This window comes from Artemia sp. Qi Xiang Cuo, chromosome 16 (genome assembly GCF_049724085.1).
Source record: "Artemia sp. Qi Xiang Cuo chromosome 16, ASM4972408v1, whole genome shotgun sequence".
In the NCBI taxonomy this organism is placed as follows: domain Eukaryota; kingdom Metazoa; phylum Arthropoda; class Branchiopoda; order Anostraca; family Artemiidae; genus Artemia; species Artemia sp. Qi Xiang Cuo.
In genome coordinates this window covers 14,672,077-14,797,171 of record NC_142809.1, presented here as the reverse complement: position 1 = coordinate 14,797,171, position 125,095 = coordinate 14,672,077, and the positions used below count along the sequence as shown (strand labels likewise).

Here is a 125,095-nt window from a genome sequence, read left to right as displayed (position 1 = left end):
ATGAAAATGAAAACTTCATTTGATGCTTTGTTACGCTCTTTCATAATTCATATAAAATACCTTCGGGGTCTTCAGTGATAGTTCAGTGATATTTTCGAATTCCTCAATCATCATCCAAATTGGAAGAAAAAGAAGGTACTCGCCATATCTGTAGAAAGTAGACCGGATACTGCGGCGATCAGACAGAGTAAGTATTTTCCACAACCGAGATAGGGCTAGCACATTTGGCAAAACAAAAGCGTTATACACCCTTGCGAGTAGAAAACGGTTAAAGTGGCACTTCATTGAAACGAGAATTCCATAAGCTCTGCGTGTCTTTACAGCGAACAATGAAACAAGGCAATCGCGAGTTTTTTAAGATCGCTACATATTGGAAGGTCGAGGTACGTAATCTTAGACCAAGACTTAATCGTATAAGTTCCAAAAATTATATACGAGAAATTCACTTTTCTGGGGATTGAAAGAAATACCTAACCTATGTTACCGTACTCCTTACTCAAAATACGGAAAGTCTCTTCGATGCCTACAACTGTTCTACTCGCGTTCAAAATGTCGTCGGCATAATCGATCAGTGAAACATTGGGACCTCTAAAGATACATGTAGACTGAACCGGTTCTTGCGATGAAATAATACTATTATTGAATAGGGGTGGCGATGTTAGTGCCCCTTGGCGTATTCCCTTCTCTACGGGTACAAGACTAGAAGATGGGGCTAAAGCATTAACACACGGTACATTTACACGCGCTTTTAATTTACTATACATATTCCTCAGTACGCGTACAATAGACTTATCCACGCTACGCTTCCGAGCAGACAACAATATCTAAGGGTGCACACCGGAGTCGAACGCGCGGTTGACATCGCGACCGGCAAAATACAGTGTCTCATTTGAATCATCGGCGTCAATCAACAAATTAGCAATCATATAATGCGTTCTCTACTCATGTTCTTTTTGAAACCAAATTGGTTATCCGGTGTGTTACAACTAGCACTAAGTCTATTTACAACATGTAATCCAAATAATTTGCAAAGTAGAGGTGCAACAGCAATAGGGAGGCAAGAAGAACACTGCCCCCCGTTTTTTCCCTTTTTTGGTACAGGAGTAATATCACCCGTGCAGAATAGGTCTCGAACAATCCCAGCACTAAAAATCCTTTGATCCAGAAGACAAAGTTGCTCGACAAGATTCTGACATCCCGCTTGCACATGCAATCCGCACAGGTTATCCACATCCCCTCGACAACTTCTTCTTCAGTTTCGAGAGTGCCTCACTGACTGACGAATTAGACACAACAAAATCAACTTCCCGTTCACATTCCGCAAGACTCGCATTGAGCTCAATAGCAAATTTATTTTCCAGTTCAGCATTAGGCGATTTTAGTTTTCTGTCGTTTTTTCGGACTTCTTATCCAGGTTCTATAAGTTAGAAGACCGCCCAATCAGTTCTAAATATTTTGGCCACTCAAACTAAAAGAGTTCACTATTAAAGAGATAGGATAACCCTGCCTTGGCATGGCCTCAAAACCCCAAAGAAGGTTTGTCTGGAAACTGCTTGTTTACCCTACATTGATTAAAAAAAACTTTCCGAAAAATAAGTTTTCCAAAGAAAAGTAAAGGCCATTTTAAACTTAAGCTCAACAGATACAAATACCTTTTAAAATTCAAACTAAAAACGACCAGAAATTACTATTAAGGAATAAATGAAACCCAAAACGAACAGAAATTAAATAAACAATTATAGCAAAAACATACAACAAGTAGTAATATAAATGAATAAATTGATCTTAAAGCGAGTAATGCTTAGATTGAATATGAATATGAAGCTTAAAATGAAACAAAATATTTTCCTATTGAACTATAAATGAAACTTAAAACGAACAGAAATTAAATAAACAATCAATGCCAACAAACGTACAATAGATATCAATGTATATAAATATATGGATCTTAAAACAAATGAAAAATTAAACTGATATGCAAAACAAGCTTGAAATGATCAAAAATCACCACACACTAGAGTTTGGGTATGAACTCCTTCTCTCACTGTAAAAGTCTGAAGCCTAGTGTGTCATTGGCGCTTTGCTGAAAACCAATTTTATGGCAAATATTTTCTTTTGTACTTAATAATGAAAACAAACATTAAAATTATAGTAACATTTTGAACTGACGAACTTTCAGCAATTAATATCATTATACATCAAATATTCAGTTTAGTTTATTAGCTCTTTTTAAAGTTGTTACAGACGAATGTAGTTTCACTACAAACAAGTGTTTGGATACTGTCTCCTTTCCTAACTGTAAATAAAAACCAAAAACCGACTGCGTCATTGGCGCTTAACTGAAAACGAATTATTTCACAAATATTTTCTTTTCCGGTTCTTACAGTATTGAAAACAAAAATACAATTACAGTGAGATAAATTCTTAAACTGATGGATCTTTCAACAATTAATATCATTATACATCAAATATTCAATTTGATGTCGTTTATACTTTCCAAGACTGTTAAAGACCCATATCGTTTTCAGTAAAGCGCCAATGACGCAGTAGGTTTTAGACTTCAGGAAAATATTTTTTTTGTTTTAAGCTTCATTTTTATATTCAATCTAAGCATTACTTGCTTTAAGATCTATTTATTCATTTATGTTATTACTTGTATTACGTTTTTGCTATGATTATTAGTTTAATTTATGTTCGGTTCGGGTTTCATTTATTATCTAGTAGCAATATTTGCCTGTTTTGAGTTTGAATTTTAAATGATATTTGTATCTGTTGAGCTTAAGTTTAAAATGGCCTTTACTTTTCTTTGGAAAACTTATTTTTCGGAATTTTTTTTTTTTAATAAATTTTTGTTCATTTTTTATTGCAAAAAATTTCAAGTTTTTAAAAATTCCTTAATTCAAAATCGAACTTTAAAAAAAAACTAAATATTCATCAAAGTGAAAAATGGGTTTGTGTCAACCTCGGAGTTTTTATTATGAGTATTATGTTTTTTATTATGATGTTTGAACTATTTTTAATAAAATTGCTATCTCAAAATTTTTATCGGATGGGTTTGGGGAAAAAGGGCGTGTGGTGACTAATTAAGCTTCGGTCTTTTTTGACTCTTTAAAAGTGAACTAGAACTTATAATTTTCAATTAAATGAGCCCTCTCTGAAGTTTATACGAGTATTCCTTCTATAAAAACCATATATATCCCCAGAGTATAACTTACAACACCTGTCCCTGGGCCCTGGGGGGTTGTTTCGACCCCGGAGTTTTAATATCTGATTGCTGAACTATTTTCAAGAAAACGGTCACCTCAAATTTTTATTGGATGGGTTTATCCATCCGTCTGAAACGAAATAAGGTTTGACGTGAATTGTTTTCATTGATTACTGTTTCAATATTTTCTGAACAGGTTGTCATAGGTCATTGCTTTACATTTGTATTGATTCATTGATTTTAAATAACTTTTTTTTTCAAATGATTAATTAGTTATATATATATATATATATATATATATATATATATATATATATATATATATATATATATATATATATATATATATATATATATATATATATATATATATTTATTTATGCCCGATTACAATGGAAAAATGGAGAAAAAAAAGCGGAGTACAAACTGAAACAAAAAAAAAGAAGAAAAACATGTTCAACACTAAAAATTAAATACAGGTATTTCATTCACAGAAACAGTTGAGTCAGCGGTGAGTCGTAGAGTTTACTGAGGGATCGTCTTGAGGCTCTCCGTTCTAGATCGATCACCTTGGTTGATGGATCAAGGATTCCATATATGGATGAGATCTCCGTGTTAGAAAATCTTAGTGGAAGTCCCAGCAAAATTTTGCAAATCTGTAGTATGTGGTTCGTATTTTTCGACGCTCGGTGAGGGACAACATTTCCCACAAGGGTGATATATACCAGATGGCAAGAGAGACGACGGCGTTGAATAGTTTTGACTTAATAAATCGATTAAATGACCACTTGCATTTGACAGCTTTTCCATATGCTGAGCGGATAGATTTGCAGACTGATTCAGCCAACAAGCCTCTAGTTGACCTAGGCGTCTGGCCATACGTGATACCAAGGTAATTTAGGGACTGGGACTGCTGGATTCTGATACCGTCAAGGACAAGATTGGAATTGGTCGAGTTGGTGCCGCTAAAAACGAAAAATTCGGTTTTCTCTATGTTGACTCGTAGTCCTATTCTTCTGTATAGGGTCACTAAAAGACGAAGATTCTCTTGTAGACCCCTCAGCGTGCTGCTTAGGAGCAACAAGTCATCTGCATAAGAAATGAAACTTAGATCCAAGCCCTCCAAAAAGAAGGTCCCACAAACAAATCTAGTTACAGAGTAAATCGCAGAATTAAAGATGATAGGGCTTAGAGCAGATCCTTGCCGAACTCCTTTGAAGAGCCGAATGGGTTCAGAAAGCTTTTGCTTGCGGTGACCGGCGATTATTTCCCATCCCAAAGCTAGACGAATATGCGTGTGGGAGTACCAGTCATGGAGAACAAGGACAATGCGGGGGTCGACTCCTGGATCTAAGAGGCACCACATTGCCTGCGATTGGACGACAGATTCGAACGCAGCGGAAATGTCGACACTGCAGGCAAAGAGTGGCTTTTTAACTAAAGATGTAGACCTCATTATTCTTCTTAGTAGCCGATGGGCGTGTCCACAGCCCAACCCATTTCTGAATCCAAGTTGGTTGTCTCTCATTAGAGCGTGCGACGTAATATAGGGCAACAGTACCTTCTCAAATACTTTACTGATAACCGATGAAACTGTGATTGGTCTGTAGCTTTTACAAAGCAAGGGATCTCGATTCTTTTTCAGAATATTGGATGTGCGGCAACCGTGAAAGTTGGTAGGTGTGAGTCCCTGCTCAATGCACATTTGGAACAGTAGGGCTAAATACTCATGTAGAAGTTCTGTGCCATGTTGTAAGTGTCTCGGAGTGATCCCATCGAGCCGCGTAGACTTGTTCTTTTTCAATTTTCTAACAATTATCTCAATATGCCATTTGTAAACAATGACAGCAGTCCGGCGGAGTTTTGCGCTGATTAATTGCCTATCTAACTCAGATTTATATACAGAGTCCAGCTCGTTGGGTGGCGGCGCAAACACGCCCTTGTAATGGTTTACCCAACTTTCGTCGGGAGTTGGACTTTACACAACAGCGTCAGCCTTATTAGATTGGAGTCGCTTCCATAGGATGTTTGGGTGACTCCTTCAATCAAAGACAGCGTCTCTACTTGGTGGACTTGTATATTATCGACAGTACGTTCGAATTCTCTTTGGCATATCGAAAGCACTGAAAAACTACTCCAGAGCGGGGTTTGTCGCAGTCCTTCCACAATTCGTACCAGAACTTGGATCTCTTCTTGGCAAACTTGACATTTGGGTTATCCCATCCCTTTTTACGAGTGTTGGGGTACACTTTTTCCACTGGAACAGCGGCAGATTCCGCAAGCTTCATCGAATGAACAATTTCGGAGCAAAAGATGTTCAGGGTTAGTCTGTCTTCATTTTGGCCATGAGTAAGCATGTGGAACGGTACTTTGATTTTAGCATGAGTTGAGTCAAGAATATCTTTGTACAAGGACTGATCTATCCTTTGCCATTCTCTCTTGATAAACCATGATCGCCCGGGGCACCACTTGTAGGTGGAGAATGGTTCCATTAAGCTAATCCCAAGGTGATCGCTACAATTGTGTTCCGAGTCAACAATGGCTTTAATCCCGGTCGGAAGTAGGAAATTTATGAAAAAGTGATCGATATCTGATGTAGCCAGGGATGCGCTGTGAACAAACGTGAAGGACTGGGATTTTGGAACCGGGGCCATAGTGTCTGGCAGACACCCCCTTAATATGGTGAAAAAACGATCATCATCTAGAAGCTGACAGTTGAAGTCCCCACAGATAATAATCTTTTCTGACTTGTATTGTTCGGCCAACCTCCCGAGTCTCGCACAAGCCTTCGTGTAATGCCTTTCTGAGAGGACATCACGATAATTTGTAGGGAGGTACACTGATATGACTATAAAGCCATTTGGACCAGGAACTCTGATCGCAGAAAAAGAATCGCATGAATCAATTAGCGTGCATTGCAAATTGGAGTCTGCAATGATCAAGATTCCATCATTCGGTCTTCCAACTGAGCTGTTGCGTGAAACGAATTATATTACACATTATGTTTGTACAACATGTGTCGACCCCGGAGTTTTTGTTATCTGACCCTTGATTTTTTTTTAAACAAAATGGCTTCCTCAAAATTTTTATCTGATGTATTTTGTGGAAAAAGGGCGTGGGGGGGGAAGGGTTAGTTGCCCTTTGATTACTTTTGACTCTTAAAAGCTGGACTAGACCTTCCAATATCCGATTAACTAAACCGTCGCAGAAGTTTATACAAGAATCCCGTCCTGTTCCCAGTCCCTGGGGGTTTTTTTCATTACCACAGTTTTGTTATACAACGTTCCCATTATTTTCTAAATAATTGCATTTTTGACCCTTCTATACAAGGTACCTCTGGGGGGGGGGAAATAATAAAAAAAAATATTGAAGCTATATAAGATTTATTCATTCATTTATATTTGCACAGGTTATCTCTATGTTTGTAAGAAATTTAATTTTAATTTCTGTTCGTTCGGGGTTTTTTTTATTCTTTAACAGTAATTTCTGGTCTTTTTGAGTTTTAACTATAATAGGAATTAATTTCTGTTGATCCTGAGTTCAATATGGCTCTTTACTGTTATCAGAAAGCTTATTTTTATGCAAGGTTTTTTTTTATTAATAATAATAAAACAATAAAGCTATACGAGCTTTCTCATAGACAACTTAATTAGATAACCCTGATGAATCAAACGTGATTTTTTCATGCAGAAATGAATGGATCGAAAAAATAGCTGCAAAAGACAGTAGTTAGGCTGTTTCAGTTGTTGATGCAGAAAGAACAGGATCATTTTGATTAGATCATTTTTCAGATTTTTTATGCCACGATAATTTAGCATTTACCGCAAAGTATGTATTCTGACCTTATTTTAAGTATGACTGTAATTTTAAATATTTTAGCATTTTCAGTCTGTGAGAATTTCTGGGAGTAATTGGATAGAAAATTCTTTATCTAGTTCTTATTAGTGTATTTTGATGTGCCTTAACGTCCCTTTGAGATTTCTTGAAATTTTTAAGTTTCTTCCCATACAAAACTTTACCTCATTAAAGTCTTTGGGGTGGGGGCAGCGTAGTTGGCATAAAGAAGAAAACTTTATCGTAGACAGTAGGAGCGGGGGGAGGGTGAGGTCTTTGAACTATTAAAAAAAAAATCCATCTCAAAGTTCTTATCGGATGGGTTTGAGTAAAAAAGGGCGTGGAGGAGAGGGGGGGGCTAGGTGCCCTTCAATCTCTTTTGACTATTAAAGAGTAAACTAGAACTTTAAAATTCCAATCAAAGGATCCCTCTTTGAAATTAATACGAGCATCCCTTCCATTAGACGTATATATGCCCCAGGGCATACTTTACAACGCCTACCCCGGGCCCTGGTGGGTTATGTCAACACCGGAATTTTTGTTACATGATCTTTGAACTATTTTTAAAAAAATAGCTATCTTAAAATTTTTATTGGATGCATTTGGGAAAAAAGGGTTTGGGGGGGGGGGGGAAGCTGATGAACCTCCAGTATCTTTTTAGCCTTAAAAAGTGAAATATAAATTTCAATTTCCAATCAAATGAGCCCTCTCTGAAGTTTATACGAGCATTTCTTCAATAACAACCATATATGCCCCAGGGCATAACTTATAACCCTTGCCCCTGAAGACTGTGGTTGGAGTGTCCTGCTCAAACATATAATTTCCAGAAGTTTCAACTACGTCGAACAAATTGGTTTTATCAAATTTGGATTGGATGCGTTTGGGGGAATGGTGGGAGTGGAAGGGGTATCAATGACCTCAGAATCACTTTCGACTATTGAAAAGGGAACTAGTCATTTAAATTTCTAATCGAATGAGCCCTTTCTGAAGTTTCTACGAAAACGTTGTCTATACAAAACCTTATATGCCCCCAGGGCATAACTTACAACCCTTACCCTGAGGGCTGTGGGGGAATTGTCATCCTCTAAGACCTAATTTCCAGAACTTAAAACTACGTTTAATAAAATGAGTGTTTCAAAATTTTGATTGGATGTGTTTGGGGAAAAGGTGGGCGTGAGACGGGGGTTAGTTGCCTTCAAATCACTTTCGACTATTAAAAAGGGCACTAGCCCTTTGGATTTCCAATCGAATGTGCCTTTTTTGAAGTTTTTATGACAACGTCTTCTATAAAAACCTTATATGCCCCTAGGGTATACCTTAAAGCCCTTGCCTTAAGCGTTGTGAGGGAATGTCCTCCTCGAAAACATATTTTCTATCTGGAAATCAACTACGCTGAACAAAATGACTATCTCAAAATTTTGATTGGATGTGTTCGGGGGAATGATGAGCGTGGGAGGGCTAGATGCCCTCCAATCACTTTCGACTACTAAAAAGGACACAAGCCCTTTGAATTTCCAATCGAATGAGCCTTTTTTGAAGTTTCTACGACAAGGCCTTCTATAAAAGCCTTATCTTAGGGCATAACTTAAAACCCTTGCCCTGAGGGTTGTGGGGGAGTGTCCTCTTCAAAAAAATATTTTTTATGTGAAAATCAACTATGACGAACGAAATGGCTATCTCCATGTTTTGTGTGGCGTGGTTTGGGGAATTGATGGGCGTAGGGGAGGGGGCGATTTACCCTCGAATAACATCCGACGACAAAAAAGGGCACTGTAACTCTCGATTTCCAATCGAATGAGCTCCCTTTGAAGTTTCTAGGACGACCCCTTCCATATGAAGTGCCTCTGGCAAAAAAATAATAATAATAATGATAAATAATAAAACATTGGAGCCGTATGGCCTCTATTATAGGCAACGCTACAGCGTTGCCTCTGATATTGTGCAGGATAACCATCATCTACCGGCGGAGATGCACGAAGGAAACCTGACCCTCCTTCGAAGAATGGAGTAAACATAATGTCCTAATGGAAGTTGTAATGAAATGAATTTTGAAAGTCTGAAATTTCATTGCTAAACTGAATCGTGTTGGGAAAAATAAATTTGGAAAAGTTGAATTTCTTGCTTTGTGTTGTAATCAAATTAAAAAAAAAACAAGTCTTTTCAACTAAAAGTAAGGGGCAACTTTAAAACTAGGAACAGTAACGGTAAAAGCTTAAAGTTTGTTCAAAATACATTTCATTTCATTCAACTGCGGTTGTGTTTGAGCAGCCTTTTTTAAAGAATTCTGACAATAAGTCAAACTTTAACGTGAAGATCAAGGGTTGAAGAAGGGGCCGCCCGCTTCATATACGGAATAACTTTTGGTTGCTTTAAGTTTTGATGTAGCTCCTTACTTTCAGTTGTGAAAACTTCATTTAAAAAAAAATTAAAGTTCTGGTCCTTTTTCTAATCATGCAAGGAAATCTCCTTACCCCTCCCCCTGCGTAAAATTTCTCCTGGAAAATTCCCCCCCCCCGGAAACTTCCTACGGAAAATTCCACCTGTGGAAAATCCACCCGCAGAAAATACTCCCCAAAAAATTCCCGCATGTTTTTCAATAACAATGCTATATTGTGAGCAATCTGCAACGTGCGTAACTTACAGCCCTTTCCCCAAGGGACAATAGGGGTCATGTCATCCCCAAAAACATAGTCACATCGACTTTTCAACCATGCTGAATCAGATGGCTATCTCAAAATTTCGGTCAAATGTCTTTGGAAGAAAAAGGCGTAGGATGGGTGCTAGTTGCCCTCCAATTGTTTTGGTCACTTCAAAAAAGCAGCAGCAACTTGGCGGGCGATCTGGGTTTCCCAGCATTATTTAAAAAAAATATCAGAAATTAAATAAGAAAACAAGTTTTTTCAACTAAAAGTAAGGAGCAACAATGAAACTTGAAACGAACAGTTGTTATTACGTTTATGAGGGGAGTTGCCCCCTCTTAAACACCTCGCTCTTTACGTGAAGTTTTTTTTAGAACTTTTAAATAAGCTTATTATGCTAAGTAAACGATCCTTGTGTTTCGGAAATCATTCTTAAATAATGAGAACAAAAAGTCAAATTTTAGCGTAAAGAGTGGGGTATTGAGGAGGGGAAACCCCCTCTTAAATACCTCGCTCTTTACGTGAAGTTTTTTTTAGAACTTTAAAAAAAGCTTATTATGCTAAGTAAACGATCCTTGTGTTTCGGAAATCATTCTTAAATAATGAGAACAAAAAGTCAAACTTTAGTGTAAAGAGTGGGGTATTGAGAAGGGGAAATCCCCCTCATATACTTCATAATTTCTGTTCGTTTCAAGTTTCATTGTTGCTCCTTACTTTTACTTGAAAAACAACTTTTATTTCATTTATGGGGAAACACCGCGGTCAGTAACTCAAGAAGGTGAAGATTCTCTGCAATGTTTCATATATAATTTTTGAAGAATAATTTTATAAATAAAGCTCGGCGACAGTGGCAGTTCTAATCTCTTTTGCGCCCGGAGCAAAATATTGATTATTCCCCCCCCCCCTGTCACCCAAAAATTTTTCAGGACAGATTTTAACCAAGTTTTCAATTATTCACAAAATTTTCATTTATTAACAAAATTTGAATGTAAATTTAATAATAAAAAAAACGTTAGAATTAATCAAATATTGTCTACTTACTTTTATTTTCTAGGAATGGTGATGAAGATATGAGAAAAATGAAAATTTCAGATGGAATTTACTCATACTTACTGCCAACTGTGCCTTCTATTTTATTTTAATAAAAACAAAAGTTTCAAAACTTACAAATTGATTGTGACCTTTAAATTTTGCCCTCCAAAAGGTTTTGTGCCCGGGGCAAGTGCCCCTCTGTTCCCCCTAAAACCGCCTCTGCTCAGTGATGAGGAACCGAGCATAACTTGTGAACAATATAGTTCAACTCCGTTTGTTGCTTTTATTATGGAAGATCAGCATCAGTGGCTTGGACACCTACAAAACTTGAGCAGGAACCAAATGTTTATAGTAATTCCATTCAATAGTTCATAAGATCATGAGAGAAAAGTTGGGGCCTCTTAATAAGGCTGGGATAAGACAATAAAATGCAACCGCACTACAGATATAATTTTGATGGTAAAATGTTTTCAGAATTTTATCCAGAGACCCATTCTTGAGTTGTCATAGCTAGTTGGCATTGGCTGTATAGATAATGAGTTTGGTGGTTGTCCACTTTGTCGAGTTCAATTATGAAGTAACCCAAAGTGAATATAATTAAATGAATTGCTTCAAATTTTTGTAATAGTTTTTTGTTGGTACTGGTGCATTTTGCGGGCATTGCTATATACTGTAAGTGGAATGTCAAACGAGAAATGCTACAGTCACCCGACCAAACCCGTCAAACGGCTATGTGCAAGACCTAAATTGATAGCAAAGCGTTGTTTCTCATGGATTTTACAATATTTAAACGATTATTTTATGGGGCTTGGGGGGGGGGGTAAAGGCACCTAGGTTGGGTTACGTATTTAATATATGCTATGCTTTTCATGCAAAATTTTCCATATTGCACAATATTAATGCTGTGGTATGAATTTATTCATATTAATCAGACCTTCTGAACGTTGAGTAGCAAACAGCTGTGTTAAGAATCTCTGAATTTTGTGAATTTAGATAACGAAAAGGGCTCACGATTTCAGACTGATCTTAGGACTTATGTTCGGATTTTTGGTTGCTTTGAGAAGAATTGCCACACTTATTAGGTATATTATCGAGATTGTATTAGACTTTGGAAGCCCAGTATGGTTCTATATGTCGCCATTGAATTATCTGAATTACTTTCTTACAGCTTATAATCTAAGAACTTCATTTTATATTGATTTTAGTCTAGTTATGAATCATTATTTTGTGGAGAATTATGTATAGAATCAGCTATGTAATAATAATGCAACTAACAGCGTTACAACATGAACATTTACACTATTGCCAAGTAACTTATATTTCGTCTTATCACTTATGTCCTTCGGCCATGTATAATTGTCAGGAAAACACATGAGTCTTTCCACCTCTTTAGGAGTAAAATACCGAATTTTCAGTTTTCTTAAGGAGTTCAAGGCAGCTTCGGAGTCCGTGTCTTTGAACTCGTTATATACTTTGTACGCTTCTTCAATGGTAACTGATCTGTTGCAGACTAGGACTGATCCTGATCCCTCTACTAGGTGAGTATAACCTGCAAATTACATGGTAAATTCATTGTATAACCAACAGAGGGCTTACTTCACAAGCAAAACAATCAAACAAATAAGTTACAAATATGATCTACATCGGAGCCAAGGCCTGCTGGTGAATAATCAAGTAATTGATGATGAGAATCGTCTTGATAAAAAAATTCTAATTATAAGATAGCTAATCCGTTTTTTATGGTCTAAAACCTAAACCAAAGGTTTTGCGCCCCCCCTCCCCCCCCCCATTTCGAAAAAAAGAAGAAATGTTTTTTTTTCACAGTAGCCTGTTACCGTCCATTTTTTTTTTTTTTTTTTTTTTTAAATTTTAGGTTCTGTTTTTTTTTTTTAGTCAAAGCCCATTTTTGTGTTACTTCAAACTTGTCATAAAGTGTAAATTTGGCGTCAGATAAATTTGTATTTGTATAACGAGAAAATTGTATGGTAACTTCATTGTATCGAACATTTCGTGGCAACGAACTGTGAGTAAGGAGTGACCCTGCTCAATAGTAACCGAAACTCTAAAAAACGGAATTTTGATACCAATAGATACATAAAAAGAATCATATTTTTATGCTGATTTCAAATATACAAGTTTCATCAAGTTTAGTTACGCGCCTGAAAAAATTTGCCTTATTTTCGAAAAAAGGGGGAAACACCCGCTAAAAGTCATAGAAATTTAATGAAAATCACACCATCAGATTCAGCGTATCAGAGAACACTATTATAGAAGTTTCAAGCTCCTATCTGCAAGAATGTGATTTTGTATTTTTTTTGCCAGAATAAACATCATGGATGCGTGTTTATTTTTTTGTTCTTTTTTTGTTTGTCTTTTTTTCCCCAGGAATGATCGCATCGATCCAGTAGTCCTAGAATATCGCAGGAGGGCTCATTCGAACGGAAATTAAAAGTTCTAGTGCCCTTTTTAAGTGACCCAAAAAATGGAGGACAACTAGACCCCCTCCCACGCTCATTTTTACACAAAGTCTCCCGATAAAAATTTTGAGATAGCCATTTTGTTCAGCATGGTCGAAAGATACAATAACTATGTCTTTGAGGATGACTTAATCTCCCACAGTCCCCAGGGGAAGGTCTGCAAGCTATGAACTTTGCCCAATGTTTACATATACTAATACTACTACTACTACTAACAACTCACCGCAGCACCAAGCTGCCTCAGGCCAACACAGCTACGCACGCTTCTCCTCCACCCCAATCTATTCAAAGCCTCCCTTTTTACACCTGCCCACGAAGTTCCCATTTCCTTTGAATCTTTCTTTATGACGTCCTCCCACCCCAGACGGGGACGACCTGCTTTCCGTTTAGCCCTAGACGGTTGGCCGAAAAGAACAATCTTCGGCAATCTGTCATTCTTTATCCGCACAACGTGCCCTAGCCACCTCAACCTTTCTTTTATTATAGCCCTAGAGAGTGGTATTGAACCACAATTTTTGCATAGCCTATTGTTTGAAATACGGTCAGTCAGCCGGGTACCCAGAACAATCCTTAAGCAATTTCTCTGGAAAATATCTAGCAAATCTTCATCCGCTTTTCGGAGCGTCCATGCTTCAGAGCCATATTTGACCACTAATATTCTAATCTTGGTTTGCATACTTATCTTCTTATTCTTCCAAACTTTTTTTAACTGTGAAAAAACACCCTGAGCCTTGGCTATTCTACTTTCAAATTCTTCACTGCTCCCACCATCTTTACTAATAATACTACCAAGGTAAGCGAAGCTGCCCACCTGATCAATCTTTTCATTACCCAACGTCACCTTTTCATCTTCACTTATTCCTAGCCTTAGTGACTTAGTCTTCCTAACATTAATTTTCAAACCAATTCTAGCACCCTGAACTCGCAAAACCTCTAAAACTTCATTCATTTTGCTCTAGGACTTTCATCTAGGATGCTTGAATCATCAGCATAATCCAAGCCCAGGAGACTTTTTCCTCCCCATTGGATTCCGTGGTCTCCCATTGCCTTTCCTGTGCTCCTTAAGACAAAGTCCATAAGAATGATCCATAATAATGAGGGTAGAACACGGTCCTGATTAACACCTTATTTAATACAAAACTAGCCGCGCCCTTTAAGTCTTTCCCAAACTGTAACGGTGTTATCCTTGTACAGAACACAAACCACTTTAGTACGTTTTTCTGGTATGTCACACAATAATGAGACCTTTAGTAAAGCTCTTCTATCAACAAAGTCGAAAGCTTGCTCATAATCTATAAAACTGAGGACCAAAGGTGTTTTAAAACTCAGGCACTTCTCAATTATTAACTTAAGAGTGAAAATGTGGTCGAGACATCCTCTACCATTTCTAAAACCGCACTGTTCTTCTCTTAAAACTTATTCTATGGCATCTCTCAGTCTAAAAGGTATCATATTACTAAGTAATTTACTACCTACAGGTACCAGACTATTGCCTCGATAATTACCACACTCACTTTTATCACCCTTCTTATAAAGTGGCTTAATTAAGGTTTTCCTAAAATCGTTAGGTACTTAGTATTGGTTATTGGGAAGTATACAGAAGTTATCAGGGAGGATTTTTTTCTGGTAGTTGGAGGGGGGTCGAGGGATTACTTAGGAGGATCTTTCTATGGAGGAAAATTTTTAGGGAGGGACATTGCTATGAAGGGGGTGCCGGATATCCCAGCATTATTTAAAAAACGATCAGAAATTAAATAATAAAAAAAAACAATTTTTTCAACTGAAAGTAAGGAGCAACATCAAAATTTAGAACGAGCAGAAATTACTACGTAGATGATTAGGGTCTTCCCCCTAGTCATTACATGACTCTTTACGCTAAAGTTTTTTTTTGTGCTTTCATCAAAGCTATTTATTGTAAGTAGCGACCTTTGTGATAAAGAGGCCATTCTTAAAGGATTGGAAAAAAATTTTAACCTAATAATAAAAAGCATAGTCTCTACAAGGGGGGAGCCCCCCAATAAACTTAATAAGATTATACGAATTTATAAGTTCATTAGGTAAGTTAATTCGTAAGTTACGTCAGAACAAAATTTCGTGAAAGCCATTTAGCCAAAAAAAGTAAAATTAATATGCCAATTTCGTTTAAATTATTCATGTACGATGAGCCAAAATTAGAGCTGCATTAATTCAAAAACGTTCAGAAATTAAATAAAAAAAAGTTTTTTTTTAACTGAAAGTAAGTAGTTACATTACTTAAACGAACAGAAACTATTTCGTATATGAAAGGGGCTGTCTCCTCCTCAACACCTCGCTCTTTACGCTAAAGTTTGACTCTGTCTCACAACTTTATTTTTTAAAACAATAAAAAAAATTAGCGTAAAGAGCAAGGCGTTAAGGAGGGGACAGCCCCTTTCATAGACGCAATAATTACTGTTCTTTTTAAGTTTTAATGTAGCTCATGGGTGCCCATAAGGGGGGGGGGGGCCAGCCCCCCCCTGGATGAATGACGGTGTCATATATTTGTATTAATTTAAAAAACTTTTTCCACAGAACAAGTTTTCAAAGAAAAGTAAAGAGCTCTTTTAAGCCAAAAATGGGCAGAAATAAAGTCAAATAATATTCCAAGCGTAAAACTACCACAAATCACTATCAACAATTAAATGAAACTCAATATGAACCGATATTATAGTAAATTGCCGAGTCAAACTCAAAACGAGTAAAAATTAACATTACGAGGGCTGACAACCCCAATGCCTTTTCAAGAGTTTTTTACTTATTTAAGTAAAAAAAATTGAAAACATTTAAACATGTTTTCTTTTCAGTAAAGCGCAAATTATGTTCTGGTCTTGAAAAGGCATGGGGGTTATCTGCCCTACTATTGCTAATTTTTGCTCATTTCGAGTTTGACTTTCTGTCCATTTTGAGCATCATTTATTTATTGATAGTGATTTTTGGTATTTTTACGCTTAGAGGATTACTTGACTTCATTTTTGCCCATTTTTTGCTTGATTTAGTTTTCTTTGAAAAACTTGTTTAGTGGAAAAAGTTTTTTTAGATGAATTTCTGTTAGTTTTTTATTGACAGTCACTTTCATGAACAAAAAAAGGATATTTTATGTTTTTTTTTCTTTAAGAATCCATAGTTTGGCATACTTGTGGGGGTTCGACATGCCCAATGTCTCTAAAGACATAGTTGCTGGACCGTTCTACTATGCTGAACAAAATAGCTGTCTCAAAATTTTGACTAGATGTTTTTGGGAAATAAATCGGCTTGAGAGACAGGCTGAAAGCCATCCAGTTTATTTTCAGTCTTAGAAATAATATTAAGGTTCCAATTTTGAATTAAACTGGCTTCTTTAAATGTTTCAAGTTTATTTCTAGTCACTTCAGAACGATGTTACCTGCAATATTGCTTACGTATCCTTTTGAGAACCTATGCATATATTGTTTTTTTGCTTAAGTCGAACTCTCTCTAAGCACTTCCTAGAGGTTTCACCTTAATTCTATTAGCGTGATTAGTCACAGTAATTGTATTCGTAGTACTAAAAGTATACACAGTGCCTTCTGGCTAGTTCAAAATCCTCCACAACTTACCCTTAAAGATCTAACTTAATAATATAAGTTGTTTTTAAGATATTGCTTTGTCACCTTTTCGAAAGCCCACATGCTCATAGTTTGTTTTGATTTAGTTCAACATCCACCCAAATATTCCTTATATTTGATTACTGAAGACATTTTTATATTCTCTTTGAACTATTGGCTACACAATTGCTATCTCACAATTTCGATTAAATATGCTTGGGGAAAAGAGGATATCAGTGGGGGGGGGGAGGCTATTTTCTCTCCATCACGCTTGACTCTTAAAATAGAAATAGAACTATGCATTTCCAATCACATGAGCCTCCTCTAAATTTCACAAGCCCACTATTCATAAAAACCTTACATCCCCCCAGGGCATAACTTAAAGCCCTTACCCCATACTCTGGGGGGTTGTGTCAACCCCACAGGCCATGTTGTAAGATCTTTGGACTATTTTTGAACAAATGGCTATTTTAAAATTTCTATCGGATGCATTTGGGGAAAATATGACATGGGATTGGGGTATAGCTGCCCTCCAATAAATTTGACTCTGAAGAATGGCTCTTCAAATTCCGATTTCCAATCCAATGAGCCCCCTCAGAAGCTTATACAACCATCCTTCCATAAAAGCCTTGAATGTCCTGGGGCATACCATACAACCCTTGCCCTGAGGACTATGAGGGAGTTCTCATCCTCAAAGACATAATTTCTGGACTTTTAAACTACGACAAACAAAATAACTATCGTGAAACTTTGACTGGAAGTGTTTGGGGTAATTATAGGCGTGGGGGGATGGTTGCCCTCTAATCACTTTTGACCATTAAAGAGGGCACTAGCCCTTTCAATTACCAGCCGACTGAGCCCTTTTCGAAGTTTCTACGACAACAAATGGCTATCTTAAAATTTCTATCAGATGCGTTTCGGGAAAATACAGCTTGTGTGTGTGTGTGTGGGGGGGGGGGCGTCCTTCTGATCACTTCGACTCTTCAAAATAGCACTATAACTTCTGATTACCAATCAAATGAGCCCTCTTTGAAGTTTATACGACCGCCATTTCTATAAAAACCTTGATCCCCCCAGGGCGTAACTTACAACCCTTGCCCTGAGGGCTATATAGGGGGGGGGGTATCCTCAAATACATAATTTACGAACTTTTAAAATACACTGAATAAGATGGCTATCTAAAAAATTATGATTGAATGTGTTTGGGGAAATGATTGGTGTACGGGGGGGGGACTGGTTGACCTCCAAACACTTCTGACTGTTAAAAAGGCCAGTAGAACTTCTGATTACCAATCAAATGAGCCCCCTTTGAGGTTTATATGACTCCCCTTTCTATGCAAAACCTTATATCTCCCCTGGTCATAACTTACAACCCTTGCTCTGAGGGTTGTGGGGGGGGTGTCATTCTCAAAGTCATAATTTCCGGACCTTTAAATTACGTTGAACAAAATGGTTATCTGAAAATTTTGATTGGATGTGTTTGAGGAAGTGATTGACGGGGAGGGTAGAGGGGGAGCTGGTTGCCTTCTACGAGCTCTTTTGAAGTTTCCATGACATTTATTTCTATAAGGAGTGCCTTGGTCTAAAAAACAAAACAATACATTGTGCCCACATCGCTCTTTACTTAAGCAGCGCTATCGCGCTGCCTATGACATTTTGTCTTGAGATTTAAATTATACAACGCTGGAAGTGCCAATCAGACCAGGTAAGCCTCCCCCCCCCTAAAATTCAGCCTATGGGTGCCCATGATGTAGTTTCTTACTTTCAGGTAAAAAAACTCGTTTTTTTATTCAATAACCAACAGAACAGAGGGCTTACTTCTGAAGACAAAATAAGACAAATAGAAAAAAATATTCGCTTAAATCATTGTTAGTCACAATGGAAAATATTGTTTAAGCGACAACATATTTATTAATCTAATTTTAGCTCTGATCACCTTAACAGGGATTCAACTGAACAATCATTTTCTTTAAGAAATCAACCTTGACTGTCCAAGATCGAAATGATTTAAATCCAAAAAATATTTACTATAGCTAATTAGCATTTAAGGTTCCTCGTCAGAATAATGCTGATTCAGAAAATATAAGTTATTGCTTGGTAAAATTATTGTTCAACATTGAGAACATAGAATTCAAACTTACCCCTAGCCCTAGACTCACTTTCAGAAAAAAAACTAAGATCAGCAAAAAGTAGAAAATTAAGTCAAGAGAGGTTAACAGTGACTTATAATTTTATAAAGCCATACTTAGACGGGAGTGGTAGAAAAGGTATAAAAAAGGATAAAATAAGAATGGCTGTTACTCTGTATTATCGCATAGTTCCTTCAATAAGCAATTCAGATTCACAGCCCTATAATATATCTGAACTAATAAGCATAGCTGTATAATTCCATAATAAGCGAGATGAATGTTTTGCAAGTATTACAAATTTAGTACGATTTCTCGGGTTGGCAATGGATCACAGAGGTAGATTTTTGTGATTTGTGTTTCTCTTGGTTTGTGCTATGCAATGTTTATGTAATGAAAATTATTTGAATGTGAGTTTTCCCTATTATTTTCTATTGCCATGACCCTAGGGCTTTTAACGCAATAAAAGTTACTTACATGCATTCAATTTTTATGAATGTAATGGATTACGAATTTTATTATTACTCTGTTATTATATTATTATTACGGTATAGTGAAATTTATTAATACGGTGTTTAGTTCAGAAGAGGACATGTAGACATTCACCTGTTCGAGCTCGAAAGTATAGCTTTAAAATTATATTATAAGTATCATAAACAACAAGTAGAACAATAGGGATTTTTTTTAAAGAAAACGGAATGCAACTTCAAATGAATCTTCGTCGCTATCATAAATATTTATTTAATTGTGCTTTGAGTTTTTGGCCTGGGCTTTCGAATTCCACGTTATTCTTTCTATGTATGTCTGTGTATTTACCCATACACCTTGCATATACAAATATTCAGCAAAGATTCGGGATTTGGCAGCAATGCGGAGAGTGTGGTTAGCACCATCCTTTTTGTCTAGACGCTCTCCACCAGAAGCGTAATTTGCTATGGTGCAGGGCGGGAGGGCAGCAATTGCCCCTCCCAGACCTCAGTTTGTCCTCCCTCTCCCCAGATTCTAGTTTGCTGCCCCCCAGCTGAAATTTAGTTTATCCGAAAATCTTGTCAAGACTAATATAAGCCAGCATAATTCAAGTATCCACAGAAACGGGTCAGTTTTCTTTAGTATATATTTACCTTTTTTGTTACTATGTGGTTAATTTTTCAGTTTTCACTGTCATTTTCACTTGATTTGGGAAATCGGCTCCAACTCCCCCCCCCCCCGAATTTTGACGAAATTACACCACTTTCTCCACTCATTTTTTTTGTATTAGGACGTTTGTGTTGTTTTTCGTTTTATACAAGCAGAAAACAAGAATGGGGATGCACAAGTTACATCAAGAAACAAAGAAAATATTTGTGAATGTCAGAAACAGAAGTGTGGTACGTTTTTTTCAAGGACAGCAAGAGGGTGCATTTGGCTGCTGAATGCGAGTGGAAGAGCCATCAGAGAAACAAAACACCACTAACCCTACTCTTTGGCAGCGAAATTTTGCCGAAAAAGTGCTGCAAAATTGTTTGACACTTTCGATATTAGAATTTTTTTTTAATTACTAGAGCAAAATAATGTGTCATGTAGGCCACGAGCAATGTACCCCTGAATTTTTTTCGGGGACATTTTCCCCAATCCTTCGCAGGTTTTGTTTTGCTAAAACACAACACTGCCACAAAATTTGGCCGTAGGTAAATTTTCAATTTAGTCGTTTGACTTGAAATGATAGCTGAATGAGAGCTTGTGATTTGAATGTGGAAAAAATTTTCTTGACGTTAATTTCTGTTCGTTTTTAATTGGCATAGTGTTTTTCATTTGTTAAGTAAAGAATATCTTAAATATTTTCGGCAAAAAAATCACCGAAAAGTGGTTCGGGTCTCAGGCAGTAAAATTTTATGAATAGGGTATCAAAAAGCTAGTGCATGGTTGTAACAAGCGTCGTGTAAGAACAGGGAATATGTTATTTTGCAAACTTTGAACAACCCTTACCTATGGATATTTGTATGAGGACTAAAACATCATTTTTTAAAAGTTGAACTAAAAAAAAAAAAAAAAAAAAAAAAAAAAAAAAAAAATGTTGCAGTTTTCTATTGGGGAGATGTTGTGTTATATTCATACCCCAAATATTCATACTACGACAAATGCACCTACGAATTAAAAGTATGCAAAACTCGATGTCTCACTCCAATACTCCTATAAAATTACATCCGAATCGAAATAGTAAACCCAATCGGATATTACGCTTCACTATTATTTGCTAAATAAATTCTAATTATAGTCGTAATCAGAATTAAACGGCAGATCTCACGTATTCGAGATCTAATACTTATAAATAAAGATTTAAAGCTTTTTTGGAGACCATTGATTCTGGGAAAATTACCGAGAAAAGCCAGCCAAATTAGCTTGTTGCAAAATATTGTGGATTTGCCTTTTGTTATATGGAAATAGCAGTTTTTCTATGATGGCAGTAAAGGACAACATCAAGAAAAAATTAAAAATTAAAAAAAATACCGAAAGTCACCGCTCTTCACGCTAATTTTAAGAAAGGCATAATAAAGCTTTAAATTTCCGTCCGAATAAGCCCTTTTCCAGATTTCTAAGAAAACCGGTTCCATACGATCACCGCCGAGGGAAGAAAAACAAACAAAAGAAAAAACTTACATCCGCTAGATAATTTCTTGGAGAAATGAAAAATTTTGTATTTAAATATAGACGTGGGCTCTTGGAAATACTGAATTTTTCGACGGAATTTTCATCAATATATCCCTTCTTCTTAGAGGTACTACCCCCTTTTTTCCTAAGATTATCCAAATATTCTTATGCTAATAGATATGGTATGTTATATAAAATTCACTGAAATTTAGATATTTGGGGTAATAAAAAAAAAAACATTTTTGTAAGTGTATAGTTATCAAAGTTATCTTGTTTTAGAATTTTGGTTACTTTTGACAAGAGTTTGCAATTCATTAGCTCGAATTGTTAGATTGAGTGCATTAAGTTATAAAGAAAATCTTTGAGCTAAATTCTATCACCAAAAGGAAAATCTCTTTTTTGCTTAGATTTAAGAATATTCGTACAATAAGATTGCATAATGCATAATATTCATTAAAAAGTGCGTTCACTTTCAGTTAGCGTTCAAACTAAAAATTTCTTGGAAGAAACCCCACCCCATAGAAAATTTATTACCTGGAATTCAGTTTTTTTTCTCATATTTCGACCCCTTCCTGTGTATACAGGTTTATTCCTTAGGGGATCAAAATTAGAAAAATAGCAATTTTTCACTATTTTCCTGGGGCGGGGGCCGATTTAGGCCAAGTCAGTCACCTGCACTTCTATTAATAAAGTTAAGTTTCTACAGATGATTCCAGTCAATAATAAACCCATGGGAGGAATGTTAGAGCCACAAATGCGCATGAGTGTTGGCCATACGGCCATATATTTACGTTTTGGGCACAATGATAAAACGAGCTCCCTCTAAAATATGAATTTGGCTTCATCCTTATCCTTGGTAAAAAAATTTTAAACTAGGATTCAGTTACTAGGGGGTCAGGGGATCATTCCTTAGGGGATCAAAATTGGAAAAATAGCAATTTTTCACTATTTTCTTAGGAGGGGGAATTTAGGCCAAGTCAGTCACCCGCACCTCTATTAATGGAGTTAAGGTTCTACAGATATTTCCAGTCGATTAAAAACTTGCTAGCAGACTATTAGAGCCACAAATGTATATTAAGATTTTTGGTCTTATGGCCTTATCTTTATGTTTTGGGCACGATGATAAAACGAACCCCTTCTAAAACATGAAATTGGCTTCATCCCTACCCTTGGTAAAACAACAACTTGAGCTATCCTGGAATGTTCTTAGATCTAAAATGTTTCCATAGCGCAGGAGAATTTTATCAGGCAATGCATATTGTTCAATGTCAGTTTCTTTGTCTAAATAGCTGTGCAGTTTGCCAGGATTTACAAGCGAGTTTTGCGCGGCGTTGCTAGTATTTTGCTGCACCAAAGATGAGATATTCGTGTTTACTTCTCTTTGGCAATTGGAACAAATAGTGGTTTGATCATGAAGGGATTTGCCACGACAGGTGCAGTACGGAAATTCATTGAGCTGGAAAAGAATTAGATAAAAAGATAATTTCTACTAAGTATAAGTTTTAGAAAATACACAATAGATGAAAAAAGTATGGGGCAATAGATATACAAAAAGTATGAGAAATTATGAGGAACACTGTGACGGGAAGAGAAAAGACAATTTCCTACCCACAAACAAAAGGTATATAACACAAATATCCAACGGGCTTATCCTGCAGTGTAAAACAAAAGTTGTGGTATCAGGTGCACCTTGAAGCTATTCATGATTATGGTGATGTATTTTGAAGACAGTATTGCCCTCTTTACTGAACGTTAATTTATTCACGTTATTACACAATACTTATTAAACAATCCCAGGTTTAAACTGATAAGTAAGCAGAAGAAAATTTATGATTATTTCATAAGTTATTAATTCTGTTGAATCTCTTTTTAAATATTGAATATTTTTATTAAGCTGGCTTGGGACAAACAGTATTTATAAGAGCATTCTTCGAAAAACTGAAGACAGACGAGCGCACCACCAAAATATAGGTTACCAAAAAACTACTCAGCTGACATCTGTATTATATACCTAATCCCGGTACTTCCACCCTTCAAATGAGTATATGCGGGTATGTTATGAACGTTTCTATATTTTTTTAATAGTTCTTAAAAGATATTTTGAGGTTTAAGTGGGTTTTTTTCCTACGCCAAGCCCTGTGAAAGCGCTAAATTTTTCAATAGCAAATTTTGACATTTTTGTTTTTGCAAAATCTTACGATGGTATTTTTCTCATGAATGCTAAAGACTATTGTTTCGTCATCTAATTTCATGTCACATTTTCAAAAATTTCTAATTCTAAAGAAAATGAAATAAAATAGGAGGAAAACTAAAAAGTTTAAAATCGATTTATGCACATTTAACAAAAGATAATTTATTATTAATCCCCTTTGGTAATAAACACAGAATCAGTAGGGTACGCACAAAAGAGCATCGAAACTGATAGCACCTTGTGCCGATTCCTACGGGTTCAGTAGGGATAAAAAGTTATTTTTCGCCATTAAGAGAGCAATTTTGCCCACTAGAGCTAGAAAATACAAGCCTAACTTCGATTAAAAAAACTTTTTCAGTTATGGATTGAAATTTGTTTCTAAATCTCAAAGTAGAGATATTATTCTGTATTGGCGTTTCATTGAGTTAATGTAAAACTTAAGATTAATAGGATTTTAAAAAGTGAATTTTATAATATTTTTCTTTATTTTTAAACGTGAAGAAAATTTTGGGACATTGTAATCTATCTTGCATCACTGAGTTCTGTTTATTCGTTCCATGTTTTGTAAAAAAAATCGCAATAATTCAAAATTGTTTTACTCTTTAAATAAAAAAAACAGTTTTTTTTACGCTGTTAAAAAAACAGCGTACCCTTCGGGTTATATGAGAGTAAATTATCTTTTACTAAATGTGCATAAATCGATTTTAAACTTTTTAGCTTTCCTCCTATTTTATTTCATTTTCTTTAGAATTAGAAATTTTTGAAAATGTGACATGAAATTAGATGACGAAACAATAGTCTTTAGCATTCATGAGAAAAATACCATCGTAAGATTTTGCAAAAAAAACTAGTTGATTCCAAAAGAATTTTTGTTCTCCATGGAATTTATATGGCGATAATTATAGCTCCTTAAAATATGTATCCTCACAGAGGAAGCACACTTCAAAACAGGCAGGTCCTTTTACATATCAGAGCAGGTGATTATTTTTTGTTCTTTTCTGTTTTTAACGTGTAAAGTTTTGAAAATAAGATCAGAATATCTTATAGAATATCTTAAGATCAGAATATCTTTGATGTAAGTCCTTCGAAGGATTGAGAAAGATGTGCTAGATGTTTTCCAGAGGAAAACATTTTATGGATTTAGTATTCAACTGTTCCTTGAAAGTTTCTCTAAAATTGTCATCCTGGAACCAACGATATAGCTTCCCGGAAGGTAGTTAGGCTATCCTTACGAAACTTAATCTTTAAATTAACCCTAGACACTACTATTTAGATACTGGCTAGAGTCATTGCATATTAAATAATGAGCTCTACGAAAAACGTGGTCCGATCCCACATTCTAGAATAATAGTAAAAAAAAAAGGTTAAGATGGCTAGGCCACATTTACGGATGAAGAAGATAGATTTCGGAAGATCATGCTTTTTGACCATCTATCCGTGTCCAAGCAAAAAAATTCCTCCCCCAACAGAGTGGGGAGAGGTTACGATTAGTCAACGCAAACCCTTGGGAGCCCATGGAATGAAAACCCATGGGAGGATACGCAGAGTAAAGTTTTGAGCAGGGTGGAGCAGAGGAGAAGCACTCCCCATAGCAATGGTCCAGGGGAGGATTGGTGCTGCAATGAGCTTCTAGGAGCAGTAACATGTAGTATAGAGGGATAATTTATTAATATAATATCGAACAGAGACAAATAAAACTCAGAGAGGAAAGAAATAACAAAATGAAAAATAAAATCAAAAAAAGTGAAAAGAGGATTTTGTCAGCCATTGGCGAACCATGAAGAAGACGAAATAATCAAATATTTCGACTTACTGCCGTTGTAATATGTCGTTGTTTTTTACTACAACGACAGAAAAAAACTTTTCTCCTTCTTCATGGTTCGCCACTGGCTGACAAAATCCTCGTTTTTTCACCTTTTTTTATTTTATTTTTCATTTTGTTATTTTCTTTCCTCTCTAAGTTTCATTTTTCATGTATAGCCAGTGTGGTCTTAGAATGTATTTATCTGACCAGAGAATTATTGAAAGTCAAAACGAAGTTTCTATTGATGTTACTGTAACTTGAAAATCTGAAATAAAGTAAAATTAGTGTCAACAGGCAGAGTGGATATGCAATAAAAACGAAAAAAAGAAGAAAGAATTACGCTTTACAGTCCCTACCGGCTGCGCATATCTCCGTTTCATGATCCTTCAGCCAGGAATTGCGAATGGGGGTTAGGAGCCGGCCATCCTGTGTTATCGCACACCCTTCCTGTTTACCATCCTTAGATTTCTCCAGATACCCGTTTAGAGCAGGGTCTACTCTAGCTGAGCTTACAGAGGAATGCCATTGGCCCCCGTTCCAAATTAAATAACGAGTGACATCCGAACTCGAACCCCTGTCCTCACGGACAATGGAAAAGCGAAAAAATAAATATGCTTACTTTGCCTTTAATTTGGTTGGGTAGCGATAGACCGAATTGTAATTTTTTCCCAGGAGACGAACTTGAGTTTCACCTTTCATTAGTCTCCGATACTCTTTAAAGTTATTTGTTATTCTTTTTTGCAAGAAGACAATACCTCAATTTGAGTTAGGAACTCTAAAATCAATATAAAATAGAAGAAATTCCATTTTATATAATATATCGGCATAAAACTGTTATATACCGATATTACAGCTGTACTGTACTAATTTTATGAAGATAAATATTATTTTTCTGTATATTTTTTGTTGTTTTTTCTTCTTCTTGGTTTTTATTAATTTATCTTTTTTATTTGGCTTTCATAAGTTTCTCGTCAGTTTTTTCTCCTTTTTTCACCAATTGTCTTGTAACAATTTCTTAATTCACAAAACGGAATAGGACATTTTTAAGGTGCTTACTGCGTAACTTTAATTTAATCATATGGCGAGAAGGACCCATACATCCTAGGCCAAGACTCAGGTCTTGGTGGCATATTGCCTCACACGCATGCACCAAAACGTTTGTGAACACATAAGATTTTCAGTAATTGCCCTAAGATTTTTGGACAATATTATTTTTCGCAAATAATTACTATTTGGCAATCAATATGAATTGGTATAGAAATAAATGCTTTGCATTTAATGATATTGTTTATTTTACTGTTTTTTTTATCAATTTACCTCAGCAAAATACCCTAAAATAAACTATATTGGTCTTGAGCCAATATTCTAAAAGAATCAGCGAAAAGTCAACTTGCTGGATCATCCCTCTGACTGTGTGCATAATATCTCACATTTGGTAGCATTAGGAGTTAATATTGACGTCAGGGTAGGAGCTATTATAGCTTTCCCCTGATGATTTTCCAGCCCTGTTTGTGTGTGGATCCTACTGAAAAAGAAGAAGAAAATATCTGCAAAAGAAAAAATATTTTCTAGAATAAGAAAAATTATTTTTCGTACTCTTTGGTACTTACTATTGAAGTAGGATCATGTTTACAAAAACTAAATTTCTTATTCTTTCTTGCAAGAAGATAGTATCTCAATCTTGAGTTGGGCACTCTAAAATCGGTAGGGCTCAATAGAAATTCAATAGTATAGAAGCCGCAACTCTGAAGGATTTCCAGCATAGTCTCTCTCATTTTTGAGGATTCAAAACCGTAAACGTTTTCTATTAACAGGTACTGAATGTTTGGAGACCGTGGCAAAAGTTTGAGAACATGGTGAAAAGCATTACATCTGTCATCATTGACGTCTAGCTTTTTCCCAAGGCTAAAAAAGAAAATGTCAGAATTAGCATTGAAAAATTTAAGCCAGACATTGTATTTATTAGTTTAAAAAGCAATATCTGATCAGATATTAAAACAGGAATTTGTTTTAGAGTGCATCGTTTGGAGGGAAGTAGGTTCGTGTACACTCCAAAACTGAGGGTTATGTTGTTATTTTTTACACAAAAAGAAAAAGATGAAAAAGAAAATAAAAGAGTGTGAATATCTGGTAGGGAAGGGGGGAGGCAGTGCTCTTCCTCCTGTTCTGTCTATGACTGGGAAAAATGATTGATTATTCATATTTAATTTTAATTAGGATTTTCTTCAGATGCTTTATTCAAGGCTTTCATGATTATCCCAGTATTGTTGCATTGTTTTTCAGTTTTGGGATAAATTACTGGATATTTGCAAACAAAAAGTTAATTTTTCGATAGTAACCTTTTTAAGATTTTATTTTCCTATAAATCCCTCTCTAGGTGAAAATCTGCGACTTGTCGTTGTGATAAAATTGTCGATAAAATTAAGTAACTTCGGCACGTTTTTCAAATGTCATTAGAACTAACCACAAAGTTTATGCGACAATAGACAAAATATAATGCATATCGCTGCCTCTCAAGTAACATCTCGACTGTGTGAACCCCAGGCTTAGTACTACCCTTTTTTCATTCCACAGTCTCTGAGTGAAATAAATTAAAATCTTGTTCATTTTATTTGAAATATTTTTTTGAAAACATCAATTCTATTACTTAAGGATACTATAATATCTAATTTATTTGCATATTTTTTCCTGATAAATCAAAAAATTAAAGTTTCTTGCACGACTTGTGAGGTACCGTCTAGTATCCTTATATGATTTAAGGACGGGAAACTTCAGCTTGTCACTTTCCAGCTAACCCATAATTTTTTTATGTTGGATCCCTCCTAGAAGCCTAAAACGTGGACGGTAAGGAGTGACGCTTGAATGTTTTCTCCAGAATGATGATACACTGTGAAGGTCGTCCCTGGAAAATCTTTGGTTAAAAGCACAAGAGGTATTGTTGCTAAGAGGCACCGTTGTTGTCTTTGGCTGTCATGGGAAGACCTGAATATAATCAAGCAATACACATTTCTACCTAAATTGAGTACTATTCAAATGCAACAACTATATATTAAGAAATTCCAATGTCCTTAGATTTGAGGCAAAACGAAAGTTAAAGTATCTTTAAACAAAGAAAATTAATCACATTTTCATAAGCACTTGATAATTTACACTTGGTTACATATCCAAGAACAAGCAGCAAGGCCTACTAGATAGGTTACTTTTAAACTGCATAACTATACAAAAAAAAACAATCAAGAAACGTACCCAACCCAATTCTTCCCAAAATTCTGGATCCGTAAAACATGTAAGTAATCGGAAAATTGCAACATGGAATATTACACATCGACGTTAGAGACAGTTGCTATGACGCCAAAGGGACAGGAAATACGATTAGACAAAGACAACGATTCCAAAGGACATACATTTGAAAAAATAGATCACTGCTGACAACCAGAAAGCTTATAATAAAAGATTGGCCTTCGTTAGGATAAGGACCCACAGCTTCCTGCAGAACAGGAAGGCATTCAATCTAATTAAGACTTGGGTTGACAGCAAAAATTAATGCCTAAATTAATCGTTAACTATTTATGAGTTTTAGTACTTCAAAAAATAATAACAAAAATTAGTGGAACTAAAAGAATACAACCAATACGGTTAGAAACCAACCCCAAAAACATGGAAAAACTATTTTCTACAAGACAGGGCAATATAATGCTGTCTAGTAATAACGATAGATCTCATCAACGTCATCTTGCTTGATTAGAAAAGAAAAAAAAAATCCAGTGGCTAAGGAACTAATTTGCAAATTTACGATCATATGGGGAACAAAGGAACAATAATGCACACAAAAATCTTCAGATCTTACCGAGTAAATGGCTGACAGGGTGGGCTCATGAATATAGCATTAACATTTTGTCGAAATAGCTCTTCAGTAGAAAGAGAGAGAATATTTCTATTTGCAACAACATCATGTCCAAAATTTTCTTGATACGTCTTCACTGCATTTACATTTATTTCAAATGATTTAACAACTTGAATATTGACGTCTTTTTGATCTAAAAAGGGGACAAATTTCAAACAGTGATTAAGAAGTATCGCTATAGTGTAGAGCGCAACACAGCTGCTGCACCCTAATTGAAACTTGCATATACAATGAAAGAAAGGTTGACCATCTAGGCCAACCATCTAGGGCTAAACGGAAAGTAGGTCGTCCTCGTCTGGGGTGGGAGGACGCCATAAAGAAAGATTTAAAGGAAATGGGAACTTCCTGGGAGGGTGTAAAAAGGGAGACTTTGAACAGATTGGGATGGAGGAGGAGCGTGTGTAGCTGTCGCTCAGCCTCAGGCAGTTGCTAAATCCATTAGTCAATGGACCAAGGAGACCCATATACGGAAACAATTTTTTAGGCTGGGGTATGTACCACCTGAAATAAGCCACAAACAATGTTTCTTGATTACCCTAAAACTTTCAGGGATTTTTTCTGGGCCAAGGGACTCCGAATTTTGTTGGGATGGACAAGGTCGTACCCAGGGGGAGGGGTTTAGGGGGATTTGACTCCCCCCCCCCGAAACGTCTGTCTGACTCGTAAAAACGTGACAAAAATGGATATAAAAAAATTTTTTATACTTTTTTTGAGTTTTTTTTTGTAGACCCCCCCCCCTGAAAAAAAAATATTTAAGACCCCCCCCTCCCCTGGAAAAAAATCTTGGGTACGGCCTTGGGGATGGAGGATGGTTTGAGGGCCCAGCAAACGGCCAAGAACATTTTGAACCTTATTGGTTTGACACTCACTCCTGGAAGCGCCTGGGTCAAGGAGACATATGGTGCAAAATAAAATTGAAAAAAAATTGTTTTGCCAAAGATGGTGCCCAAAAACAGGCCACAAAACTTTTTTTAAACAGGTGGAAATCTACACCCACAAGTACCAGGGCCAAGGGAGCCCTAACATAGAATTTCTCATTAGAAAGCACAAATCATCACCAAAAAAGCAGGCCGAAAAGAGATTGAAATGATGTTAATTTTGGTAAATATTTTCTAAGGCCACAGTGCATTCCATTTATGCTCAAAATGTAACAAAAATTTGACAACAGCTAAAAATTTTTCATTAAGACAGTGATCTTTGATAAAAACAAGAACGTTTTAAAATAAATACTAATAAACGTCCAAATACTTTGGATTCACCTATCCGCGTTGGATTTGTTTTATCCAACAACTATGCACTATCATGTGTCAGTTTCTTTCCTTTTTTGTGTAACGTTTTTCTCGTATTTTGTATTATTTTCTCTTATATGTTAGTTTGTTTAATCTAGAATTTTTCCTTTTTTTTCTGATCAAAAACAGGTTAAGGAATAATAAAAACTTACTAAAGTGGCAAGCTTTGAATTTTTTCATGCCCTGGATCCATTCAAACCCCGGAAAATAATAAAAATATGAAAAAAAATTAAAATAGGGAAAAAAATCCTTAAGATCCGTAAATCTCGGGTCAGAAGCCATAGAAGGAGTGTTCGGCTTTTTAATACTCCTTCTCCATCCGAAATATTTAATTTGACATGATCTCCAAAACTTCGCTTTTCATTGACAAAATTTAGGTAATAGTCCAAAAAAATCAATGAATGCGAATACGTTAGTACTAAGAAAAATTTTAATTTTTCTGTTTAAACTTAAGTTTTTTGGATTGGGAAAGAATCCTTCCTTAAAAAAAAATCCCATTCCTCTTTAGTTGAGTAACGTTTACATCATTTCTTACTAAAACGTAGAAAGCGAGGAATGAATTAAAATGACGCTTTCTTAATAAAACAGGCCTATTGTTGTATTTTAGCTTTACAAAGAGAGATTGATCCACCTTATTCTACAGCTTGTGGTTTTCTATAGGGTCATTCAAGTAAGTACCTTAATTTATTGTTAGGCAATTCCTCTGAAAAAAAATCAACAAATCTTAAGGCTTTCGAAGCGCCGAAGCTTCAGAACTGTTGTTGGCCGCTGTTATTGCCATTTATTCCAATATTCTACCATTAACTCAAAGATTTATATTTCTGTCCTTCCAAACTTAAAAGAAAACATATGCTTTGGCTTTTCTATTATTTATGTATTCCTAAAATATTCATTTTTTAAGGCCACTCCAAGATCACACTGATGCAAAAAGACCACAAATTGATGATAAAGTTATCATTTTAAAAGAAAATAATAAATCATTGTCAAACTCAGCTAGGAAGTACGTGAACAATTCCAAATCATTTTGAATTTTAATTAGATATAATGTTATTGGAGCTGTTGTTGCAGAGTAGGCTTGATCTCAGTTTGGTAATAAGGGCCCAAAGTTTGAACCTAGCTGTAACAACACATTGCAGGGCTAAAGTAATGACCATAGTAGCCAAGAAGCTTCATTAATCTAATATAATTCTATATTATTGTCAAAATCCAGTGATGTTAAAAGATCAGCAATATCATTATTGAAGCACAATGGGCAATAGTGCTCTAAGATCATTTACAATTTTCCGAGCACAGTGAATTATGTTATGATTCACCTTCAGGTTAAACGGAAATTTTAAAGGCATTGGAGAATTTGTGGGAAGGTCTACAAAGTACACTTCAAGCACATTTAACGCTACCTATTATTTTTATTTAGAGATATAAGAAAATCACGTTAAAAATAAATTCCTATTAACTTTGGTCTTTAGTTCTAATAAAATCTCACAGTTGGTTACTTTACTAGAAAAAATACAATGGAGCTCACTATTCACGGCAATATGAAATCCTCCTAAGCCGGCAAACAATTCCAAAACCTGTATATACTCCATTCCTAATTAAGATTAATGCTGATTAAAGAAGAAGCAGAATAAAATTTTCAAAATAAAGAGGCAAAACAAATAGGCCTAAGCTAAATATGATCATTGTAGCATAAACAGCAAGTTTGTCGTTTCTAATTTGAGCTGAACTTAGAGAACATGCTTAGCTCCCAAGGATTTAGCCTGCAAGAGTTTTTAGAAAATGTGAAGGCCACAAAGCCTCCATATCATTGTCCATATGATGACTGTGACAAAGTGTTTAAAACAGTGAAGGGGATTCACTGTCATGTTGTCTCACATAGTAAGGAAAATATGTCTGACAATGGTAAGTTTCTTTCATGAGCAATACTGCACACTTCTTCCCCTTTGAAGGAAACATTAAAATAAAAGAGAACAGAAAATGTTTAGTTTTTCCTTTTCTGAATTGATTTGCTAGCTAAAAGATGAATAAGCCAGAAAGAATGTGGGTAAAATTCTACTTTAGCTACTTTTGGCTATCTTGGAAAGGGGTTAGGTTAGGACAATGAGACTTTCAGGGATGGGTCTACAGGCTAAAGTATGTCCCGGGAAGGTATTTTGAAGTACCTACCTCCACTTCTTCCCCCTCTAGAGGGTCCTTAAATTTACCTACATGACAGGTCTATACCCATTGAAATTTTGACAAAACAACATTTTACCTTAATTTTCAGTTATCAGCTTCTTTTTCTCTGCTTTTAGTTCTGAAAATGCAATTCCTGTTATTTGAGCAGAATTTTAAGACATATAAATAGTTTATTTTCAAAATTTAGGAAATGTATTTGCATATATTTAAAACCTTATAAATTGTGATTGAGCAAAGTTGTGAAGCTGGAAACCATTTTGTTGTACTTTATTTAAGCAGAAAATCTATTTTGCAAGGTTTCACTTCTATAACTCATAGATTTTTAAAGGTCATCCAAGATCAGGATCCTCTAGAGGGAGAAGGAGTGGAGGTGGGTACTTCAAAATATCTTCCCATGACATACTTTAGCCTGTAGACCCATCCCTGAAAGTTTCATTTTGTTAATCTAACCCCTTTCCAAGATAGTCAAAAGTAGCTAAAGTAGAATTTTACCAGAATGTGCTGCTATTAGAAATGTAGGTAAATTTCTAGGTGTCACTAAAATTAGACATCCACCATATGGCTAGCCTAATATGGGAGTAGGCCTAATGTTCATTTGTGATGCATTGGATGTTATATTTAGATTGAGGATGCCATTCTAGGCATATAATCATACATTAGGGGGGTGGGGTCTAAGAAATTTAGGAATTTCTTAGAAAAACTGTAAAAACAAGGAAAGAAGTGAAGATAAAGGATCTCCCCCTGAAATATGTTAACTTGGATTATTCTGCATATTATGGAGTAAGAATTGTTTTCTTAATAGCCTATGTTTCCTTATGTCCAGCTGGACTCCTAGGCTTAAAATACTGGTTGGCTGGGTATAAATTTAGAATTGTGGCTTCTGATAAGAAGACATGTTAAGAAAACAATTCTCACAATAAAATATGTATAATGATCCTAGTTAACATATTATCCAAGGGGAGAACCTTTGGTCAATATATACTAAATCATACTATTGAGTTTAAAATAAATTTAATACATAATTCAATGCCTTTTTTTATGCTTATTAGGAATATAATAAGCATTTCTATCGGAAATGATTTTAAGCCCCCCCTCCCCTATATAGGCTATACCGAACCTAACCCTGAAGTGGCATTCATAGGGGGGGCTGAAATTCATCTTCAATAGAAATGCTTATTATATTCGTAAACAACATAAAAAAAGGCATTGAATGGTGTATTCACTTTAGTCCTAACTCAATAATATGATTTGGTATATATTGACCAAACCTTTATCATCAACTCTTTCCTCTTTTTTCCTTCTTTTTCCAACTTAAAAGAAAAAATTTAAAATTTTTTCCACACTAATAACACAATGCATAAATCTTTTGAAATTGCTGCTATAAATTGTTCTTATAGATAGCATTCATATTGGTCATTGTTAATTCTATTTTTTTTTTTTAATGATAGATAAAGCAGTGGCAAAAATACAAAATATTGCTATAAATATACATATTCATACAGAGTATATACCCCCACCCCCCTAATGTGCAAATATACAACCAAAGTTGCATTCTAATTCTAAATAAAACCATTTACATCACAAATAAATTTTGCCCCCCCCCCCTGATGTGCAAATATATACCCTGATGTGGATATATTTAGGGGTTAAGGTACAGTTCATCTGGTTATATTTAGGTTCAGAATACAATTTTTGTTATATATATGCACATAATGCAAATATATAACAGATGTGGATCTAGAGCAGAAATTTCTTTCTTATAATAGTCAACCCATGAGGAAAGTGGTATACAAGATGATATTTGACTTGGTATATCTTTTACAAGGCTGAATCACAAGTTATTTGGCTGCAATCAAACTTCTTCCAAAGAAGATGAAATAATTTAACTCCAATGCAGAGAAAGCTGCTTTGCAAACTGGTGTTTATTAGTATAAATATACATTTTTCACAGCCACCCATCATGTGGTTTATCTGCTACAATCCAAACTGAAAGCCAAAACTTAGCAGAAAAGCAAGCATTTTGCAAATTATAATTAGTTGACCAACCAGGCTCTTCAGTTCCAACTTTTACTTGCATAAAAGTGTACTGCCAATTGTTTCTGCAAGAGCTAGGGCATGAGTCAGTTCAATACAATAAATGTTCAGCTTAACTCAAGAATCATGCATATTCTTTCTTGAACTTTGCATCAACAAATCAAAGGGTATACAAATTTTTGTGAGAACATCAGTGCATGCATTCTGGAAAAGATCTGGAGATGCCTTGTCCTGATCATTAGCATAAAATACAAATGCTTTTTAGGAAGGTGGTTAGAAGAAGGGCCACAACCACCAATCTGATTACTAAAAGACAAAGGAAAATAATATGACATAAAATCAGAATCACTAACAACAACTTCTGCAATAGTTACAGATGACATATGACAAACATGGTCTAAGTTAGATGTACTACCCAAATTATTGACATAAGTAAAACTCTCATTCTCAATGCAACTACATAATCATCATCAAACAGACTGAAAATAATACTTGGGCAATCAGAATCACCAGAAGAATTAAGCAGGTTGGTAAAATCCCAATTGAAGTCACCAGTTGTGATACACCATAAACCCTGCTCTTTTATTTTTAGCAAGGATTTAGATAAACAAGCAGCACTAATGGCAAAAAGTCTCTTGGATTGGTTGTCACAATAGTTCATGGGCAGATGAATGTTCAGCATGACAAAATTCTGGATTCTAATTGCTAAAAGTCAGTTGCTGAATCAAAAATAGATGAAATAAAATATGACTTCACAAAGGTTGCTAGACCACCACAAGGCCAGCCTTAAAACTTGAGAACAGCAGCGGCAACCAAGAACACTTTATGATTGGTTGATAGTTCCAAAAGGCTCAGGTCTTTGGGTTTTTGTCTTTGGGCTGAAAAACATCTTCATAGCTAATTTATCTATTATGGGCTGCCTCCCCATAGTAGCATAATATTTGTAGGCATGAATATATAATGAGTCAGAGGTAATAGGCTTGAGACTTTCTGTGTAGGATTTTGACTCTTGTTGAAAGAAGAGCATTGCCAAGTGCTAAAAACCATGTTGTGACAAAGATGGGCCCAGCATTGCACAAAGCTTCCATTCATGGAGGTCCCAGGGACTTCTTCCTGTCTGGTTCTAAGCTGACTTAAGCTCTTTGGTGTAGACTTGAGAGGATATGTGATCCCCATCCTGCACTGGTATCCAGAATCATTGCTTTTCTTGAGGCAAAAATAATTTCAATGATTTAACAAACATGAAAATTGGAACTTGGAATGTTACAATGTTAAAAAATGACTATCATATCAACATTTTGACTGACAAATTCAGATGATTTGAATTGGATTTTTTAGGAGTTTCAGAAACTCATATCTCAGGGGTAGGAAGCATGAAATTAGGTGATAAAGAAATTTTTTAATCAGACAGGAAGGATGGGGTACAAAGACAGAGAGTAGGGCTCATGATGAATAAGGAAGCTGCTAAGTCTTGTTTAGGCTGGAAAGGTATTAATAATAGAATAATAATGGCTCATTTCATGACTAAAAAGTTCCGGGTATCAGTTATAGTAGTATACACACCTGTAGAACTGAGTGACAGAGATACTAGAGACTCAGATGAATTTTACTTACAGTTACAGGAGCAAATAGATAGGGTCCCAGGTAAAAATATGATGTTATTACTGGGAGATTTTAAAGCTCAGGTTGGTAGAAATAGGAATAGATGGTATCCTAGCCTAGGTAAATTTGGCATAGGAAAAGAAAACAGAAATGGATACAGACTTTTGCAATTTTGTAGGTATAACAATCTAGTTATAACCAATATGGTGTTTGGTCATAAAATAGTTCATAAGTTAACATGGTATTCACGTGATGGTAAGACAGCAAACCTTATTGATTATGTTATAGTAAACCGAAGACTGGCAGGATCAATACATGATACTAGGGTATATAGGAGTGCTGTTATTGATAGAAGTTAAGATCACTATTGTTAGAAGTTAAGATCACTATCTAGTAGTGTCAAGGGTTAATTTAAAGCTGAAATATCAGAAGGGTAACTACCTCCCGGGAAGTCATGATGTTGATGGACTCCAGGATGAGAATTTGAGAGAAACTTTCCAGGAACAGTTGAATACTAAACTAGAGAGTTTAAAATTTGATAATGTGGAAGATGGTTGGAATAATTTTAGAAAAATAATTTGTGAAGTTGCTGAAGGTGTATTAGGGAAGAAAGCTAGGACTTCAGCTAAGGATATTAGTGAAAAAGCTTTATATCCAACAGAGAAGAGAAAGGGCTTGTACAAAAGTTCTATGAGAGAAAGATCATATGAAAACAAGACGAATGTAAAGAAAGTGGAGAAAGCACTAAAATATGAACTAAGGAGGTGTGAAGTGGAGGCCATGGATAAAATTGCCAAGGACCTGGAAGATGCAGCTAGGTGGCATAATAGTAAAATATTGTGCTGACATGTTAATAAATTGAGAGGGAGTAGTCGATCTAGACTTGGCCCAGTTAAAGATAGGAATAGTGCCATAACTAGCGATAAGGAAAAAATTAAAGAGAGATGGGCCGAACATTTTGAGAATTTGCTTAACCAAGATAGAGTTGCAGGAAAAGATATAGAGGAAAGTGAAAAAGTTTGTGATACCTTGGATGTGAAGGAAGATTTGTTTTGTGAGGAGGAATTAGCAACAGCACTAAAAGGGTCAAAAAATAATAAGGCTCCAGGTGCTGATAGGGTGGTAAATGAATTTCTTAAATATGGTGGCTCTGATGTTAGAAATAAGTTACTGAAGATTATGAAAATGATTTTTGAAAAAACGGAAGTACCTAACAATTTTAGGAAAACCTCAATTAAGCCACTTTATAAGAAAGGTGATAAAAATGAGTGTGGTAATTATTGAGGCATTAGTCTGGTCTCTGTAGATAGTAAATAACTTAGTAATAGGATACTTTTCAGACTGAGAGATGCTGTAGACAAAGTTTTAAGAGAAGAACAATGCAGTTTTAGAAAAGGTAGAGGGTGTGTTGGCCAAATTTTCACTCATAGGCTAATAATTGAGAACTGCATGAGTTTTCAAACACCTTTGGTCCTCAGTTTTATAGATTATGAGCAAGTGTTTGATTCTGTTGATAGAAGAGCTTTAGTAAAGGTTTTATCCTTGTATGGTATACCAGACAAATACATTCGTCCTATTGCTAGCAAGTGCAATTTAAGGTAAATTTTAAGGTAAAGTGATTAGTGCTATGTACAAGAATAACACTGCTGCAGTTAAGGTAGGAAATTAGGTTAGCAGCTGGTTTTATATTAAATCAGGAGTTAAGCAGGGTTGTGTGCTATCCCCCTTTATATGGATTATTTTGATGGGCTTTGTTTTAAGGACCACAGGAAAGGCAATGGGAGACCATGGAATCAAATGTTAGGAATTAATGTTAGGAAGACTAAGTCACTAAGGCTAGGAATAAGTGAAGATGAAAAGGTGATGTTGGGTAATGAAAAGATCAACCAGGTGGGCAGCTTCACTTACCTTGGTTGTATTATTAGTAAAGATGGTTGGAGCGGTGAAGATGTTAAAAGTAGAATAGCCAAGCCTCAGGGTGTTTTTTCACAGTTAAACATAGTTTGGAAGAATAGGAAGATAAGTCTGCAAACCAAGATTAGAATATTAGAAGCTACAGTGATGACAGTGGTCAAATATGGCTCTGAAGCATGGACGCTCCAAAAAGCAGATGAACATTTGCTAGATGTTTTCTAGAAAAATTGCTTAAGGATTGTTCTGGTACCTGGCTGACTGACCATATTTCAAACAATAGGCTATACAGAAAATTTGGTTCAATACTGCTCTCTAGGGCTATAATGAAAGAAAGGTTGAGTTGGCTAGGGCACATTGTGTGGATGAAGGATGACAGATTGCCAAAGATCTATCTTTTTGGCCAACCATCTAGGGCTAAACAGAAAGCAGGTTGTCCTTGTCTGGGGTGGGAGGATGTCATAAAGAAAGATTTAAAGGAAATGGGAACTTCGTGGGCGGGTGTAAAAAGGGCAGCTTTGTATAGATTGGGATGGAGGAGAAGCGTGCGTAGCTGTGTTGACCTCATACAGCTTGGTGCTGTGGTGAGTTGTTAGTTGTAGTATTTAGACAAAAAGTCCTTTAAAAACACAGAATGTTATAGTGAATTTCCATTTAGATTCCATGATGCAATTGCATAGAAGATGGAGGATCCTTGGTTCATTTCTTCATCACACCTTGAGAGGGTGGGTTTTAGACTCATTTTGATTGGTGTTTAGCACTGTTTATTGCCTTATTAGCCAAGTACCTTACATTGTAGCAGGTATGGCCTTTCTTTTTGCACAAAATGCAGAACATATCTTTTGTGCACCTATTATCCTTTGTGGAAGCATGGGCAAAAGAACCACAACAACAACAAATAGGTATCAGTATATAGTTGGTTGCTGTGTGACCAACTCCATGGCAAGAAAAACATCTTTTTGGGAGAAATTTGAACTCTTCTGCAGGCAGCTTCTCATAGCCAACCCAAACTGATGCTGCAAGCAAATCTTCACAATCCTTCCTGGTCTCAAAATACAGCTTAAACACTTTGGAATGCTCAAAGCTACCAATTTCTATTGCCCTTGATGCACTTGGAACAAGGGATTCTATACCTGTATGAGTCATATTAGGTGGAACCTGTTTCAGCATGGCAATAAACAGTTTAGCTATAGACACAAAGTTCTGCAGTTCTAGGCATAAATTGTTTACCTTTTGCCAGTTTTGATGATATCAGTGTTTTCATTTCCTTTTGATTTTGCCCTTAAGGTAAAATTCAGAACAGCATCATTCAGTCATTGACTAGTTAAAACAAGATAGTTATATTGTACTTTTTTGGATATTTTAACTTGGATACTTGGTAAATTTTCCATTGGCTGTTTTCAGCTCTGCCTTTTTTTTATCCAGTCCACTGTCATCAGTCACTGCTAGACATTCATACACACAAGGTGTGCGGACGTATTGAGTGAGAGAGATATTGCTTTTTTCATTTTGTCATTTGCCAAAGCTATGCAAGTGGGAAACCGGGCGTTTGCTCAATTTAAATATTACTAGCTGTGGCCATGCAAAATTACGTGGGTGATACCTGTCAAAGATGATGGAAGTAATTATGAAGTTTGTTGTTACAGAACTGTCAAAATTAAGATAGTAACGTCAGACAATATATGGGCCTACGCGGAAAAATATGAAGAAGCACTGAGAGATGGCAGAAAAAATGTTCAGCAATTGATAAGGCTGTGTACAGAGGACTTGGAAGGTTTAGCCAGGGATTTATCTGAGTTGGTTAAATTGATGCAGTCAGAAATTGTAAACCTTCCTGACAGTATACAGGATGAAATTCGTAGGAGAGTGGAAGACCAGTGCAGTAGATTAGGGAGTTCTTTGGTGACACAGATTAAGTCAGATTTTCTTGATAATGTTATGCAAGCTGTCTATGAGGCAATTGATCTGCAATTCAAGGGTAAAATTGAACTGATTGAGCAATCACTTGGCGATTTACAGGCAAGAATTGTTCAAAATTGCACAAAGCTCCAAAAGCTTGAAACTAAGCTGGATGATATAAACCAGTCTTCTCTTCTGACTAAGGTCATTGTATCTGGGATAGACTCTTCCACGTGTGATTTGCCTCACCTTGGTGAGAAAGTATCGGCTCGTCTTAACAGTGAAATGGGACTCAATCTTGATAAATCCGTTGCCAAGGGTGCAAGGCTTTTGGGAGGTGCCTCGGAAATAAAAACTCTGATTGAACTTACATTTTTTACTGAGGCATCTGCAGTTGAGATCTTGCACAATCGCAAGAATTTGAAAGGTTCCCAAATCTATGTAAATGAGGCTCTAACCAGGGAAAGGCAAGAAATCTACAAGCTTGTGTGCAATAAGTTTGAATTGAAAAATGTATGGACTTTACAAGGTGTGGTTTATGTCAAGTGCGGTTTGCAAATCATTATTTCCGACGTAGTTCCGATTCGCAATGTGTCATATGAACCTGTCGTCTAAACTAAGAAGTGGTGAATTTTTATTTTCTTTTTTTTTTGGTTTATGGATCATTTTCAGTGTTTTCTTGATTCTCGTTTGAAATTAGATGTTATTCTAAATTCAGCTACCAGAATTGATAAAGATATGCCTTATGTAAATAATTTACCTGAATGTGATTATTCTTCAGGCAACTTTCTATCAGATAAAAAGCAAATTGTGATTTTCCAATCCGATCATTACATGTAAATGCCCAGGGGTTACAAAGTGCATTCAATGAACTGAAGCTCTTGCTTGCATCTAGTCCTATAGACATTGTTGGAGTTTGCGAAACTTTTTTGTCTGCTAATACACCCTGTACAATGTTAGATCTGCCCGGGATGAAGTGTATTTTGCATACAAGGTGTCAGAATGCCAGAGGAGGTCAGATGCTGTATATTTGTGATGACTGGTCTTTTAGTATTCTCAGTGATTTGTCTATATTTGATGAAGGGTTATATGAGACTATTTTTGTTGAAGTTGTGCCTTTGGGCTGTAATCCATTTATTCTGGGGTCTGTTTATTGATCTCCATTGGGTAACCCAAAAAGATTTTTTGAAGTTTTTGAACCGCTGTTGAAAAATCTGGAAGCATTGAAAAAACCAGTTATTATTTTGGTTAATTTTAACTTTGATCTTTTGAATCTTGATGTTGGAAATAATAAGAAGTTTTAAAGTATGATGTTGTGTTCTAATTTTCTTCCAAGTATTTCTCTGCCAACAAGAGTTACTGCTAACATAGCTGCATTATTAGATAATATATTTTTCTCTCCTGTTTTATTTGATGCTGAAAAATCGTCAGTAATTCTGTCTGATATGTTGGATCATTTTCTGGTGAGTGTTCTTTTAAAATTAAATAATAGTAATAAACAACATCGAGATTCAACAATGGATAATTCAAAAAAGCGATATACATGGATTGATTTCAAAGTTCTACATCAGTTAATTGATGACCATGATTGGAGTTCGGTTTATGGCTCAGAAGACCCAAATGCTGCGTTTTCAGATTTTATTGATCAAATGATGTGACTGCGGGATTGGGCTTCTTCAACACTAGTTTTGCATGGAAAGTTTGTGCAGACATTTGACCCATGTACTGAAGGTATACATCGTTAAAACATAAAAATAGAAAATTTAGGAATTATTTAAAATTATGAGTTGTTTGAAGTATTCAGAGTTTATAGAAATAAGCTAAATTCAATTATCAGACATGAGAAGAGAAAATATTATAAAGAGAAATTTTTGGAGTATAAATTGGATATGAGAAAAACATGGCAATTGATAAATGAAAAGATATGTCTTCATAGTTGTAAAAGTACTAGCGTTAATTGCTTTTTTTAAATGGAGAAAATGTTACAGAGCCCAATGAAATTGTAAATGCTTTTGGAGATTATTTCAGTAATATTGGTTCTAGACTTGCATCGACTATGAATATGCAACTGAATCCCCCTTCTGTTCCAGTTAATGAGCAACATGCAGAAAATTTGTTTTCTTTTTCTGAGATTAGGCCTCATGAAATTGAAAAAGTTATTCTGAAGCTTAAACAGAGTTTTTCTAAGGACGAATTTGGATTTTCGGCTCAAACCGTAAAGCATTTCACCCTTGTTGGTACATATTTTTAATCTATCACTTGTGCATGGGGTTTTTCCTGAGCTTTTAAAAAAAGCAAATGTTATAGCATTACCTAAAGCTGGGAGTTCAACTGGCCCTTCAGATTATAGAGGTATTTCTCTACTTCCAATTTTCAGCAAAATTTTGGAAAAACTTGCAAATAGTCAATTATAAAAATATTTATTTTATAGTAAGATTTTACACACATCTCAATATGGTTTTATAAAAGGAAAGTCAACTGAACTGGCAATTCATGAGCTTTTACTAAATATTAATGATTCACTAGATAATGGTCAACACACATTGGCGATTTTTCTTGATGTCGCCAAGGCGTTTGACACCATAAATCATTCTTTGCTTCTTATTAAACTCAAGTTTTATGGGTTTTCAACACAAGCTGTTAAATTTTTTGCATCTTACCTTTCTGGGAGATGACTAGATTGTGTTGATAAATCTCTTGATCTCCATTCCAAAACTTTTACAATTAATTACGGAGTGCCTCAGTCCTCTGTCATTGGGCCTATTCTATTTCTTCTTTTTATAAATGATTTGCCAGAAGTTTTGCCTCTTTGTAAAATTATAATGTTTGCTGATGATGTAGTAATTTTGCTTCTCACCGGGACCTCTCAGTTCTTTTCCATAACCTTGAAAGTACGTTACTAACTGTATCTGATTGGTATTCAAGAAATTTACTAGCTCTTAATGAAAAAAAATGCCAATATATGTTATTTTCACGAACTGGATCAGTAGTGTCAGATAGCTTCTCTCTCTTCTTGAATGGTCTTGAATTGAAACGGGTAGTTCAGTTCAAATATCTTGGGATTATTTTAGATGAAAATTTGTCGTTTCATAAATATGTAAAAAAACTGTCATTAAAATCTTCCCGAAATATTTGCATGCTAACTCGTCCTCGTCATTTCTTTCCTAAATCCATTCTAAAATCTATTTATTATTCTTTCGTCCACCCATATTTTCTCTATTGCATTTCGGTTTGGGCATCTACCTTTTCATCTGTTTTCAAATCTCTCCAAATACTTCAGAATAAAGCAACGAGGATTCTTTTTAATGTTGATTGCAGATCTTCAGTTAGACACCTATATGGGACTTCAGGAATTTTCTCTTTGGACCAACTTTATTTAATTTCTATCTCTTGTATTTGTCACGATTATCAATATAGTAATTAACCTGTAAATTTCTCTGGCATTTTTCCAACTAATTCTCAATTTTGTAATTATCCTACTACGCATCGTTCAAACTTTTCGTGCGAAATTCGCCCGACATCGAGAGCGGGATTCAGCATCCGTCACACTGGGCCAAAAATCTGGAGCTCAATTCCAGCATCAGTCCGAGAATGTAGCAACAAGCGACATTTTCTAAGACTGGTGAAGAAATATCTTATGACATGCTAAGCATTTTGTTCATTAGGGTTTTCTTTTTTGTTGTTGTAAAATTTAGTTAGAAAATGGCTGTGTATTTTCGTTGGCAATATTTTCAGCTCTAAAGTATGCCACAAGGCATGTGCGCTGTTTTGTGACATTTATTTATGTATGTGTTATAAATAAAAATATTCTACTCTACTCCTGGGATGTACCCCAGTAAAATAAAGGAATCGTCAGCCCCTGTTCTACCTGATCCCTGCAGTTTAAGGAAGACTCTCCTGGCAGGTACAATGCCTCTTGCAACAAGGAACTGCCCCTCTTCTGCTTGGCAATTAGAGTTACGTTAAAACGGCTTGGCACACTTAAATTGAAGCCAGAATAAATGCACAAATCTATTTTTACAAAATATAAATAAATGTCCAGAAACTAGGTCAGTAGATTCTAACATTTTTAATTCTTATAAAAATGTTTTGAAAAAATGGTCCCACAATTAACAGCAATCACTCAATAAATTCAATGTCCTACTGAGTTTCAAGTTCATAAAATCCAGAAAAGGTGTTATCACTTTCAAGACTATATATTCTCTGCCCATATTCATACTTACATGTTTCTTTCTGTGATATTACACACCAAAGGACAGCCTCAATAATTCACTATAAATTCCCAAAGAATGCAAAAAAGATTTATTTAGAAAAGATTTAGAAAACTTTGCTCCTAGCTGCATTTAAGATAAAACAATTAAGCCAAATAAAACTTCTAGTCTGGACAATGCTTAGTAAGTCCAGTCCAACTGAGACAATTTGTAATGAAGGAAGCACAACTTCTCAGTATTTTCTCCTTTAAGAGACCATTGTTTGTATAGAGCCTGGCACGCAGCAGGCTTCTATATATAGATTTTCATTGTCACTTGTCTTCTACCCACAGACAATTTGAGACAAATTGCTGTCTTTTCATACTGCAGTCTTTCCAAAGATTTTTGATTGTTAAAGCAAGTCCGATTTCTAAAAACGATACAACGAAAATTTAGGCTCTTAACGAATTTTCTCAGACTTTTAGACGTTTTTTTTTTATATGAGAATATCCCAAGATACCAATTTTATCAAAAAACTATGAAGCGGTTTTTGAGAATATACACACATATATACACATGCACAATTATTGCTAACTTATAAAGATAGTATATATATATATATATATATATATATATATATATATATATATATATATATATATATATATATATATATATATATATATATATATATATATATATATATATATATATATATATATATATATATATATATATATATATATATATATATATATATATATATATATATATATATATATATATATATATATATATATATATATATATATATATATGTGTGTATGTATGTATATATATATATATATATATATATATATATATATATATATATATATATATATATATATATATATATATATATATATATATATATATATATATATATATATATATATATATATATATATATATATATATATATATATATATATATATATATATATATATATATATATATATATATATATATATATATATATATATATATATATATATATATATATATATATATATATATATATATATATATATATATATATATGTGTATGTCTATAATAGTACAACATATATATATATATGTCTGTACATACATAAATATTGCGTTCTTTTTTAGAAAATGATGATCCAATTACTTACGTGGACCCTCAGAAGGTTGTTGAATTCCATTTCAGTGGTAAACCTGTACAGGTTAGCATGTATGAACCTTTGGCTTTGTTTACCAAGGTAAATGCTTTATTCATCTATCAAATTTATTGTTAATCATTTTTTTTTCATATATGGAACTGAGTGTGATGTTTATGATTCTTATACATATATAAGGTCCAAAAGAGGCTGTGATTATGTATCTTAAATATGGAAACAAGAGAACTTGGCCTAGAATATCTTTTCTTAAGCTGTACCATGGTATGTTGCTTCCTTTAATGCAAGACAGATTCTAAGTCAAATTCTTCAAAGTCAGAACCTATTTTCTTAGTCTTCCAGACTTTAAAAGTAATGGGAGAAATAGGTATAAGAGCTTTGAGACAACGTTTTTTTTTTACTAGTCGGAACTGTAGATTCATTCCTGGAAATTTTTTGCACACAGTAATTCAGAACATGATAAAACACAGGTTATGTTTTTCATAAAAAACGCACACAAAAAAGCAGAATCAAAACAAATGGTATCTTCTTCTTTTCCAAGCTTTTTTTTAACAGACAACTAATGCTTGCTTGTGACCTACTGCTGAAGATCTCTCGCTGTCCTATATTTCCCTGTTTTTAGGTATGTTTCAGCATTGCCACTCATAATGCTAATGTACTTTTTGTGTTCTAAGGTAAATGTTTGTTCTGATAAATTGTGTTATTTCATGTTATTGTATGGTACTTGTGAAGAACAGGAATTTAATTTGTACTTCAGTAAATGGAGCCGTTTTGGCAAATATGGAAAATTTTGTGTGCTGTGGAGGACCATAAAATTTGCCTGGATGGCAATCCTTGGTTTCTCTTTGTGCCTATTGCTCATTTTTATTTTAGATTTTTGGGGTCAGATCATACCAGAGAGTTATTCTCAGGAACTTCATTCTAGATTTAAAAGTATTTCATGCATAGAAACTATAAAATAAGTGTCTGTTAAATTATAGTAACCTAATCTAATTTCAATTTGATTAGTTACATTAATTTGATCTAATCAGTGAAATTAGTTAAGCAAATATTGGATATTTTAAAATGGTTAATTACTTAAATAGTTGGAAAGGCCACCTTTTCATCATAGAAAATATAAGGAGTTAATGAGGAATTTTCTGAAGACAATGGATAAAATACACCCTAAGCAAATATTTTGGTTATATGACTAAGAACTGTCTTCAGTGAAAAGTAAGAACAATTAACTAAAAACAGCTTTTCTGCATGCTGAATATCTATGTAGCACATAGATGTTCTATGTAGCTATGTAGATCTATGTAGCACAGGTACTGATGTCCTTGTTCTCTTCCAGGAGTGTGATGCATGGCTGGGGGCAAATCATCCAACACCTCCCGTCTTTTCCCCCCAGATTTCCCAAGGTACCCATTTAGAACTGGGTCAGTTCTGACTAAGCTTGCAGAGTCACACTACAGACCCCCATTCCAGACCAAATAATCAGCAACACCAGGACTCGAACCCCTGTCCTCGCGGACAAAGGATTTTAAGTCTAGTGCACTAACCTCACAGCTAGTTCAGATTAGGGAAATATAATGCAGATACTAAAATGAAGAAACCAATAAGAAGCTAATTCACTCAAGAACTCTGATAAATTAACGCTGTAGCCTACTTTAAACTACAAAATTTGGATAGAGCCTTCATTACCTTCTAAAGGTTCAGCCAAGACTAAACAGACTAAAACACTAAAACAGACTAAACAGACTAGATTGTATTTTATGCATTATTCTTATAAATTTCCTCATTAGCTTCTTATATTTTGTATGACTAATTACTACAAATTAAATAATTATTAATTAACTCTTTCAAAAAAATTAGATAACTTATTTAATTTGAAATTAAAGTCTTGTCCTAAATGCTGTTTGATCAATATCTCAGCAACCAGAATGTTAATTACGCAGATGTTATTGTCTTCTTTTTGTTTTGTTGTTTTTTTATTGTCTTTTTTTGTTATTGTCTTATTATTTCCTTAGCATAAAAGATATCTTGTCTTATTTTTTCACTAGCATTCCTTGAATGTTTTTAATTAATCAGGCCAGTCATTTTGCTATTTGTCTATTTACTCACTACTTTCTTATCCCGCTTTTAACCACATATTTTCTTTTTTGACCTGTTTATAAGAAATGTTCTGTATGATAAACTCCAGGAAAATTCTAAGCTTGTGTTTTGAGGGGTAACAGGGTATTAAAAAGAGAAAATTCCATTATCAACATAGAAATATTATCTGTAGGGGCCGGGATAAGGTGGGCTAAATTTGTTATAAAGGGAGGAGTTTTGGATAGTTTGGGCCCAAAAATACAGTTTTCAGGCTTCATCCCTTCTGCCTACCAGGGCCTCCACAGGGAATTCAATAATAAACCCACGATTTACTTGCAAAAAAGGTACTGTTCTATTAGGTCGATGCATAAAACAAAATAGGATGAAAATATAATACTTTAAAAACAAATTACGGCTATATATTTGCACATCAGGGGGGTGGGGGTTAAGAAGAGCATATATTAATACGTAACCCGACCTAGGTACCTTTTTTTACCCCTTCAACCCCAAAAAACTACAAGTTTAAATATTGTAAATGAAGTGAGAAACCACTGTTTGCAATGCTCATCATAAAAATTCTCTGTTGAAATAACCTGCTTGACTAGTTTCTTTTATCATGTTCACTATACGATATGTCGTGTGGCATCGAGCTAATAGAAAAGTACCCAAAAAAACATGGTATTAAATATTAATAATATATTTAGTAACTACGCTTTTAAAGGGTATTTCTTAATAATAATACATATTTCTTTTTTTCCAAGATCTCAAGTTCAGGATTGAAATCCCAAGATCTGGAAAAAACAAGGAATGGCTGCCCTGCTCCCTGTGAAAACTATTCTGATTTCGCTATCAAGGAAGCAGGCATAGCCACCTATGTGCATTATGTCTCTTTGTGTGTATCAGAAACATGCTGGTGGGCTGCATCTTGGTAGTGGTTGGTCCAAATGTGAGGCAACCACCCCCATGGCTTGTGTGCATTTAGTTTTTGTTTGTAATCATACAAATATCTCAAGCCAAAATAATCATAAGTAAAAAAATGTCATAAAGTTTACCCCACCCCTCTCCCCTATTTTGAAATGCTGGATGTGTCTCTGTATCTGTGTGAAAGTGACTTTCTAACTCGCTTCTCGTATTGTTAAATATCCTAGAAGTAAATTGTTCTTGGTTCTATTATAACATAGCTTTATTACTGAATAATTTTTAATTTCAGGAGGATTTTGAGGAGAAATACCCTAAGTCGGTAAAGGAGCCACAAGAGGCCGACGAAGCTCCAAAAACACCATCGTTAAAAGTATCTGGAACTAAATCTGTTGGGAAAAAGGGTTCAAAAACTCCAAAAGCTGGAAAAAATGGTATTTTTGGACCTGTTTTTTTTTTAACATTAAAAAGTAGGCGTTACTTTAACAAATATCTGCACTATTTCTTTACGAATGAAAATGTAGGAGAAATTTTACAAGAATAATTGCGTAACAGAATATGCAGAACAGGGGCGTAATGTGCTATGGGATAGGGGGGGGGGGCAAATGCCCCTCCCAGACCTCTGTTCCTCCCCCCCCCTCCAACCTCTGTACCCCCCCCCCCCCCCCCCCCAGCTGAAGTTCAGTATCTTCGAAAATCTGGTCAAAATTAAGATAAGCATGCATAATTTAAGCACCCACAGAAAGGGGACAATTTTTCTGTTGTATATCTTTACCTTTAGGGTACTATATCACTTATTTTTCAGTTTTCACTGTCATTTCACTTGATTTGGGAAAATTGGCTCCATCTCCCCCCCCTCATGCATTAAAAAGTAGGCGTTACAGACCCCAGCCCCCTCCCCCCTCCCCGAGCTGAAATTCAGTTTCTTCAAAAATCTTGTCAAAACAAAGATAAACCTGCAAAATTCAAGCACCCATAGAAACGGGACAATTTTCTTTAGTATATCTTTACCTTTATGGTACTACATGGCTCATTTTTCAGTTTTGACCGTCATTTTCACTTGATTTGGGAAAATAGGCTCCAACCTCTTTACACACGTAGGTCTATAGAAACAAATCAGTTTCCGGCACCTTCTAGAGATTTTGGCTTTTCAACAAAACGGCGAGGAACATGCTATTTCATTAGAACAAAAATGCAATATTAATCAAAAAGCTGGGCATTGTAATATAATATATAGGCATTTGAGCAAAAAAGTAAAAACAGAAGCGGATGAAACACAAAACAAATACACATTTTTACGGGGGGGGGGGGATGTATGATTTTGAATGTTTTTTTTGTTGTATTAAGAAATTCTATCTTATATATGGGCTTTGCAATGTGGCTTTTACAAAATATTGCTGTTTGGAAAGTTTTTCCCAGCCATTAGGACTGACTCTGCTTTTAAAAAAGCATGAAAAATTATCTTGACTTATCACATCTCGACTATGATGACAGTGTGAACACCCACGATGATGTTTGATGCTTGGGTTTTGTTTTAATCACTTCATTTGTGATTAATTTGATTAAAGTATCTCTCTTAAGGATGATTTTGTCCGCCAATTCTCTTCAATGGCCGTCGTATGGCCGAGCCTTGAAGCACATAAAGCCAGAAGCAGTAGAAGCCACGGAAGATTTAAAGGAAATGGGAACTTCGTGGGCGGGTGTAAAAAGGGAGGCTTTGAATAGATTGGGGTGGAGGAGGAGCGTGTGTAGCTGTGTTGGCCTCAGGCAGCTTGGTGCTGCGATGAGTTGTTAGTAGTAGTAGTAGTATTGACGATTGTGCAGAGAAACACAGGCCCTTTGAAAAGTGAAGGAAGATATAACATTTGTTTTCCAGAGGGATTTTCTAAAGATGCTTCTAAGTACTCGTTTTATTGACTCTATGGAACAGGAAACTGGGTGAAAAATGTGGTTCTATCCCCCAATCTAGAATGTAGTTCTATCCCCAATCTAGTTCTATCCCCCAATCTAGTTCTATCCTTCAATCTAGTTCTATCCCCAAATTAGTTCTATCCCCCAGTCTAGTTCTAACCCCCAATCTAGTTCTGTCCCTCAATCTAGTTATATCCTCCAATCTAGTTCTATCCCCCTGTCTAGTTCTATCCCCCAATCTAATCCTATCATGTAGTAAATGATATAATGTTCAGGTCACGTCCATTGTTATTGCTTTTTTTTTTATCATTGTGCGTTGTGCAACATTTTGTATTTTGAGAGTTGAGCGAGTACCAAACAAAGAATAGAAATTAAAACTATAGGTTGGGAGCTTCAAATGGACTTGGATTAATCTGAAATTGGTGATGAGAAGATATTCACATGGACTGATAATTTCAAGCTAATAGGGGATTTATTAGCTAGGATATTATATCTCGGTTAAAGACAATCTTATAATAGCTTCAAATGGGTTAAAAATTGTCTGGAATTATTGATAGAAGATATTCAAACGAGTTGTTAATGGGAAGCTAACGTGTAATTCATTAGCTGGGATATTGTATAATAATAGCTTCCAATGGGCAGGGAGCTTCAAGTGGGTTGGAAATTGTCTAGAATTTGTGATGAGAAGAAATCTAAGGGAAGTGCAAGTCTCACAGGGTGAAGCAAACACTGAAGTTTTAAGTAAAATGAGGCGTAGAAGGACATGCGTAGGTGTATTGACCTCGGGGGAGAAGGGCTACAATGAGCTTTAAGTGGCAGTAGTAGAATTAGGATAGGTTTTAATGTATCAATAAGACTAGTTTATTCCCCATCTCGATTGAAAATTTAAGGTAGAACGAGTTTAAAATCTCTGGACTAGATTGAGATCTTAAAATTTTTATCATTTGCTATAATTTTCTATGTTTATCCTGCAGTATTTCACTGGATTTGACCCCTGTTCCTAAAGTGTTCCCTCCTCCCAACAAATCCCTTTTACCTGCTTCGTCTTCAAACACAAGTTTTGGTCGTTTGAATATTAGATAGTTAATATCGAAAACAAGTTGAGCAAATATCAAAACTTCAGGACTCAGTTAAAGTATTCTGATTCAATTCCAACGAAATTGTAAACATTCTTTGGGCTTTGAGTAAAGTATAAATCATTTCGGCTGAAAATGCAGTATCAGTACATGTGTTTTTATGTTTTTTTTATTATTTGGGAAGTTCAGATAAAAAATAAAATCCCATCCCTTAGAAATTTTCTATTTCTAACACAGTTTATATCGTAATGATTGGCGAATTGCATTGGACAAATCGAATGAAAAGAATACTTAACTGAACTTGAAACCAGTGGCGGACCCAGAGGGGGGCGAGGGGGCGCGCGCCCCCCTAACGTATTCTAAAGTAGTGTAATTTACTTAATTAATGCAAGTTTGCGTTAATTAAACTTGCTCCTAACACAAGTTTATCGGATCAACCTATTTTGTCCCCACACCCTAAAAAAAGTCCTGGATCCGCCCCTGCTTGAAACACGAGTAGAGAAGACGAAGCAGCGAAAGTGAGTTTTTTTTTATCCTGTATATACAGGCTGTAAAGATTTCTCCATGCCTCAGTTCCTCCATTCAGATCCATTCAACAGGAGGTCCCAAGGACTTCTTGCTGTCCAGTTCTAAGCCGGCTTAAGTGCTTCGGTGTAGACCTGAGAAGATCTGTTGGTTCCCGTCGTACTCTGGCTCTGGGACCATTACTTTTCCTGAGACCAAAATAGTTTAATGACTTGAAGAATGTGGAAATTGCAACTTTTTACGACGCTAAAAATAACAATCGTATCGAGATTTTGACTGACGAATTCAGACGCTTCGAACTGGACTTATTAGGAGTTTCAGAAACATATATCCCAGGGGTAGGAAACATGTAACTAGGTGATATAAAATTTATTTACTCAGACAGGAAGGATGGGGTTTGTAGACAGGTAATAGGGTTCATAATGAATAAGGAAGTTTCTAAGTCCTGTTTAGGTTGATAATAGAATGCTAATCGCTCATTTTATGGTTAAAATTTGCAGAGTATCAGTCATAGCAGTATATGTCCTGTGGAACCGACTGAGGCTATGAATAGATTGGGATGGAGGTGGAGATATATATTATATGTTTTTTTCTCCAGTAAATAATTGATTGGGGATCTGTCAGTAAATCCTTTGGTTTAATTTTGTCATCTGTTTTTAGCAATATGTTAATATTTTGTTTTGTTAAGTTGTCTTTTGAATAATATTTTACCGAGGCAATGCTCAAAAAGTAACCAGGGAAAAACAAAAACAAAAAAGTAAACCAATAAGTGCAAAAAAAACAAATAAAGAAAGTAATCTTAATTTCTCTTAAAAAAAAAAATTATGTGTGTTTTTAGTTTGTTTAACTTTATGACGGAGCGGAGCCATACACTCTGGGTCAAGGCTCAGGCGTCAAATTTCCAATCAAACAGACACAAAGAATAGGCATTGGCTGGATGAGATAAGTGGTGTAAACTTTGCTACCCTCTCCCCACATACACACCCACCCACCATATATTTTTCCTCCTTTCAAATTCTTCCTCCCCCAATATATTCTTTAACTTAACTTTCAATGCACGGAACATATTCAGGCGGTGTCTACTTCAAGCTGGAGATTATTCCACCAGACTTCATAGTTTCCATAACTAATGTTATTGGTCGAATCCTACAATGTTAAAAAGGAAATTTTACTTTTTTAAGTGCTTTTGGAATCATGTTAGTTTTAACATTTGGGTTTATTTAATTTTTGTTCATAGATCTGCAGGAAGATCAAAATAAGGAGGCAGCTGAACAAGAAACCAGTGAAAAGAACTTTAAACTCCCAGAGCCTCAGTTTACTGTCATTGAAAACTTTGATATCCCCGATGCACCAGAAAGGCCAAAAAATTACTACCGGTAAGTTTGGTATACTTAATAAGGTTATTTTTTACTGTCATAGTTTATCATCATTGAAAGCTTTAATATCGCCAATGCAAAAGAAAGGCCAAAAAATTACTACCGGTAAGATTGGTATCCCTAATAAAACACTGTCATTTTTTTTACTGTTATTGGAAGCTCTCATATCCCCAATGTACCGGAAAGGCCAAAAAATCACTACCAGCAAGTTTGTGTGCCGAACAAGTAGCCAAGGTATAAATATATATAATCGCTATTACGCCTAAAGGTCGTGTCTGACATTTTCACACTTGCGAGGTGATTGCCAAAAACCGTTCGCTAAGGTTTTCGCAAGGGAGAATCAGGAGGGTAATTAATCAGGAGGATCGAAGTGTGATCGAACATAAGTTGTCCTGCCGATTTTCCCTTTGAATGCAGGTCAGCAATAAGTATTAACATATCTTTCTGGAGACTTAAAATGTCAGATGCGACCTTTAGGTGACATATTCAGGCATATGTAATATATACCTAAGCTATATTTAGGCATAACTATACTTAACTAAAAAGCAATTATATTCTTAAAGGTCGCAATTGAGAAGTTTTTTAGAATCAGAATCATATACTCCAGAACCAGTTTCGCAAAAAAGAATATCACGAACTGTATGATGTTGTATTTTATAATCTTAGTCCTAGCTTATGACATCTTATTAAAGCACTAGTAGAAAGTGGCACATATGAATGTTTAATTAATTAGTTCTGCAAGGTACTGGTAGTAATTTCTTCTTCTCTGTGGTGTTAACTGCTGATGTAAAGTTCTCCATCAATGTTGCAGCGTTGCTACCTGGTGTATTTTTTAGGTGTCCGAATTGCAGGAGAATCATACAAGTAAATGACAGCACGAACATGAATGGCGCCGCTATTACAGGACACACTTTGACATTTCGCAAAACACACTTTGCAAAACTATCGATCTTCACTCTCTTACTGTCCAGAAGCGACTGCTGTGGGATGCGATGCTTTTGCAAGACCCCAATCACCGATACCACCTATTGAGAGCGCTCTGGTGGCGATTGGAAGGTCGCGCGTCGGCCAGTCTCTTTATTTTTTAGACGCACGTTGTGCATGCCTTAAACAAAATTCAAGCTTGTAAAACGACGATTTTTTGGCTAAGAGTATCGTGACTACTATACTAAACAAAGTCATAAGGATAAAGTTACTGATTATTTGTGCTGCCAGAGCAACAAGCTGGGAACGCTAGCATTACCAATCTAAACTAGAAAATAGACTGAAGCTAGGGAATGACGGCTTTTCAGCGCGCAAGCGCCATCTCTAAATAGTACTGTATAGTAGTTCATTTTTATACTTCTAAAAAAAATTTCTCTTCAAAATGGTCTTTTAAGGGCAGACGGTAGGCAGCCTGCATACGCAAGGGATTTATTTTGTTTAGAGGCGGGGGGATAAATAAGGAAAATGTTAATTTTATGAGATTTTTCTGACTTGATGGGAAATCGTACAAATCACGAGATTTTGAAGACCCCGCTTTTCCTTCTCAACATATGTGACTGATGCAAGCACATAATTCCAAGGTCGAAATATAATAGGTTGTCGGTATGGATTGGACCAATAATATCATACTGAGGAACAATTCAATAGTTTATTAAAATAAGAAAATGATAAAACTTCTAGTTTTAACGAATAAAGTATTTTTAAAAATAAAAGTCATCCTGATTGTTGGAAATACCGGAAAAAAGAGTTTAAGCTCACTTGTAGTTTTGGAAAATGCTAGTTACTAAATAGAGTTGTCGGAGTCAAGTAATATCTTGACTGGTCAAAATATTGTTTGATTCTCCAATTGGTACCTGATCATCCAGTCACAAACACATTCTTCCAACTGTCTCAAAACATGACTTTTCTCTTCACAAAAAGAGGGTCGTTGCCATATCCAATCAGACGTTTGAAGTGAAAATGGAAAAGTAGGGACAATGGTTGTTTAAGCTGCTGTGTACCGAACTTGTGATTCTCAAAAAGCTTTCTTCTTTACCAAAGCCAAGAGAAAGAAAAAAAACGGAATTTGGAGCCATTTAATTTTTTTAGTTCTCCCTCTGCTACATTTGCTTTATGATAGTTATGCAAATATTTAAATAATTACTTTTTGTCCTTTTTGTATTACGTAATTATTTAAATAATTTCAAAATGGTCATGAAGCTCATTGATAGAAAGATATTTAAAACATCTATTGATATCTTAAAGACGAGACAAATTGATTAGTGATCACTAAAGCACAATGGACAATAGAAAAGGGGTTGATTTATCAATTGATTTGAAATTTGCAGAAGAGAGCGGGAGTGAGTGGGAAGAACCGTATAGGTACCGGCCGGCCTATCGGGTTTAAACTGTTGAGGATAGGTAGCTCAATTACCCGCACTTCCCACAACCCATTATAGATTTAAGAATTTTAATTGGGATTACTGGTTATTAACTGACAGGAAGACATTCTTATTTCCAGGGCCTTGGTTACTTTTGGGGAGTCAAAGGGCTGAAAGGACTAATTGGTTGTTTATATACCCTGTATACAAATTTTGGAACTGGAACTGGAATCAAATATAGCAGAGGGAGAACTAAAAAAAATAAAATGGCACCAAATTTCTTTTTCTCTTTTTTTCTCTGTTTAATTTAGTAACAAAAAAAGATTTATGAGTAGTACATGTTTAGTAGCATCTTAAACCACCAGCATTCCTACTTTTTGTTTTAATTTTTATATATCTAATTGGATATGGCAACTGATTGGAAATCGCCTGATTCTCTAGAGTCTCAGGTCTTCGAGACTCAATCCCTCCCCCCTAAAAAACAGAAAATTACCGCACTGTTGAAAAGCCTGTCTTATATTGTGGCCATCATGAAATAAACTTTCCTCCACTGACTCAGTGTGAACAAGACTTTTTTACTACAGCCAGGACGTTGAAACAGCCAATTTGTTTAGAAGCCCAATTGTCAACAAGACTCTTAGCTTTTACAGTCAGAACGTTGACACAGACAGTTTTCTTATAGAAGCCTAATCGTCAACAAGACTTTTAGCTATTACAGTCAGGACGTTGAAACAGCCAGTTTATTTAGAAGCCCAATTGTCAACAAGACTATTAGCTCTTACAGTCAGAACGTTGACACAACCAGTTTTCTTTTAGAAGCATTTTTGTCAACAAGACTATTTGGTACTATAGCCAGGACTTTGAAACAGCCAGTTTTTTTAGAAGCCTATTCGTTGAAGTTGTTGGGCCTCAGTTCGTGACGAAAGAGAAGCTTTGTGAGCCCACTTTCTTGATGATTAGGCCAATTTCTTGCGCAGGAATAATGGAATTTACAGAGAGAAGTTGCAACTGCCTAGCCGAAAAGAGCGACGTTCAGGTTCTTCTTTTCCCTTCTTGGGATTAGAGTAAAGCTACTAGTAAAAAAGACACAGTGTATTTGGAGGCAGAACCAAGTTAAAGACAGAGTGCACTATGGGTTTATCATCTGCATGTAGGCGTCGAATCTAGTTGTTGTTTCCTTTTTAAAAATGTTTGAGTTGACGCAGTTTAATTGGTTTTTCAAATTTATCACATTCTTTGACATGGAGATTTCGAATATGGAGTCTGGAGACAAAAATATCAAATTATGAGGGTGTGTGACTAAATTTCTGAGAAACTAGCCTTAGAAATAGAGTATCTTTGCATTTTAACAGATATTTTTTAGCTATTAGAAAGTATTTATTAGCTGTTAGGAACTTTCTGGGAGGGTGTAAAAGGGGAAGCTTTGAATAGATTGGGATGCAGGAGGAGAGTGCGTAGCTGTGCTGGCCTCAGATGGCTTGGTGCTGTGGTGAGTTGTTAGTAGTAGTACTAGGAATTATTACCACCATTAGTTAGCTAGCCGATATAGGAATATTTAAAAACATACTTAATTTTGATTTAATTGTTAATTATTTTATTAGTTAATTAAAGAATCAAATCTTGGTTGGAGTATATATACACCGAAACAGCAGAAACAATAGTTATATAAAATTAAAGAGAATTGTCCAATTAATCGTAGAATTTACAAGGATCATTGGGAGAGGACCATATGTTATGTAGTTGGCTGTATATAAATAAGATATTTAATAATGTTGACTTTTTTTCTTTGATGACTAACTTGAACTTTCAATTTTCAGTTTTCTGTACGCTTTAAATTAGAATCAATGAGGATTATTCACATAAGTATTTTTGATTTTAGGCACATTGTATGGGTATACGAGGGTATGTATATATATTGAATATACTTATTTTAATTTCAGGTATATTGAGAAATCAGCAGAAGAGCTTGACGATGAAGTGGAGTACGATATGGATGAAGAAGATTGCGCTTGGCTTGAAATGACCAATTCAAAACGAAAATTTGATGGCCTTGCTCCCCTCTCTGTTTCCGACTTTGAGCTTCTGATGGATAGACTTGAAAAGGAATCATATTTCCAGGTATAGAAGAAAATATAGCTTTTAAAAAAACAGAAAAGTAGTCGCGTGATACACACACGTGGCAGGTCAAATGGAACAAATACTTCTAAGACTGGTAAATACTTGAACTTTGGCAATACTTATACATTCCCCCAACCGTTGGACCTAGACTTAAACAGGATTACTTCTTTGGTTCTTTGTTTCTAGTCTTTCGCTTTTTAGGAAGATGGATTTTTTTTTTTTTTTCTTTTTTTTTTTTAAGTAATATATCTCTAAGTCTTTTCTCTAAATTAAAAGAAAATCCGAAAAAGAAGTTTTTCAAGGAAAAGTAAAAGCCATATTAAACTTAAGATCAGCAGAAATAAAAACCTATAATGGCTTAAACTCAAAGCGACCAGATATTGATATTAAAGAATCAATGAAACCCTAAACAATGGGAAATTAAACAAACAGTTGTAGCAAATAGACTTACAACAGGTACTGGTATAAATGAATAAATAAATCTGAAAATGAGTAAGACTTGAATTGTATATGCAAATCAAGCTTAAAATAAACAAAAATCACTACAAACATGAGTTTGGCTGCTGCCCCCGTCACTAACTGTAATTAAATAAAAAAAACAAGTTTTTTTAACTGAAAGTAAGGAACGACGTTAAAACTTAAAACGAACAGAAATTATTCCGTATATGAAGGGGGCTGTCCCCTCCTCAACGCCTCGCTCTTTACGCTAAAGTTTTTTTATTGTTTAAAAAAATAGAGTTGTGAGACAGTCAAACTTTAGCGTAAAGAGCTGAGGCGTTGAGGAGGGGACAGCCCCTTTCATATACGGAATAATTTCTGTTTGTTTTAAGTTTTAACGTCGTGTCTTACTTTCAGTTAAAAAAACTTGTTTTTTTTATTTAATTTTTTAACGTTTTTGAATTAATGCAGGTTTTGATCTTGGCTCACCGTACATGAATAATTAAAATAAAATTTGTATATTATATTTGGTTAAATGGCTTTCTCGGAACTTGTTTAATTTTATTTACGAACGTTTTTATTAGTAATAAATATACGTAACTTAGAATTAACTTACGTAACGAACTTCTATATTCATAAATTTTTAACACGTATATTAGGGGGTTCGCCCCCTAGTCAATACCCTGCTCTTTAAACTATATTTATAATTTTTTTTTCATTTCTTTAAAAATGATATCTTAAACACAGTCAGTTGATCAGCTTAAAAAATTTTTGTTTTTTTTATTTAATTACTGATATTTTTATTTAATAATGCTTGGACATCCGGCGCCCCCGGCCTCGCACGGTCCCGGACCCCCGGACACCGGCCGGCCTGGCCCGAGCGGGCCCGCTAGGGCCCGACCCGCGCCGGCCCCCCCCTCCCAGAAACAATCTCCTCTGAAAACTCTGTATACTTCCCAATAACCAATACTATATGTTAACATTGAGTAAAGTTCATAACTTTCAGCCCTCCCCCTGGGGACTTTGGGGGATCAAGTCATCCTAAAAGACATTTTTATCATATTTTCGACCATGCTGAACAAAATGGCTATCTCAAAATTTTGATCGGGTGACTTTTGGAAAAAAATGAGCGTGGGAGGGGGCCTAGGTGCCCTCCATTTTTGGTTACTTAAAAAGGGCATTAGAACTTTTAATTTTCGTTCCAGTGAGCCCTCCCATGATATTATAGGACCACTGGGTCGATACGATCACCCCTGGGAAAAAAAAACAAAAACAAACAAACAAACAAACAAACAAATAAACACGCACCCGTGATCTTTCTTCTGGCAAAAAATGTAAAATTCCACATTTTTGTAGATAGGAGCTTGAAACCTCTACAGTAGGGTTCTCTAATACGCTGAATATGATGGTGTGATTTTCATTAAGGTTCTATAACTTTTAGGGGTTATTTCCCACTTTTTTTGAAAATCAGCCAAATTTTCTCAGTCGCGTAACTTTTGATGTGTAGCTCTAAACTTGATGATAGTTATATATTTGAAATCAGCATTGAAATCTGATTCTTTTGATATATCTATTGGTATCAAAAACCCGTTTTCTAGAGTTTCGGTTACCATTGAGCCGGGTCGCTCCTTACTTACAGTTCGTTACCACGAACTGTTTGAAAATGTAAAGCCTACTGGGTCAACTGTAAAAGTTTTAATGTGGCCTTTACTTTTATGTGAAAAACTTTTTTCTGGAAAGTTTTTGTTTAATTAATTCCTTTTCATTTCTGATTATCAAAGTTTAAGTTTTTCAAAATTCCCTACATCAAAATCATTTTTTTTTTCAACATTGAAGTATCAATGTAACAATATCAAAGTAAAAAAGTATCAAAGTAAACAAAGTATCAAATAACAATAAGCAACTTTCATAACTTACAACCCTTGCCCCGTTAGTCAAAGTTGCCTCGCAAATCAGTAAATCAAACTATTAAAGTAAACAAAGTATCAAAGTAACAATAAGCAACTTGCATAACTCACAGCCCTTTCCATGGGGGCTGGCAGGTAGGGGGGAGGGTCAACCCCTAGAAGTATAGTTATTTCGCCTTTGGACTATTTTGTAAAAAATAGCTATATCAAGATTTTGACCGGATGCCTTTGGTGAAAGGAGGGTGGGTGGATGGTTGCCATTTGATCACTTTTGACTAAAAATAAAAGAAATACAAGTTTCATTTTAAAATCATCCGAGTCCCCTCCACAGGTAACACGGCCACCCCTTCCACAAAATCCTTGTATGGTACCGGGGCATAACTTACAACACTTGCCCTGTGCTTTGGGGGGTTTTGTCAAACCCGAAGTTTTTGTTATATGATCTTTGGACTGTTTTGAACAAAATGCCTATCTCAAAATTTTGGTCGGATGCATTTGGGGAAAAGAGGGCGTGGAGGGACTAGTGCCCTCCGATCACTTTAGACTCTTAAAAAGAGTCACTAGAACTTCTGATTTCTAATCGAATGAGCCCCCCCCCCCGAGGCTTATTCGGCCACACTTTTCGCATGAAGTGCCTCTATGGCCTTTACTATATTTAAATAATAAATAATAATAATAAAACATTGGAGCCTTATGGCCTTTACTATAGGGAACGCTATAGCATTGCCTCTGAATTTCTGAAGAAAACAACTGGATGAGCAAGAAACTTTTTGATAATTATGCTACAAATTTGAAAATAAATTCTGAAATACTGGAATAAACAAATATACTCTCCATAAGTCAGTATTTGACGAGCATTATTAAAGAAAGAGTTAATTTATAAACAATTATATTTTTGTTTTCTTTGTTGTGTCATCTTAATTCTCCTCAATTTTTGAACTCTTCAAGAAGCGTAAAGGTAGTCAGAGTAATAGCTCGAATTATAGAGGGATCTCCCTCTTGTCAGTTCCCGGCAAAAGTACTTGTAATGACGTTGCATGATAGAAGTGCAATCCATAAGTGTTGAGGGGCTCAGCAAGTAAGTAGGGGCTCAGCCCAATAGATCCACGAACTGGCAGATATCCATCATTGTGCAGGTTGTCAAGAAAGCTCGTGAATTTTAGCGCACGGCATTTGCAGCTTTTGACTCGGTTGACCTTGCGATTCTTTGGATGATACAAGAATGAACATTTCTCCCTGACAAATACTCTCACCTGTTCAAGCCGTTCTATACTAGTACACATAGCTCCGTCTAGGTCTTTGGTTATCGAAGTCTTCTGTTCAAAATAAATACTGGTTTACGGCAAAGCTGTGCTCCTATTCTTGAACTTTTGAACACTGTCATTGATTATGTCGTGGATCGAACGACGGACCGGCTCTTTATCGGATTGAAGTATTAATCAAGATAAAGTTTTAATCAATTACAAATTAGTAGATGATATTGTCCCGATACGTAGTTCTGCAGCTGGACTCAAAGAAGCTGTCAATACACTTTTGGAAGAAACCATGAAAGTGGGATTACGTATTAGCTAGCGGAACATAATATTATGAACGCTGGCTCGGCAGGTAATACCGCCAACTCAATAGTATTTAATATATCGGGGCACATTGTTTACGCTATCAAGTCATTCACCTACCTTGGATCTGTCATTACAGATAACGCCTTAGTTGAAATGGACGCTGAGTCGTGTATCACTAAAGTCGTGGTAATTGTCGTGCTATCATCCCATCCGGGGTTAAAGCCCAACATCAACCGAAAAATCAAAATGTGGATCTGCAAGATCACCGTAACTTCAGTTCTTTCCTACAATGCTAAAGTCTGGCTACCTGCGGCTTTTGTTCATGATGACATTGTGGTGACTTAAACGAAGCTCTTGAGACGAAGCGAAAACATCAGGCGGTATGGCATTGTCTTGAACGTCCTGCTGCTGGCACTGAAAGTTTGACCCCCAAATTCTTGTTAGCTCGCCAAATGAACTCAACGATGACTCGGCTTTTTACTGCACACATCCACCAGCACACTTCGGTTTTGACTCCCAACATATGGCTGTAAGTGCCCCGTGGAAGACCACTGGACAAATGCTGGGACAGTCTCACCCAGTACCTCTCCATGATCAGTACTGGTTTCCAAGGACTAGTTATGCTTGCACAGGACCGTTCAGAATAGAAGAATAGATGGAAAGAGTCACATCTCGTTCTAAGCTGGGCCACCAGCAAGAGCAATAAGCCATAAGACAAGTAAGGAGCTGAAAAGGGCCAAATAATAATAATAATAATATTAAAAAAGAAGAAGAAAAAAGCTCGATGCATAAAAACGAGTTCAAACACATTCGAATCAACTCGGTTGAAAATCCCGTTTCTAAATCAATACTGGACAATCACTAATAAAGACAAGTTTTTTCATGGATTTCATGAATTATTTAAACTTAACTTTCAACTATATTTTAACTATATTCTAGTACTTTAACTGTTACATATTTCTCTTAATGTTCTAACTCTATACCCTGAGTTTCTAGCAATATTATCTACTTAATTCAACAGAGACAAATCCTTTTATTTGACATTGAAATAACAGGAAAATCTCTGGATAATTCTGTCACATAAAGGATATTTTGGTTACAGTGGCCGTCATCAGCAGATAAACTGATAAACTGAAAATATCTACGTTATATATATATATATATATATATATATATATATATATATATATATATATATATATATATATATATATATATATATATATATATATATATATATATATATATATATATATATATATATATATATATATATATATATATATATATATATATATATATATATTATATCAGGGCCGTACGCAGGATTTTTTTTTTCGGAGGGGGTTTTACTCAGATTTTTTTCGGGGGGTGGGGTACACAAAAAACCTCAAAAAACGCATACAAAATTTGTTTATATCCTTTTTCGTTATGTTTTTACGAATCAAAAATTTTTTTTTTGGGGGGGGGGAGGGTTTCAAACCACTCAGTCTGGATTTTTTATTTTGTTTTGATTTTAAAATTTTATTTGTTTTATATACTTTTTTATTTTATTGGTTTTGTTTTTGCTCAGGTACAAATAAGCGGCAAGCACCAAGGCCCACCAATTGATGAAGATGCAGTGTGTTGTATCTGTAATGATGGAGAATGCGAAAACACAAATGTAATCCTGTTTTGTGATATGTGCAATCTGGCTGTTCACCAGGTATTTAGTTTTTCTCTTTATTTACTTGTTTATCTTTCAACTTATTTATTTGTTCTTGTATTCTTATGTATATTTCAATTTATCGAAAATGTATTAGTTTATAGAAAACTGTCCAATTTATCTGTTTATTATTATTTATTATTTAATTGAAAACCCGTCTACAAAACATGACAAGGATTAGGATTTAGATGGAAAAAAAAATTAAAAAGGAACATGACAAATCGAAAGGAAGCAAAACCAGAGACAAAATATAACAAAATCAGGCGAAGTAAAAGCAAATACACACATACAGCATAAAAAACCACAGTATCTCCTTATCTCTTTCACAGCATTTTTTTTTCTTCAGTATCTTTCTTGCTCCTTTGTGCCTTCATCGTTTCTTTTCTCTACGCGAAAGGTAGCGGGGGGGGGGGGGGGGAGGGGTCTTTCTCGTCTACGGGTGTTTGTGGAGGGTGTGTTTGCTTCAATAAATGGGGTAATGTAAAATGTACTGCTAGCTAATAAGTCTGCTTCGTCTAGCCCGTTGGCTAGTAAAAAGTCTCTTTCAAGACTTTCTCATGAAAACGTGCCTCGTGGGCTATAGCACATTGCTTTACTCCTTGGCCTCGATTTTGGACTACTTGCAAATGCCAATGCTAATAGGATGTTCGCTTTGCATGGCTATGGGTGACCCTTGGATACGAGCCCTAATTCTCTCAGTCAGAAGCTTGGGCATTTCGCCCTTGCAATTAAGATCGTTGCTTCGCTGTAACTCCATTACCATGTGTTGAGGTGATCTCGAGCCCCCAAACAAAGATTCAAGTGGTAAAATGAAGTCAGAGTAGTAAATAATTCAATTTATTTGATATCGTAATTTCTGCGTTATAACAATATATTACGTTTTGATGTAACGATATATTTCATAAACGTTATGGTAATGTTATACCAATAACGTTTGATGTCACAAAATTCAGTGGAGTTAGAAAGATTTTATTTTTCCAGTTACAGTTTCCATGATTTGAGGGGCCAATGGCCATCCTGTTGAAACAACTTTCCCACAAAGTACGGATGCTAGAAAAAATGAATTATACTATGAATTCAGCATAAAAAATTGCAATAGGACTCCAATACCTTGCGTTGGGGTGATCTCGAGTCCTCAAACACATACTCAAGTGGTAAAATGAAGCATAGTAGACAAAGAATTTAATTCATTTGATATCGTAATTTCTGCGTCATAACAACATATATGCCGTTATGGTGTTATAACCTATTTCATAAAAGTTATGGTAACGTTATACCAATAGCGTTTGATGTCACAAAATTCAGTGGACTTAGAAAGATTTTATTTTTCCAGTTATAGTTTTCATGATTTGAGGGGCCAGCAGCCATCCTGTATAAACAACTTTTCCCACAAAGTACGGATGCTAGAAAAAAATAATTATACTTTGAATTCAGCATAAAAAATTGGAATAGGAAGCCGTCCTAAGTTTTTAAACGTCGTCGTTTTTAACTCTAAATATTCAAACGTTATAATATAATGTTAAAGTATTTTAACTTTATTGTGGTATAAATATCGCAAACTCTAAAAACTTAATTGTGCACAAACAATTTGAAACAATTTTGCAACCAATTTTATAATTAGATGAAATTACAGAATTTATTAATTTTCCAAAAGATGCCAGTGTTATTTAAGTACAAACAATCCATTATTATGCTGACACTGTGAAGATAGTAACAAAAATGATCAGTGAACTAATTTGACACAATTGGTCACTAATGTGATGATAAAGAAACTAGTGTGACAGAGCTTCAAAAGAGTTTCACAAGAGCTTCACAGGAGTTTCACAAGTCTGGCCGCGTTTAATAATGCAGTAGTTTGCTGAGAGTCAGCTATCCCACCTTTAAGTAAAGTTTACGATGGGTTAAAATGCAATTTTAATGGCTTGAATTTAATTACTTATTTTTGCCGTTACTTATTTTATTTAGTTATATTATTGTGTTTACAATAGTTATTATATATTATAAGTACTATGGTATGCATTTTTGAAAAGGTGTTGTAGCTATAGTTACTATAGTTATTATAATTACTAGTTTATTATTCAAATATTATTAGCTTGATTATTATAGTTTATACTAGCTTATTTTCATTACTAATAAAAGTATGATGAGTCTGACTTATTTAATTCTATTGTGCTGTCTTGCAGTATAATTCCTCTGTTAAAAAAAGAAATCGTGAAATGAAGTCTTAGTATATTTATTCTTTAAGGTCAGCTTAAAATATATATCTCTCACTTTTACAAAATTTGTCATGACTACGAGTTTTTGTTTATTGTCAAACTTTTACTTTGTCAAACTGTTATTTTCTTGTCTGTTTCAAATGGTTATTATTTTAGTAAAAACAAGTCTAAGGCTTGAAACGGGTAAAGTTAAAAAAAAAAACAAAAAAAAAGCAACAAACAAGTAGATTGCCACATAAAAGAAATCACGTATGTGTTTATTATTTTTGTTTTTTATTATATACCCTAGCATGGTGAATTGAACTCGTTGACGTAAAATAGTACTGATAGATTTGTAGGAATGTAAGTATAATCATTACAAAATTTAATGTTCACAAAAAATGGGAGGGGGGGATTCATTGAACCAATCTATTCTTCATGTTATTCTATATTTAATACCGCCAGCATCAACAGCAATTGAAATTAATTCCAGCCTTTTTACACCTGATTATAGCTTACTTGGTTATAATGTTTTACATACAGTTAAGCCTACTGCGTAATGAGAAAAACTCGCTTGGTTTTGGGCTTCAGTTTCCCATTGTAAAACGCTACTCGTTTTTTTCGAAACTGAAGAATAGCAATTGGCTGGCAGCCATAGGCACTTGCCAATTATACGTAGCCTGATTGCCTGATGTGATTATGTGTAGCCTGTAATCTGAATATTGGCTTTTGTTTATTAAGCCAATATTCAGCCAAATCTGAATATTGGCTTTGTATATCGTCTTTGGTCGTGAACTCTAATTATAAATCATTTAATCTGCCAACTGTTGAACATATTTTTAACCTTAAATTTTTAAAAATAAGTAAAATGTTTTACTGTGTTTTAGGAATGCTACGGTATACCTTATATTCCTGAAGGACAGTGGCTGTGCAGAAGGTGCTTGCAATCCCCATCACGCTCAGTTGATTGTGCTCTATGCCCAAATAAAGGCGGTGCCTTTAAGCAAACTGATGATAATAGATGGGCTCACGTCGTTTGTGCCCTTTGGATACCTGAAGTGATGTTTGCGAATTTAGTAAGTTACGATAATAAAGTTTCAATCGCTTGTTTTCTATTAATAAAATAATAAAGGGAATTTTTATCAACTTTGCAATTTAGTAATCGGTAATCCAGACACTTTAGTTTAAATTATGATTTATATTTGAATTGTGATATATATATTTAATATGTTATTTTCAATAGTTATATTAAATAATTAATAGATTAAATAAATAATTAGTGTGATATATATTGCATTAATATTTATAGTTTAATTTAATGCTGTGTTAATAATTGATAATGCTAAATTGATAATTAATAAAATGTATAATAATTTATATTTATAATTAATATATTAAATAATATATAAATATGTTAATATTAATTTGTTTTGAATATATTAAAAAATATATTTAATTGTATGTAATTTATTTATATTTTAATTATGTCACTCCCTGACAATTATGCTGACTAACATGGATTAGTCAGCATAATCCATAATCCATGGATTTGTAACATGGATTAGTGGTTGACTAATCCATGTAAAAAATTAGTTAAATGATCCCGTTAGTAAAAACAAATACAAACAAAGATGGTTGAAACTTTTCAATCAACTTAGAAGTTTACTTTATTAATGATGCATAAAAGTATACATTTGGTTAGTTAATATACATGGTAATTTAATACAAATTAATTTAAAAAACCTTTTCCACAAAATAAGTTTTTCAGAGAAAAATAAACAGCCCCATTAAACCAAATATTAGCAGATATAACATTAAATTATCTTTTAAGCGCAGAACTACCACAAATCACTATGAATTAATAGATGAAACCCAGAACGAACAGAAATCAGTACAAAAAATACCGAGTCAGACTCTAAACCAACAAAAATTAACATGAGTAGGGCTGGCACCCCCCATGCCTTCTGAAGAACAGAACATAATCTATGCTTTACTGAAAACAAAATACATTTGGAATGTTTTCATTTTTCTTACTTCAATAAATCAGAAATTATTAAGACTTTATGGAATAAATATCAGTATATGTATATTAAACTATCAATCCACATTCATTTGTTGTTTTTTTTTTCAGTTAAGTGCAAACTATATTCTGGTCTTGAGAAGGCATGGCTTTAATAAGTAGCCTTGAGAAGGCTACTTATGTTAATTTCTGCTCGTGTTGAATTTGACTTGGTTATTCATTGTAATCTCTGTTCGTTTCAAGTTTCATTTATTTTTGATTGTGATTCGTGCTAGTTTTACGCTTGGAAGATTATTTGACTTTATTTCTGCTCATTTTTGGTTAGTGGAGTTGTACTACTACTAGTAGTAGCAGTAGCAGAAGGTATTGGTAGTAGCGTGCGCATATTGTCTTTAGGTCAGTTGATCTTCCCCTTTGAGTATGCTCTGAAAGTTCCAACTTAATACCCAAATCCACTCTTGAGATACGCCCTTTGACAATCTGCATGCACATAGTGTGTGTTTATTTATTTCAAATTTCCACCAATATTCTCTCAAATTTTCGCCCTCATATACTCAGCCTTAATATTTTAGCATCATAGCAGTAGTTGTAGCAGTAGGAGAAGTATGAGCATTATGACACTACTAGTAGTAGTATTAATAGCAGTAGTAGCATATACATGTTGCCTTATGGTGGCCCTTCAATCACTTTTGACTCTTAAAAAGGACACTAGAACTTTCGTCTTAAATAAATATTTTATAGGCCAGAGGGGTATAGCTTACAACCCTTGCCACCGAGCTCTGGGGGACTGTATCAAGTCAACCCCGGAGGCATTGTTTTATGATCTTTGGAATACTCTGGACAACATGACTATCTTAAAATTTCGATCGAATGCTCTTGTGAAAAAGAGGGCGTCGGGGGAGGCTAGTTGCCCTCCAATCACTTTTGACTCTTAGAAAGGGAAATAAAACTTTCAATTTCCAATAGAATGAGCACCTTTCAAAGTTTCTATGACAACTCCTTCTCTACCAAGTGCCTTGATCAGAAAAAAGATACATTGTGCCCACTTCGCTCTTTACTTAGGCAGCGCTATTGCTCTACCTATGATCTGGTGATGAAACTCTGATACTCACGTTCGAATCTCTCAGTGACAGAACAACCTTAATGGGAAAATAATTGGTTGAACTATCTTACTGATAAAGACAAAGATTAATGTTTTCCTACTCGGAACTAACGGTAAAGTTTTCCACAAATATAAAATAAAAACTGTTGCTAGTCCTTTTACAATCCTTTTTTAACATTAATGTCGATTGTTTGGTTCTTTAGGAAAGCATTCGGATAGCAGTTATTTTTTTAATTTTCAATTTTAGTCCCCATATTTTATTCTGCTTCTCCAATATTTATTTCTCTATTTCCACTTTTTATGTTCCACTTTTATTTCCCCTGCTTCTCCACTTTTTTATTCTGATTTTGTATCTGCTCCTATTTAAGGTTTTTCTTTCTGTTGTTTATAGTTTTATATTTCTTGTTCACTCTGAAGATGGCAGAGTGAACTTCTCTGCCGAAATATTGTCTTTTCTTTTTAAATATTTTTCTAATGGCTGATTCATTTTCTCGGTTTAAAAAAAGCGTCTAAAATAGGCCAATTTTCAAGATGATGTGATGTTGTGGGAAAAAGGGAGGCAGGGTAAAGTCCCACAATGGTCAAACCTGTCAATGAAAAACCAAGATTTATGAATGATACGTGTTTTTCTTTTGTTGTAGCGTTACACTTGTATTACAGAGACCGAAAAATAAAACTGCACGAGAGTTTGAAAACAAAGTTTGGGAGGGGAAATTCCTGCGGGTGGTATTTTCCACGGGAAGAACTCTCGAAAGTTTCCAGGGGAGATTTTATACAGTATGGGGGGGGGGTGAGGGAAGAGGATTTCATGGCATGATTTGAAACATTGCCAGAAATTAAATTAATAAAAACAGGTTTTTTTTTCCATCTGGAATCGAGGAGCAGTATTAAAAGTTAAAAGGAACAAAAATTATTTCGTATGTGAAGAAGAATGCATTAACCACTTTAAATAAATACATTAAACAAAATATCGTAAAAAAATTTGATAAAGTTTTTTTCTGTTTTCTGTTTTTTTGTTTGTTGTTTTAACCTAGACAAACTGCTCCTATTTGGCAATGATGTCAATGGTGTAGCCAGAGAAGTAAAGTTTAATCCCCTCTTGAATATCAGAAAAATACAATCAATGTTTACTTTTTGGTGGCTATTTCTAACCTGACTTTAAAATGAATCTCGCCCATAGAGTGATTTGTAACTTGCGAAAGATTGAATTTGATTTTTTCTTGAGTAATTTAAAATTTTTATCAATATCTAAATTTGTAAGTAATACCTGTTATTTTTATCAATGTGTAGTTCTAGTTGCCGTTATGTTAAAATAGTTATGTGATCCGTTTAACGTTATGTTAAAATAGTTATGTGATCCGTTTAACGTTATGTTAAAATAGTTATGTGATCCGTTTAACGTTATGTTAAAATAGTTATGTCATCCGTTTAACGTTATATTAAAATAGTTATGTGATCCGTTTAACGTTATGTTAAAATAGTTATGTGATCCGTTTAACGTTATGTTAAAATAGTTATGTTATCCGTTTAACGTTATTTTAAAATAGTTATGTGATACGTTTAACGTTATGTTAAAATAGTTATGTGATCCGTTTAACGTTATGTTAAAATAGTTATGTGATCCGTTTAACGTTATGTTAAAATAGTTATGTCATCTGTTTAACGTTATGTTAAAATAGTTATGTGATCCGTTTAACGTTATGTTAAAATAGTTATGTGATCCGTTTAACGTTATATTAAAATAGTTATGTGATCCGTTTAACGTTATGTTAAAATAGTTATGTGATCCGTTTAACGTTATGTTAAAATAGTTATGTGATCCGTTTAACGTTATATTAAAATAGTTATGTGATCCGTTTAACGTTATGTTAAAATAGTTATGTGATCCGTTTAACGTTATGTTAAAATAGTTATTTAACATCCTATTTTGATAAATATCTTCTGTTACCATACATGTGAATAAAGTATTCAAAATTGGTTGCAATAGCTTAAGCTTGATAATAGCCTGAAAAAGGAAACGATTAATAAGATCGAAAACCTTTTGAAGATCTAAAAAATTTACGACAAGGCGATTTTGACACAAATATATAAAATTTTTTTGGATTTTTTATTTTGTATTTTGAAAAACCCTCCCCTCTTCTCTTTTAAGACTCAATGTGTAGATGTATCTCACGCATTTTGAACTTTTTCTTGCAGTATTTCTTTTGGAAAAATGGTGTCTTGTATTTTTTATTCTTTTTTTTTAGCCAAAAGACAAGACAAAATGTTTTAATTTGGTTCAATTCCTATATAAATTATGCGAGTTTTAAATGTTTTGTGAGTTTTAAATGTTAAGTTTTAAATGTTAAGTTATGTGATCCGTATTTTAACATGTTATGTTAAAATAGGATGGTATTTACAGAGGCTTTTGCTGTTGTTCAGAAAGAAAGCTAATTATCAGTTTACATGGTTGTTGTCTAGATGAAAATTGCCGTGTATAATTGTCGAGAGAAAAAACCGTAAAATTTCCGCTTGTAGGGCTGTTGCTGTTAGGTAGATCAAAATTACCGATAGGAAAAAAGCCGAAAAAATTGATAGAAATGCCAAAGAAACTGCCGATAGAAAAAACGTAAAATTTCCGGTTGTATGGCTGTTGCTGTTATGTAGATCAAAATTACTGATAGAAAAAAAGCCGAAAAAATTGATGGAAATGCCAAAAAAAACTGCCGAGATGAAAATTGCCGTATATAATTGCCGACAGAAAAACGTAAACTTTCAGTATACGTGGACGAACAAATAAGAGTTCCAATAGGGATAGGTCTGGTCACATGCACTGATGTATGTAATCGAAATATCCAGTTACTTATGTATCTCTCCTTCACTGTCTAATAAAAGGGCCTATCCCTATTGAAACTCTTATTTGTTCGTCATAGAAGGGCAATGAGCTCTTGGAAAAAATACCGACAGTATACATGGCTGTTGCTGTTATATAGATAAAAATTGCCGACAAAAAACAGCAAAAATTCAATATGCATGGATGTTACTGTTTTGTAGATGTAAATTGCCGCTTTAGATTGCCAATAGAAAAAAAACAAGAAAAATTCAGTTTACGTGGCTGTTATGTATATAAGAATTACCGACAGAAAAAACGGAAAAAATTCAGTTTACTTGACTATTGCTATTATGTAGATAAAAATTGCCTAGTTGTCTGGTAAAGTTGAATTTTCTCAATTTCTAGAAAAAGCAACCAAAATTGTTTACTTTGACAGCCGAATGGCAATGAAAAGTCAGTATGACTCCTGTGTGAACAACTGCGAACCGAGACCCTAAAACTTAATTATTCTTATGGGTATTTTCAGGTATTCTTGGAACCAATTGACAGTATTCAAAACATTCCTCCCGCCCGGTGGCGCTTGACCTGCTACATTTGTAAGCAACGTGGCGCTGGTGCATGCATACAATGTCACCGTCCAAATTGTTACACTGCCTTCCATGTGACTTGTGCTCAACAGGCTGGACTTCATATGAAAATGGATACGATTAGAGAGGCTGCTTCACATGGAGTTAATGTATCGTTGAAGAAAGAGGCTTTTTGCGATGCTCATACGCCGTTTGATTCCGACTGTGTAAGCTAGATTTTTTTCTTCTTTTTTGGTTCTGGCGATGTTCCTGCTACCAGCTAAATTGCGTGAGCAGATTAAGTAATTTAAAAAATAAAAATAGCTGCAAAATTAACCTAAAGTTTAAAAAGGGATGATGAAATTTCATTAAATTTGATGGAAAAAAGAACCAGGGGGGGTTTTCAGTCTGTTGAAAAAAATGAAGTGAAAAGATAGAAACAGACTTTTCGGTGAGGCTGGGATTTTTTTCGGGGGGGGGGGCGTGTCCGGGATTTTTTTTCGGGGGGGGGAGGGGGGCTCAATAACAATAAAAAAAATTATATTCATTTTTGTTACGTTTTTACGAGTCAGACAAAAATTCCCGAGGGGGGGGGGGTCAAAATCCTAGCCCCCCCTCACCTGGATACGGCCTTTGCTTAATCCTCCATAAAATTTTTTGGGCAATCTAATTAATTGGTTCTTCAATTAAGACTGATAAGTACCGGTACTTACCAACAACTTGCATCTTAGAATTTCAAGGTTCACGAAATGCTGAAGCGAGTAAACTTGCTGGTCTTGATGGGGCAATCATGCCTAAACTAACTAAATTATCAACAGCTCTAAGCAGACCAGATGAAAACAGACCAGGATCAACTCCATGCTGTCTCCAGCCTCCAACTCCATCTGCAACTCCTGTTAAAGAATTAATTTTAATTTTAATCGAAAGTTAATTGCAGCAAAGGAAAGGGAGCGTAAAAAAGTAAGAAGAAGCATCTATCCTCCCCTTTCTAATTACTTCCCTCAATTAGTAAAATAAGTACAATTAGTGGTCCTAGGACCAGAATCACAGCTATCGAGCTAGCCAAATTTCAGTTTGTGTACATGCAATAGGTAAATTTTAATAGGAGAATTTAAGATGCTTCTTATAAAAATATACAAAGCAATTCTTATCACTTGTAATTCGGCTTATTTCACTGTCTTATCAGCTGTCGTTGATAAATGTATTGTCACTTATTGGCTTTTTTTTGGGGGGGGGGGGTAGTGGTAATGTGTAGGTGGTTAATGAGAACATCTACTACGGGAAGTTCAAAATTATATTGTAAACATTTCTTGATAGGAAATGTAAGTTTTCAAAATATCCAGTTCGCGGACTATAAAGATATACACTTTTCTAAAAAAAAAGCCAACTCAATAAAAATGAAAATGTCTTTCCAAGTTATTCTTATGGAGGAAAGATTGTCTTTCAGACAAACCTTGTAGGAAATCCTCCAAAGGAGCATGTTTAAAAGGGATAATGACAGTTTTAGAACTCTTCTGAAGAAGATGTCAGTTATATCAAGCGACAATGACGAAGCAACATAGCTCTGTGAATCCTTGGTCATATATCTGATTGATAGCAAATTTTCTGGTTATTTTAGAAAATTTTTAAGAAAAAACTTTTTCGAATGCTTAGTTGAAAAAATTATATAGTATATTTCAGCCTTAGATAAATAGAAAGTTTTATTAGCTTTAAAAACAATATTGCCAGGTGGTAAAAAAGTTCTTTTAACTGAAGCCAGGTTCGAGCAGGAGTATTAAACGATCTTTAACCGAAATTTAGATTAAATTGTATTGATTGGAATTTTAAATGATCTAATTTTAAGTCGAATTCAATGGAACGAACCTTGTTAAATGACTGAATAATAAGGGAGAAAGCTACCAAATAAGTTTTTCCTGACAAATTATTTTATCCTGAATCTCTTTGTATTTGCAGATTCGAATATGCAATTTTCAGGTTTTCTAACCTCTTTAGCCCCACTATTTAACAAAAATGAAATGGGGATTAGTGCAACTAGTTTCTCAAACAGTTTTTTTTCTCTTTTGACTGACTCTTCATAAGGAAAAGAAAAACCTTTTGAGAGCGCATGTAAAAACGAGTGTATATTGAATATTGAGTTGTGTGAAAGCTGTGGCTCTTTTCCACTGTTTCGGGTTATAATGAAAGAAAGCTTATGATGGTTATCTCAAGCTTTACTGATGAGGAATGTTGGGAGCGATTCTTTTTTTGGGGGGGGGGGTATCCAGGTGGGGTCAAACGAAAAGCATGACATCCTCAAACGGTCTGTGAAGAAGCTAGGGGGAGTAAACAGAAACTTAATTGGAAGGAGCAGCTCCAATCGAAGCTCTGAAAAGAGGGGGGGGGGGGTGGAAGAGAAGATCGTGTAGCAGTGTTAGCCTCAAGCAGCTTGCTATTGCGATGTGCCCTCATTAATTGGGATAATTAATTAAAGTGATTAACAAAATAGGAAGTACCTGAAATAACGTTAATTTATTTATTTTTCTGTCCATTTTCTTAAGTTATGAGAACATCCACTAAGTCAGCCTACTCTAAAAATCATGCTTAAAAATTTGGCTGATGGCTGATTCAGCCTATTCCATGGAATATTAAGCACTATAAAATATAGGCAATGGCAAATATATTCCAAACATGAGGGTCGTAATGGCGAATAAGCAAAATATAAAATATCTCAACACTATATTAATAAAATTTAATTTGATAGTATAATATAATACATAATTTAATACTACTTTAGTACAGAAAGCTGTCAAGTATCAGACCAATAGGTTTATCAGCTTATTACAAAATATTGCCGGAGCGATCAGGGTTACCGCCTGTAGCACGGAAGTGCCATTTTAGCGCTATTGCATTATGTGTAGCAGTGTAGCACGTGCAGGAGTATTATTCTCTTAAACCTATAAGTTATATTATCCGCATTTCTTGTTGCTTACGTCAGGATGATTAAGTAATCAATAGTCAGTTTCCGCATGAACAAATGATGATGAAGGCTATGTTGCCTTTTCATAATACAAAATATAAGCAGTATATGATTTGATCAATTGATGCCGGGTTGTATAACTGGTATATAATGATGAAGGCTATGTTGCCTTTTCATAATACAAAGTATAAGCAGTATATGATTTGATCAATTGATGCCGGGTTGTATAACTGGTATATAATGATGAAGGCTATGTTGCCTTTTCATAATACAAAGTATAAGCAGTATATGATTTGATCAATTGATGCCGGGTTGTATAACTGGTATATAATGATGAAGGCTATGTTGCCTTTTCATAATACAAAATATAAGCAGTATATGATTTGATCAATTGATGCCGGGTTGTATAACTGGTATATAATGATGTAGGCTATGTTGCCTTTTCATAATACAAAATATAAGCAGTATATGATTTGATCAATTGATGCCGGGTTGTATAACTGGTATATAATGATGAAGGCTATGTTGACTTTTCATAATACAAAATATAAACAGTATGTGATTTGATCAATTGATGCCGGGTTGTATAACTGGTATATAATGATGAAGGCTATGTTGCCTTTTCATAATACAAAGTATAAGCAGTATATGATTTGATCAATTGATGCACGGGTTGTATAACTGGTATATAATGATGAAGGCTATGTTGCCTTTTCATAATACAAAGTATAAGCAGTATATGATTTGATCAATTGATGCCGGGTTGTATAACTGGTATATAATGATGAAGGCTATGTTGCCTTTTCATAATACAAAATATAAGCAGTATGTGATTTGATCAATTGATGCCGGGTTGTATAACTGGTATAGGGAAAAGGTGAATATACTAATCCTTTCCTTTGTGTATTTATTCTCTTTTCAATATGATGACCAATTCACTCGCAAAAGCAACCCCCACCTCTGAAGGTCCTAAAAATAGCCTAAGAAATATTTAAAGAATAGTAGAAAATATTAAAACAATGAAATGGTTAGTTTATAACATCCAGGATGTTTCTACTAATTAGATTATCATGTTTATTTCTATTGTTATACACCTTTAAAATCATTTCCAATAATATTTTGGCAAATTACGCACTCAATCGTATACGGAGATAAATTGCAAACTGGGAAGATAACCGGTTTAACGTAGGGGCCGAAAGGTATGACTGCATTGATGTAACAAAATCAAATTAAATATTAGAGGTATATGTGGGCCATCCGGTGGGGAGGGGAACACATTTGGGGGGTGAATTGATCAGTATATTTGGAAGGAACATATAAAAAGGAATTAATTAGTTTGCTCACCTTGTCCGTATCTCAGTTATGGAATCTTGTATATATTGAGTGACTCTGATCAGTGATCAAAACATGATCATGAGACAATGATCAAAACACAACGAAGTGAATATCTCGGCTTTAATTGTGCCAGATATTAATTGATTTATTGAACAAGATGTTTACAGTGTATTTAACAACATAAGACTCTTTTGACCAAGGACCTGACAAAAGGCTGTCCAACGAGGCAGTCCAGTAAACATGGAAAAACAAATATATCCTCATCCAAAATTTAATTTAACCCACTAATTAACTAACAGGGGAGTGGCCCAATTAATTACAATATAAACCACCAAATACCAGTCTTCCAATTCCCCAACTACAAAGAAAATATTCATAGCTTTTTATATATTTATAACTTTTTTTTCAATTTAATACTATATTTAGTATATAATTTATCCTTTAAGCAATATTTGAAATTATTAAAATCATTATCAAGGCCGTATCAAGGGGGAGGGGGTTTGATTTTCGCCCCCCGAAATACTTGTCCGATTCGTAAAAACGTAATAAAAATGAATATGCACAAATTTTTGATGTGTTTTTAAAGTCTTTTTGTACCCCCCCCCCCCCCCCGAAAAAATCCTGGATACGACCCTGATCCTTATTGTTCTTTAACTTCACTATCCACCTCATTCCACAAACTAATACTCTGTGTATGCTAACTAATACTCCACAAACTAATACTCTGTGTAATACTCTGCATCTCGATACATGAATAAAAGGATGTAAAAAGCTCTAAATCCAGCAGCAGGTAAAATTATCTTTTGAAATACAGTTGGAATATATTGATCAGAGAAACCTCAGTCAAATATTGGCTGGATCTTTAGGAGGAAGTGAAGATAAGGTCAGGTTCATTTTATTTTTATTTTCTGTGGTTTACATTATTTTGTCAAAGATACTTTAGTGAGTTAGATTTTTACAGTTTTTTTTTCGTGTATGTGTTATATTTGCTAAAGAAGGCTGTCAATCACGTCCCGAAATATTCGCTTAGGTTATGTTTTGATTGCTGTATTCAGGAAATTTCCTATTAGATGAGTATAATTTCGTATAATATCATAATAACAGTAGCACTGGCGGTCCGCAAACCGGATGAAGATTTACTATATGTTTTCCAGAGAAATTGCCTACGGATTTTTCTGGATACCCGGCTTTCAAACAGTAGGCTGTACGAAAAATGTGGTTGAATCCCACTTTCTAGGGCTATAACGGAAAAAAGGTCGAGATGGCTAGGGCACTTTCTGCGGATGAACGATGACGGATTGCCGAAGATTGTCCTTTCCGGCCAACTGTCTAGGGCTAAACGGAAAGCAGGTCGTCCTCGTCTGGGGTGGGAGGATGTCATAATAAAGATTTAAAGGAAATGGGACCTTCCTGGGAGGGTGCAAAGAGGGAGGCTTTGAATAGATTGGGATGGAGGAGGAGCGTGTGTAGCTGTGTTGCCCTCAGGCGGCTCAGTGCTGCGGTGAGTTGTTATTAGTAGTAGAAGTAGTATCTATTGTAGGCTAAAAATCAAGTTTATTTATTTATTTTTTCCTTTCTTGTTAGTGAACTGAGCGTGTTTCGGGAGGGGGCGATGTTTCAAATATCTTAGCCATTTTCTTTTATTTTCGCTTCGGAGGAAATGAGGAAATCAAACGTTAATTGTTTTTTCAACGTAATTTATTTTAAGCCAAAATTGGGAAATTCAATAACCAAAATTTTACATATTCATAAAACTTACAATAATTGCAAAATACTTTTGATTTTATTTCAGAAATATATGCAGGACATTGGAGAAAGGGTTGACCTGTAAAAATAGAGCCTCGTATCGCCTTCCGAAAGTAGATTCGCTTTGCACAAAAAATACTAGAAGAGAAGCGAATAGCACCACGTATAATGTCGTTTCTTAATTATTTTTCCAGCTTAAATTATTCTAAACAAAAATTAGCAGTTTCGTCGAACAAAATCGTACGTATTCATAAAACTTAGAATAATTTTGGAATACTTTCGGTTTTATTTAACAAATGTATGAAGAACATGGGAGAAAGGGCTGACCTGTCACTTCTGTCAAAAATATTTTAGGAGAAGCGAACAGCACCACGTATAGTGTCGTTCCTAATTGTTTTTTTCAACGTAAATTATTATGAACTAACTTATATCCTGAAAACTTATAATAATTGTGAAATACTTTCGATTTTATTTCAGAAATATATGCTGGACATGGGAGAAGGGGCTGACCCGTCAAAAGTAGAGGCACGTGCCGCTTTCCGAAAGCGAATTCGCTTTGCGCGAAAAATATTGGAGGAGAAACGTACAGCGCCACGTATAGTGTCGGTGCCAACTATTCCACCGGAAAAGGTGCGACACATTGCCAGTCTTATTGCAGCACAGGGTCGCAATTCATTTATCCTTAGACTAATTGCATACTGGACCCTGAAAAGACAGTCAAGGAATGGAGTACCATTAATTAGGAGACTGCAAACACACCCATCGAAGAAGGCAGATGATAAAAGAGAAGGAAGAAATAAGGTAATTTTCTTAATTACTGAAAATCTGATCATTACTGATAATTACTGCTAATCATCTGATAATTACTGATTATAACTGATTACTGAAAACAAAGTAATTACTAAAAATCCACATGTGTTGGCGTGACTCTGTAAACTCAGCTAGGGTCGACCCAGCTTTAAATGGGTACCTGGAGAAATCTGGGGAAGGTAAACAGGAAAGGTGTGCGAAAGCACAGGATGGTTGTCCCCCAACCCCCTATCGCACTTCCTGGCTGAAGGGCTAAGAAACGGAGTTTAGCACCGCTGGTAGGGACTGTAAAGTCCAATGCTGTATTCTTTACCTTGTTTTTTTTTTTTTTTTTTTTTTTTTTTTTTTTTTTTTTCTATCTTACTTATAGATTTGATTTTGCTCATTTATTTTATATGTGGGTGATTTTTATCGGTCTGTTTGTCAACTATTTATATTAAGAAAAGTTTATGCTTTATTGACCGTCACAAGCTAATAAACTAAAATTTGTGCTCCAAGTCAAAGAATATAAAAAAACACATAAGCATTGGTATAGGTTCAGTAAAGGAGAATAATAAAGCGCAAACAAATAAATGATAAACAGCCAGAAGTTTAGAAAAAAACGAAACCCAAAGCTATTTAAAATTTGGAATATGAAAGATTTAGTGGGGGTGAACAATACATAAAAGTAAAAAAGGAACGCAAAATCCACGCTTATTTAAGGAAAAATACTAATATTTGTTGAAGTGTTCCGTAATAAACGGGTTAAATCTCCTTTGAAATATTTTAGTAATAGCATGAATTGGTTAGGACGGCCGGGTAGCCTAAGCGGGGGAGCCAAGGTCTAGAATAACGGTCAAGATCAAGGTTAAGAAGACAAGGCTGAGGTCTATTAGAAAAACGATCCTCATTACTGGTATTAGAAATGTTCCACCTGCAATCACAGGCAAATCCCTCCTTTCTTCCATGAGGCAAGCCATTTGCCTTTGCAGAAAGGAGTATTGTTTTATTATTTGTAAATGACCCTGAGTGTTGACTGAGCCGGGAGAAAATGTGTCCTTGGACATTTGAGTTTATTTAGAAGTTTAAATAAGGACAGTGGTATCAATTGGGAGGGACACGTGTCCCCCTATATTTTCTTCTTAAAATTTGGGAAATACCTTTATTTGGAATATTTTCATTGGAAATACCTTTTAATGGCGTTTTCATTGAACAAAATGAAATAAAATAATATGATAAGGGAGTCGTAATGGGATACCGTAAGCATAATCACTAGCTCATAATTGGTTTATGATCATATCTTGGCCGAATATATAATAATAGCCGAATTATAATAATCGGCTAATAATAGCCGAATTATAATAATCGGCTAATAATAGTCGAATTATAATAATCGGCTAATAATAGCCGAATTATAGTAATAGGCTAATAATAGCCGAATTATAATAATCAGCTAATAATAGCCGAATTATAAATATCATATCTTGGCCGAATAAGGACCAAAAATATATTGTGTAGCAAGGAATAGAGGAAAACAGTAGTTTTGTAAAACGTTGAGCTGCAATTTTTTTTTCTTCTTTAAAAGTGGTCTAACGTTCAGAAGTGTGCTCTTCTCTATTGTATACAGTGTATATGCTCGATATAATCATCCCTTATAATGGTTTCTGTAGTGGTGGTGACCGGGCGTCTGCAATGTAAACTTTTTCGTCACAATCTCCTAGTTTTTCAAGAGGGCTGGTGTTCTTCAGACTAATATTGTTCGGGGGGGAGGGGGGGCTTTTTCTGTCTTATCTTGTAACTGTAATAAGAGGGGAAATGTCACCCACTTAGCATCCAAACTGAAAGATTAGTCCAAATGTTCTCCTGCAAATGAATGGACACAAGGAGGTAAATTGCTTCGTGCCCTCCGCATTGATTTGAAGGACCTATGACAAGTTAAAAATTTGGATCTGAAAATGTTGAGGTGGGAAAAAAGTATTTTAAATACTACTTACTTACTTACTTATGTCCCATCCGTCCTTGAAGGTCGTTTTGGGGCCTCTTCTTTAACCAGTTCATTGATGTGCCTCCTGTAGGTGCTTCTGTTGTCAACCTGGTGGCAGAGTTGTGGCAGATTGTAAGGTGAAAAGTTTCACTTCCATCTCTTCGGAGGGTGATCTCAGGGTCGAGAACCGTGCACTCGTCCATCGAAGGTTATCTTTGAGAGAGGAGTACTAGCCATGCGTTGGGTATGTCCAAGCCGTTTGAGTTATTCAAGTTTTATTTTGTCCAGTATTGTAAATTTGACTTTCAGATTATGGAGAAATTTGGAGTTGGAGATTCTGTAATGGTAGGTGATACCAGCGATGCGTCGTAGGGATTTGGTTTTAAAGGCAGCTAGGCAGCGTTGATCGTCTGTTTTAAGCGTCCGGGATTCACAGACATTGATTGCGATCGGAATAATGATCGGTAGTAGAAGAGTCTCTTTTTGAGAATAGTTGTTAAGTTCTTATTCCTCCAGTTTGATATCAGACCTTTAAAAATGGAATTTGCGAGTGTCGGGTGTCTCTTGATGTCTTTGAGTTAGTTGTTATCATAAGTAAGTAAGCTCCCAAGGTAGGCAAAGCCTTCCACCCACTCAATGGTACCTTCACCAAGCTGAATGCTGAGATTTACCTGTGAATCGAATTTGCGTGAACAGCGCATGTCTTTCGTTTTTGAGGTATTTATTGCCATCTCGAAGAGGCTGGTGGGCGAGTGAATGCTGTTAGCCTGAGATTGTAGATCTTGTAGGGACTCGGCTATTAGGACTATGTCATCAGCGTATGCCAGTTTGTCTGTCATCACTCCTCCGAAAGGGGCGCCGGGCGGATTATCTCTGAATGAAAGGGCTGCAGCTATGAACACACTGAACAGCTCCAGTGATATTAGGCAACCTTGAAGTACTCCGGTAGAGGTTTTGAAGGTTTCGGTATGTCCTTCTCCAGTCATGACCCGGCTACTGAACTTCTTATACAAGTTTTTGATCAGCGAGATCAGGTTGGATGGGATACCAAAGTGAAGAAGGATGTCCCATAGACCTTCTCTCCATATCCGATCAAAAGCTTATTTAAAGTTTATGAAAAGGAGGTAGATGCTGCGGCCATGATCACTATACTTTTCCATAATCTGCCGAATAGTGAATATCTGATCAATTTTTAATCTTCTTGGACGAAAGCAAGCTTGGTATTCCGGAAGGACCATAGAGGAAATCGCTCGTATATGCCCGAGCATGACTTTCGTGAGGATTTGCGCTCCATAATTGGTAAGACTTATTAGACTGAATTTGTTGGAGACACCTTTAGAAACTTTCTTTTTCAGGGAGTTTATCGTAGCTTCATACTAAATTGAGGGAGAGTGAAATTTCTTCCATATAGTTTTGGCAATTTCGTGGTAAAGGGCAAAGGGGGGTACACAGTTTACCTTAAGCTTTTCAGGCGGGAGTTTCTTGGGGCCGAAAGTGTTCTTTGTCCTCTAGTATTTGGTAGCGGCTTCCATTTAAGAATGAAGAGGGGGAGGATTTGGATCTGTAGAGTTTATGGAGATAGCGTCGAGAATTTTGGTGTCGGGGTGGATGTCCACATTCAGTTTATTTTTAAAATAATTTTTCCATCGAGAACTGATTCCGTTTGTGGATTATATTTGGTTTCCCTGTTCGTTGAGAAGGGAGAACGCTTTGATGCACTTCTTTTTGGCCAATTCCAGAACTCTTCTATACATCTAGTGGGCGTTTCCTTTCTTGAAGGATGATTCACATTGATCACACGTTTCTTTAATAAAAGCACAATGAGCACGTCTGATGGATTTCTCCACAGCTCGTTTGAGTTGCTTGTACCGGTCCCTACTTTCTTTATCTTGCTTCTTCGTGAGTTGGCACTTTTCGTTGTAGAGTGAAGTGATCTCGTTTGTATTAGAAGGATGCTGAATGTTTTTTTGGGTAACCTGTCTTGAATGAGTGATAACACATATGATTTTTGCGCTGCTGGTCACCAGGTTGTAGATCTCTTCCTTAGACAGGATAGGTGGATAACTCAACGTGAGTTCCAAATTTTTCTCGCATAGAATGGTGAGATATTTCAAACGTGTGTTTTCGTCGTTCAGTAGATCTACTCGAAACTTGGGGGTTTTCTGAGATAGTTTTGATGTTGTTTTAAGTCTTGTTTTGAACCTAGACATGACAAGCGAGTGGTCGCTGTCAAAGTCACGACCAGCTAGCGTGACTGTGTCTAGGACAGACGTTTTCCAACGTCTAGACACGACGATGGAGTCCATTAAGTTTTGAGCTTTTCTATCCGGTGAAGTACAGAATGTCTTACGGCGAGGTCTCTGCTTGAACATTTTGTTTGTAATGATTAAATCGCTGCACCTGCAGAATTCAATAAGGTGTTCTCCCCTTCTGTTCATTTTTACAAGTCCAAATTTACCCATTACATCTTCGTGTCCTGTGTGGTTTTTTCCGACGATGGCGTTTAAGTCACCAATGACAATGATGATGTTCTTTTTAGAGACATAATCAACTAGACTTTGAAGCTAGAGATAGATGTTTTCAGACTCTTCGTTGTCTCTGCTGGAATCCGGAGCGTATACTTGGATAATTGTGAAGTTGGTGGGTGAACCTTTCAGGCGGATCACGATGATCCGTTCCGTGAGGACAGTGCGCCCTTTTGGTGTCCTGCAACACCAGCAATTTAACCTAGTACTAGGGAAAGTTTAGTGACTGACCGAGCGTATCGATACACCGATGAGCCCTGCCCAGTGCACATCAGAGGAGTCGTCCCCATCCTCCGTCTTAATTTAATGCCCCCAGACGAGGGTGCTCCAGCAATGCTTCAAGACCCCCAGAGACTGGGTCCTCCCTTGGTCCCCGCCTCACAACCCATGAGGTACCCTACATATCTGCAGGGCGTTTCCCTATCCACCACCTGGGGACGCGCTGAGTGGCCTGGAGCAAGCCCCACAGAGAACTCTGAAGTTCTCAGTAGTTCTCAATACACTAAAATAATATTAATCTAATGTTGAAATGTGAAGATTTGTTTTGCATATCATAAATAACTTGACAGAATATACCTCTTATCTTTTTTCTTTAGTCACTTATTTTGTCTAATTGTTCATTGACAGCTGATTCTTTTAATATATCCTTAGATTACATTTATTTCATTTTTTGATTTAAATGTTTTCATTTTTTCTGATAAAAAGTTTTTATATATTAGTTTGCTTAATTATCATTTAATTTGTTAAAATGATTTTCACAGCGTTGTTTATTTAAAGCAAATTCTTTGAGGGCTAACTCTTTAAAAGGTATTCCTTCTAATATTGGGTTCTTCATATATATATATATATATATATATATATATATATATATATATATATATATATATATATATATATATATATATATATATATATATATATATATATATATATATATATATATATATATATATATATATATATATATATATATATATATATATATATATATATATATATATATATATATATATATATATATATATATATATATATATATATATATATATATATATATATATATATATATATATATATATATATATATATATATATATATATATATATATATATATATATATATATATATATAAAAAAAAAAAAAAAATATATATATATATATATATATATATATATATAAATATATATTATAAAAAAAAAAATAAAAAAACATTAAATAAAAATATAAAAAAAAAAAATATATATATATATATATATATATATATATATATACATTTGTTCCATATTTACTTATTTTAATATATTGTTTTGTCTTATTGCAATTAGTCTTCATTTTAATGTATTTCGTTTTCGAATATTTATAATTATTTAAATTAACTCACTTCTCTTTCTATTAGAAAGACGAGATACTGGAAGAGTTACGGTACTGGCAACGTTTGCGCCAGGACTTGGAAAAGGCGAGGCTTTTATGTGAGCTTGTGCGAAAAAGGGAAAAAACAAAAAAGGAACTTATAAGAATAAAAGAGAAAGAATTTGAATTAGCCCTTGCCCCTGAGTTCTTTTATATGCGATGTCTTTTGGATATGCTCCAGGAAAAAGATACGAGCGACATCTTTGCTGAGCCTGTAGATCATCGAGAGGTACCTGATTATTATGAAGTTATTGTGAAACCGATGGACTTTTCAACGATGAGAAAAAAGTTGGAAGATCATCAATATCGAACTTTATCTGATTTGTCAACTGATTTTCATTTAATAGTTGATAATTGCATGCTTTATAATGATGATAATTCACCTTACTTTAAAATTGCCCATAAACTTAAAGAACATGGTACAATATTGATAAGGCAAGCAAAAAGAGAACTTTACCCCGATAAAGAGGCTGGAAAATTGCCAAAAGAAGTAGGAAAATCTCCAAAAGAAATTGGGAAATCGCCAAGTAATACGCCAACCAGTTCACCAAAGAATTTGGATCATGCCAAAATGGAAGAAATTGATGTTATATTGAACAAAAATGATGATAGAATAGACTTGACAGAAAGAATATCGGAATTGATGGACGCCCAGGATAAGGTGCAAGGCATTAAACAGGGCATGGCAAGAAATAAGAGGCTAAAACTTATTAGGTATTAGTTGTTCATTTCCTTTTGTAGTTAATGTTACACTTCAGTCACCTGAGGATAAGTTATAAGAGATTAAGTTGGGAATCGCAAGAAGCAAAGAGGCTAACCTCGTTTATTATGTTTAATTGTATTTTTGGGTATTTATATTTGATTATTTAAAACTATTTAACTATTTAATTATTGAGTTAAATGATTTAATTATCTAATTTAATAATTTAAAAAAAATGCAAGTGATTAAGTTGTGAATCGCAAGAAACAAATTGATTAACCCCATTTATTATTTTTAATATTCATTTTTAATTATTTAAATTATTTAAAACTACTTATTCATTTAACGTAATTATTTAATTGTTTTATTTAATTTAATATTTAAAAATTTAACTATTTGATATTATTTAATATTTAATTATATTAATTATTAAAGAATTATTTATATTAAAGAATTATTTAAAGGAAAATTGTTTAATTATTTAAAATTATTTGAAAATATTTATTTTTTATTTTGGATTTATCGTCTACGTATTTCTTTACTTTTTAGTTACAATTTATATTCTTATTTTACGATACACCCAACTTTGGATTATTATAGTTTGACTTAACCATAGGACTTCACTCCCCACAAGTGGTTGAGATTTACCTTACTCACTGCGACCTCACTTGGTCACTCATTTAAAATACCTCACTGCAAATGAAGTTGAACCTGGATCATAAATTAAACCTAAAACAAAACTTAAATTGAAATGAATAATCTAATCAAATTTAAAGTGAACAGAGGCTACCCCAAACAAGTGTCATCGCCCCTCTAAACCCTCTAAAGGCTGAAATATTATTTCCACTTTACTGAAAATGATTTGTATTGGCCTGGTCATGACCTCGAGATGTAAGATAAAATAAGACGAGCTCTAATAGAGCCGACTTTGCGACTTATCCAAATTAAAAAAAAAAAAAAACAGAAATAATAAAAAGAGCAAGAAAAATGTTAAAACGAATCAAAAAAGGAAAATATCAAATGTAAAAATAGCCAATAAAAAAATAACAAGAATTAGGGGAATTGTACATTCAAAAGTTTCACGTAAAAATAATAACACAATACTATAGACAATTACACAATTAATGGCAAAAACGAGAGAGGGGGGGGGGATAAGATAATACTGTGTTGACAAGTGACTCTACTACTACTACTGCTACTACTACTAAAAACTCACTGCATTTCCACTTTACTGAAGATAATTTATATTGGTCTGGTCGTGACCTCGGGATGTAATGTAATCTTTATTTTCAAAAGACTGTTAGAGCTCTAATAGCCGAATTTGCGACTTATGTCAAAGTAAAAAAAATAACAGAAATAATAAAGAGAGCAAGAAAAATGTCAAAACCAATCAAAAAAGGAATATATCAAACGTAAAAATAGCCGATAAAAAATAATAAGAATTAGGGGAGTTGTACATTCAAAAGTTTCGCGTAAAAATAAATTAAAATAATAACACAATACCATAGACAATTACACAATTAATGGCAATAACGGAAGAGGGAGGGAGGGGGAGATAAGATAATACTGTGTTGACAAATTACTACTACTACTACTACTAAAAGCTCACTGCAGCACCAAGCCACTTGAGGTCAACGCAGCTACATACGCTCCTCCTCCATCCCAATCTATTCAAAGCCTCCCTCTTACACCTTCCCATGAAGTCCGTACTCCCTTCAAATTTTTCTTTATGACATCTTCCCACCCCAACCGCTGACGACCTGCTTTTCTTTTAGCCCTAGACGGTTGGCTGACAAGGACAATCTTGGGCAATCTGTCATCCTTCATCCGCAGGACGTGTTCGAGATATCTCATCCTTTCTCTCCTTGTATTCCAAATGATTACCACAAGCGATAAAAATAGTTGAATTCACATTCAAAGTCAAATAATTTAAAAATTAAAACATTTAAAATCAAAAACGTAATACAAGCAAAATCATTAAGATTAAGAATAAGAGAAACATTGAAAGATGTTGAAAATAATAATAGGAGATAATAGGATGATAATAATAATAGAAAGATGTAAATAGAATAATAATAGAAGCTAAAAATATTGCGATTATAAGAGGAGTATTGATTACTAAAAATAAGGCTGTGTAAAAGACTAGTTTAAAAAATAGAGCTAAAAAATTTAATTTCACAAGCAAAAGAAAACTGGATCCAAAGATGCATCACAAATGAGCAAAAACGAGTGTAGCAATAGAAAAGGGGGAGGGGATAGTTTATGTGACAATACTAAACTAAAAAAGAGACGAAATTATTTTTGGCTGAGGACCTGTATTAGGAGGTGCTCCAATATAAAGGTGATTAAACTTTTCCGAAACCTCTTGGTAAGAGCCTGGATTGGAGAGTAAGTTGGGATTGCTGCTCAGGCTAAGCGAAGGTGTCGGGGTTATGAAATTTGGGGGAAATGTCTTCAGTGTGGGGGTGTAAGTGGTGGACGCAAATCTTATCTCTCCTTTCTTTTAAGGTTGTAAGGCGTGCGGTTTTAAGATGAAGTAGTTTGGGATTTTACTCTCTTTTTAAATGATCCTAAGCGAACGTCTCAGACCCATATACTTCCACACACGAAATTAAAATACAGATAAAGGCGTGTCCCGGTTTTGTTCGGGGGGGGGGGGTGTTCGACAAAAAAACGCTTTCAAAACCCTTTAAATATTTTTAGTATGCATTATATTACATTTTTAAGAAATTGGACAAAAATTTTTGAGGGGGAGGGGTCAAAGAAAGACCCCCCCCCCTTGGGTACGGCTAAAGTTAAATACAGTGCTTATTTTTGGTTAATGGGGAATGTTTATCATTTATGTATTTTCTTCCTCTTGGAAATTTTTATGGTTATAATTAGAACCATTGGAAAGGTGTTTGCTTATGGGGGAAGGTCAACTCAAACAAGAAAGCTCTTTTATTTACCTATCCTGAATATCTTACATTCTTTTAACGATTTTTAAAAGAGTTGGTTTTCTATTTACCTCCTTTTGTTCACCCCTTTTTGCTTCCCCTTTTTTCTGTTTTTCGCCTCTTCTCTCTCTTTGATGTATGTGTTGGATTCCAGGCTCCTGAAAATATTTTTGATATAGGGAAAATTTATGACTTCTGAATGCATTTTCTTTTTATCCTAGCATTTGGCGGGAATTTTTTTGCCTAATATGGCATTAATGACAAAATAAAAAAAAGGATACATAACATCTCCCCGGCGGGAAGGTTGGGGGGGGGGTCTCTGCTCTAGGTGCCAGGGACCTATCCTTAAGAAATGGTGGATTGAAGCCATCCTTATTGCCCCCCCCCCTCCCCATACACACAAACTCGAAATTTCTTTTATAATACGCTTCTCTGAATTCTGTTTATAGTTCTGAGGGGTGACAAGTATATGCATCAAAGATAAATCTTATTCATAAGTAATAAATTATTCAATAATAGACATTTTTAAGGTGTTCTCTAAGGCTAAATAGTCTATAGCTTAGAAAAAAGACAACTTATGTCTGTATTTAAAGCTTATACCTACGCAGGGTTTAAAACATATACAACTCATAAAGGAAGGAGACGGTAAGAGAACAGGAAAAAAAGAAAAATAATAGACAAGAAAGTGAGGGTAACTTACCATCAAAGAAGATGAAAAAAATACCTCACAGAGAGAAAGCAAAAAAGCCGAAAAACTAAAATTAAGGTGACAAACAACCCAGGATAACGTGCTACCGCCACTTAACATGCTTCAACTTGTTTCGGAGGCTTATGCCGCAGAGGAACTAAAACAGTTTAGTTAGAATAAATATTTGGAATGGAAAGAAAAACAATTTTAGGAGCCAAAAAAGATAGAAGGAATCGTACCGGAACCAAGAAATGTTCTGCCAATTTTTAAAGGGGCAAAACGTGTGAGACATTTTCCAGCCGAATATAAAAATTATAATAATAAAAAAAAAAAAAAAGAAAAAAAAAAAAAACAATACAACGGGTCCATTGCAGTAGCAGGAAAAGAAGAGACAAACAAAACGACGTATATTTCGCCTGTCTAAAATTGTTTTATACAGGCCAAATATACGACGTTTGTCGCAATTTCTTTACCTTCTACTGGCCGTAGACCCTTTTTTTTAATTTTTCTCTTTGTATTTACAATCCCATTTTTTTTATTTTTTTTCCCTTTTTTTCATTTTCATTTTTTCATTTTTTTTCATTTTTTTTTAAACCCGTAAGCTACTTTTTGGCTTTTTAATATTCGTTTATTCTGTTTAGGCAAGAAATATCCAAAGTGAGACGAAAAATGTCATCACTTGAAGACAAAGAGATTGTATCCCATTCGCCAAATGTCAGCACAAAACCCAAAGCTAAAAATGAAGCCCAATGGAACAAGATGGAAACCCAAACAAAACTCAAAAACGGAAGTGCTAGAAGAGAATCAGAGTCAAAAGACAAACAGAATAAACAGCAAGTTGACTCGAGCGCTAATAGCAAGAAAACAGAAGGTAAACAGAGAAAAGAAGAAAGAAAGGGTCAGAAAGAACAAAAAAATGAAACAAGTTCAAGCTCAGGTATAGTTTAATGGAATTTAGTAGGTTTTTGAAACCCGTAAATACTCTATTTTAACGAAAACCGCATATATTTTCAAATAGAACAGTTATAGACGGCGTGTATCTCTTATGAAAGATCTTTAGCCGAACTTCCTTTGCCGCTTTTCTAAATCTGAATCAAATACTTTTTTAATGAATACATGTAAAATAAAAAAACCCTGTTGATGTTTTAGAGAAAAAGCAAAAGAAATTTTTATCCAAATTACCTCTTTTTTCTCATAATTTATATAAAGCTGCGCATGAAGCTTTATTAATTTTTTTTTCATTTTCTTTTTTTTTTATTAATTATTGAATGAAGTGTTAATTTGTGAAGTGTTAATTTATTATTTATTGAATGAAGTGTTAATTTGTGTGGTGAGTTTGATTGAAGGCCTATGCGTACTTGTTGTTACACAGTTGAAAAGAATTTTATGCCTGTTGATTAGCGGTTATTTTTTTTTTTTTTTTACTCTTCGTATTCGGAGTTTGAATTGAATTGAACTGGCCAGCCATGACAAAAAATTAACAAAGAGAAAAAAAACTCAGCGAAAAAATGACTAACGAGACTGCGGGCAGTAGACAAAAAGATGAAAAACTAAAACAATGTGGATATTTCGCCTGTATCAAACTAGGCGTCTTCAGCACAAGAGAAACACAAGAAGAACAAGATAAAAAACCAAATTAAAACCAAAAACAAATAAAACCACCACCAATAAAATACAATTTGTGCATCTTATCTACGTAGGGAAAAGAAGCTATTAGAGAAGCTAATAGAGCTTTTGTCGTTTTTTCGTTGAGTTTTTTCTCTCTTTGTTAATTTTTTGTATCTCTTAATATTACATATCCAAAAGATGATGAAAGTTCCAAGTTTTAGAGTCTAAAATTCCAAATAGTGTGTTTAATATATTTTTTCCCATGAGAATCGTCATTTAGAAAGTAATAGGGCCTCAGATAAAAGATCTAAAGCCGAGCTACGACAAACGGGTTTATGAACGGGGTATGCAGAAAAGAAGATAAACGATCAAACGAATATTCTGCCCTCATACAACAAGACGTTTCCAGCGTTAAAAAGAACAACGGGAGAGAAAGCAAAAGCGAAAACAACTAGAACCTAAGACTAAGTGAATATGTAAACAAAAAGTGAATTTAAAATTATTACAACCCAACTAATATGATGTTATTTAAAAAAATTAACCTATATTCAAAACGAAGTCTTGCAAAATCTTTGAGGGAATAAATTAAGTAAAACACCTCAAAGATTTGCAGCATTGGATGCTACCCGAAGGATTATTTCGCAGTAGAATAATTGAAGTTCATTTTAAATTTAGAATCTTATTTTTGCCAGCTGCCTTTTTTGTGTTCATGGAAGTAGCTGGTTAATCGTATATGTGAGAATTAATAATATATATGTTACCGTGAATGTCCGAAATTGGTGAATATTGACATTCACCGGTGAATGCCCGAAATACCTTTTTGTTTCTCCTTGGATTTTGTTAGCGTTGCCGGTCAACTTTTTCAGTTTTATGGAAGGTTTGATGGTGACAAGTTAGGTTAAGCTTTTAACCCATTTCTGAGATTAATAACCTAATGTGATCTAACTTTAACTTTTACCATCAAAGCTTGCATAAGACTCAAAAAGCTGATTCGCAAAGTTAACTAAATCCAAGCAGAGAAAAAGGAATTTCGGACATTCACCGGTTAATGTCGACATTAACCACATTTACAATAACATATATATTAGTTAGATTGTTTTAGTTTATCTTCATTTTTTATTTTTTTTTTTTTTTTTTATTTTTTTTATTTATATTTTTTTTTTTTTTATTTTTTATTCTTTTAGTTTTAGAGTCTAGTTGTTTTTTGCTATCTCTCTCATTTTTTTTACGCAGAAGACGCCTTGTTGTATACGGGCGAAATATTTATTTGATTTTTTCTCTTGTTTTTCTTCATTCTGGCCATAGACTCATTTGTCGTCTCCAGATTGATTTCTTTGTTTAGCGATGTCAGACAAATAAGGTCAACCTTATTTAGGAAATCTCTACTAATTTTACTAGTAATATGACGCTATTCTGAAGCCCTTAAATATGGAATTCAAATAAACCTTTGAATCAAGCATAAAAACGGAAATTCAAATAGAAAAAAAAAGAAATGTTAAAAAAGATTCAGCGTCGAAAGAAAACAGAATGCGTAGCAAAGTAATAATTGGAATAAAACACATAGGTAAGTGCAGAAAAATTAGACAAATGAATTGGTTTGTAAGAATGATTGAAGAAGAGGTAGAATAGAAAGCAGAAAAAATGAAATGGAGCAACTTCATATAAGTTTTACTAGGATTTAGCGGGCTTTGTAAGCCTAGAAAATTTTATGAAGACTGAACTATGCAATACTGTAATATACTTTTTTATATTATTAATCATCCATCAAAATGGCCAACATTAAATATTGCATCTCGCTTTTAGTCAATTTTAACAAATATAACAAAATGACAAGATTATACAAATTTCCGTTTAAGTTCTAAACTTGTCTACATAAGTCGCCTACTTTTTTTATGTTTTCGAACTTGCGCCCTCGCACTTAACTTTGGGCTTTGCCTTGAAATTTTTCGCTAAGCGCTCTTTGCCCTCTATAAACCCTTATATTCAGTTTTATTTGAATTACTTTTCAATAGGGCAATATATTTGTACTTTGTATAAAGGGTTTCATTTCCCCTTTAGACTTTATTGCTTTTTATCGTTGCTGATACTAGAGAACTCCCAAGTTCTGCATGAAAATATCAGGTCAGTTTTTTTTCTTTTAAGAAAAAATGTCACTCGATTCAGTTTTCCATAATAAGCTTGTTTTTGGTTATCTTCTTCATTTTTTTTTAATTTTATAGATGTGACAAACGGGGGGGGGGGGGCGTTTCTTCTTCTTCTCCTTCTCTCAATTTCTTGCAGTAGCTATTCTGTGTCCTATTTAAATTCATTCTGTATCTGTAAGTATGAAGAATTTGATGCTAGTATTAACGAAATTTCTTTATTATTAAATGCTGCTTCAGAATTGGGGATAGGGGACAGTTTATGAGGGCATTAAATGATACGCAGATCTTTAGTCGATGATGGCAAAGTTGATTGGGCCCTCTCTCAACATCAGATGATGGTCTCTTGTATCATTTTACTATGGTCTTTGAGCCAGTACTTGATCTGCCAAACTAACGCTCTTTTAGATTCGTCGAGTGAGTCTTCATCGTCATCATCGAGTTCTTCCAGCTCAAGTGAGTCTGAGGAAGGTCAATCAAAATCAGCAACAAAAGCTAGTCCAACAAAGAAAAAACTACCTCCAAAAAAAACTAAACAGACAAGAATTGACTCTTTCCTTATAAAGAATAAGAACAAAACAGCACCGCCAGATTCATCTAGTGAAGAAGATGAGGAAAATATAAATAAGAAGCCATATCGTAATGATGATGATGTAAATAACGCAGCTAAGTAAGTCTGATTAGGTAAAATCAAAACATTTAAGGGGTTTTGATTTTATAGCAATTGTAGTTTGACGTTGCTAGGTTGGGAGGATAATTCTTGTCAGCTATTTGTGTCAGCTACTCTTCCTTTGAGAGGGAAGGGAGGGTTGCGGCATCGAAAAAGGGGTCAAAATAGATAAATTTCACGGGCAATATAAATAATTATTGAAAAAATAGTTAAAAATTCAGAATTTAGCTTGGGGGGCTGTTACGGGTCCTAAGGTCCCAACCGCAGATGAAAAATGGAAAATATGGTATGTAGGGGTTTCCCGACATTGCGAATCGATACAGCAGAGTCAATAATTATATACGATTTATATAAGACAGAACTGTTAATCATAGTTGATATATTTTGATCTTGGATGGTTAGTGGTAATTGACCAACTACTGAATCAAATTAGTTAATTCGAAAAGTGTATTAGTTAGTTAATGCTAGGAAGGTGAAGCTCAGACTAGTGTCAAAAGCTAGGGTGATGTTTTGCTTTTATGAAGTTTTCTTCGGCACCGAACATAGCCCATATCTCATATGGTAGGGACTGTATCTAGCTTAGTTGCTGCTAGGTTAGAGTCTCAGAAAGTTCAGGTTTGGCAAGCTAAGAAGGCCACCTCGCCGTCCCTGGGGCTATATGCGGAGGTCAAGGAGAACTGGGGTGAAGAAATTTGTCTAAAAATGGGATTAAGTCCAGAAGATTTGAAATGGGTAATGTATGTAATGGGGAATTTTATGCCTCTTGGAGAACGAAGGAAATATTCAGGGAGGGGCTAGATTGAGGGATGGTCCTTACAGCGCCCTATCTTTGGAGAGATGGATGAGTCTTTGCATCCTTTTTTAGGGGAATGTAAGAAATTGAGGGAATTGCACCTGGAAATATTTGGTAGGGAGGTCGAGGGGAAAGATTGGATTTTGGAAATTTTTAAAACTAGGTGATACTTGAACATAAATAATGTTGGAAAGTTCGTCCGGGTAGGTATGAGGCATCGTGATGATTTTCTTAAATAATCAGTTTTAGGGTTTTTTCAGTTTAAGTTTTGTTGTTGCGTTTTTTTTCGCTTGTTTTGTGTATGTCACCATGGCCCAATAGGGCTTTCATGTGAATAAATCTATCTATCTATCTATCCGTAGATGCCAGACACATCTATGTTATCAACGCGTCTAGCCTGAAAATGTTCCTTTAGAAAAAAATTTGGTTTTTATGCCTGCTGTACATAGAATGAATGGAAATACAATAATCTGTATTCTGTTTGGCCAATTGAAAGGTAAAACATATGGTGGCAACAGCTAGCATGGTACCAACTGGCCTGACACTAGGCTACTCCTTTTCCTAGTTCTATTGCCCGAAAGCTAGTTAAAGAAGATACCATCCTCGGATTCTCGTAAAGAAAAAGAGTAAAATTAGAAATTTGTTCGTTTTTATGCAATAAAAGAGGCTGAGGGTTGAGGTGGGGGGGGGGTGAAATATTTTATTTCTCCTAAAATTTCTCGGGGTGTGTTCATGATCGTAAGAAACAGCTTAATCCAAATTGATTCGTTAAAATTATCTAAACTAAAGATGCATGATCCAATTTTCTGTCTTTTTAGTTACAAAATTACATGCCCCAAACCTGACTAGACACGTGAATCGGTATATACTTAATAGCAAAACCTTTTTTTATTATTCGTTTTTTTATTCATTTAGAGCTGAAATAATAAATGATATTTGAATTGAACTGAATTTATTTATGAGCCGTCGTGAATACAATGACAAATGAGGAATTATAATTAAAAAAAGAAAGACATTTTTTTAAGTTAGCTAAATTTATTAATAAAAGTGAAACTTAGCAAAATATCTACACATTGTGAAATACTTAAACACATACACACGTTAAATGATGAATAAAACAGAGTATTACATAACACGAGTACCATAATTACATCGTTACTTTACCCCCCCCCCCCCCGCAAAGTCAGACTTCAATCCTGTGACGGCGAATCATATTCTATGGAATATGATGCCTGAATCAACGGCTGCAGTATGTTCACAAAAGTTTTAAGAATGATAAAAAGAAACGACCAACAATTTTTTTGCTGTCTTTTTTTGTCTTTTTTTCTCTTTTTTGTGTAAGATTAGCTGGAGCGTTTTTTGTTAAATATATCTTTTTTATTAAATTAAATTTGATTAATTGAATAAATTTATTTAATCGGTTTTTTTCTTTTGTTTTTTTTTCTTCCACTGAATCAGTGATCTAATGCAGGATTTTCGTAAGTCGCTAAAGAACCATTGTTTTGATGTGTATATTTTGAATGGATTATTCCACGCCACTTAAGTTTTGTTTTTGAGGAGGGCTTAGTTGCAGCTGAATATGATTATAGTTATTATAATTTTGTTGGGTGTTTTTTGGAGGTTGGTTGGTTTTCGGGTCCGGTAAGTTGCGCTCTAAATTTTTTTTTCTTTTTTTTTTTTCTCTATTTCTTTTTTTTTGTTTTTTTGTTTTTGTTTTTTTTTCTTTTTTTTCTGTCTTTTTTTTTGTTTTTTTGGTTTTTTTATTTATTAGGAGGGTTTTCTCCCGCACAAGCATTGCTTAAGGGAATCGATGATGTATATATATTTTTTTTAAATAAACCCAATGTTACTTAAAAAATGACTCATGTGTCTTCCCCATTCTTTACCGACCAAGTAGCCTACCCTTTGTGGGGATTATTACCTTATAGTCAATTTATGGTCATCTCATTGTGAATGAATGTTTCGTGACTACTTTAAAATTATATTTATTTTCTTCATTCCACAGAATAGCCGTTGAGTTTTGACAATTTTATTTATTTTCTAGACCAAAGCCCGTCCAAAGACGTCCTGGTCGACCCCCAATTATTAAAAGACCTTTAGAACGTCTCTCTGACTCGAGCACTGACTCCGAAGCCGAGGCTATTAAAAGAACAAGACACATTAAAAGTCCCCCTGGGTCCGAAAACGGGATAAACAAAGGACGGAGCAGTGCAAAAGTGGGACGAAAGCCAAAAGTTGACAGTTTAAATGTTCCTGTTTCCAAATTGGACTTTAGTACTCCCGTAAAGACGGCCAGTGAGCCTGGGAGCCTAAACAACAGTCCAGCTGGAGTCAATAGAAGAACCTCTGTACTTTTTAATAAGAAAGCAGCTATATCTATACCGGTATGTATGTCTTCTATTTAGTGATATCATTCGTTTCTCAATATTGCTGGGGCCAGGGTTGCCATCTACTTCAAAGAGTATTGGCAACTTGTAAGAGTGGAAACTGGCGACTTGTTTCGACAACAAAATCACCAACGCCATCTATCCATTAGCATTTCGTGTTTTTTTTCGAGCTTCTTAATTGTGATTTTCTCAGAAAATGAGATCATATTCTTATTATTACATTAATTTTACCAGTTGCGCTAATTATATTAATTTTGGTTTATTATTGTACTGAAAAAAATGCCAAGAAACATCAAACGCTAGACGGTACTGTTTTTTTTTTTTTTTTTTTTTTTTTTTTTTTTTTTTTTTTTTTTTTTTTGACATTAGCGACAGTTTTCAGTCTTATAAGTTGCCCATGCCCTTTGATCTGTTTGTTATTTCTTTCAAAATAATACTTTTAGAAACTTTGGAAAGCCCAAATCAATTGCTATTCAACCCTTCAAATAGTGTATGCCTTTCTATAAATGTTTTTGTATGTATTGCAGCCCTGCATAGTGATCATAATTGTGATCATGATATTTATATCATGATCATAGTGATCATGATATTTGAAAAATATCTAATTATTGTACTGAAATTAACGATTAAATACATTATATCGGTAAAGAAATAATGTGTGAAAATACATCATCTCAACAATGTACTTTTATAAATCTGCCTCTAATGGCGAAAATTTTACGTTTAATCTTCTGTGTTTTTGTGTTTTCAGTTCATTTACTAGATTGACTTGTTCAAGTTCGTTTATTTGCAACGTACCTAATACAAAAAAGACGTGGAACGAAACATATCCCTACAGACTCCATGGCCCGGACTCCGTAACCCCCAGGAAAAAAAGTAAATCAAACAATAAAAAAGCAAGCTGATAACGATTATAACAATTAATCAACTCAAATCAGCCAACTCACATCACTTCACATATCTAGTAACAAAGGAAAATAAATAAAATGATATAAAAAAGAAAATGGAAATAAATTAAAAAGTAGAAAATAATTAAACCGTCGGAAGCCATTACATCAGGCGTCGAATCGACGTTTCAAGTGCTGGGTCTTTTTAAAGGGACAAAAGAGAAAAGGAGAAAAAATGAAATAAGAGAAAGAAAGGTGACACCACCTCTTACAAACGATAAGGCTCTAAAAAAAATTATAATAAAAGATCTGTATATATATATATATATATATATATATATATATATATATATATATATATATATATATATATATATATATATATATATATATATATATATATATATATATATATATATAAAAATAGAGATATTTAGAGTAAAAAGGTATAAAATGTGTAACACTAACCTTTAATAACCAAATCAAAAGGAAATAGGAATTAAATTAAAAAAATCAGGCGTTACGCATAAAAAAAGAAATATAATAGAAACATATCCAAGCTATAATAACGAATAAAAATGCTATAAACAGACAATTACTATTTACAGATTTAAATCAGCCTTTTAAAAATCAAGCATTAGACGTTTGAAGGTGGCAAAAGAATGACAACCCGTACCACGACTTGGAACTGTATTTCATGCTCTTGAAGACGCCACCAGAGGGTTGAAATCAGACCCAACATAAGGGTTAGCAGGGGTTCTTATGCTGTCAGAACATTTAATGATAAAGTCTACAGTAGACTTTGAATAATGAAGTCTACAATAAGATGTTATACTGACCCTTATGAGCTCAACGAAGGCTTGTGGGCTCCTTCTTTTAGTATTATTGGCAAGGCCCTATCCAGGGGGGGGTTAAGGGTGTTCACCCCCACGAAATTTTTGCCGTAACAAAAATTAATATAAATAAATTTTTGATGCGTTCTTTAAGTTTTTTGTGCCCCCCCCCCCCGATCAAAAATCCCGGATACGCGCTTGATTATAGGTTACAAACCTGTTTTTAAATTTTAAATACACCAGGCTCTGTTAGGATTACCGAACGTGCGGTATTGGATCAGGGGGTATATTTATAAATGCGTTTTTGTTTAACATTAAGTTCCTGTGCTTAATTGTTCTTTTGGGTTCATGTAGATTGCCTTGAACAGTAAAGACTACTATAATACGCCGTGAAAAAGTCTCCTGGGGGGCCTAAAGGCCTCGGTTAGTTATCAAGGCGCCTGGGCTCAACTCTCCCACCAGCAGCAGTTTTTCTAGTATTTTCTTCTGTTCGATATATATCTTAACATTTTTCTTTAGAATGACAAAAATTTTAGTGACTTACCAATGTCTTAATGCACTGTTTTGGTATTTACGGTGCATTAATGTGCAAATTTGTAACGGTGCAATATTTTAATGCACCGTTTATGTTTGGTGAACCAAACCTCCTATCGAGTCTCATCGCCTTTTATGTATACGATTCAAAATTAATGAATAAGGCTGCAAAAATCCTTGACTAGCATCACCTTGATACAGAATCACCTTTATGGTCTTTGACGTTGGGCTGATACTTCTCCATTCAATATGAGCGAATGCCATTTGACTAGCTTTGGTAAATACAATCAACACCCGCTAAGTAACTCTGCAGTTTCTAATGAAAGAGATCTTTACGCCATGGTTGATCATCAACTGAAATCTAGCCTTCATATCAAGACTGATTCATCCTCTGCCTTTAAATATCTTTTTTTTATTATGAGTAAAATTTTAAGTTGGCATCCTAGGTGTTTAAGAAACTTCTACCAAACATTGGTATCAAGGTATCTATCCCTTGTATCTATCCATTGGTATCTATCCCTTTGACTTGCGATTAGAATTTCTTGACATCCCTTTTTTTCAAAAATTATATGACAGTCGTAGAAAAGGGACACTGCAGAGAAATTAAGAGGATCAGTGGGCTGCCGGTTAGGCCTTATGAAGAACGAATGTCCCCCCTTGAACTCTCTTCTCTCACCTTTCGAAGTGAATGCAGGGAATATGATTTCAACCCACAAGATTATAAAAACATCCTCCCTGGTGCTCTTGGGCTCCCCCCCCCCCCCAAATCTAAATCTCCCAACCACAAGAAAAAGTAGCTGTTTCTAATGCCACTAAGAAACCAGCCTTTAGGATCGTTTCTCAGAGGATAAGGTATTGCCTGAATACACAAGTGTCTTATAGTGGAAGTTTGACCGAGAGTAGCGGGAGTTACTACATAACTGAGTGGTAGCTGAATTTTTACCTGGAGCCCAGCAAGTTGAAGTCATTATGGAGTGGCACAAGGATAGAAAATATTAAATTCGCTTCAAGCTGCGATTTAAGGTAATTTTAGGCAAACATATGGATGTTTTCTGTTGGGAAAAAAGGATTCTGATATTTTTCAAAATTTATCTCAATTTTAACATTAATCTAAATTTCTAAGTTTTTTTTAAACTTTTTTTTCTACTTGAGAGCGAACATTATTTTGTGTATGTTCTCTCAGAAGGGCTGTGTTCATCATGAGTGTTTTCCTTTTTGATACTTGAAACCCCCCTCCGCACCCTAATATGGTCTTGCATGTTTCAAGTTAACAATAGAAAACATCTGCTCATGTTTGAAACCGAGTTTAGAATTAAATACATTGCATTTATTGCTGTTCATATCTTCAAAATGTTAACATAATTAAAATTGCTAACATGCTATACACAGCGTTAATTATCCAAGTATTTTTCATATGCAGTAAACTGTACAATTATGAGTTAAGTTCCCGCTATCTTTACAGTTTTAAATCTGATATCTATGGTAGTAAATGTTGATATCAGCCATCTGTTTTCTCAGCTGATTTCAGGCATTTTGATTATAATGATATTAGCATTCTTTTTTCTTAGAAACCCGACTTCAGAAAAGCTGATTCATCTCAGAAGCCTCAATTGAAAAAGAAAGTCGAAATTCCATCCAAAGCCAAATCTGCATCAGATTCAGATAGTGATAATGCTGCTCGTTCTTTGTTCGACCCTGATCGTCTCCGAGGAGATGGTGAACTGGACAGCCTAGCCAAGGAAAGAGAAAGTTTTAAAATATATAGAACAAGCTCTTCAGAAAGTGAGTCGGGTAGCGAAACCTCAGAAGACACAGACAGTGAGTCTGACAGTGAAGATACTTCGGATTCTGATATTGAAAGATCTGCATCTTTAATTCCTTTAGAGCCTCTTGACTTAGTCTGGGCTAAGTGTAGAGGCTATCCATGGTATCCTGCACTGGTGAGTTAAACTTCCATCTTGCACCATCTTCTTGTTGATTACTAATTTCTAAAAGTTAAGGGTATTTTTATACGAATTATATATGGTATAGATATCGAGCAATATTGAAAATAACATTTAACTAATGAAAAATATAGAGGCCTCACGACCTGGTACGGAAACAGAAACTGCAATCGATGCAAACTAAGATTCCTGGACACTGTTGCCACGAGTTAACTAATATGTGATTTAAATGACAAAGTTGAATCTGTATAAATGCCTAAATATCTGAACACATCTACTCTTTTTATGGAGGAAATTCCAATGTTAATAGTTGGAAATGACATACGCCTCACTGACTTCGAACTTCTGCCCTCTCACAATTCCGATAAATTCTGACCTCTCTAGGTTAGGGATTAGTCGATTGTCATGAAACCAAGAATTTCCATTCAAAGCAATAGTTTCGAGAGATAATCGTAGGTCCTCCTCATTGCCCGCCTTCAAACTAATTGCTGTGTCATCCGCAAACAATATTGGTAATTCTTCTTCTGAAGGCATGCAATTTGGAAGATTGTATATATAAATTAAAAAAAAAAATATCGGCCCCAACACAGACCCCTGAGATACCCCTATATTTTTAGTGGAAAAACATGAGATGATTCCTCGCCAACTTGGACTTTAAAATTTCTTTCAGATAATTACGCTCTCATAAATCAAGAGCTATTCCACGAATTCCTATATTTTCCAACTTATCAAGAAGATTTGCATGGTCTATTGTATCAAAGGCTTTTTTTTATGTAAAAAAAAAATAGTTGCCACCAGATAATCATCCATAGCTTCTGGTAAGAAATGATGTAAAGCAGCTACTGCTTGCTCTGTTGACCTACCACTCAAGAAACCAAACTGATTGGGAGAGAAAATAATTCTTTATCAGAAATAAAGTATACCTACCCTTTACTATGTTTTCAAAAACTTCAGAAACAGGTGATAAAATTGTAATAGGCCTGTAATTGTTTGTATCATCTTTGTCACCTTTTTTAAATAAAGGGGAAACCTTAGCTACTTTAAGACAAACTGGAAAAATGTATTCTTTATGCAAGAATTAAAATATGTAAAAGCGGCTGAGAAATTACAGCAGCTAAATCTTTAAACAGAGAAGTCGACGTTCCATCCTATCCTGTAGAAAATTAATTTTTTCAAACTGATAACAGCTTTTTGGTACTCCAAAAATTGGATAGGGTATATAAATATAGTCCTATCTACTTTATTTGGTAAATATTTTCTATGATCATGTGTTCCATCAGAAATTTGATCCACTAGATTATTTTTAAACTTTCCTAAAATGGTCAACAAATGCATACGCCATCCCTCTCATCCGTTATTTTAACTCCTTCATCAATTGTAATGTGAGATGGATTTTTTATTGTTTTAACATTATTAGTTTTTGCATTTATTATTTCCCATGTTTTTCGAGGTGAATCGCACTTACGAAATTTAATTTGGTAATATTTTTCTTCTGCCTCTCTGAGAGCAAGAGTTAGCCGATTTCTATATTTTTTAAAATTTGCAATATTAATTTAATTTAGATACTGGATTTTCACCTTATACGATTTATTTTTTTGTTATACCCTTTAATAGGCTTTAAGTAACCCATGGCGTACGAGGTAAATCATCACATTTTCTTAATACCAAGGGACATACTTGGTCAAATATTTAGTTAAACTTGCTATAAAATAAGACAGTTGACTGATTCGGGTCTTCAATTCCTAACACATCAGACCAATTTATATCTCCTATTTTTACTTTCATCTCCTTTAATTTTTTCTGGTTAATTACCCTTTTATAATTTTTATTTGGTCTCTTTTCAAGTTCCATTCTTGACCCAGGAAATTCTGAAACAACAACACAATGATCAGATGTATCATTCAAAATAATATGGGTATTAAGGCAATTATCAGATGTAAAAATATTATCAATAAGAGTTGCATGTTCGTCACAAATTCTTGATGGTAGTAAGCAAGTAGGCAACAAACCATTTAAAAATGAAATGTTCAGAAATTCTAATGCCTTATTCGATGCTGAGGCATTATGTCGCTTTAAGTCAATATTAAAGTCCCCCATTACATAAAACCATAGGCGTACGGAAGGGCGGGGGGCAGAGGTGGGCAGCTCCCCCCCCCCCTATAACTTCAAATTTACACTAGATATGGCTGAAAAAGCAGTTGAAAAATGTAGATGGCTAAAAAGCAGTTGATAAAAGGTAGATGGTTGAAAAAGCTGGAAATAAACTGCTGGAATGACAGAATAAACGTCAAACAAGAAGCAATTATCCATAATGTCTTGGAAAGATTTAGTTCTAATCCAAGAAGATTGATTAATATTGAATCTTATTGATGATTTATGATTTTTGGTGATAACTTCTTAATGAAGATTTCATAGGCATGATAGAACTTGCTGGCAATCTAAGGTTTTGTGAACTGCCAATATAACTTCAGCCCCCCTCAAAGAATTGGCTGCCCCCTCCCCCCTAGAGAAGAAGCTACGTACGCCCATGTATAAAACGGATGGTTTTGTTGGGTGAGGGCCTCTAACAATGACTCATATTGACTTAAAAACTCTTGAATACTAGACGATGGTGGCCGATATACTACAATTACCAAAAACATATATCTTCCATCATTCACTTCTACTAAACAACTCCCAAATAGCATCTCAACATTCCAAATCATAAATTCATTACGTAAAGAAGATGTAAAAAATCTATTACCAAAATACCTTACTCCTCCCCTCTTATTCTGTTTCCGACTAGCATGAAAAAATCTATAGTTTTTGCAATGTCGAAATGTATTTTCATCGAGAATTGTTTCGCAAATTCCTAAGACATCTGTTGACGGCCCTTTAAAAAAATCATACAAAAAATTTTGGCTGCTAATTAGTCCTCTACAATTCCAAAATGACAGTCGTTTAGACTGATTATTTAAAGGTGGAAGATCATCAACATATAAATATTTATTTTTAGGAGCATTAAAAGGACCTGATAAATCTTGATCTTGCGACGAAAATCTATGAAAATATTTATTTATATCAAGAGGATTTTTTTTTTCAGTTCATCCAGCCTACCAGCAGGTACATCTAATATACTTAAATCATCCATAATCCAAACTCTGCAAAAAAAATCCACATCCCACCTCAGTGAGCTGATATAAAAAGCGAGAAAAAATTTGAAAATAAATAAGTAACAGCCAAAAAAAAAGAAAAAGAATTGACTTGTGGACTTTAACCATTATCATTATCATCATCTGAAAAATCGAAACGTTTTACTTTTCAAAGCTAATCCGGCTTAAAATTGTACAGTTGTTCAAAGGTCAGATTATAAACAACGACTAAAGTTACTTCTAAATAGTGAAGATACTGCAGGTTTTGATACTGATGGAGCTGCATCTTCAATTCCATTAGTGCTTCTTGATTGAGTCTGAGTGTAGTGTGGAGTTAATTGTGGTGAAGAGGAGATATAGTAGATATAATGAAACTAATTCGTATTATAATTTTAAGTTGCATTCATTTTCGATTATATTAGACCCTTGTTACTTAGACTGTGTTTCAGTATCCATTGGAGAAGCTATAGTGGAGACACTTCAGGTTCTGACCCTGAGAGATCTGCATCATAATTTTGGCTGGGTTAACTATAGAGGGTAACCCTGGAATTATATACTAATATAGCTAAAAGAGGTATTGTTGAATGAAAACTTTTATTTTTAGAACCTTTCATAAGCTCTAAACACACCTTTTTTTCATTTTTTATTAAATTTTTTTTTATGTTCATTCAGGATTTTATGCCTCTCCCTTCGGGCTATATGCTCTTCGTTGAAAAATTTTATTTTGATATATTATCATAATTTGTCAGTAAATTTATTTTATATACTTTAGAAGTTGAAGCAAAACCCCTTCTAAAAAAAAGTTGATGACTCTTATTTTTTCCAACTAATAACCTTATTCAACCTTATTCTCTCTTTCCAATAGAGTTGATACCCAAATAAATAAAGTTTTAGTTGTTCAGCTTAGTTTAGCGGAAAGTGCCTTTAAAAGAGGCCTGTACCCTGCGCATGACACCTTGACTGTGAACCTTGAACCTTGAGCATGACAAGGAACATTCAGAACAGCAAGTCATTTCAAGGAAGAAACAACTAGAGATCCTGAGAGATCTGCATCATAATTCTGCTGGGCTAACTATAGAGGGTAGCCATGGTATTATATGCTAGTATAGCTAAAAGGTGTATTGTTGAGCAAAAACTTTTATTTTTAAAATCTTTCATAAGCTCTAAACACACTTTTTTTCATTTTTGTTCAATTTATTTTGTTTCTGTTCATTCAGGATTTTTATGCCTCTCCCTTCGGGCTATATGCTGTTCGTTGAAGGATTTTATTTTGATATATTATCATAACTTGTCAATAAATTTATCCTATATACTTCAGAGGTTCAAGCAAAAACCTTTTCTAAAAAAAATTGATGACTTATTCTTTCAAACCACTAGAGTTGATACCCAAATAAATAAAGTTTTGGCTGTTCAGCTTAGTTTAGCGGAAAGTGCCTTTAAAAGAGGCCAGAACCTTGCGCATGACACTTTGAATTGGAACCTTGAACCTGAACCTTGCGCATGACAATGAACATTCAGAACAGCAAGTCATTTTAAAGAAGGAACAACTAGAGATTATAAAGACACCAAAATATAACATCATAAAGACAAAATAAATCAAAAGCTGATAATATGCAATATAGCAAAAAAAAACAACAGCTGAATAATCTACACGTATGGTTCCCAACCGATTTTGGGCCATTCCCCCCTCCCCAGACATTTCTAAAATCCTGATGCCCCTCCCTCGTGATACCTAAATTTTGTTATTTAAAAGTTAACGTATATTCACTTGAAGGAAGCTTATAAAGCCACTAATTTGGTATCTTTTCACGGGTCATCCTCCATGCATATTTTATGTTAATAAGAAATACTGTCTGAATATATCACATTTTATACAATGCATGGGTTATGGCAATACTGTCATGTATCTTTTAACTCTTTAAATGCATGTGAATGTGACGTCATTTGCATGAAAAATGTTTCGTTTTCAAAATTAAGACTAAAGTATGGTTAGCAGAAGGGTGCATGTCCAGGCCATGACCCACGAAAATATTGCCATGCATGATCTGTGGGGCCCGCTTCCTACATGGGGAATTACAGAGCTACACCAATACTCAGCAATCGGAATCGAATATGACTTTATTCGATATGTAAGGGAAAAATTAATCGTAAATTGACTATATGAAATATAGTACAAAAAGGCAAATAAAAATTGACTTATCCACACTAATTCCAAGCAATCGAACTTACCAAACCTGAATTATTTTTATGATACTTTCTAAACTTTCCAAAATACGGAAAAAGGAAAAAAAGAAACTATTCTGATTTCAACAATTTATTTGCTGTCGAAAATTCCAAAATAAGGCTATGAGCAGAAATTGAAGTTAAAAGTTTTGAGCAAGCCGATTCATTCGATTTGATTTTCTAAAAAAAAGTAATAATAGTTAGGTATTCAAAAAGAAACATTTAACGATACAATTTTTTTTTTTACGTTTTTTTCTCAAAGGTATATTAAATGACAATAATAAAATTGATGGAACTTAAATTTTTGTTTTTCCGCTATTGTTTAACTTTTCAACATATTTTCCGCTTTTCCAGTTAATACTTCGATTAAAGTAATTTTGGATTTTTAAACTTATAATTCGGTTGAAATGGACCCATCAGATAAATACTTCAAGACCAAATGTAAAGCCACGTATAGCGTGGTTTATACATTTAACGTGTATAACGTGTTATAACGTGTATAACGTGGTTTATACGTTTATACATTATACATTTATGCACTTTACATTTAACGTTATGCATACGTTATAAAAAACGTTTAATTAAAACCCAAACCAGAGTAAAATAAAAAGTTTTTATAAATAATTATTAAGATAAAAAAAGAGAAGGAAAAAACTAGATATGCCATTATTGTTATATTATTCTTTTAGATAATAAATCCAAAGATGCCCCGAACTGGGTACTATCACAATGGTGTTCCTATTCCTGTTCCTCCGCAAGATATTTTGGATTTGGCTTCTAAACTCACTGAACCCAAGTTTTTAGTTTTATTTTTTGACTCCAAGCGAACCTGGTAAGTAAAGTATTGTGTTCATTGTATATCTTTAAGAAGACATAGTCAATCCAACTCATATGTGTATATATTTATTTACATCGAGTCTTAATCAATTGGCAGAGACTAATTTGAAGAAGCATGGACTTCACAATACTTGATCAGGGGTGGCAAGTAACGCAAATATAGGTTGGGGGTGGGCAAGAATGTTTACTTCGTTTTGTTTAAATAAAGACACCGAAAAGAAAATTTGCTTAAATTTAGGGGGGGGGGAGTAAGACAATTTTGTTTTGTTTTCCTATTATTATTTTTTTGCTGAAAATGCCGAAAAAATGTATTTTCAAAATCTAGAGGTATATGCCCCCTCCCCTTGGCGCCCCTCGATTTGATATTGATGTTATAGGATGATTTAGCTGTCATCTTAGCTAAGGTGAGACTAGTCTATTACTTAAAAACCTAGCATTGGACTGTACCAAGTGAAACAACCAGAGGGAGGCAACAAAACCCGCTTGTGAAGAGGGCTAAGGTCCTTTTTTAAGAGGACCTTAAAAACATTTTTAAGAGGGCTAAGGTCCAATACTTGTGAAGACCAAAGACCGAAGCTTAGACACCAAGTATTAGATCGTAGCAAGTAAAGCAAGCAACAAAAACCCGCTTGCGAAATGAGGGCATATTTGGAAGGAGCTGAAGGTAGGATACCTTTCATTCGGGGGGGGGGTGAATAAGCACTTGACCAAAGAGAATGGTGGATTGTGACAAAAAGCAGGCGTTTTTGGCTATAGAGTCTTTATTGGCTATAGGGTCTTTTTAGATTTGCAAAGTTGGTTGTTCTACTAGTGTTCTGATAGATAATAATAATAATAATACATAAATGCAAACTTCACTAACAACAAAGAAATTTTGTTGAACTGTGTTCCTTATTTCCAGTAGTTGAACTTCGCTTTAAAAAAATTACCCATTTCATGGTTATCAAACTACTGACACACTATTTCTTGGTTAAAAACAAAAATCTTTTTATTTATTTATAATTTTTTAGACCTGAAAGTATAGATCTTTGGAAAGAATCATTTTGTTCTTTCTTCTTTTAGGAATTAATAACCTCTAGCGCCATCAACAGAGCTACGGTGGCCACACTCTTTGGCAATTTTTTTTTTTGAAAAGATCAAAATAAACGTAAATACTAAATTGAACTAATTGTCTGTTCCTAATTTGAGTAATTTCATTTTATTGACCTCCTTTTTTTTGTTTTCTGTATACAGATTTTTTTTTACTTTACCAGATTTAAAAAAACAGTGGTGCCACTATCCCTATCTTAGACGCAGTAAAAAAAAAGGAAGAAAAAAAGGGTATGTTAACCTAGTTTGCATGACGAGCGACTACTTTTTGGCCTTTTCTTTGTGAATTCCCAATGAACAATAATACAAAAAAAAACTAGAAAAAAAGGTGCCATGATCGAAATAAAGCATTTTCAGTTTAGTTTATCAGATGAAGTATAAACCTGGAATATTTATCAATATAATTTTGAAAATAGCTTTAACAGCTGATGCAACAGCTTTTAGCTAACATGAGCTAAGATGTCAAAATTGAAAAAATGAAATAATTAATGGAAAGAGCTACAAAAAATAGCAACAATAATAACCCAGCGTAGCAGTGACTGCTTCAAGGTCAGTAAGATTCAAGGTCATTAACTGTGTAAATAAGGGGACTGCCCCAACATGGTTTTGTTTTGTTGTACGTCTCCCCCTGTTCATTTTCTGAATTTTAATTTATTTATGTAATTTGGTTTCTGTTGAGGCTAGGAAATGCTAATTTGTCTAGTCAAATCGAACGCCCCTAATACTTTTATTTTTCAATGAAAGCACTAGTAGTAAGTATAGCTTGAATGGGTGAATTATGACAACCGATAGTGCTTCTACTACTACTACTACTAACAGCTCACTGCAGCACCGAGCCGCCTAAGGCCAACACACCTTCGCACGCTCCTTTTCCACCCCAACCTATTCAAAGCCTCCCTCTACTCCCTCCCAAGATATTTCTATTTTCCCTTAAGTCTTTTCTTACGACACCCTCCCACCCCATTTGGTGATCACCTACTTTTCGTTAGGCCCTCGATGATTTGCCGACAAGCACAATCTTTGGCCACAATCTTTGGGCCAAGGTATACCACAGAAAACCCTTGGGTATCAGCCAGCCGTCTAGGGACAAATGAGTAGCAGGCTGTCCCGTAATGGAGTGATAGGATGTCGTTAGGAAAGATTTAAGGAAAACAGAAAGTTTTTTTTTTGGGGGGGGGGGTGTAAAGAGAGAATCTTTAGATATATTGGAAAGGAAGGGCTAGTGTCCGTAGCTGTGTTGGCCTTAAGCGCCCTGGTGTTGCAGTGACCTGTTAGCAATAGTAGTTGCAATAAAATCAATATTTGAAATGAATAAAATGCTACAAAGGAGAAATGTTAGGTTTTCCTGTTTATTATGTTGAAGTATATGTCAAATGGCATTCTTTCCAATTAGTCTAGCATAGTACTTAGTTACCAAGTTGTCTGGATAGGGAGGAAGGACATGATGTTGTAAATTGAACACGACTGAGAGTTAGGCTCAAAGCCCAAAGTGTATTTATGTTGTCTTATATCGAAGGAAGTGAGAACCCCCTTTTAGAAATCTCCTCTTCCTGTTTAGACAAGGCAAAGGGGACAAGCGTGCTCAAGTGGGGGTCAAGCCTAAAAATTGGGGGATCAGCACAATAAATAGTTCTTGAAGTAGTCATGGCAACACTAAATATTTCATGTTGAGAAAAGAATTTTAGCAAAAAGGTAGAAGATCGGATTATTTTAGATAAATGACAATTCAATTCAAGGTCATTGTCTAACCAAACATCTAAAATCTTTATGAAGTTTTTGGTACTCAGTTATAAGTTAGTCTAGCTAGTTGTACTAGTTTTCAGGAAGGAACTTTTTAGGAAGTCCTCAGTAAGTGCCCCGTGTCAAGAAGATACGAGTGACTTTTATTCTGTGTTCAAAGTATGCTTCATTTTATCAAGGTCATATTTCAGTGTCTTTAGTAAGAAGTCTACTAAGTTCTGTTGTACTGGTACTAACTTTTCTTATACATACAATACGTAATTCATCTGCAAACTTACAACAATTCTGGTAAATTCTTGTTACATTATTGAAACAACCTGAAAGGAAAAAGGGTATAACTTAGTGTGCTGAACAGACCCGCAAGAAATACTGGTACAACTTGACTTATCCTTATTTGGAACAAAGACACAATGCTCCTGATGAGACAGAAAATTGCCCAGCATTTCTTGAAGGACCCGCCACGCCCCACATTTCCTAGCCTCACCAAGGGTAATTCAGTGGTCCAGATGGTAAAAGGCTTTTGAAATTTTATCGAAGATAGTTACGGAAATAGATCCCTTAGTTTATTAATGCTTTAGGATAGTATGTAACTTAGAAAACAAGAAAGTGGTTCGTACCATATTTGCAATTGGTGTAGCTTTGCGATTGTGTAAAATTGTCAATTATAAGACCTAGGCTCCAGATTCTTTGGTTTATGGCAAGAAATCCTAGTTACCAATAGCTCTCACGGAAGGTAAATTAAAATTAAGGTGAGTTAACGCTAGGTAAAGTGAAGCAACTATCTTCCTGTAAGATTAAGTAATAAATTTTACTATAATTAGAATCCCAACGATGAAGTATCAACAAACCTTTTTGCAAAAAAGTTTTTTTTTCTTTCAAATCAGTAATCCAGAATTATTTTTGGTCGCATAAAAATTGTATTTTGAATTTTCCACCTACGAAAATCGTGCAAGATACGTATGATAACAGTAACCCTAGGTTCACACAGACAGCACTAACTTCAGTCAACAATAGTAAAATTAGTTTTACGGCACCATCAACATGAAAGAAAGCGAACGCATTTTGGAAAGTTGTGAGACTTACGCCAGTTTAATTCAGACCTTAGACCCTCTAGAGCCAGGAATTACGCATAGGGCGCCTATGAAACCTCACCAGACATTACGAAGCCTAGTTGCAGCCCTGAAGTCCTCCCACTGTGGTTGAAGGCACACCTCTCCTATACCAAGATGCTTTTTATACTGCCGTGATTAGTTGTGTCTTGGTCCACCTTTTTTGCGCTGCCCTTCAGGGCACCACTCGTAATCTGTGCATGGGAGTCGATCCTCTGGCATAGGAAGGACGTAGCCAAGCTACGTCCATCTCCTACGTTTATGAAGGTCGGTAACTAATTGTTGACCTACTCGCTGATGAACTTCTATGCTGGTAACCTTTTCCTTCCGGGATGTTACCACGATAATTACTTGGCAATTAGTTGTTGTATAGGCGTAAAAGTATTACATGGTGAAAATCAGGCGATTTGGGTTGATTGTAGAGGTTCTAATACTGATTGATAAATAAATATACTTTCTATTTCTGTTTATTGCCCTGCTGTACTAGTTTGAATAAACAGAAAATGTTGTCTATGCAGTGATTTTTACCTTTTGCTCCCTATATAATGAGGGGAAATTCTCATAAAGACAGAGAATGGTTAACTACTTACTAAATTCCAGCTTTCACCAACGATGGTAAATGTACAAACTACCAAACGGATTGGTGCAATCATGGCTGTGGGCCTGGCCGTATCCAGATGAGGTAAACCTCTAGTGGGTAGTATCCAGGGAATGGGGGTGGGGGATTGAACTGCAACATGAATTTTTTTTTCGACGCATAAATTAGTCTTAAAAATCCACTTTAAAAATTTTTCCCCTGAAGGCTAAAAACCATTCCTCCCATTCATAAATTACCTTAAAACTTAAGGTAATAAACGTATTTGAGACTGTTATACAAAGGCCAGGGGAGGTAAATACCTTCTTGTTGATTCTTTTGATAGCACACAACCCCCCCCCCGGCCCGGAAAAAATCTTTAGTAAGGTTTTCCCTCCAATTTTTGGGGTCCTCGCTAGAGGGACATGGTATTATGAAGAAAAGGGTACTAATTCAGGTATAGGTTGTACGAATTCTGTATAACAATCTATCTTCCATGTCGCTTGAAGAGGGGCTTAGGTTGTATGTGTTAGCTCTGAGGTGGTTCTTGCTAAGTTATTTCAAAGAATGCTTCGAAGAGAATGAATGCGATGGCTCCCATATGGGTGGTCTACTGCATCTTTCGCTGTGTATTGTGCCCTATAATTGCCATTTATTCTTATGTGACGAATTGGAAAGAAAAAGTATTGTTTGTTTAATCGCTCGTTGTTGCTCTTGTTTAAAAAATTGTTGGAAAAACTGCCTAGTTACCGAATAAAAGTTCAATTTTTAACTTTACTTCTTGTATTGCAAAACAACAAAAATCGCTTATTTTGGCTGTTAAGTTATTATGATAAGCAAATATTGGTCTTGTGTACACTCTGTATTAATCTAGAGCAGGACATGCAAGTAGAAATAAATAATATTATTTAAATTATAAATTGGTCATTTTTAGGCAATGGTTGCCTCGATCCAAGCTGGAGCTTTTGGGTGTCGATCCTAATAATGATAAAAGCAAGCTCGTTGACTCTAAAAAGCCCGCTGACAGAAAAGCTGTCAAAAAAGCGTATGAAGAAGCGATTTTGCATAGGTAATGTATGCTTTTTTGGTCTTTTTTCCAGCGATTTCTTCTGAATATGTTCATATCTCGTGAATGCTCTCTAGCCCAAGTCATTAAGGAAATCTCCCAATGAATCTTTTTAACCTTTGTTTGGTAAACATTATAGACTTTTATGTAGTTTTTCAATAGAGACTTTAATTTAATTAAGAAAAATTCAAAAAAAAAGCAGCAAATAATTAACCTGGGCGTCTATTATGCATTAGCTGGAGCTTAGAAAACAATTATAAAAGTCATAAAAATCAAATTATTTAGCATAATTTTCAGCGATTTTTCGTAATTAGTTGATATCTCTTGAATATGCTCTGCCTCAACTCACCAAGGAGAATCGCCTTTTAATTTTAATTTGCTAAAAAAAAACCTTCAAAGGGAAGGTAGTCTGTTAACATTGGCCATTAATATTAGTCCATAAACATTGGCAGCTTATAAAAGAGAAAACGGTTTGAAAATGGTAGGATACTCATGGGTATAATAGATTGCTGAAGTGCGTCTATCAATTCTACAGACAGGACGTGTAGATGAATTTTGGAGAAGGCAGAGGTTATATGTAGGATGGAAATGCTCCAAAAAGTAGACAAAGAAGAAAATATCCAGACAATACACGTGCGGGAAATAAGTAGAAAAATTAGCATTTTTATTAAACTTTAATAAAAATGCTAATTTTTCTACAATTTTCCCGCACGTGTATTGTCTGGATATTTTCTTCTTTGTTTGAGCTGAGAGGCTTCTGTGGTAAAGCTTCACATCATTCAATCGGCGTTGTAAAATTGGACAAAAATGCTAATGTGAATTAACAAGAAAAGCCTACTATTTTTTAGTCAGCATTCATCATAGTCAATCTTATATCCCCCCCCCCCAGAGGCAGGACAGTTTGTGTCTCTCATTTTTTTCTTCTTTTGCGCCGTCATTGAGAACAAATAGCCCGACAATCTTGGGGACAATTTGTTCGGTCGCAAATTAAAAGTTCTCGTTCCATTTTTAAGGGCTGAAACCTACCGTAAGTGAACTTGCTATCTCTTGAAAGCACGGAGTGCCATCGGCTGCCCCTTATACCAAATAGCATCGGATCCAAATTCTAAGGTAGCCATATAAATCGGTCGAAAGGTCCAAGTTATGTGGGTACAAGGGTAACATGGCAATTGTACCCCAGGACTAAAGGTCCTGCCTCCTATCCCAAATAGCATCGGATCAAAATTGTAAGGTATCTATAAATTTAGATCGGTCGAAAAGGTCAATTATGTAGATACAGGGGTGACATGGTAATTACAGCCCCAGGGCCATGGTTAAGAGGAATACCAAGATGATATCACTCTGCACATGACAATTATCATAAATTGTAAACTTGTTTATTCTCGGAAGATCAGAGAAAAATAAAGATGACAGAATATATGGTGGCTTTGGGACTTAATAACTGCTAAATCATAAACAGAATGGCGGTGGCCACATTGTTTGGCAGTTTTATTTTGATGATGCTGCAATAAACTTAAATATTGAATCGAATTAATTGGATGTTTTTTATTTAATTTAATTGGCCTTTCTTTTATTAATTTCCTATATTTACTTTTTTTTTTACCAGTTAAAAAGAAGATTTAACCACCAGTGCATCCATTCATATCTTTAGATGAAGTAAAAAAATAAACGAAAAAATTATGTTGCATTGTAAATCCCGGCTGGTATAAATGTAAGATTTATAGAGTGACTGAACTTGTACAAAGTACTTTGCTATCTATTCTACAAAATAGAGTACAACAATATTATAAAACGAGAGGTAACAGTAAATAGCCCAAGGTAATCAAACAGTTCGTGGTAACGAACTGTAAGTAAGGAGCGACCCGGCTCAATGGTAACCGAAACTCTAAAAAACGGAATTTCGGTACCAATAGATACATCAAAAGAATCAGATTTTATTTCTGATCTCAAATAAAAAAGTTTTATCAAGTTTAGTCCTACCCATCAAAAGTTACGCGCCTGAGAAAATTTGGCTAATTTTAGTAAAAAGGGGAAAACACCCTAAATATTATAGAACCTTTATGAAAATCACAACCTCATATTCAGCGTATCAGAGAACCCTACTGTAGAGGTTTCAAGCTTCTATCTACAAAAATGTGGAATTTTGCATTTATTGCCAGAAGAAAGATCACGGGTGCGTGTTTATTTTTATTTCTTTTTCCAGGGGTAATCGTATTGACCCAGTGGTCCTAGAATATCGTAAGAGGGCTCATTGGAACGGAAATTAAAAGTTCTAGTGCCCTTTTTTAGTGACCAAAAAAATTGGAGGGCAGCTAGGCCCCCTCCCACGCTCATTTTTCTCAAAGTCACCCGATCAAAATTTTGTGATAGCCGTTTTGTTCAGCATAGTCGAAAATCTAATAAATATGTCTTTTACGATGACTTAATCCCCCGCAGTTCCCAGGGGAAGGGCTGCAAGTTACGAACTTTGCCCATTGCTTACATATTGTATTGGTTATTGGGAAGTATACAGACATTTTCAGGAAGAATTTTTATCTGGTGGAGGGGGAGGGGCTGGAGGAGGGGGTTACTCTGGAGAATCTTTCCGTGGAGGATGTTTCTTTGGGGTAAGGTACATTTCTATGAAGGGGGCACCGGATTTCCAAGCATTATTTAAAAAACGATCAGAAATTAAATAAAAAAAAACAAGCTTTTTCAACTGAAAGTAAGAAGCAACATTAGAACTTAAAATGAACAGAAATCATTACGTATATGAGGGGGTTCTCCCCCAAGTCAATACCTCACCTTTTACGCTATAGTTTGTTTTTAGTGCTTTCAAAAGAGCTATATATTCTAACTAACACGCCATTGTTATTCTGTTTTTTTTGAATTAAAATTTTTTTTAACTTTAGTGGTAAATAGATTTTTTTTTAATATTGTGAGAACCCACTCATATACGTGATGAAATATACGTAATAAAAAAAAAACAGGCGACACTGCTCAGTAGTTATCGAAACATTTGAAAACGGAATTTTGGAGTCAATAAATGTATCAAAAGAATGGGCTTATAATGCTGATTCTAAATATATGAATTAAAGTTTAGTATTACTCATCAAAGGCTACGAGCCTGAGAAAATTTACCTGATTTTTTAAAGAGGGGGAAACATCCCCTAAAAGTGAAAACATTTTAATGAAAATCACACCGTCAGATTCAGCGTATCAGACAACCCTATAACATAGGTTTCAAGCTCATATCTGCAAAAATCTGCAACTGTGTATTTTTTGCCAGAAGAAAAATATACGAATATAGAAGTTCGTTACGTAAGTTAATTTGTAAATTACGTCAGAACCAAATTTAGAGACAGCCATTTAGCAAAAGAAAAGTAAAATTTTTATGCAAATTTTGTTTACTTATTCAATGACGGTGAGCCAAAATAAAATCTGCATTAACTAAAAAATGATCAGAAATGAAAAAAAAAAACTATTTTTTTAAACTAAAAGTAAGGAGCGACATTAAAACTTAAAAAGAACAGAAATTTTTCCGTATATGAAAGGGGCTGTACCCTCCTCAACGCCTCGCTCTTTACGCTAAAGTTTGGCTCTGTCTCACAACTTTATTTTTTAAAACAATAAAAAACTCTAGCGTAAAGAACAAGGCGTTGAAGAGGGGACAGTCCCTTTCATATACGGAATAATTTCTGTTCGTTTTAAGTTTTAATGTCGCTCCTTACTTTCAGTTTAAAAAACTTGTTTTTTTATTTAATAAAATAAACAAGAGACAGACTTAATTTGTTAAAATTAGGCTACTAAGGTAGAGAAGATAATAAAAGTGTTAAAGAGAAGAAATATAAATGTACAATATTCAGTATAACGTTCCTCACTGGTAAATCGTATGTAAGGCGAAATGCTGTGAAGTTGCTTTACAAAACTTTAGGGGGAAAAAAGACACATTTGAATTTGTCTACAAAAATATAGACAGTGACTATCTAAATTTAAACAGGGACTTTTTGCATAAAATCTGGCCGATTATAAAGACGTATTTTACAACTCTGATCTGAAACAGGGACGAACCAAATATTCTCTCAGATGAAACTGTTTTTTTCATCATGTGGCCTGAAATCAGATTACCTAAGAGAAATTCAACCCCTGTCTTGGTATAGTTTCACATTTGAACTAAGAGTCAGCTCAAAAAATCTCAGTCATCACCATTGCAATTCCAGTGGGCTTTTCCAGTAGACAAAGCTCATGTAATATGAACGATCAGTTGCCCAATTGCCTGCCAGTCCTGTCGACATGGTCAGTCATAAATCTTAGAAAACATTATATTTAGGATCTCCAATTGCCTTCAAATGGCTCAGAACTGATGGACTATTTGAATTACCCTTACTCCATGCCTATATACCTTAGTTCTGCCATAAAATGGATGATAGACTATCTATGAAGAAGTCATCATTTTTATACAATTCCTTAAAAAGGGTTATGCCAGCTTTGTCTCTCACTCAAACTATCAGTCTTGGCTTTGCTCCAATTAGCCATGGCTCTTAACTTTTTCATCACAACCCACCAAGTTGATTTTAATTCGAAATTAATTTAAATCATCTTCGTAACTTCCCTCTGAGGCACCACTCAAATTTATTCAAATTTCACCACTCAATTTCAATATTTTTTTTTCTTACTCTTACAGAGAAATACCGCCAAAAAAGCTCAAATCGAACACTTGTTGAAATAGATAAATGTAATACGTTCAATTGCTAATAGTAGTAGACGAAGTATGTTAAGCATTTGAATCCCAATGGAAGAGAACACATTATTGCAGGTTTTTAACTTTTTTTATGTTTTTTTTTTTACTCCACAGTCAAACATTATAGATAGATAGATAGATATTTATTGTAATAAAAGCCACTTTGGGCCATGGCAAAAAAAGGAAAATCACACAAAATAATAACATGATTATAACACTCATAGCAAAGTATAGTAGCCTACATAACAATAACAACGCAAAATTAAAAAACATTACAAAAACATAATAAAGCACATGATACCATTAAACTAACATAAATAGATAGATGTATGTTACATCTATCAAGGGCCATGACTACAAAAATAACAAACAAGAGAACAACTTACACACATACAACAATACTTTCCACACTCACCCCACCCCTTTTTACAAAAATCTATCTCTATGTGACATACCCAATTTTATATACTTTGCTATCATTCTTATTGTCCCATAATTTTTTGATCCCATTACTGAAACCAACCACTCACTTGTCCCCACATTAACAAAAAATATATTACAAAAGTAGTATAAAATTTAAATTTTTGTCTTGTTTTATTTATCCATTTATGATAAAAATGAAATGAAGCTAAAGAAGCTAAAGGGCTTTATTTTAAGAAATGTGATATTTAAATCTTGAAATTTCTCGGAAAGTGGAGTTCTTGAGATGAAACAACTTCAAATGGAAATTTGACGAAGCTGAAGAGTTTTACTTGAAGAAGTGTGATATTTAAATGCCAAAATTTTAAGAAAACTAGAATTTTTGACACAAAAAGGATTTTGTTACTGGAGATTCAAAAAAGAAGTAAAAATTATTTTGTTCTTTTTTTATTTAGCTATTTTCTTTTTATTTGAAAATTGTATTTCTTTCTCTTGTTGAAAATTGAATTGAATTAACTGTTTCTTTCTCTCCTATTTGATTTCATGTTGCTCATCCCCTTTTTCTATTCTCTGTAATAACTCTTTTTTCAGGAGTCGCGTTACTGGCGAAACTCATAGCCTATCGGGCGAATCAGAAGATGCCGACTAATTATATCATATTGAAAATCCTGCCATTTTGTTTTTAAGTATGACTTTATTTGTTACTTTTGTATAAATTGTATTATAAACATTTATTTATATAAATTTTGGGCTTAACATTAATGCGTGATTAGTCTAATATATTGGGACTTCAGATGAGGTAGTTTGTTGAACATCTGTTTTCCTTTTTTTAAACGCCACAAATCCAACATTATGTGTTAGAAAATTGATTTTTAAGATTTGACAGAAAAAGAAAAAAAAAATAGAAACGTGTGATTGTAAACGAAAAGAAGAAGACACTATTTTAATTATGGCAGTACAGACATGCAGTTGAATAACATACGCCAACGTGGTTGTCAGTATCAAGGAAAAATGGAAAAAAATAAACCACTGAATAGCCAAGGGTGAGCAAGTTCGTATTTTTTAAATGCAAATTTTAACATTAAAAAGATGCAGCTACCATTCAGAAGAGCTTTCTATAGAATAAGAAAGGATATATCAGCGATTGGGCTCGTCAGAGTGAAACGACCAGCTCGTATGTGTGCTGGAATTTTTATATTCATTGATTTATTTTTTTTTTGGATGAAGGTGGAAAGTGAAGTTGGAATTGCTTGAAATTTGGAATTGCGACAAAAATTACTGCTTTGCGAAAATGTGTCTGAACAAACACCATATGCAACATTTTTTTGAAAAACTGTTTTGAAACATATTTTGAAAAACTGTTTCAAATAAACAGGCTTAGGACATCTCGTTTCACGCGTAGAGTCCTGAAAAACTAAACTTTTAAAAAATTGATTTTGCTCGTTGTTAGGTTTTAAGAAAATTGTACAATGAACCTCACAAAAAAATTCTTCCCAACTTAGGTGAAGAAAGTACCCTAATATAGGCAATGAAAGGAGTCAATAGAGTCCATGACCTGACCTATATTATCCTTAGTATTTTTTGGGAATTCAGCCTTTAAACTGTGACGACTTAAGCTGGATTACACCTTCATTTAATTGGATTTCACAATAAGCGAAACTGTGAAAAGGAAGAAAATTACGACATATTATAAATTCTCAGATTATATCTACCTGCCGATTATTGCTGACGTCAGTGTGACTACTGTACTGATTACCTGACTCTCGCTTGTTTTTTGGACTATGATTTTCTTATTTTGAATAGGATGTGATAGCTGAAGCAGACAGTACAATGATGGATAATACCCTGGTTTTAAGTCCTGTGTTGAACTTTATGCAAAGGCATGCGGAAAAAAGACGAATAAGGATATTGTTATTAAACAGTCAAAGTTTTTCTCCAAGGAAGCTCTGAAAGATGCAAATGATATATGCAAAACAGTGTTCGACAAGGATATTAATCTTGAGTCGTAGGGGTTTGTATTTTTTAGCGATATTTTTGAACTTTTGCCAGAAAGGTTCCCAAATGAAATCCCGACCCCTCATTTGACGTTTATTAACCCAACTGACGTTCCCACTATTCCTGAAGATGTTAGTATGATTGCTGCCTATCTTCTGAATGACTGCCGAACAATGCTAAGCTTTCTTGTTGAAAAGCACGAAACCTCTGCGGTTCTGAGCTTAGAAAACCAGCCATCTACGGGGCTATCTTTGCCTCGACCAGAAAAGACAGTTCCAGTTGTTCTGTCAAATCTTACCGCAAGTTTGAGTGCTAATCCTACCAAGCAAAGGGAATTCTTGAACAAAATTGAACCTGCGGATAAAATAGACAGAATCTAACAACGAAGAGACAGGCTGTTTGTGCATATGAAAGACGAAATATCTGAACATGTTATCGTCTCCGCAGCTCAAAGTGAGCAAAATATCTATAGCAAGGTACTGCGTTCAGAACACCTCGGGATCATTTACATTGACAAAGATTACGACGTTACGGCCATTCCCGGTCTAGTTAGTGGTATTTCCAAATTTAAGCGATTTGGAAATTCCTCAGCGGTGCAGCTAACGTTTGTTACCAAGCACGACTTCGATCAGGCCCTAAGTTTGGTAATAAAGTGGAATATACCCTGTTTCCAGTATATAAGCCCGTTACAAAGCCGCTACAGTCCTACAAATGTCATGATTTTGGTCACCGTGCAAACCAGGGTTAAAACGACAGTAAATGTAGCAAGTGTGTTGGCGATTACAGCTACCCAGAGTGCACATCAGTCGCGTTTAAATGCGCCAACTGTGGATAGCAACCATGCAAGCCACAGTTTTCAATGCCTGATTCTGAAATACACTGCCAACGCTCGAGGTACTACACAAAACCAAGGTCCACTGAATAACAAAAAGGCGTAGACTGGCTCGATAAACATTGAAGTTCGTGTGTTTGGTCAAAACATAAACGATGCAAGAGAGAATTTAGATATCCTTCAGATAGTCTACAGTGCATTCGATATAATCAGAGGCAACGCTATAGCGTTGCCTATAGTAAAGGCCATACGGCTCCAATGTTTCATTATTTGTTTTCTCCCAGAGGCACTTCATATGGAAGGAGTCGTCGTAGAAACTTCAAAGGGGGCTCATTCGAATGGAAATTGAGAGTTCTAGTGCCCTTTTTAAGAGTCCAAAGTGATCGGAAAGCAACTAACACCCCTTCCGCGCCCACCGGTTCCCCAAACATATCCAATCAAAATTTTGAGATAGCCATTTTGTTCAGCGTAGTTGATTTCCAGATAGAAACTATGTTTTTGAGGAGGACACAGCCCTCAGGGCAAGGGTTGTAGATTATGCCCTGGGGGCATATAAGGTTTTTATAGAAAGCTTTGTCGTAGAAACTTCAAAGAGGACTCAATAGATTGGAAATTCAAAGGGCTAGTTCCCGTTTTAATAGTCGAAAGTAATTGGAGGGAAACTAACCCCCCTCTCACACCCACCTTTTCCCCAAACACATCCAATTAAAAATTTGGAGATAGCCATTTTGTTCAACGTAGTAGAAAATTCAGGAAATTTGGTCTTTGAGGATAACAAGCCCCCCCCCCCCCCACAGCCCTCAGGGCAAGGGTTGTAAGTTATGCCCTGGGGAATATAAGGTTTTGTATAGAAAGCGTTGTCGTAGAAACTTCAGAAAGGGTTCATTCTATTGGAAATTTAAATGGCTAGTTCCCTTTTTAATAGTCGAAAGTGATTGGAAGGTAGATAACACCCCTTTCACGCCCACCGTTTCCCCCAAACACATCCAGAAAAAATGTTGAAATAGCCAATTTGCTCAACGTAGTTGTAAATTCTTGAAATTACGTGTTTGAGCAAGACGCTCCCTTCACAGTCTTCAGGTGCAAGGGTTATAAGTTATGCCCTGGGGGCATATATGTTTCTGATGGAAGGAATGCTGGTATAAACTTTAGAAAGAGCTCATTTGAATGGAAATTGAAAGTTCTAGCTTACATTTTAAGCGTCAAAAGATACTGGAGGGTAATCAGCTTCCCCCCTCCAACCGTTTTTTCCCAAATGCATCCAATAAAAATTTTAAAATAGCTATTTTGTTAAAAATAGTCCAAAGACCATATAACAAAAATTCCGGTGTCGACACAACCCCCCAGGGCCCGGGGGCGGGCGTTGTAAGTTATGCCCTGAGTACATATATGGGTCTTATGGAAGGAATGCTCGTGTAAACTTAAAAGTGGCCTCATTTGATTGGAAATTGATAGTTCTAGTACAATCTTTAGAGTAAAATGAGAGATTGGAGGGCACCTAGCCCCCCCCCCCACCACGCTATTTTTTCCTTAACCCATCCGATAAGAACTTTGAGATAGTTTTTTTTTTTGAATAGTTCAAAGACCATATAACGAAAACTCCGGGGTCGACACAGCCCCCCACGGCCCGGGGGCAGGTGTTGTAAGTTATGCCCTGGGGGAATATATGGTTCTTAATGAAGGGATGCTCGTATAACCTTCAGAGATTACTCATTTGATAGGAAACTGAAAGTTATAGTTTAGTTTTTTTAGAGTCGAAAGAGATTGGAGGGCAACTAGCCCCCCCCCCCCCCCACGCCCCTTTTTCCCGAAATGCATCCAATTAAAATTTTGAGTTAGCCGTTAAGTTAAAAATTGCTCAAAAGTCAGATAACAAAAATTCAGGCGTCGTCACAACCCCCCAGGACCCGTAGGCAGGCGTTGTAAGTTCTGCCCTGGGGCATATATGGTTCTTATGAAAGGGATGCTCATATAAATTTCAGAGAGGGCTCATTTGATTGGAAATTGAAAGTTTGAGCTTACTTTTTAATAGTCAAAAGATATCCGCGGGCAGCTAGCCCCCCCTCCCCCCGTCTTCCTTTTCCGTAACTCTCTGATGAAAATTTGTAAATAGATATTTTTTTAAAAATAATTCAAATATAGGATAAAAAAAACTCTACTGTCAATACAACCCCCAGTTCTCGGGAAAAGCCGCTCTCAGCAATGTTCTAAAAGCCTAAATGGTTCTTATGAAAAGGATACTCGTATAAATCCCATAGAGGGCTCATTTGATTGGAAATTGAATGTTCTACCTAAATTTCTGAAAGAGCCCACCTATTTATATTTTTCTCAATAACTGATTAATTCCTAAAATTCCTTTTTATTGCTTTCTAAGAAAATTTCAGTTTTCCTTTCTCTGAAAAGTTGTTCTTCAAAACACGGAGTGTGCATGCAACCACCATGGTGCTAAAATGTCTTTCTGCTACGCAAAAAATTGGTGAATACTATGGTGCAGCATTTAATGTTTTATAAGAGCTATAGTCAATTTTGCATCAGCCAGTTTTTGTACGGCTCACTCGAGCTTTTGCAATTTATGGGCAAACATTTGAAAGAGATAAGACTTCGAAACAGAAGGTGGTTAAAATATTTCACATGTTTTCTACTCCATCAAGTATTCAGATACAGAGGAGATATTGACCAGCTACATGTCAGATTCACTTTATTGGGGAACTTTAAAGTTCTTGATAACTCCTTTCCACAGTGCAATAAAGAGTGAGAGTTAAAGAGAGTTTATTAAAAAAATGACATAACTCAAAAACCTTTCACGTTTTCTAAGGGCTTGATATATTTCACAAAAGAACCGAAAGGGTTTTAAAATGGTGGCATCATTTTTGAAGCAATAATGAGACTGACTTTCTGAAACACACCAATGGTACTAAAGCAAAGATTTTAACACGGGTTGGCTTTAGGGCAATTCACCCGGGACCGGAAGAAAACTAATATCCCCAAATAGGGTAGAAGGGGCCAAAAGGAAATTGGAAATTCATAAGAGGGAGGTAAAAAGTGAAGTTTTAGATAGGATTGGGGAAGGAAGGAGCATGCACATCTGCAATTGCATCTAGAGGCACTGTGCTGTGTTGACTTAATAGTGGTAGTAGTCTTAATATAGAAGCCCTGTAATCTCTCTTTTTCTTTTTAGCCTCACACAAATTTTGACTTGAACAAGTATCAAATTAGGTTTACCTTAATCCAGAGGCACAGAGTTGATTTACTTGAACAGCTGGCAGAGTGAAAGGTATACCATCTATGTATGCAACCTGTCTTGCTGTTTTTGCACCAAATAAGCTGGTTAATATCTAATAGCTCACCCCCACCTCTCAATAAATCTAGATTTATTGATTAAAAGTAATGGTTTTCGTGCAGTATTATATTGGATTTCTATGTATTAGTCTTGATTTCTAAGGATTGTTCTGGATGTCTACATGTTGTGGGAATAAGGAAAAGGCTTATTCAGGAATTTTTTTTTCAATTCCATGTCCTTTTCACGATAAAGGGGAATTTTTACAAAATCACAGGAAATAAGGTGAAGGGGGCGTGAAATGACTAGGAACATCACAATCTTACAATGAAATGGCAAGTTCCCGCTGTTCAAATAGAAATAATGGTCAATTTTAGTTTATAAACTTAAATTTGTGGGGAAAAGGTTGAAAATGCCTTAGGTGTGATAATATGCGCCAGAGGGTACCATCAGGTAGTACATTGTGCCACGCTGGCATCGATTGCCACGAACCATCGCAAAAAATACTATTGGGGATTTTCCTTTAAGTTTAAACGATTGATTCTAGCGTACGCGGTTATTTTTGTAGAAAATGCCTGAAAAATGCCTTATGTGTGATAATGCTTTCCAGAGGGTGCTTTGTGCCAGCCATTGAGTGTCAAAGGCTGGGAATTGCAAGAAAATAATACGAATAAAGAATGAACAAAATCTGGAATTAAGTCGCATGTGCCCCCTTGGATTTACCTCTAATAACTCATCCCCACCTCTCAATGGATCTAGGTTTATTGATTAAAAGTAATGGTTTTCGTGAAGATAGGAATTAAACACTAAAAATAGGAATTAAAAGCACCGAACACAGCGTAGCATTTAGCGATTTCAATTGAAAAG

At 34.9% G+C, this 125,095-nt stretch overlaps 2 protein-coding genes across 3 annotated transcripts; one reads left to right on the top strand and one right to left on the bottom strand.

The window, feature by feature from the left end:
• Window positions 1-11,956: 11,956 nt before the first annotated feature.
• Mt2 (tRNA (cytosine(38)-C(5))-methyltransferase) lies at window positions 11,957-32,296 on the bottom strand. Its single transcript, XM_089102708.1, has 5 exons — window positions 32,233-32,296; window positions 29,365-29,554; window positions 27,128-27,422; window positions 22,690-22,978; window positions 11,957-12,259 (listed from the first exon to the last, which is right to left on the bottom strand). Exons 1-5 carry the CDS (start codon window positions 32,294-32,296, stop codon window positions 11,958-11,960), a joined length of 1,140 nt encoding a protein of 379 aa, XP_088958834.1. The 3' UTR covers window position 11,957.
• A 45-nt stretch (window positions 32,297-32,341) lies between these two features.
• Br140 (bromodomain-containing protein 140) lies at window positions 32,342-118,855 on the top strand. 2 transcript variants are annotated; one of them, XM_089102707.1, is made up of 17 exons: window positions 32,342-32,609; window positions 45,678-45,787; window positions 48,987-49,128; window positions 53,444-53,582; window positions 57,868-58,045; window positions 63,523-63,654; window positions 66,737-66,925; window positions 72,310-72,576; window positions 78,864-79,187; window positions 85,082-85,809; window positions 90,061-90,290; window positions 93,577-93,838; window positions 96,676-97,015; window positions 100,841-101,212; window positions 107,259-107,401; window positions 112,853-112,987; window positions 118,716-118,855. In XM_089102707.1, exons 1-17 carry the CDS (start codon window positions 32,444-32,446, stop codon window positions 118,771-118,773), a joined length of 3,915 nt encoding a protein of 1,304 aa, XP_088958833.1. In that variant the 5' UTR covers window positions 32,342-32,443; the 3' UTR covers window positions 118,774-118,855. The 2 variants fall into 2 exon arrangements, with proteins under 2 accessions (XP_088958833.1, XP_088958832.1); XM_089102706.1 differs by having other exon boundaries at window positions 32,343-32,609; window positions 90,061-90,356.
• The last annotated feature ends 6,240 nt before the right edge of the window (window positions 118,856-125,095 follow it).

Coding starts and splice junctions, on each gene's coding strand:
- Mt2 (XM_089102708.1), bottom strand. CDS start 32,296: ATGGAGTATATACAGGTTTTGGAATTGTTTGCCGGCTTAGGAGGATTT. Junction 29,555..32,232: donor ATTTCATATTGCCGTGAATA/GTGAGCTCCATT, acceptor TCCCCTTTTTAG/ATCAAAAAGACGTCAATATT. Junction 22,979..27,127: donor AACATGATCCTACTTCAATA/GTAAGTACCAAA, acceptor ATTCTTTTCCAG/CTCAATGAATTTCCGTACTG.
- Br140 (XM_089102706.1), top strand. CDS start 32,444: ATGCTTAGCTCCCAAGGATTTAGCCTGCAAGAGTTTTTAGAAAATGTG. Junction 63,655..66,736: donor GCAATCTGGCTGTTCACCAG/GTATTTAGTTTT, acceptor ACTGTGTTTTAG/GAATGCTACGGTATACCTTA. Junction 93,839..96,675: donor GATGTAAATAACGCAGCTAA/GTAAGTCTGATT, acceptor TTTATTTTCTAG/ACCAAAGCCCGTCCAAAGAC.